Source organism: Oryx dammah, unplaced genomic scaffold (genome assembly GCF_014754425.2).
Source record: "Oryx dammah isolate SB20612 unplaced genomic scaffold, SCBI_Odam_1.1 HiC_scaffold_11151, whole genome shotgun sequence".
NCBI lineage: Eukaryota > Metazoa > Chordata > Mammalia > Artiodactyla > Bovidae > Oryx > Oryx dammah.
In genome coordinates this window covers 914,159-1,058,337 of record NW_024080544.1, presented here as the reverse complement: position 1 = coordinate 1,058,337, position 144,179 = coordinate 914,159, and the positions used below count along the sequence as shown (strand labels likewise).

General features: G+C 36.2%; 1 pseudogene; it reads left to right on the top strand.

The window, feature by feature from the left end:
* The first annotated feature begins 32,104 nt into the window (after positions 1–32,104).
* LOC120860658 lies at positions 32,105–127,301 on the top strand (annotated as a pseudogene).
* The last annotated feature ends 16,878 nt before the right edge of the window (positions 127,302–144,179 follow it).

The window sequence follows — 144,179 nt, the reverse complement described above, 5'->3', positions numbered from 1 at the left end:
GCGTTCAAATGTTCTTTTGATGAATTTGTAGGTGAGAAAGTGGTCTCCCCATCCTATTCCTCCACCACCTTAGGACTGACTCCCAGGAGGATTCTTTTTTTATTATTTTTTAATTTATTTATTTTTATTGGAGGCTAATTACTTTACAATATTGTATTGGTTTTTCCATACATCAACATGAATCCACCACGAGTGTACACGTGTTCCCAATCCTGAACCCCTCTCCCAGTCACATAATTAGCATGATGCTTGTTCATTATTTTTTTTTTTAAATCTCCAGTGTAAGTAAAGTAATTGTATTTTTTCTAAAGAAAGAGATTTATTTTTACTTTCTTTTGAAATTAAATAGCAATTGATCACCTTGATCCTGCCTGATATTTTTTCAGGTGGTTCTATTTCAGATTTTCCCTTACTCCTAAGGTACAGTGCTTATTCCTAGGGTTAGGAAATTACTTTTAGGGTATGTCTCCTCCTCAAAGTTTTTGGCCTTAGGGATTTAAACCCACACTGTAACAGCTAAAAGCCCACACTGTAACAGCTGGTCCACATTGATATGGAATTAAAGTATAGCCTTACTTTTCAGAAATCTGCAGTTTCTGAAACCTTTCTTTAGTATTTTCTGCTCCCAGCTGTTGGGTTCTACTGGGTAACTTTGCATATGTACAGCTCAGAATTTGGAAAAAAAAAAAAAAAAAACAAGAGTGATGTTTTTATACAGATTTTGGTAACAGTGTTGGAGTCCATCCCCAGAAGACCAAGGTGTTTGCTAATTAACAGAAAAAGGTTTAGATGTTGGATTCCATTCCCCATCCCAGTTGGGATAGTTATCTGCTAGTACCCACAGATTTTGATGACTTTCTCTCTGGAGTCTATGCTTTTGCACTGGAAAGGAAAGAGGTGAGTCAGGACAGATTTCAGTAATGACTGCTGTTCCCCTCCCCCAGTAAGCAAGGGTGGAGGGTTGGGGTGGTGGGAGGTCTTTCTCTAGATTTTTCTGATACACTGTGTAAGATTCCAGTGAGTTTCCTGAAGACCATGTAAGGGTTTGAGAACCCCATGTGTCTGTCCCATCAAGCCCACATCAGCTCACACTTGATCATTTGAAAGTCATTAAAAATTTCTAATTCAATCATCCTACTGGATTGTTTGGTTTCAGATAATATCTGTCTCAGGTAATCAAATATTCAGGTAATTTTACTCCTTGAAGGTATCCTTTTTCCAGACTTTTGTCATTAGTCTTGCAACTTTAGTTCTCTGATGAATTCAAAAAAAGTTAATTTGTAATTAGCACAAGACTTTTAGTTGTGAGACTGTTTTCAGTTCTCTACTTTGAGTTATGAACCAGAATCCAGAACATATACTTTAAGTCCTCCTGAACTGAGATGGAGAATTAGCAGAAAATTTTCTAACTTCTCCCCAAATATTCTAATAGGAATTAGAATATTCTAATATTAAAATAGGAAATATGATTTTCAAATATTTACCTGTCAGGAAAATGATAAATTATGTTTACTTACACAACTGTGAAATTTGAAATTACTTTTAAATTTTAATCTATTCTTTACTTGAACATACTGCTCAGAATAAAAAATATTGATTTATTGATTAACGTCCATCTAACTCATCAGAAAACTCTATCTACCCTACTTCACCCCCATTTTATTTGGAAAATTTGATTAGAACATGATTTATAACTCAATGACTTGGTTATAGAGATATCAATCATTAATTGAAATTACCTTAGAAATAAGATCAATTCTCAGTGAGGACATAAATGATTTGTCAAATCATGTTTCTAGATATTTCTGAAATATTCTGAGGAATAGGCTACTGTATTTATTAATTTTACAAAGGTATTAGAGCATACATATTCCATATTCCTAGATTTATCCTGCTGCTCAAAGTCTTAATTCTTATAGTTAACATTTCAAATTCAGATAATTTTTTTTCCCAAAAAATCCAAAGAAATGAAAAAATAAGGAAACCAGATTTTGTGTACCTGAATTTGTGTTAAGATCAAAATCCTCAGGATCTTTCCTCAAAGAAAAGACGTTACCTGTCATGCTCCATTATAATGACTATGGCTTTGATTTGCTCCATTTGTGAGTTTGCTACACTAGGATAGTAAATCAACACAATTAATAATACTGATAAGTATATTGATTACATAGGAGAGATATCATCTCACATGTCAAATTTATGTAATTGAGAGTATCGAATTCACTTTTCTTATTTATTACTATAAGAGGTATATTATGATGAAGATTTTAGAGTTCTGAAATAAATATTATAGGAGGACTTTTATTAATAAAATAAAAACATTGAATAATATTAAATATTAATAAATGTTTGAAGCATTTAGTAGAAAATATTGATAGCTAAATTATTCTATAAGAACAAGAAAAATATGAGTACATTAATAATATTAAAAGTATATTATAAGTAGAAATAAGTGCTAAAAATGATGCCATAAATTTAAAACATCCAAAATATTGAGAATGTACAAATTCCAATGGGCTTAAATGTAGTTAGCTTAAAAATTGAAAGGAATATACCATTGCAAACTGTAACACTGAGGCTCATCTAGACCTAGTCAAAGAATGAAATAAATGAGTTCATTTTCAAAACTACCCTGTAGTCATTTGTTCATTCCTATATAGCATGGCATCACCTATGTAATGGACATTAACTTGGGTAAACTCTGAGAGATGGTGGAGGACAGGGAGGCCTGGCGTGCTGCAGTCCATGGAGTCAAGAAGAGTCAGACAAGGCTTGGCAACTGAACAGTTATTAGACTGGCATGTCCTATGGAGCTGTGCATTTTTATCCCCATTATGAAGCTAACTGCACAGCATAAAACTGGCTTGCTTAATCTATGTTAAAGTGAAGTGTTATTTGCTCAGTCATGTTCAACTCTTTGCAATCCAACGGAATGTAGCTCAACAGGTTCCTCTGTCCACGGGATTTTCCAGTCAAGGATTTTGGTGTGGGTAGACATTCACTTCTCCAAGGGATCTTCTTGATCCATGGACTGAACCCTGGTCTCACCCATTGCAGGCAGATTCTTTACCATCTGAGCCACCAGGAAAGCTCAATACTTGATAATAACTGAATGAATGACCTCAAAGTATTATGGTTTTACTATCATTTGTATTGTACAGTACTTTCCGAAACTACCTACAGACTTCTCTGTGCCACTAAAACTTAATTTTTTTTATCTCTCATTTCCCCTTGACTTTAATTTAGAAAAAAAGGTTTAATTCAATATAAGATATAAATGGCTAGGTTGATTTTAGTATGCCAGTGTTTCTAGAGGAAAGAGGCCATATTGTATATACCTTTCTATTCTCAAAGAAATTTGGTTCAAGTAGAAAATAGGGTGGTTGAAATAAATAGTTGATATTATAGTTCTATGGACTGCTATGTATGAGCTACCAGCTGCATTCTAATCCACCAACGTCTGTCCATGTATCTATTATTTGTCAAATTGAGATTGGCTGGTTCTCTCACTGAGCACTTTTATAATAATGGAATAAGTTTATAAATGAAGTACTATTTATTATTTAACGATTGCTTACCTTTAAATATTTGCTTTAATTTAAAAATACTTTTAAAGCGCAAGTTCATTCTAACACGGAATTTTCAAGATATTCCATATTCTACAATAAAATCAATTTATAAACTTACAATTGACCCTTAATTTACATACTGAGTGTTCCCTAAAGTAATCAAACATTTTTGAACATTTCTTTAATCCATAAAGTCTAACTAATTCTATTTTTGCAACTGGTTTGTTTTCAATATGCCAAATAACTTCCTGTAATTAAGCTTTTAAACACTGGGTTATAGCTTTCAATTTGTTCTTTGAATTTACTATTAGCCAAAGAAGATAGCATATTCACTTAAGTACTCTAGAGAAAATATATACTGACTGAAAAATATTCTTCAGGAAAAAGGTGAATTTAAGTATATCTAAATGATTTTAAATGTTTATAGTTATTCAACTTATAAAGCTTTACAAGCTCCAAGCAGAGTGCCATGCTACATTAAAAGATTTTCTAACAAAGAAAATACTTATCTGAGTCATGATAGCATTCAAAGAACAAATAATGTAAATAAATATATAATTGGAAAATTATCTTTAGATAAATTATAATCTCCTTGAAGTTCGCTTTCATTTTTTTCTAAATCTCAGAATAGTGGCACAGAATGGGTTTTGAATAATTTATTAGCTGGCAATTAAAGTCGATTGTTGCAACTACTCATGTTAGTAAACATTAAAAGTGAGATAAATCAAATAGTCAGGAGAAGGTTAAGTACCTTTTGAAACACAAAATATATTTATCAGCTCAACATTATGAATGTTATCTAATTTCTCCTCTGACAAAACAGAAAACTATCAAATTTATTTTAAAATAAAGACTCAAAGACAGGCATTTAAGACTACTTTTTTTCCCCAGTTACTTGAGCCCAATCATATAAACTCAGTTTTGGAAGAAACTGGTACATATTTGTTAAAGGAAATTAATACATGCATATGCATATGTATGCAGAAACACTGATAACAGCTTACAAATATGTTCTAGTATGGTATTAAGTATTTTCTATGTATCTACTCATTTAATTAATACTATAAATTTATACATTAGGTATATTCTTCTATTTCTATTTTTTATATGAAGGAAATGAGACACAGTAGGGTAATTTACTCTAGAACTCACAACTAAAATATATTTTTAAAAGGTTGGTCTTCCTTATCTGGCACTGGATTTTTCACTTTCAGTTACTTTCATGCACTTCAGTGTTCAATGCAACACTAAAATAGCCAAGACATGAAAACAGCCTAAACGTTCACCAACAGAAGGATGGATAAAGATGCAGTATTTTTATATGAAGGAATATAATTCAGCCATAAAAAAATGAAACAATGCCATTTGCAGCAACATGGATGGACCAGGAGATTATCATATTAAATAAGTAAGCAAGACAAAGACAAATACCATATGATATCACTTGTATGTAGAAGCTAAAATAAAAGAAAAAAAAAGATACAAATGAGTTTATATAGAAAACAGAAATAGACCCAGAGACATAGAAAACAAACTTAAGTTTACCAAAAGAGGAAGTGATGGATTAAGAATTTTGTATTAACATTTACACTAGTGCATATAAAATAGATAACCAACGAGACATACTGTATAGTACAGGGAACTATACTCAATACTTTGTAATGACCTATAAGGGTCTTCCCTTGTGGCTCAGATGGTAAAGAATCTGCCTGCAATAAGGGAGCCCCAGGTTCAATCCCTAGGTTGGGAAGATCCCCTGGAGAAGAGAATAACACTTCACCCCAGTGTTCTTGCCTAGAGAATTCCATGGACAGGGGAGGCTGGCAGGCTTCAGTCTATGGGGCTGCAAAGAGACAGACACGACTGAGTGACAACAATTTTACTTTCATAAGGAAAAAGAATATATATATATAACTGAATCACTTTGCTATACACCTGAAACTAACACTACTTTGTAAATCAGCTATATTTAATTTTAAAAAAAGGAAATAAAATCTTTTACTGCTTCCTTAGAAATGAAAATTCCATGGGAGTCTTTTGTGTCCCCTACTCTCCATCATAACACATAACATTTCATGGGAAACATGGTACAAACTTGATATGAACCAGAACATTGTTAATTAAATAACTGTTCTTTAAATCAAAAGGCTCTAGAAGAATAATACACTTATTCAATGTCTAAATAAAAATTCTGGCCAGTTGGGTTTTCATGACAATGAAATAGGTGTTTCTCTACTATTTGATTAATTTCTTAATTGCATGTTGTTGTTGTTGTTTTAACTTTATTTTGCCTTACAATACTGTATTGGTTTTGCCATACATTGACATGAATCTGCCACGGGTGTACATGAGTTCCCAATCCTGAACCCCCCTCTCACCTCCCACCCCATATCATCTCTCTGGATCTTTCCTGTGCACCAGCCCCAAGCATCCTGTATCCTACATCGAACATAGACTGTCAATTCGTTTTTTACATGATAGTATACATGTTTCAATGCCATTCTCCCAAATCATCCCACCCTCTCCCTCTCCCACAGAGTCCAAAAGTCCCTTCTGTACATCTGTGTCTCTTTTGCTGTCTTGCATACAGGGTTATCATTACCATCTTTCTAAATTCCATATATATGCATTAGTAAACTGTATTGGTGTTTTCCTTTCTGGCTTACTTCACTCTGTATAATAGGCTCCAGTTTCATCCATCTCATTAGAACTGATTCAAATCTATTCTTTTTAATGGCTGAGTAATACTCCACTGTGTATACGTACCACTGCTTTCTTATCTATTCATCTATCTGCTGATGGACATCTAGGTTGTTTCCATGTCCTGGCTATTATAAACAGTGCTGCGATGAACATTGGGGTACACGTGTCTCTTTCAATTCTGGTTTCCTCAGTGTGTATGCCCAGAAGAGGGATTGTTGGGTCATAAGGGAGGTCTATTTCCAATTTTTAAAGGAATCTCCACACTGTTCTCCATAGTGGCTGTACTAGTTTGCATTCCCACCAACAGTACAAGAGGGTTCCCTTTTCTCCACACCCTCTCCAGCATTTATTGCTTGCAGACTTTGGGATTGCAGCCATTCTGACTGGCGTGAAATGGTACCTCATTGTGGTCTTGATTTGCATTTCTCTGATAATGAGTGATGTTGAGCATCTTTTCATGTGTTTGTTAGCCATCCGTATGTCTTCTTTGGAGAAATGTCTATTTAGTCCTTTGGTCCATTTTTTTTTGATTGGGTCATTTATTTTTCTGGAATTGAGCTGCAGGAGTTGCTTGTATATTTTTGAGATTAGTTGTTTGTCAGTTGCTTCATTTGCTATTATTTTCTCCCATTCCGAAGGCTGTCTTTTCACCTTGTTTATAGTTTCCTTTGTTGTGCAGAAGCTTTTAATTTTAATTAGATCCCATTTGTTTACTTTTGCTTTTATTTCCAGTATTCTGGGAGGTGGATCATAGAGGATCCTGCTGTGATTTATGTAGGAGAGTGTTTTGCCTATGTTCTTTTCTAGGAGTTTTATAGTTTCTGGTCTTACGTTTAGATCTTTAATCCATTTTGAGTTTATTTTTGTGTATGGTGTTAGAAAGTCATCTGGTTTCATTCTTTTAAAAGTGGTTGACCAGTTTTCCCAGCACCACTTGTGAAAGAGATTGTCTTTAATCAATTGTATATTCTTGCCTCCTTTGTTGAAGATAAGGTGTCCACAGGTGGGTGGATTTATCTCTGGGCTTTCTATTTTGTTCCATTGATCTATATTTCTGTCTTTGTGCCAGTACTATACTGTCTTGATGACTGTGGCTTTGTAGTAGAACCTGAGGTCAGGCAGGTTAATTCTTCTAGTTCCATTCTTCTTTCTCAAGATTGCTTTGGCTATTCGAGGTTTTTTGTATTTCCATACAAATTGTGAAATTATTTGTTCTAGCTCTGTGAAAAATACCGCTGGTAGCTTGATAGGGATTGCATTGAATCTGTAGATTGCTTTGGGTAGTATACTCATTTTCACTATATTGATTCTTCTGATCCATGAACATGGTATATTTCTCCATCTATTAGTGTCCTCTTTGATTGCTTTCATTAGTGTTTTATAGTTTTCTATATATAGGTCTTTAGTTTCTTTAGGTAGATATATTCCTAAGTATTTTATTCTTTTTGTTGCAATGGTGAATGGAATTTTTTCCTTAATTTCTTTTTCTGCTTTCTCTTTATTAGTGTATAGGAATGCAAGGGATTTCTGTGTGTGGATTTTATATCCTGCAGCTTTACTATATTCATTGATTAGCTCTAGTAATTTTCTGGTGGAGTCTTTAGGGTTTTCTAGGTAGAGGATCATGTCATCTGCACACAGCGAGAGTTTTACTTCTTTTCCAATTTGGATTCCTTTTATTTCTTTTTCTGCTCTGATTGCTATGACCAAAACTTCCAGAACTATGTTGACTTGTAGCAGTGAAAGTGGGCACCCTTGTCTTGTTCCTGACTTTATGGGAAATGCTTTCAATTTTTCACCATTGAGGTTAATGTTTGCTGTGGGTTTGTCATATATAGCTTTTATTATGTTGAGGTTTCTTCCTTCTGTTCCTGCTTTCTGGAGAGTTTTTATCATAAATGGATGTTGAATTTTGTCAAAGGCCTTCTCTGCATCTATTGAGATAATCATATGGCTTTTATTTTTCAATTTGCTAACATGGTGAATTACATTGATTGATTTGTGGATATTGAAGAATCCTTGCATCCCTGGGATAAAGCCCACTTGGTCATGGTGTATGATCTTTTTAATGTGTTGTTGGATTCTGACTGCTAGAATTTTGTTAAGGATTTTTGCATCTATGTTCATAAGTAATATTGACCTGTAGTTTTCTTTTCTTGTGTCATCTTTGTCACAACAGAGATGGAGAAATATACCATGTTCATGGATCGGAAGAATCAATATAGTGAAAATGAGTATACTACCCAAAGCAGTCTACAGATTCAAGGCAATCCCTATCAAGGTGCTAGCGGTATTTTTCACAGAGCTAGAACAGAGATGGTCACAACAGGTTTTGTTGTTAGGGTGATGGTGGCCTCATAGAATGAGTTTGGAAGTTTACCTTTCTCTGCAATTTTCTGGAAGAGTTTGAGTAGGACAGGTGTTAGCTCTTCTCTAAATTTTTGGTAGAATTCAGCTGTGAAGCCGTTTGGACCTGGGCTTTTGTTTGTTGGAAGATTTCTGATTACAGTTTCAATTTCCATGCTTGTGATAGGTCTGTTAAGATTTTCTATTTCTCCCTGGTTCAGTTTTGGAAAGTTGTAGTTTTCTAAGAATTTGTCCATTTCTTCCACGTTGTCCATTTTATTGGCATATAATTGCTGATAGTAGTCTCTTATGATCCTTTGTATTTCTGTGTTGTCTGTTGTGATCTCTCAACTTTCATTTCTAATTTTATTGATTTGACTTTTCTCCCTTTGTTTCTTGATGAGTCTGGCTAATGGTTTGTCAATTTTATTCATCCTTTCAAAGAACCAGCTTTTGGTTTTGTTGATTTTTGCTATGGTCTCTTTTGTTTCTTTTGCATTTATTTCTGCCCTAATTTTTAAGATTTCTTTCCTTCTACTAACTCTGGGGTTCTCCATTTCTTCCTTTTCTAGTTGCTTTAGGTGTAGAGTTAGGTTATGTATTTGACTTTTTTCTTGTTTCTTGAGGTATGCCTGTATTGCTATGAACTTTCCTCTTAGCACTGCTTTTATAGTATCCCACAGGTTTGGAGTTGTTGTGTTTTCATTTTCACTAGTTTCTATGCATATTTTGATTTCTTTTTTTTATTTCTTCTGTGATTTGTTGGTTATTCAGAAGCGTGTTGTTCAGCCTCCATATGTTGGAATTTTTAATAGTTTTTCTCCTGTAATTGAGATCTAATCTCAATGCATTATGGTCAGAAAAGATGCTTGGAATGATTTCGATTTTTTTGAATTTATCAAGGTTAGATTTATGGCCCAGGATGTGATCTATCCTGGTGAAGGTTCCGTGCACACTTGAGAAAAAGGTGAAATTCATTGTTTTGGGGTGAAATGTCCTATAGATATCATTTAAAGTTTGTATCATTTAAAGTTTGTGTTTCTTTGTTAATTTTCTGTTTAGTTGATCTGTTCATAGGTGTGAGTGGGGTATTAAAGTCTCCCACTATTATTGTGTTATTGTTAATTTCCCCTTTCATACTTGTTAGCATTTGTCTTGCATATTGCGGTGCTCCTATATTGGGTGCATATATATTTATAATTGTTATACTTAGTTGCATGTTGACTTGGGTGAAGAAATCTTCAATTCTTTCTTTAGGGAAAATTAAGGAACACCCCCAAGTAAAATTATTAAACTCCTTCTAAGTTTCAGAAAATGTTGAAAATATGTTATTTGTGCTGATGCATGCTATTGCTATTGGTTTTCTGCTAACAGAAGACATGATTATTCTTTCCAGCCTGTTCTCAGCAATATAAAATTTAAACTATAATAGTAGTAGTAAAAAGCATTAATAATAATAATTTGATAATGCAATAGTTGATAAAATGTTAATTACTCTAGTAGGTGATGGTGGTGTCCAGTAAATCTCTGTGTTTTCTATCACTTTAATTCACACTACCTAAAATTCTTCCACTAGGGCATGTGTTTCTTTGTATTTTACCTGAAGTCAAGTCATTGAAATACACTTTCTTTTCTTGTGCTCCATATCAGAGTGTTGAGGAGTCAGTGGTACCTGTTAGCAGACTTCACCTAGCTGATGAAAGTTGGTATACAAATTCCAACTTTCATTTCTCAAGCAGGATAGATCTGAAATGTGTGTTCTATGCAATCAATTTTGTGGCTCACAGTAATAAGCAGCTCAGTAATAGCTTATTCCTTTCCCTTCTGTTTGTCTAACTTACTTCCTTATCCTCTTTTCTAATTACTTCCTCTTTTCCAATTACTTGCTTACAGTTGAATCCTTTCCTCCGGGACTACTCCTAAGGGAACCTCTATTATTAGCATCTTTAGATTAATCTAAAAACTTAACATTCAGTTTAGACATATTAGACTTAGATTATTAAACTTGCATGGAACAGTACATCTCATATGTTTCTGATAGTCTGGGAAGATCCATAACTGCATAATCATGAGATATCTTTATATAACAAAAGTGTGCCTTAGTCTGACTTTGCAAGAATGACATTTTCCATGACAACATTAAAATGAATAAAGAATTTTATAAATATCATAGTACCTAAAAAAACTCACAATCTTGCTTATATTTCTGTTTCAAAGGAATTCAGTAATGTGTATATGTATGTATTTAGTGATATTTCATTCAGTTCTTTGGTTTATTTTTTGATCTATAGAATTTTAAAATTTATTCACTGATCTCTGTTGCTTAACATTTTCTCTTGGTATTTCAGAGAAAAGACTGAAAAGTGACACTAGGAAATTATTAGCTCTGATACACATTTCTATGATCCTTACTTTTCTCCACACCACACACAATGTAATACAAGGACTGCATAAAATAAGTAACTATTATATGATAGGCTATATGTATTATATTCATAATCTACTGGATCCTGATATAGACCTACAAAGTAAGTGTTGTAATTATTGTTTGGTTTTTAGTCACCAAGTCATGTCCAACCATTCTTGTCAATTTTGCCTCCCATTCTTGTCAATTTTGACAAGGATACTGGAGTGGATTGACATTTCCCTACTCCAGGGGATCTTCCTGATCAGAGATTGAACCTGCATCTTCTGCTTGCCAGGCAGATTCTTTACCGCTTGGGCTGGGAAGCCCAAGTTTGTAATATGACAGACAAAATCTGACTCCATCTTAGATTTATTTCTTTTTCTTTAACCTTTATGTTCTACTGCTTTTGCTACAAGTTAATAACTAAAAGAATGTTACCTATAGCCTGAAACATAAAGGATAGTCCATTTTCAAGACTTCAACCTTTTGCTTTTCTCTTCATGTAAAGATAAAAAGTTGCCAAACAGAGAATAACATTTGTGTTTTTGGTTTATAGGAACACGAATATCAGACCTAAGTGGACAGATGCAGAAACAAAGGATTCTGGCACCAAGAAGTTTGAAACAACCAACCACATTCTCTTCCATTTTAGTATAAAAGAAACCTGAAATCTAACTCTGGTAAGATGGTTCTTTGGGACACTAATCCACCATCTCCTCAATCTCTTGGTTTTCTGGATAAAACTATGCAGAAACTGGTTGCCCAAACCACTTGTTGCTTGCCACTATCACTTGCCCCAACAATTCATCTCTCAATTTTTGTTATCATGTGAGAAGCAGTAAAATTTAGACACAGCAGTAATATTACTATTTCTATTTTATTGGCCAGGATACAGAACCTGAAAACATTGTGCAATTTGTCCAAAATACACACATATACATACACACAATCGTGTTTTTTATTGTGTTATAATCTATTTAACATAAATTTTACCATTTTAACCTTTCTTTTTTTTTTTTTTTTGCTAAATGATCCCCTTTATACTCATGGTATTAAAATCAAGTATCAAATGAAATGTGATGTAGACTGAAGTATAATTCTGTTGGAAACTTACAACAAAATCTGCAGTTTTTAATTTTATTATTTCTTATGAAACCTATTTTTTCATGATTTCTTATGAAATTTTAGTACTGATTTTAGGTGAACTCATTAATTTTTTTATTTCTTACATAATGCAAAATGATCACAATAAACTTATTTCCATCTGTCACCATAAAAGTTATTACACTTATATTGACTATATTCCCTATGATACACATTATATTCTCATGACATTTATTTTGTAACTGAAAGCTGGTACTTCTTGTTTTCCTCACTTATTTAACTCATCCCCCCAATTTAATCCTCTCTGGCGACTAGCAGATTGTTTTCTGTGTCTGAGTCTGATTCTGTTTTCATGTATTTGTTCATTCTGATTTGGCTTTATATTCCACATGTGAAATCATATGGTATTTATCTTTCTCTGTCTGACTTATTTTATTTAATTGACTTAACCTATTGATGCACTCATGTTGTCACAAATGGCAAGATTTAATTCTTTTTTATGACTGAGTATACTCTGAGAGATAGTGAAGGACAGAAGAGGCTGCTGTGTCGTGCTGCAGTCCATGGGGTGGAAAGAGTTGTAAGAGTTGTAAAGAGTTGTAAAGAGTTGGAAAGAGTTATTTAAATATATAAAATATTATATACTTATATATAAGCATATATAGCTATATATATAGATCAATATATAAATATATATATTTAATTTATTTATCAATGAACACTCAGGTTGCTTCTATATCTTGACCACTGTAAATAATGCTTCAATGAACATAAGGGTACATATATCATTTGGAATCACTGAATTAACCGTTTTTCTTTCTTTAAGTAAAAACCCAGAAGTTTTGGTAGGTTACATGGTTATTCTATTTTTAAATTTTTAAGAGTCCGTCATCCAATATTCCATAATGACTGCACTAATTTACATTTATACCAACAGTACAAAAGTTTCTCATTTTACCACATCCTCACTAACACTTGTTATTTGTTGTTTTTTGATAATAGCCATTGGGACAAGTATGAAGTAATATATCTTTGTGTTTTTGATTTGATGTGTTTTTGATGATTGGTAATGTTGAACACGTTTTCTTATCTGTATTTTTTTTTTTTTTTGAAAAGTCTCTATTCAGGACCTCTGTCCATTTTTATTTGTTTTATGTTGAGTTGTATTACTTCTTGGTATATTTTGGATATCAACCCCTTATTGACGTATCTTCAAGTATCGTCTCCCTTTCATATACCTGCCTGAGTAGGTGGTTGATAGTTTCATTCACTGTACAAAAGCTTTTTAGCTCAAGGTGGTTTCATTTTTTTTTTTTTTTTTTGCTTTGTTTTCATTTCCTTTGTTGGAGGAAAAATATTTTAAGTTTTGATAAGAGCAATGTCAAACAGTGCACTGCCTATGGTTTCTTCTTGAAGTTTTATGATTTCAAAGGTTACATTTAAGTCTTTGGCATGAGAAAGTAGTTCAGTTTGATAATTTTGCATGTGAAAGTGAAAGTGAAGTCGCTCAGTCGTGTCCAGCTCTTTGCGACCCCATGGACTGTAGCCCACCAGGCTCCTCTGTCCATGGGATTCTCCAGGCAAGAATACTGGAGTGGGTTGCCATTTTCTTCTCCAGGGGATCTGGCTGACCCAGGGGTTGAACCCAGGTCTCCCACATTGCAAGCATAGGCTTTAACCTCTGAGCCACCTGGGATGACAGTTTTGCATGTAGCTCTCCATTATTCACAACCCTATTTATTGAAGAGGCTTTCTTTTCCCCATTGTATATTCTTGTCTCTTAGTCATAGATTAATTAGCCATATAAGTGTGAATTTATTTCTGGGTTCTCTACTGTATTACGTTGATCAATGTCTCTGTTTTTGTGCAGCTACCACGCTGTTTTGATTACTATTACTTTAGGACATAGTTAGGAAACATGAAGTTAGGAAACATGATAGTTGCAGGTTGATTCTTCTTCCTCAAGACTGTTTTGGTTATTTGGGTTCTTTTGTGTTTCCATACCAAATTTTACAATTATTTGTTGTAGTTATTTGAAAAATGACATTGATATTTTAATAGGATTTGCAATTGAACCTATAGATTGCCTTGAGGAGTATGATCATGTCAACAATATTAATTCTTCCAATACATGAGAACAGTATATCTATTCTTTTGCTTGTGTTCTGATATACATCATTTGTGTAAAGAAATATGACAAATTTATATGTATATAAATTCTGTATATTAATTTCTATTTTTTTCATTTTTTATTTTGTTTGGGTTCTCTCTCTTTTCTTCTTTGTAAGTTTGGCTAGAAGCTTTGCAACTGTGTTTATTCTTTTAAAAAATAAACTCTTGGTTTCATTGATTTTCTCCTACTTTTTAAATTTACATTTTATTTATTTCCTTTCTAATCTTTATTATTTCCTTCCTTCTGCTTAGACCTTGTTTGTTCTTTTTACTAATTCTTCTAGATGGTAAGTTTGGTTGTTTATTTGAGATTTTTTGTTACTTTTTGTTCTTTCCTTTTTTCTTTTCTTTTTTTGTTTGTTTTTTTAAAGAAGGTCTATATCACTATTAACTTCCCTCTTGCTGCATCATACGGATTTTTTATGGCTGTGTTTTCCAAATATCTTTTATACATCCTGGGAAACAAATAAACAAAAAAGGTGCTATTCTTTTTATTGTGCTATTCACTTTAATCTGATGGTAGGAAACCAAACCCACAATGTCTCTGAAGTATGATTATACATTTTAATGACATTAGTACATCTACAATGTTGCAAAAATGTCACCACAATTTTCAGAAAATTTTCATTATTCCTAACAGAACCCTGTATTTGTGAAACAATAAGGTCTCATTCCTCTTTCCCTTCAGACTCTGATAAACTTTATTTTGTTTCTCTATGAATTTTCATAGTCTATATAGTTAATATAATTACAATCATACTATATTTTTCCTTGTATGTCTGGCTTATACCATTTACCATAAAATTATCAGATTTTTTCATGTTGTAGAATGTACATATCAGGATTTCTCTCTTTTTATGTCTGCATAATATTCCATTGTATGTATACACACACAATATGTAGTGTAGAAGACCCAAGGTGATTTATCCAATTTATTTCTGTCTGCTAAGTGTGTATAATAGGAATGGAGATACTTTATAAATTCAGAAGAATGAGGTAAAAAAAATAATTTCTATATTATATCCAAAGCATAAAAACACATATCCTAAAATAGATGGATCTTTATAACTATGTATTCATTTCATTCTCCTCTTTAAAATACTATAAGGAATTACCTTGCAATTATAATTTCTTCATACTTTGCCTACCATGATTTTCACATAAAAATTAAAATTCATAAGTAATATTACAAAACATAGATTGAAAACTAATCCATAAACTCTGTAAGAAAATGGAATATGTCTATCAGATGAACCCTAGCATCTCTATAGCAGGACCAGGCACAAAGTTGGCACCCAAAATAGTATCTTGAATGCATAAATGAAAGAATGCTCATTGTAAATATTTTTGTGACTTTAATATAGTTACAAATGTACAGATAAGTTACAAGAAGAGTGCAAATAAGTCCTCAGTTGAGTTGAGTTCAGTTCAGTTCAGTTGCTCAGTCATGTCCAACTCTTTGCGACACCATGAATTCCAGCACGCCAGGCCTCCCTGTCCATCACCAACTCCCGGAGTTCACTCAGACTCATGTCCATCGAGTCAGTGATGCCATTCAGCCATCTCGTCCTCTGTCGTCCCCTTCTCCTCCTGCCCCCAATCCCTCCCAGCATCAGAGTCTTTTCCAATGAGTCAACTCTTCGCATGAGGTGTCCACAGTACTGGAGCTTCAGCTTTAACATCATTCCTTCCAAAGAAATCCCAAGGCTGATCTCCTTCAAAGGGACTGGTTGGATCTCCTTGCAGTCCAAGGGACTCTCAAGAGTCTTCTCCAACACCACAGTTCAAAAGCATCAATTATTCGGTGCTCAGCTTTCTTCACAGGCCAACTCTCACATCCATACATGACCACAGAAAAAACCATAGCCTTGACTAGACGGACCTTACTCGGCAAAGTAATGTCTCTGCTTTTGAATATGCTATCTAGGTTGGTCATAACTTTTCTTCCAAGGAGTAAGCGTCTTTTAATTTCATGGCTGCAGTCACCATCTGCAGTGATTTTGGAGCCCCCAAAAATAAAGTCTGACACTGTTTCCACTGTTTCCCCATCTATTTCCCATGAAGTGATGGGACCAGATGCCATGATCTTAGTTTTCTGAATGTTGAGCTTTAAGCCAACTTTTTCACTCTCCTCTTTCACTTTCATCAAGCGGCTTTTTAGTTCTTCTTCACTTTCTGCCATAACGGTGGTGTCATCTGCATATCTGAGGTTATTGATATTTCTCCCAGCAATCTTGATTCCAGCTTGTGTTTCTTCCAGTCCAACGTTTCTCATGATGTACCTGCATAGAAGTTAAATAAGCAGAGTGACAATATACAGCCTTGAAGTGAAGTGAACTCGCTGTCATGTCTGACTCTTTGCGACCCCATGGACTGTAGCCTATCAGGCTCCTCCCTCCAAGGGATTCTCCCTCCATGGGATTTTCCAGGCAACAGTACTGGAGTGGGTTGCCATTTCCTTCTCCAGGGGATCTTCCTGACCCAGGGATTGAACCCAGATCTCCCGCATTCCAGGCAAATGCTTAACCGCTGAGCCGCCTTGATGTACTCTTTTCTCCTATTTGGAACCAGTCTGTTGTCCCATGTTCAGTTCTAACTGTTGCTTCCTGACCTGCATACAAATTTCTCAAGAGGCAGATCAGGTGGTATGGTATTCCCATCTCTCTCAGAATTTTCCACAGTTTATTTTGATCCACACAGTCAAAGGCTTTGGCATAGTAAATAAAGCAGAAATAGATGTTTTTCTGGAACTCTCTTGCTTTTTCAATGATCCGGCGGATGTTAGCAATTTGATCTCTGGTTCCTCTGCCTTTTCTAAAGCCAGCTTGAATATTAGGAAGTTCACAGTTCATGTATTGCTGAAGCCTGGCTTGGAGAATTTTGAACATTACTTTACTCGCATGTGTGATGAGTGCAATTATGCGGTACACTCCTTAAGTAGATTAATAATTAGTTGATCAAAGATAAGTTGCTCCATTTATTTTATCTTTAGTTTGTACCCTTGGTGATTGAATTTCTTCTCTTATTTGCTCTTTCTTTCTGAATCATTTAACCATAAATTGAAGATAATACTGTGTTCTTAAGTTCCAAATTCTTCAAAATTTTTTAAAGAACAAGAAGTTCGTTTTCATAACTGTAGTACAATGATCAGAATCAGAGGTTTACAGTAAAATACTTACCTAATCCACCTCAGACAGTCAAATTTAATTAATTTTTACAATCATGTTCATAACAACTACATTTTCCATGTCTACAATTTAACCTAGTATCCCACATCATATTTAAATATTTTGTCTCTTTGCCTTCATTCTGGTTTTTCTGGTTTATTTTCCCATCCTATCCTTACCTTCTATGACCTTTAAGTTTTCAGGAATACAGACCAGTCATTTTTTAAATGTCATCCAAATCTGGTTTGTCTCGTGTTTCTTCAGAACATTCAGAATATTCATTTTTGGCAGGGATATTACAATTTTAACAAGACTAAATACTATAATTCATCTTTATCATTGCAGTCTTACTTATGTACTCTAGTTTTTTTACCTTTTTCCCATAGAAAAACTGCAGTCCTAATTTCAACTGTCTTTGTGCCTATTCCACACCTTTATTTCTGTTGTTGAATGTGGCTGAGACAAAAATATCTCACAAATTATGGTAAATGATCTTTATTTTCATGCTTCATATATAATGTGTAAAATTATGTTATATTCTCCTTATATTTTAAGACAAGTTGGTTTTCTAGTTCTGCACTAACCAATATGGTAGCCAAAATCTGTTGGATCATAGAAAAAGCAAGAAAATTAAAGAAAAACATCAACTTCTGATTCATTGACTATGCTAAAGTCTTTCACTGTGTGTATCATAACAAACTGTGGAAAATTCTTAAAGAGATGGGAATGTCAGATCACCTTATCTGCCTCCAGAGAAACCTGCACACAGATCAAGAAGGAACAGTTAGAATCTGACATGAAAAAAAAAGACTGGTTCCAAACTGGGAAGGAGTACATCAAGGCTGTATATTGTCACCCTGTTTATTCAATTTATATGCAGAGTACATCATGCAAAATGTAGGCTGGGTGAAGTACAAGCTGGAAGAAATATCAATAACCTCATATATGCAGATGACACCACCCTTATGGCAGAAAGCAAAGAGGAACTAGAGAGCCTTGATAAAGGTGAAAGAAGGGAGTGGAAAATGTGGCTTAAAACATAACATTCAGAAACTAAGATCATGGCATCCAGTCCCATCACTTCATGGCAAATAGATGGGGAAACAATGGAAACAGCAACAGACTTTCTTTTCTTGGGCTCCAAAATCACTTTAGATAGTGACTGCAGCCATGAAATTAAAAGATGCTTGCTCCTTGGATGAAATCTATGACCAAACTCGACAGCACATTAAAAAGCAGAGACATGACTTTGCTGACAAAGGCCCATCTAGTCAAAGCCATGGTTTTTCCAGTGGTCATGTATGGGTGTAAGAGCTGGACCATAAAGAAGGCTAAGGACTGAAGAATTGATGCTTTTGAACTGTGGTGTTGGAGAACACTCTTGAGAGTCCCTTGGACTGCAAGGAGATCAAATCAGTCATTCCTAAAGGAAATCAACCTTGGATATACATTGGAAAGACTGATGCTAAAGATGAAACTCCTATACTTTGGCCACTTGATGCAAAGAGCTGACTCATTAGAAACTATCCTGATACTGGGAAAGTTTGAAGGCAAGAGGCAAAAGGGATGACAGGGATGCAACGGTTTGATGGCATCACCGACTCAATGGACATGAGTTTAAACAAACTCCAGTAGTTGATAAAGGACTAGGAAGCCTGGCATATTGCAGCCCATAATGTTTCAAATAGTTGGACACAACTGACTGAACAATAACAGCAAGCTACATGTTGATCATTTGAAATATGACTCAAGAGACTAAGGAACTGAATTTTAAAATTCACTTAAGTTTTATTTTAAATTTGTTCATTAAAACTGATCATCAGTTCAGTTACTTGAAAACTTTGAAGTACATTTGGAACAACTCACATGTGTAAATCTACTCTTTCAACTATAAACTTTACTACTTATAAATGCAAATTAGGTTTTTATTATGAAATTAAGCATTTGAATTCAGTGGTGCTATAAATGTAAAATACACACTAACTTTGGAAAACTTTGTACCAAAAGAAAAAAAAAAAGGCATGAAGAAAACTGTATTGATTTTTTTATATTTATTATATTTTGAAATAGTAATGTTTTTGATAAATCAGAATAAATAAAATATATCATAAAATTAATTTCAGCTGTTGGTTTTTAATTTTGTTTTCATTGTTAGTTCCAGAATATTTAAAATTACATATGTGGCTCATTGAATTTCTGTTGGACAGTACTTTCTAGGTCCTCTAACCATGATCTCAGTGTATAAGAAATATTGGTAAGAACTGTGAAATATGCATAGAATGTTCAGGGTATGCATGAAGAGAAATTAACTCAGAGTAGTGGCAAAACTTTTCTTCAATTCACATTGAGAAACAGTTGCGGATAACTAAAGAGAAAAGGATTATGTGATGATGCATTATTCTTTCATTCAGCAAATATTTTGAGAAATTTATATTATGTAAGATACGGGGTGGGCTTCCCAGGTGGCGCTAGTGGATAGTAACCTGCCTACCAATGCAGGAGACTTAAGAAATTTGGGTCGATCCCTGGGTCAGGAAGATTTCCTGGAGAAGGGCATGGCAACCCACTTCAGTATTCTTGCTTGGAGAATCCCCATAGACAGAGATGTCTGGCAGGCTATAGCATACAGAGTCTCAAAGACTTTGACAAGACAGAGCCGACTTAGAAGACATGCACACAGGATACTGGGTACACAAGTATAAATTTGGCAAGTTATGCTTTTAAAACACATTCAGTATCTGCTCTTTCTTGTACTACGATTAAAACACAGCCCCTCAGTCACCACCACTTCTTCTCTATTGGATTATGGTAATTGTTTTTTAATTTATATCCACGCTCATCTCTACAATGGTACATATACACAATGGAGTATTACACAGCTATTAAAATGAATACATTTGAATCAGTTTTAATGAGGTGGATGAAACTGGAGCCGATTATACAGAGTGAAGTAAGCCAGAAAGAAAAACACAAATACAGTATACTAATGCATATATATGGAATTTAGAAAGATGGTAATGATAACCCTGTATGCGAGACAGCAAAAGAGACACAGATGTATAGAAGTCTTTTGGACTCTGAGGGAGAGAGTGGGATTATTTGGGAGAATGGCATTGAAACATGTATAATATCATATATGAAACTAATCACCAGTCCAGGTTTGTTGCATGATACTGGATGCTTGGGGCTGGTGCATTGAGACGACCCAGAGGGATGATAAAGGGAAGGAGGAGAGAGGGGGGTTCAGGATGGGGAACAGGTGTATACCTGTGGCAGATTCATGTTGATGTATGGCAAAACCAATACAATATTATAAAGTAACCTCCAATTAAAATAAATAAATTTATGTTTAAAAAAATATTTCTGCCACCACGACTACCAACACACACACACACACATTTAGGGTCTATTTTCAACACTGACTCTCCAGTGATCCATTTGAAAAACAATACAAAAGCATTTCACCCTGAAGTAAATATTTCAAAATATTATTTTTTTTAACTGGAGGAAAGTCAGATATCATGGTACAAATACTTAAGTTATAGCTTTCAGTAAGTTAAATGGTAATCTCAGCATTTCATCAAGATAATAACATTAAAAACATAATTCTGTTGTTAACTAATGCAGATGCATATTTGTACTGCAAGATCCTTTGAGGAATCAAGTTATTATATTACAAATTTCTACAAGTTAATTAAAGTCTTATTTTGATGGTATATTTAAGATGAAATAATTGAGTAAAAAAGTGAATGACAAGAAATAAACATTAATTTTGAAGTGCAAGCTGATGAAAGTGACTAACTGACTAAAAGGTAACAATGTTTGTGAAATTCTTTATAAAACATTAAGCATCAATGATAAAACATAAAATGCCTGTGGCAGATTCATGATGATGTTTGGCAAAACCAATACAATATTGTAAAGTAAATAAAAAAGAAAGAAAAAAACTCAGATATAAATATAAATATTATCTAAATTTAAATATATCAGGAATATTTTCAACATTTTATATTTATAAAGGTTTCTCTAAAGTCTATAGATATTTTTACGAACAGGAAGCATACTATTTTCAAGGTACAGAAGACAAGACGAAGTTTATATCTAACTTAAAGAAACAAAGAAATAATATATGGGCTATAAGGTTATGGTAATAAGAAATGGAAACCTATGAAAAAGAAGTTTAGTTAATGTAAAACTTACAGAGGAAGTCATAGAATGAATTAATTTTAACATTATATTAATGTGCCTAATTTCACACATATGTATATCAAATGTGTTCGTGTGTGTGTGTGTGTGTGTGTGTATATATATATATATATATATATATATATATATATATTTCAGTTCAGTTGCTCAGTCGTGTACAACTCTGTGACCCCATGGATGGCAACATACCAGGCTTCCTTGTCTATCACAGACTCCCGGGGTTTACTCAAATTCATGTCCATTGAGACGGTGATAGCATCCAAACATTTCATCCTCTGTCGTCCCCTTCTCTTCCCACCTTGAATCTTTCCAAGATGCAGGATCTTTTCAAATGAGACAGTTCTTCCCAAAAGGTGGTCAAAGTATTGGAGTTTCAGCTTCAACATTACACCTTCCAATGAGTATTCAGGACTGATCCCTATAGGATGTACTGGTTTGATCTCCTTGCAGTCCAAAGGACTCTCAAGAGTCTTCACCAACACCACAGTTCAAAGGCATCAATGCTTTGGCACTCAGCTTTCTTTATAGTCCAACTCTCACATCCGTACATGACTACTGGAAAAACCATAGATGGACTAGATGTGTTTGTTGACAAAGTAATAACTAGACGGACCTTTGTTAAAAAAGTAATGTCTCTGTTTTTTTATATGCTGTCTACATTGGTCATAAATTTCCTTCCAAGGAGTAAGTATCTTTGACATGGCTGCAGTTAACATCTGCAGTGATTTTGGAGCCCCCCAAAAGAAAGTCTGCCACTGTTTTCACTGTTTCCCCATTTATTTGCCCAAAGTGATGGGACCAGTTGCCATGATCTTTGTTTTCTGAATGTTGAACTTTAAGCCAACTTTTTCACTCTCCTCTTTCACTTTCTTCAAAAGGGTCTTTAGTTCCTCTTCACTTTCTGCCATAAGGGTGGTGTTATCTGCATATCTGAGGTTATTGATATTTCTCCCGCCAATCTTGATTTCAGCTTGTGCTTCCTTCAGCCCCACGTTTCTCATGATATACTCCGCATATAAGTTAAATAAGCAGGGTGACAATATACAGCCTTGAAGTACTCCTTTTCAAATTTGGAATCAGTCTGTTGTTCCATGCCCAGTTCTAACTGTTGCTTCCTGACCTGTATACAGATTTCTCAAGAGGTAGGTCAAGTGGTCTGGCATTCACATCTCTTTCAGAATTTTCCACAGTTTGTTGTGATCCACACTGTCAAAAGCTTTGGTATAATCAATAAAGCAGAAATAGACGCTTTTCTGTAACTCTCTTGCTTTTTTGATGATCCAACGGATGTTGGCAATTTGATATCTGGTCCCTCTGCCCTTTCTAAAACCAGCTGGAACGTTTGGAAGTTCACAGTTCGCATACTGTTGAAGCCAGGCTTGGAGAATTTTGAATATTACTTTACTAGTGTGTGAGATGAGTGTCGTTTTGTGGTAGTTTGAACGTTCTTTGGAATTGCTTTTCTTTGTGATAGGAATGAAAACTGACCTTGGCCAGTCCTCTGGCCACTGCTGAGTTTTCCAAATTTGCTGGCATATTGAGTGCAGCACTTTCACAGCATCATCTTTCAGGATTTGAAATAGCTCAACTGGAATTCCATCACCTCTACTAGCTTTGTTCATAGTGATGTATCTTAATGCCCACTTGACTCCACATTCTAGAATGTCTGGCTCTAGGTGAGTGATCACACTCATCATGATTATCTGGGTCACGAAAATCTTTTTTGTCTAGTTTTTCCATGTATTCTTGCCACCTCTTCCTAATATCTTCTGATTCTATTAGGTCCATACAATTTTTGTCCTTTATTGAGGACTTCTTTGCATAAAATATTCCCTTGGTATTTCTAAATTTTGGGGGGAAGAGATCTCTTTTCTTTCCCATTCTATTGGTTTCCTCTATTTCTTTGCACTGTTCACTGAAGAAGGCTTTCTTTGTTTTTCTTTGGAACTCTGCATTCAAATAGGTATATCTTTCCTCTTCTCCTTTGCTTTTAGCTTCTCTTTATTTCATAGCTATTTGTAAGACCTCCTCAAACAGCCATTTTGCTTTTTTGCATTTCTTTTTCTTGGAGATGGTCTTGCTTCCTGTCTCCTGTACAATGTCACAAACTTCAGCCCATAGTTCATCAGGCTCTCTGTCTATCAGATCTAGTCCCTTAAATCTATTTCTCACTTCCACTGTATGATCATAAAGGGTTCAATTTAGGCCATACCTGAATGGTCTAGTGATTTTCCCTGCTTTCTTCAATTTAAGTCTGAATTTGGCAATAAGGAGTTCATGACCTGAGCTACTGTCAGCTCCCAATCTTGTTTTTGGTGACTGTATAGAGCTTCTCCATCTTTGGCTGCATAGAGTATGATCAATCAATCATCAGTATTGACCGTCTGGTGAGGTCCATGTGTAGAGTTTCTCTTGTGTTGTTGGAAAAGGGTGTTTGCTATGACCAATACATTCTCTTGGCACAACTCTATTAGCCTTTGCCCTGCTTAATTCTGTGCTCCAAGGCCAAATTTGCCTCTTACTCCAGGTGTCTCTTGACATCCCACTTTTGCATTTCAGCCCCCTATGATGAAAAGAGCATCTTCTTTGGGTGTTAAGTCTAGAAGGTCTTGTAGGTCTTCGTAGAACTGTTCAACTTCAGCTTCTTCATCATTACTGTTCAGGGCATAGACTTGGATTACTGTGATATTGAATGGCTTACCTTGGAAATGAACATAGATCATTCTGTCATTTTTGAGATTTCATCCAAGTACTGCTTTTTGGACTCTTTTGTTGACCTATGATGGCTACTCCATTTCTTCTAAGGCATTCCTGACCATCGTAGTAGATATAATGGTTATCTGAGTTCAATTCATCCATTCCAGTCCATTTTAGTTCACTGATTCTTAAAATGTCAATGTTCCCTCTTGCCGTCTCATTTTACCCCTTCCAATCTGCCTTGATTCATGGACCTAACATTTTAGGTCCCTATGCAATATTGCTCTCTATAGCATAGGAACTTGCTTCCATCACCAGTCACATCTATAACTGGGTGTTGGTTTTGTTTGGCTCCATCTCTTCATTCTTTCAGGAGGTATTTCTCCACTGATCTCCAGTAGCATATTGGGCACCTACGAACCTGGGGCGTTAATCTTTCACTGTCCTATCTTTTTGCCTTTTCATACTGTTCATGGGATTCTTAAGGCAAGAATAGTAAAGTGGTTTGCCATTCCCTTCTCCAGTGGACCACATTTTGTCAGGTTATAGATGTATATAGTTATAGATAGATATAGATAGATAAATAATCACCACTCAAATAAAGTTATATTAGCTTCTCAGAATCTTCTTTTTATATCTCTTCTAATCCCTTTCCCCATTTCATAGGGTTATCATTACTTTGACTTATAACAAGATAGATTAGCTTTGCTTATTTTTATATTGGATAAAAATTGATTAGCACATACTTCTTTTGAAAAATGCACAGTTCTTTCATTCAACATTTAATTATGAATTTCAATATAAAGTTGCTGTATAGTGTTCTGTCTTTTAAATACATTACAATATATTTATCCATTCAAACACTAGTGGATGTTTGGACAATTTCCAGGTTGGTGGTGTCTATAAATAAGGGTACTATAAACACTCTAGTTCATATTATGTGCATATAATATATGTGTGTGTGTGTGTGTGTGTGTGTGTATACACACATTTTAATGCTTTGGGGCTTCCCTTGAGGCTCAGCTGGTCAAAAATCCGCCTGCCATGTTGGAGTATTAGGTTCTATCCCTGGGTCAGGAAGATACCCTGGAGAAGAGAAAGGCTACCCACTCCAGTATTCTGGCCTGGATAATCCCACGGGCTGTATGTCCATGAGGTTGCAAAGAGTTGGACATGACTGAGTGACTTTCATAATAATGCTATTAGGCATATAACCAGGATTGTATATTTGATAAGACAACTATCATGAGTACTATTGATTATAGTTGGTGGGATAGTATAATCTATGTAAGAATTAATTATTGGGAATCGTTTAGAAGGGTATCAGCAAATATGTAATAAATGCTTATTATTAGTAGTAGAAGTATTATGTCAAATTAGCAGAACAAATGTCTTTTTGCAATATAGCAAAGAGGTTAAATATTTGAACTCTAGACATAAATAGACCTCAGTCAGACTCTTTACTGTGTCACTTCCAAGATGAGTGATGTTGAAGTAAATTATTTAATAATTGTCATTTTCCTTACCTCAGTGGAAAATTTACAAACCATAAATTGTTGTGAGTGATGAAGAAGAAATTAAATGTAAAGGCTTAGCACAGCAATATTTGTAATGGATATTCAATAACTATTAGTATTTATTAGTACATTATGTAATTAATAGAGCAGCTAAGATTATTGTAATTTACTAACACTGTCTTTGTAAGGTAAGGAGTTTGAACAGAGGCTATGCTTAATATTTTACTTCTATCTCTGAACACAAGGATGTGTTGTCCAAGAAGCCAACTATCTCTTAGCAAATCAATGTCTCAGTTCCCTTCTAACTTGGAACTTTTTCAGAGGCCATGCTGGATCCCTTTGAACTTCTGGATCAGATGGTAATAACCAGGTACCAGAGAGTTAATATAAAATGACAAGAGTCAAGAACAATCTTATTTGTTTGACTTTAAAATGCATGAAAGACAAGGTTGCTTATCATGCTAAAATTAATATGAAGTGAATCTGAAAGTAGAGACTCAAAACACTCAGCATTACTGAGAAGTATATCCCAGGGCTTATAAGCTAATTAAAATTCTGCTTAAACTTATATTTCAAATGAATATATTTAAACTAAACTCACTTGATACAAAGAGGCATAATTCTTTGTTTAACTAAAGCTCACTGTTGCATTTTCTCAAGGAAACATCCATAATGTGATGTTCTTTAGAACAAATCCCTGGGTTTTATTAAGGTACTAAAAATACCAATAGATGTGACAGTGGATTTTCTAAGAGAAGGGGATTTTTTCTTTCTCCTTTACACTAATAAAAAATGAGGCATACATATTTCTTGAAGGAATTTGTGTGAAAAAAAATAATAAACACAACTCCTAGAGTATATCTTATTTCTATGGCTGCCAAACCTTTCTATCAGCTTTCTCTCTGACAGAAATGCAGCTATTCCTAGGTAACGTTGGTTTTTAACTAAACATTCTGTCTTTGCAAGTGAAAAATAAGCCTATAGGAATACATTCATATCAACACATCAGAATTTTATTTCTAAAATATGCTACTATTGATTGATTGTTTGCACTAATCTTGTATACAAGGGTTAAGTAAGGGCTATTACAATATATTAGGCACAGACGCTCTATGCTAGTAATGGTTTTTGAAAGCCCACAGGACATTAAAAAATGTCATTTTAATTAATTTAATCCTACTTAAAAATAACTACAGAATGAAACCTCATGTCCACATTTTAGGAGGTATGCAATGTATGTCGTGATCTTTTCTTAATGAATCCCTTGTGAATGGACCTATTCTAAGAAATGTCATGCCTGTTATTTATTATAGTTTGTCCAACATTAATGAGAAATTCTATAGGGAATATTTACCTCTTACAATAATAATAACCTATGACAATTTTATTTCTTTGTTAAACAATAAAACTTAAAAGTTTTCCAATAATCCAATTCATTACTAAAAAAAAGCATCACAAAAAATATTTATTAAGGCTTATCACTAACTTTAAAAGATTTGGAAGTTGAGTAAATATAACATGAAAGATCCCCTATGCATATGTAAGGTTCTCTATACTACATTATTCTTCCTTCCTGGTCTTGTGTAAATTCTGCTTAGAGTAGATTTGAGAAGTGATCATATCTAAGGCCCAAATTTCCTATTTCTATGTCTCAGAGACTTAGAAAAAGTAACATTTGACTCCTCCATCTTAATTCACAAATGAACCCTGAGGAACCTAAACATCACCCCATCAAAGTTCAGTAAATGAAAAGTTCAAATCTCCCTCCCTCCCTCCCACTCATGGAATATTTTCATCTTTACACTTTGTTTATTCATTTATTCATGCATTCATTCATTCATTTTTCCTACCAACTCAACAGGTCATTGGGAAGCTCCTCTATCCAACACCGACAACAATGGAAAGGAGAATTGCAAGGAGAAGAACCTAATGTTTTATGGCCTTCCTCGTCTAAACTGAACTGTCACATGCAACGAAGAATTAAGACTAATAGAGCTAAAGTTAGCAAAAATAGTCTCTTGTTTAAAAAACAGTGACAAAAGAGACTCTTTCAAAGGAGAGATTACTTGAGGATTTTGTGGCCTAATAATGTATATACTAAATAACTTCTCTCTGATAATGTGTTTCTTCACATGGACAATAACTTAATCTGTGTAAGCCATATATAATCCGACAATATAATTTGAAGCTTCCTCACAGATATCAGTTCAGCTCAGTTCAGTCACTCCCTTCTGTCTAACTCTTTGCAACTCCATGGACTGCAGTACGCCAGGCTTTCCTGTCCATCACCAACTCCTGGAATTTACTCAAACTCATGTCCATTGAGTCCATGATGCCATTCAACCATCTCATCCTCTATCATTTCCTTCTCCTCCTGCCTTCAATCTTTCCCAGCATCAGGGTCTTTTCCAATAAGACATTTTTTACATCAGATGGCCAAAGTATTGGAGTTTCAGCTTCAGCATCAGTCCTTCCAATGAATATTCAGGACTGATTTCCTTTAGGATTGACTGGTTTGATCTTCTTGACTCCCAAGGGACTCTCAAGAGTCTTCTCCAACACCACAGTTCAAAAGCATCAGTTCTTCAGTGCTCAGCTTTCTTTATAGTCCAACTCTCACATCCATACATGGCTACTGGAAAACCATAGCTTTGGATGGACCTTTGTTGGCAAAGTAAAGTCTTTGCTTTTTAGCATGCTGTCTAGGTTGGTCATAGCTTTTCTTCCAAAGATATAGCTTCACATTTTTTCCCAAATGACATTTTCCTGCTTATTATTTGTATAGAGTAGAAAACAAAATCATTGTTTATCACCTGCAGCTGAAGGAATATATTATGTATATTAACACTTAAAAGGATGTACATTTAATTAAGTATGTTAAATGCACAAAATAATAGGCAATAACATTTTATATCACAAGAATCTATGCTCATACTCCTCAGAAAAAATAATTGTTATCTAATATATCTATTTAATGTTTATATTGAAAATATTGGTCTTATATTGGGAATGCATCTTATGAATATTAAGTATATCTGTTATATATGTTATGAATTAATTTTTTAGCTATTCATCAAATGATGCCTCAGGAGTTTTCTAAATGAGAATTGATGACTATAGAAAGCAGACTAACTTCTCATCTGTGTTATTCTGAGTCAAATTGCATGGTATGTTCCTCTTTGTGAGTAACTAGTGTTCTCTGGATATCCCGGAAAGGACATACATTTGTTTATTTTAATTGAATATGTAGAATGCTCTATCTCCAGACCTGAAATGTATAGCCTTACAAAATGATGTATTTATAATTAAGGGAATATTTTAAGGTTAAAACGTACGATTCATCACCTCACAGCAGTTTTTTTTTTTTTTTCTTTTTTTTTTTTTTTTGCCTCATCTGGAAGGTTTTTAGATGAAGTCCAGCTAATTGAGTTAAACAATCTCCACTCCTCTCCACTATCAGAGTGGTGTGCTGACAGTTTCCTTTCATTACACTCTGAATGTTGGCATGTCTGTCATAAGACATTAAGGATTCATGGATTCCCAAGAATTCCTTCAGAATCCTTTCTTTCTTCCTATAATGTCTGTTCTATTTGTCTCTGAGTTTCTGTACTAGTAAGATGATCACAGGTGCCCTGCTGCTGCTAAGTCGCTTCAGTCATGTCCAACTCTGTGTGACCCCATAGACGGCAGCCCACCAGGCTCCTCTGTCCCTGGGATTCTCCAAGCAAGAATACTGGAGTGGGTTTTCATTTCCTTCTCCAATAGATGCCCTAGATCCCACAATAAAAAAATATTTATCTGTAACTGAAAATATTGCCAAAGGAAGATGAGCTTCCAGAATTTTATGGACTTTAATACCAGAATTATTAAAATTAATACCAAGTGCCAAGTTTTCCCTAATATCTATACACATAAGGAAAAAGCTTAAGAAAAAATTTCCAAATATCATCCGTGTATTTAATTTGCAATAAAATAGGACTTTTAAAGATAATTAGGTAAAAAATGCTCACATACAATAACTAAACCCACATAATATGAGGAAAGTTTAATGAAATAAGATATTTAGAAGGAATACATAACAAGGTATGTTTAAGAAATATTCTATAATTGTTTAAAATTGTGGAAGGAAGATGTCAAAAACAATTTAATCACAGACACATACAAATTATTTGTAGTCCTTGCTTGATTGGGACAATTTTGGGTGTGCTGATCAATAAGTAAAAGTAAATTATGTGAATTGTCTACTTATACATACCATAGTGTTTAAATGAGTTTTGATAAAATGAAGGAGGTACATAATCATAATGCCCCCTGGCTTTTTTTTTTTTTTTTTTAAGTATACAACTTTAGAATGAAAAGAACAATTTTCAAATTGTTGTTTTATTTGTTAACTAGCTATAACTCAAGAAGGGTAGAAAGCAGTCGGGTATTACAGTTTATATTGGAGTTCTGAAAATTAAAATTATAAGCCATTTGCCCTGTGATTATAGAGTCAGAATTTTAAAAAGCCACTTGTAGGACCCATCTGTTACAAATATCTTTCCTTCAGACATAGAAAAGATATCAAAGAAAACAAATGAGATAATCTGTTAATGTGTTTGCCTTAAACATATGATAAGTACATAAAATATATTGGTAGTTAAAGAGCTATGAATTAACTATTACTAAAACCTGAATATCCTGATTTCTCTTTAAGTTTTTTATTCCTGATATCATGCAATGATCATTAAAAAATTAAAATAAAAACCACTTGGTCAACCACTTGTAAAAGAATGAAACTAGATCACTTTCTAACACCGCACACAAAGATAAACTCAAAATGGATTAAAGATCTAAATGTAAGACCAGAAACTATAAAACTCCTAGAGGAGAACATAGGCAAAACACTCTCTGACATAAACCACAGCAGGATCCTCTATGATCCACCTCCCAGAATTCTGGAAATAAAAGCAAAAATAAACAAATGGGATCTAATTAAAATTAAAAGCTTCTGCACAACAAAGGAAAATATAAGCAAAGTGAAAAGACAGCCTTCCAAATGGGAGAAAATAATAGCAAATGAAGCAACTGACAAACAACTAATCACAAAAATATACAAGCAACTCCTGCAGCTCAATTCCAGAAAAATAAACGACCCAATCAAAAAATGGGCCAAAGAACTAAATAGACATTTCTCCAAAGAAGACATACGGATGGCTAACAAACACATGAAAATATGCTCAACATCACTCATTATTAGAGAAATGCAAATCAAAACCACAATGAGGTACCACTTCACACCAGTCAGAATGTCTGCAATCCAAAAATCTGCAAGCATTAAATGCTGGAGAGGGTGTGGAGAGAAGGGAACCCTCCTACACAGTTGGTGGGAATGCAAACTAGTACAGCCACTATGGAGAACAGTGTGGAGATTCCTTAAAAAATTGCAAATAGAACTGCCTTATGACCCAGCAATCCCACTGCTGGGCATACACACGGAGGAAACCAGAATTGAAAGAGACACATGTACCCCAATGTTCATCGCAGCACTGTTTATAATAGCCAGGACATGGAAACAACCTAGATGTCCATCAGCAGATGAATGGATAAGAAAGCAGTGGTACATATACACAATGGAGTATTACTCAGCCGTTAAAAAGAATACATTTGAATCAGTTCTGATGAGATGGATGAAACTGGAGCCGATTATACAGAGTGAAGTAAGCCAGAAAGAAAAACACCAATACAGTATACTAACACATATATATGGAATTTAGAAAGATGGCAATGATGACCCTGTAGGCAGGACAGCAAAAAAGACACAGATGTGTATAGCGGACTTTTGGACTCAGTGGGAGAGGGAGAGGATGAGATGATTTGGGAGAATGGCATTGAAACATGTATAATATCATGTAAGAATTGAATTGCCAGTCTATGTCTGATGCTGGATATGGCACGCTTGGGGCTGGTATGTGGGGATGACCCAGAGAGATGTTGTGGGGAGGGGGGTGGGAGGGGGGTTCATGTTTGGGAACGCATGTACACCCGTGGTGGATTCATGTCAATGTATGGCAAAACCAATACAGAATTGTAAAGTAAAATAAAAAATAAATTTTAAAAAAAAGAAATAGGAACTGCTATGTAAATTAAAGCCATTTACCAAAAAAAAAAAAAAAAAAAAACCACTTGGGAGGTGGGCAATTTGGTCCATCATGATCTCTATGGCAGTCTGGACCCATGGACCCACTCAGCAAGCCTTGCCAGTGGAGAAGACATTTGAGGAATTTGCATGAGACGGCTGTGCAGAATGGAGCTGGAGGAGCCTTAATTGTGCACATAGTTACTCCTGACAATAACCTAGATATTCCATTTGAATTCACAATGGAAAACTCTTAAGAGGACAGAGACAATTGTTAAACAAACAAACAAACAAACAAAAATATGACTTCTGCTTTATTGACTATGCCGAAGCCTTTGACTGTGTGGAATGCAACAAACTGTGGAAAATTCTTAAAGAGATGGGAATACCAGGTCACCTTGCCTGTCTCCTGAGAAATCTTTATGCAGGTCAAGAAGCAACAGTTAGGACTGGGCCTGAAACAGCAGCCTGGTTCCAAATTGGAAAAGAAATATATCAGGGCTGTATATTGTCACTCTGTTTATTTAACTTATATACAGAGTACATCACGGGAAATGCTGGGCTGGATGAAGCACAAGCTAGAATCAAGATTTACGGGAGAAATAACAATAACTTCAAATATGCAGATGCCATCACCCTTATGGCTGAATGTGAAGAAAACTGAAGAGCCTCTTGATGAAAGTGAAAGAGAAGAGTGAAAAAGGTGGTTTAAATCCCAATGTTCAAAAAACAAAGATCATGGTATCTGGTCCCATCACTTCATGGCAAATAGATGGGGAAATGATGGAAAGTGATAGACTTTCTTTTGGGGGGCTCCAAGTGGAAACAGTGTCAGGCTTTATTTTTTGGGGCTCCAAAATCACTGCAGATGGTGACTGCAGCCATGAAATTAAAAGACACTTACTCCTTGGAAGAAAAGTTATGACCAACTTAGATAGCATATTCAAAAGCAGAGACATTACTTTGCCTACTAAGGTCTGTCTAGTCAAGGCTATTGTTTTCCCATTAGTCATGTATGGATGTGAGAGTTGGACTGTGAAGAAGGCTGAGCACCGAAGAATTGATGCTTTTGAACTGCGGTGTTGGAGGAGACTCTTGAGAGTCCCTTGGACTGCAAGGAGATCCAACCAGTCCATTCTGAAGGAGATCAGCCCTGGGATTTCTTTAGAAGGAATGATGCTAAAGCTGAAACTCCTGTACTTTGGTCACCTCATGTGAAGAGTTGACTCATTGGAAAATTGCTGGGAGGGATTGGGGGCAGGAGGAGAAGGGGACGACAGAGGATGAGGTGGCTGGATGGCATCACTGACTCGTTGGATGTGAGTCTGAGTGAACCCCGGGAGTTGGTGATGGACAGGGAGGCCTGGCGTGCTGTGATTCATGGGGTCGCAAAGAGTCGGACACGACTGAGTGACTGAACTGAACTGAACTGAAAATCCCTGTGGACAGTGAGTGTAGCCATGGAACAAAAGGATGATTGCTCCTTGGAAGAAAAATTATGACAAATCTAGACACATATTACTAATCAGAGACATCACTCTGTCAGAAAAGGTCTGTAAAATCTAAGCTATGGTTTTTCCAGTAGTCACTTACAGATGTGAGAGCTGGACCATAAATAAGGCGGAATGCTGAACAACTGATGGTTTTGAACTGCAGTGCTGGAAAAGACTCTTGAGACTCCCTTGGGCAGCAAGATCAAACCAGTCAATCCTAAAGGAAATCAACTCTGAATATTCATTGGAAGGACAGGTGCTAAAGCTGAAGTTTTAATATTTTAGACCTCTGATGCGAAGAACAAACACATAGAAAAAGCATCTCCCTGATGCTGAGAAAGATTGAGGAGAAGGGGTCAAAAGAGGATGAGATAGTTGGATGGTGTCATCGATTCAATGGACATGAGTTTCAGCAAACTCAGGGAGATATTGAAGGTCAGAGAATCCTGGTGTGCTGCAGTTCATGGGGTCACAAAGATTCAGAAACGATTGAAGGACTGAACAACAACACCTAAAATGGCATAAAGCAGAAGCTTTGCTTCTAATCCTGGATTTAGCCAAAGAAAAAATGGACGGCTCCCCAACTCTGCTATGAACAAGGTTGAAGAAGTTTTACAAGTACCTCCAATGAGAGTATATGATGTACCAACTTTTTATACAATGTATATTGCAAAGCCACTTGGAAAATATATTTAAGTATACACTACTATGCCTTGCATGCACTGAAAGTCTGACAGCATATTGGAGGTCATTAAGAAAATTAAAAAAAAAAAAAAAAAACTTGAAATAAAGTTTGGAGAAACTACACCTGACAAACTTTTCATTCTTATAGAAGTGGAATGTTTAGGAGCCTGTGTAAAACCACCAATGTTTCAAATAAATGACAACTACTAGGAGGATCTGACACTTAAGGATTTTGAAGAAACTTATTAATGAACTGAAGGCTGGCAGAATCCCAAAACCTGGGCCAAGGAGTGAATGCATCTCATGTGAATCAGCCAGAGATCTTACCTCTTTGACTGAACCACCTAAAGGACCTGGGTTTCTTGTACAACCATGCCTTTCATTTATACTTAACTGTATAATTATTTCAATTGGAGAAATAAAGTATGAATCTCCTATCAAAAAAAGGAAAAAGAAAAAAAAAACACTTGGCAGAATCTATAATTTGCAGAAAATTGAGGCACATATAGTGAGGTTCTTAGTTCAGCATGCATAAAGAACATGATATTTTAAAATATTTTCATATTCAATCTGTCATTTGATCTATATCACCCCAACCACTGAATTTTCATAGAAAATTATTTTCTATGTATTTTAAATCTGATTTTTAAAGTCATAAGTCATTATCTCAAAATCTAAGCTTTATTCAAAAGAATTTCCAAATTACCCAAATCCACATTTTAATATGAAGAACCAGACCAAAGATTCTTAAACTTATAACTTTACAATTTTTAGCAAAGTCATATAATTTAGCAAAACTGAAAACAGGGAGAGCCTTTTCTTTGCAGCAAGGTGGAAGACACCAGGAAGTGAAGCCAGAAAGAAAGTACAAGAGAGAAAGTACAACCAGAATTAGATTTGAAGATTCTGACTCATGCCTTGATATAAAAGTATTTAAATAGTATATTGAGGTCCAGTAAACGCCTTGAACAGAGATATTTACCCTTCATGTAACTACCTTGTTGAAAAAGAAAAAAAGAAAGATCCTACAAGAAATCCCTAGATTGCTTGTAGCATCAGAAATGTATAGCGATCCTCAGGAAGAACATTCAGAAAGTCTTGCATATTGTGTATAAACTCACCATACTGCAAAATAAGGAGAAAGAGTGAAGCATTTATCCTGTGCCTCCCTTATGAGCATTACTAATAACTATAAAATAGTAGATCAGAAGTTTCTTTTGTAGAAACATTTCACCTTTGTTCTTTTATTTCTGCTGTCTGTGTCATCCTTTACTTTTCATGACAGATAACAATCATATGTTGACATTTGAGGAGTTTTCTCAGTTTACTTCCTGCCAACAGTTTTTAGGGTGGAAATAAGCTCTTCACTTTGTACTCAGTATCCAATATGACAGTATTTCCAATACAATTCTCCTGAAGTATGTTGGGTGTCTTCCAAATCATATGAGGTTTTACCCGATTTAACACAAAGGTTTATATATGTTTTCCATTCCCATTCCTATATAACATAAATTGTATTAATAATGAGTTACAAAATCTCAGCTTATAAGTTTCAAGATATCAAAGAAAGATGTGATTGACTGAAGAGAGGAAATATATCACTCAAAGATGGATAAAATGATATTTAGGTCCTTCTTTCTCACTTTGAGAAAAGGCTAGTACTTTCAGTTGTACAAGGTGTTGCTTGATTCAGGTAATGTGAAAACATGGCTTTCTATTTTCCTTCTTTGGAATTTAAATATGGTTACAGAAATTATGTATTGATTTCAGATTTACAAGGGTGGATGATGGTGATGGTCAATGTTGTAATATTCCTTAACTAAACTGAAATTATGTGTTCCAGAATTTCTTGGTAATGCTCAAACTGGGTTGGCCACAAATAAAATAACATTTCATGTGTTCTCAATTACCTTCAAAATGAACTCTGAATGATAAACCAAAAAGGCTCATCTCTCATCAATACCCTCCAGCTGTGTAAATTCAGACTCACCCAAACTACCTACTTCCCTTTTTTGAGAGCCACCATGTTTGGTAAGGCACCTTATCTTTACACATGTTTTTTCCTCTGCCTGAAATCATCTTGATTGGCCTTTTCATAGCTAATGCTTTGCAATATTTTAAGAATAATGTCATGAAACTTAAGTATGTGAGTTACATTCTTCTGTTTGTTTCCATATTGTTTCATATACCCTAACAAGGAATATATTTCTTGCATCTCACTTCTTTGTCTTCCTTTTTATATTCTGATTGCTAAATGAAGGAGTATATGGAATAATTTATATGGAATTGGTTATAAATATGAAATACTAATTAACAGGACAGCCTTGGCAACTTAGATACCATAACTTTTATTGTCAGAGACTGCTGCTTTCCTTAAAAAGAAAACTTTGCTGTCTTTCTAAACAAATATATTTTTGTGTGGATTCTCCCCAATGCTTAAAACATTGAAGGCATTCAGAAAATATAAAAAAGCAGAAAACAGTTTTAATACCAACAATAATAATTGACAGCTAGACAATAAACTTCTGAAGCACTACACAATGAAAGTAAGTAAAATGTTGTTTAGGGCTTAAAATGTAACAATTTTATTTATTATCTGAAATGCCTGGGAAAGCTGCTGATATCTGAGTTTTGGCATAATAGAAGGGTAGAGAAAGACATTAAAGACAAGGAGGAACCATGAAATGTTTTGCTGCAAACACTTAATAATCATCACATGCAATTCTCTTCCTAATGTCTAGTATTAAACATTGTGATTTAGAGTTTGCTGCTAAGAACAAGTCTATGCCTAATACATAATATGGATCCTTCCCGCATAGAGCCACACATTTGAGGAGTTATGGATATAACTCCACATGAAACTTTGGTCATTAAAATGTTTTATTTTCTCAGATATGTACCACCACCACCACAAAAATTGAAACAAATGCAGCCTAACAAGGCAGTTGTTCATGGAGGCTTCAGAGAACTATTGTCTAATTTTCCATACCCATTAATTAGCCAGGTGAGTTATAAAAATAATGACTAAAAAAGCAATCACCTAAAATTGCATCTAGTATAAAGGATAGAATAAATAGGAGTTTCATTTATTCTACTTATGGCATTACTGTACTGTCATTTTATATTCACATGGAGACTCCATTGACAAATTTATAGAAATTATAGTATTGGGGGATATTAAAAAGTCCTCAGATCCCCAAATACTTTATCATAGGCTTACTGATAGATGCTATTTTTAATTAATTTATTTATTTTGATTGGAGGCTAATTACTTTACAATATTTTAGTGGTTTTTGCAAAATTATGCACAAATTACCACTTCAGTATTCTTGCCTTGAGAACTACATGAACAGTATGAAAAGGCAAAAGATATGACACTGACAAATGAACTCCCCAGGTCACTAGGTGTCCAACATTACTGGATATCAGTGGAGAAATAACTCCAGAAAGAATGAAGAAGAAAAGGAGTAGCCCTCATAGTCAACAAAAGAGTCCAAAATGCAATACTTGGGTGCAATCTCAAAAATGACGGAATGATCTCTGTTCGTTTCTAAGGCAAGCCATTCAATATCACAGTAATCGAAGTCTATGCAACACCCAGTGATATTGAAAAAGCTGATGTTGAACAGTTCTGTGAAGACCTAAAAGACCTTCTAGAACTAACGCCCCCAAAATATGTACTTTTCATCATAGGGGACTGAAATTCAAAAGTGGGAAGTCAAGAGATACTGGAGTAACAGGCAAGTTTGGCCTTGGAGTACAAAATTAAGCAAGGAAAAGGCTAGCAGAGTTTTGCCAACAGAGTGCACTCATCAAAGCAAACTCCCTCTTCCAACAACACAAGAGAAGACTCTACACATAGACATCACCAGATGGTCAATACCAAAAACAGACTGATTATATTCTTTGCAGCCAAAGATGGAGAAGCTCTATACAGTCAGCAAAAATAAGACTAAGGGCTGACTATGGCTCAAATCATGAACTCCCTATTGCCAAATTCAGACTTATATTGAACAAAGTAGGGAAAACCAATAGACCATTCAGGCATGACCTAATCAACTCCCTCATGATACAGTAGAAGTGACAGAGATTCAAGGGGTTAGATCTGACAGACAGAGAGCTTGAAGAACTATGGACAGAGATTAAAGACATTGTACAGGAGGCAGTAATCAAGACCATCCCCAAGAAAACCAAATGTAAAAAGGCAAACTAGATGTTTGAGGAAGCCTTACAAATAGCTGAGAAAAGAAGAGAAGCTAAAGGCAAAGGAGGAAAGGAAAGATAAACCCATTTGAATGCAGAGTTCCAAAGACTAGCTAGGAGGGATAAGAAAGGCTTCCTTTGTGATCAATGGAAAGAAAGAGAGGAAAACAATAGAATGGGAAAGACTAGAGATCTCTTCAAGAAAATTAGAGATACCAAGGGAACATTTAATGCAATAATGGGCACAATATAGGACAGAAATGGTATGGACCTAACAGAAGCAGAAGATATTAAGAAGAGGTGGCATGAATACGCAGAAGAACTATACAAAAAAGATATTCATGACTCAGATAATCACGATGGTGTGATCACTCACCTAGAGCCAGACATCCTGAAATACAAAGTCAAGTGGGACTTAGGAATCATCCCTATTAACAAAGCTAGTAGAGATAATAGAATTCCAATTTAGCTCTTTCAAATCCTAAAAGATGGTGCTTTATTTTTTTAATATAAATGTATTTATTTTAATTGGAAGTTAATTACTTTACAATATTGTATTGGTTTTGCCATACATCAACATGTATCTGCCACAGGTATACACATGTTCCCCATCCTGAACCCCCCTCCCACCTCCCTCCCCGTATCATCCCTCTGGGTCGTCTCAGTGCACAAGCCCCAAGCATTCAGTATCATGCATTGAACCTGGACTGGCGACTCATTTCATATATGATATGATACATGTTTCAACGCCGTTCTCCCAAATCATCCCACCCTCTCTCTCTCCCACAGAGTCCAGAAGACTTTTCTATACATCTGTGTCTCTTTTGCTGTCTCGCATACAGGGTTATCATTATCATCTTTCTAAATTCCATATATATGCGTTAGTTTCCCTGGTGGCTCAGAGAGTAAAGCGACTGTCTGCAATGCGGGAGACCTGGGTTCGATCCCTGGGTTGGGAAGTTCCCCTGGAGAAGGAAATGGCAACCCATTCAAGTATCCTTGCCTGGAGAATTCCATGGATGGAAGAGCCTGGTGGACTACAGTCCATGGGGTCGCAAAGAGTCGGGCACGACTGAGCGAGCTCACTTCACTTCACTTCACACTGTATTGGTGTTTTTCTTTCTGGCTTGCTTCACTCTGTATAATAGGTTCCAGTTTCATCCACCTCATTAGAACTGATTCAAATGTATTCTTTTTCATGGCTGAGTAATACTCCATTGTGTATATGTACCACAACTTTCTTATCCATTCATCTGCTGATGGACATCTAGGTTGTTTCCATGTCCTGGCTATTATAAACAGTGCTGCGATGAACATTGGGGTACACGTGTCTCTTTCAATTCTGGTTTCATTGGTGTGTATGCCCAGCAGTGGGATTGCTGGGTCATAAGGCAGTTCTATTTCCAGTTTTTTAAGGAATCTCCACACTGTTCTCCATAGTGGTTGTACTAGTTTGCATTCCCACCAACAGAGTAAGAGGGTTCCCTTTTCTCCACACCCTCTCCAGCTTTTTTTGCTTGTAGACTTTTGGATCACAGCCATTCTGACTGGCGTGAAATGGTACCTCACTTTGGTTTTGATTTGCATTAAACTGCTGCATTCAATATGCCAGCGAATTTGGAAAACTCAGCAGTGGCCACAAGACTGGAATAGGCCAATTTTCTTTCCAGATGCAAGAAAGGCAATGCCAAAGAATGTTGAAACTAACACAAAATTGCACTCATCTCACACACTAGCAAAATAATGCTCAAAATTCTGCAACGAGGCTTCAACAGTACGTGAACTATGAATTTCCAAATGTTTAAGCTGGATTTAGAAAAGGCAAAGAAACCAGAGATCAAATTGCCAATATCCGTTGTATCATGGAAAAAGCAAGAGAGTTCCAAAGAAACATCTAATTCTGCTTTGTTGACTACAGCAAAGACTTTGACTGTGTGGATAACAAAAAAAAAAACTGAAAAATCCTTAATAAGAATACCAGGTCACCTTATCTGCCTCCTGAGAAATCTGTATATGGGTCAAGAAACAAGAGTTAGAACTGGATGTGGAATAACAGACTGGTTCCAAATTGGGAAAGGACTATGTCAAGGCTGTATATTGTCACCCTGCTTATTTAACTTATATGCAGAGTATATCATGTGAAATGCCAGGCTGGATGAAGCACAAGCTGGAATCAAGATTTCTGGGATAAATATCAATAACCTCAGATACACAGATGACAACACCCTTATGGCAGAAAGTGAAGAAGAACTAAAGAGCCTCTTGATGAAAGTGAAAGAGGAGAGTGAAAAGGCTGGCTTGAAACTCCACATTCAAAAAACTAAGAACATTGCATCTGATCCCATCACTTCATGGCAAATAGATGGGGAAATACTGGAAACAGTGACAGACTTCATTTTCTTGGGCTCCAAAATCACTGCAGATGGTGACTGCAGCCAGGAAATTCAAAGACACTTTTTCCTTGGAAGAAAAGCTATGACCAAACTAGACAGCATACAAAAAGCAAAGACATTACTTTGCTGACAAAGGTCCATCTAGTCAAACCTATGGTTTTTCCAGTCGTCACGTATGGCTGTCAGAGATGGACTATAGAGAAAACTGAACACAGAAAAATTTATGCTTTTGAATTGTGGTGTTGGAGAGGATTCTTGAGAGTCCTTTGCACTGCAAGGAGATCAAACCAGTCAATCCTAAAGGAAATCAGTCCTGAATATTCATTGGAAGGACTGATGCTGAAGCTGAAACTTCAAATCTTTGGCCACCTGATTCAAAGACTGACTCATTGAAAAAGACCCTGGGGCTGGGAAGGATTGAAAGCTTAAGGAGAAGGGTACGACAGAGGATATGTTTGCATGGCATCACTGACTCGATGGACATGAGTTTGAGCAAGCTCCAGGAGTTGGTAATGGACAGGGAAACCTGGTGTGCTACAATCTATAGAACTGCAAAGATTCAGACACGACTGAGCAACTGAACTGAACTGAGATGCATATTTCTTAATTTAATACAGGAAAGTAAATGGTAATATCTGTGTAACTGATGAAGTGGTTCAGTTCAGTTCAGTCACTCAGTCGTGTCCGACTCTTTGCCACCCCATGAATCACAGTACGCCAGGCCTCCCTGTCTATCACCAACTCCCAGAGTTCACTCAGACTCACGTCCATCGAGTTCGTGATGCCATCCAGCCATCTCATCTTCTGTCGTCCCCTTCTCCTCCTGCCACCAATCCCTCCCAGCATCAGAGTCTTTTCCAATGAGTCAACTCTTTGCATAAGGTGGTCAAAGTACTGGAGTTTCAGCTTTAGCATCATTCCTTCCAAAAAAAATTCCAGGGTTGATCTCCTTCAGAATGGACTGGTTGGATCTCCTTGCAGTCCAAGGGACTCTCAAGAGTCTCCTCCAACACCACAGTTCAAAAGCATCAATTCTTCGGCGCTCAGCCTTCTTCACAGTCCAACTCTCACATCCATACATGACCACAGGAAAAACCATAGCCTTGACTAGACGGACCTTGGTCGGCAAAGTAATGTCTCTGCTTTTGAATATAATATCTAGTTTGGTCATAACTTTTCTTCCAAGGAGTAGCAATCTTTTAATTTCATGGCTGCAGTTACCATCTGCAGTGATTTTGGAGCCCAAAAAGATAAAATCTGACACTGTTTCCACTGTTTCCCCATCTATTTCCCATGAAGTGATGGGACCAGTTGCCATGATCTTCATTTTCTGAATGTTGAGCTTTAAGCCAACTTTTTCACTCTCCTCTTTCACTTTCATCAAGAGGCGTTTTAGCTCCTCTTCACTTTCTGCCATAAGGGTGGTGTCATCTGCATATCTGAGGTTATTGATATTTCTCCCAGCAATCTTGATTCCAGCTTGTGTTTCTTCCAGTCCAGCGTTTCTCATGATGTACTCTGCATAGAAGTTAAATAAGCAGGGTGACAATATACAGCCTTGATGTCCTCCTTTTCCTATTTGGAACCAGTCTGTTGTTCCATGTCCAGTTCTAACTGTTACTTCCTGACCTGCATACACATTTCTCAACAGGCAGGTCAAGTGGTCTGGTATGCCCATCTCTTTCAGAATTTTCCACAGTTTATTTTGATCCACACACTCAAAGGTTTGGCATAGTCAATAAAGCAGGAATAGATGTTTTTCTGGAACTCTCTTGCTTTTTCCATGATCCAGCAGATGTTTGCAATTTGATCTCTGGCTCCTCTGCCTTTTCTAAAACCAGCTTGAACATCAGGGAGTTCACGGTTCACGTATTGATGAAGCCTTGCTTGGAGAATTTTGAGCATTACTTTACTAGCATGTGAGATGAATGCAATTGTGTGGTAGTTTGAGCATTCTTTGGCATTGCCTTTCTTTTTGGTTGGAATGAAAACACCTTTTCCAGTCCTGTGGCCACTGCTGAGTTTTCCAAATTTGCTGGCATATGGCTACTATCCATCTGACAAAGTTGTTGTGAGCAGTAAAAAATATTAATTGCTAGGCAACTCCACATAATAATATATTTTAGGTACTATGATTCACTTTTTTGTCTAAATATTCACCATCAAATTATTGTGCAAAGTAAGCTTGAATGGCAGTTGAGATGAGTGAAAACTGAGAAACTCAAATCATAGGGTAGCAAGGTGGGAATAGAGAGTTGCAATAAAGTTTCAATAAATAAATACTAGAACCAAAGTATGAGACCATCAGAACTGGCTTGGGACTGCCAGGACCCAAATCATTTTAGATCATTTCACAATGTTATATTCCAATGAGTTTATTAATCCTTTCAAAGTGCAAGTGAATGTCACTGAGACATGTCTGACTTTATGAGACCCAATGGACACACTCCATCGAATTCTCCAGGCCAGAATACTGGAGTGGGTAGCTATTCCCCTCTCCAGGTAATCTTCCCAACCCAAGCATCAAATCCAGGTCTCCCACATTGTAGGTGGATTCTTTACCAGCTGAGCCACCAGGGAAGCAATCTCTTAGATGTTCGATTTTATCATCTTATAAGATGGAATAATAGTAGCATATATTTAATTAACTGATATGTCCCAAAGCCCCCATCATAAATCACATTTCATTGGATTGCTTTCATAATGATGGAAAAATTCTTATCAAATATCAGGGTCATTTTCTTATTGTTCAGCCACCAAGTCGTGTCTGACTCTGCCACTCCATGGACTGCAGCATGCCAGGCTTCCCAGTCTCTCACCATCTCCTGGAGTTTGCCCAAATTCATGTCCATTGAATAGGTGATGCCATCCAACAGTCTCATCCTCTGTCACCTTCTTTTCCTTCACCCTTCAATCTTTCCCATCATCAGTATCTTTTCCAATGAGTTAGCTGTTTGCATCAGTTGGCCAAAATATTGGAGCTTCAGCTTTAGCATCAGTCCTTCCAAAGAGTATTCAAGGTTGGTTTTCTTTAAGATTAACTGTTTGACCTCTTTGCTTTCCAAGGGACTCTCAAGAGTCCTCAGTGCCATAGCTAAAAATAAATTAACAGATAAATTGCTTGCTTCAAAAATATATGCTGAAACTATCTCATAAGTTTCAGGCAGAAATAGTGATTGGTAAGTTTGTTATATCTCTATCTTCTAACACAGTGACTAGCACATGGATTGGAGTCTGTAAATATTGAATGATTTGATTCAAAAATAAAGAAATGGTCAAATGGAAATTTTGTTGCTAAGCATGTATTTGAATCCTTGAAGTCCACCTTCCTTGGGTTAGTAATTCTCCCTTCTCTAATCTCCCTACCACTTTCTTCCATTCCTCCACCACAGTCAATTTTCCCCTTCTATTCTCTTTTCTCCTCTTCTTTTCTTCTCATCTCTTCCAAACACAGCATGTTGAGTGGATAACTACTGACATATAATTGTTACTAGAGATTTTGAATATCTGTAGAAAAGCAAATCAATGGCATGCAATCAATATGTATCTCACTAACTCTAAGTTTGTTCTAGAACAGAAAGTGGAATGAAAGAACATTTTAAAAAATTATTATTATTATTATTTTACTTTACAATATTGTATTGTTTTTGCCACACATCAACATGAATCTGCCACGGGTGGACGTGTGTTCTCAATCCTGAACCCCCCTCTCACCTCCCCCCCTCCCCACCAGACTCACTATGTTTAAAATATAAGGGAAAGATAAATGTTTCCCAGTAGATTTAATGAAACAGGATAACAAATTCTGAAGTTCTATTTAACAAAAATATACCACTTTAGCAAAACTCTGTACCTATGTATGACCTTTATTTATCTACAGAGCTGTCTCCCCAACCTTGTGTGTTGCTTGCTAGATTACGAAAAATCAAATTTTAAAAACCTAACATCTTCAAGAACACTCAAGCTATTTTTGGGAGTTAGCACATTTGTCTGTAGGATGTGGGGAAACAAACTGCCACTGCACCTACAACTTTTCTGAATTGATGATTCTTCTGAAAAAGAATCTCAGGAATGTGGTTATTTCCTACCTACAGAGTGAAACTGAAAAGAATGTTGATTAGGCTGGCTCAATTCTAAAGAAATTCTGGAAATAAACCTATATACATTTTACTACGCCCATCATAGCAGGAAGTAGCTATTCCATTTGGTTCAAAAATTTGAAATGCTCTTTACTGCACATTCTTTGGAGATGTGACCTTTGGGTATGAAGGATATAATCAATTCATTGACAAGCAAAGGCAAAATTTTAATGATGTTTTCTAATATGACATTTTACCTTTAACTTCAGATTTCTAGACTTCATGTCTTTATTTCATGAACAAAAGCAATGTAATACAATAATTCAGCTGAATAACAATCTGCTTTTCTAAAAAAAAGTTAATGCTGACCTGCCAAATATTTTCTGAAATGCATTTATTTATTTACTTTTCTAAAAATACATTTATTAGTCATCATTAACAACCATTTTCTCCATATTATGTTCAGTCCTAAGGTTACTGATATTACTAATGCTCAGTGGTAAATCTAATTATACTTCAGAACTATGTTCCTTCTCCTCATCTTATAAGACTGATAGATACTCTTACTTCATTGATGTAGTAAATGACTTAGTGACTCTTGTTAACAAATAGGATACTGTAGATACTCAAAATTTGCTTGTGTGGAAGGACTCATGCTCTTGACATCTTAACAACAGTGTCCCTTTCAATCTGTAAACATGGTATATTTATTCACTTACTTAGGCCTTCTTTAGTTTATCTCAGTAATGTTTTGTAGTTTTTAGTGTACGTACATACATTTTGTTACTTTATTTCTAAATATTTCATTTTTGATACTATTATAAATGGTATTTTTCTCTACTTTTATTTGTAGAACAGTGTCTGGTATAAGTAGGAGCTCAGTAAATATTTATTGGCCCATTACTAATTGGATTCTATGCTCATCTGATATATCTCATTATTTTAATAAATTTAGTAGGCAAACAAGTTTTTTTTTTTTAAATTAAAGGAAGGTATGGCACCCCACTCCAGGACTCTTGCCTGGAAAAGCCCATGGATGGAGGAGCCTGGTAGGCTGCAATCCATGTGGTCACTAAGAGTCGGACACGACTGAGCGACTTCACTTTCATTTTCACTTTCATGCCTTGGAGAAGGAAATGGCAACCCACTCCAGTGTTCTTGCCTGGAGAACCCCAGGGACGGGGGAGCCTGGTGGGCTGCCATCTATGGGGTCACACAGAGTTGGACGCCACTGAAGCGACTTAGCAATAGCAGCAGCAGGCTTCTCATGGGAGTAATTACTGGCATATCTGTCTTTTCTTCTGTTTTGTCTACTTTCTTAATTCATTATGATATTTGGATATACTTTCCTAGAACTATGTCCTCCTGTTTGGCCACACTACTCTTATAAGATTCTTTTTGGAGCTTTAGGTAATTACCTAGCGATGCAGTATTACAGTCAGAAGCTATAAATATAGAACATAGAAGTTTCTATAGTAAACAAGTTTTCCCTGGATTTTCCTTATTATGATATCTTTCTTTAATGCATTTATTTCTGGATGTGCTGAGTGTTTATTGCTGTGTTTTGGGTTTTCTCTAGTTTTGGGGAGCAGGATCTACTCTTTATTGTGGTACAGAGGCTTCTCATTGCAGTGGCTTCTCTTGTCACTGAGCATGGGCTCTAGGGTTTAAGCTTCAGTGTTACAATTCCTGAGCTCTACAGCACAGGCTCAATAGTTGTGGCACAGGGGATTAGTTGCTCTCTGGCATGTGGGATTTTCCTGGACCAAGGATGAAACCCTGTCTCCATAATTGGCAGGCAGATTCTTTACCACTGAGCCAGCTGGAAAAACCCCTTTATTATGATATCTTTAAGTAAAATGTGTATTTTAAAGTAGAATTGCAAAGCATAAATTCTACATGTGTAATCTGAACAAATACAATGAATGTATTTATTCATACATTTAAGAAACATTTAATAGTGCAAGAGCCACATAACATATAGACACTGAGGATAAAAAGATGAGTAAGATATAGTGATTAGTTATATTGTATTATCTATAATTACATTGTTATATAAGTATATATGGATATATGCATAACAAGTAAGTGTATATATAACATATCAGCATATAAAATATATTAATGTATGGGTATAAATACTGTGAAAACTTTTAATTTTAACATAGTTACTGTAATTTTCTCAAAGGATAAAAAAACTTCAGTGACTTTTGGAGTTATACCAAGACCAAAAAAGTTTAGTGGTTAGAATGTCAGCAGCATAAGAGTTGAAATATTGTATCACATAATTTGAATAGTCAATTTAAAATGTTATATTTATTGGAATCCATCATCCAAAGTGGTGCAACTGTTCAGAGAGCCAGCCTTTTGCATTCTATTATTTCAGATAAGACTTGGATTTGAAAATACAGCTTCATGTCTTTCTTTTATGTTTAAAATTTATAACCAAATAAAATATGAATCAAAAAAAATCCTCTTGTCTATAAATATATTGCCATTTAAATGGATGCTACTCACATAGTAGGATCTCTATAAATAAAAAATTAATTATTAAATGTACACATCACATTAATAAAAGTTTAAGTTTCTTATAAAAAATACTTGGGGAATTAAAAATAATCATCAGACATAAAAATTCATAAAATACATAAGTATTTGTGTTTCAAATTCAAATTTTTAACAGCAAATGAAAATATTTTGTCACTGGAAAAGACTACCTTATTCTGTGTGTGGAGAGGTATTCACAATCTATTAATTTTCAATTACTATACAGCTCAGGCACAATTAGTTTGTCAAATGTGTTTTATTTTTAGTAGATGTATAAGAAAATATTATTTTACAGTAGTAATGATAATAATTAAATACAACATTTTTAAGGTATATAAAAAGTTATATCTTCCCAATTTTCTTTTGAGAGTCAAAATTATAAACAAAATAAATTGATTATATTACCAAAGGTTTTGATTAAGTTATGATGAATGAGAATAACAACATTCCTACCAGAACCAAGTTTAAAAAGCTAACATTTTCCTTTAAAATGGTTATCCTTCAATTAAAAAGAATAAATAAAGTTGCAAAAAAATAAAGACAAGTCTCTTAGACTTTCCTGGAGATCTAGTTTTAAGACTCCATGCTTCCAATGCAGGGGCTGTGTGTTCAATCCCTGATCAGGGAACTAAGATCTCACACACCCAATCTGGTAATCATCTCAGATTCTCAGAACACACAGGAGGCTATACCTTAGCAGCAGTGACAGCTTCAGAGACAGAGGTCAGCTTTATTCCTTACAAATGAACTCTGAAACCTATCAAAAAAAGGTTTCATTTTTTTGAAATATAAAGCTCAGAATTTATTATTTTGTTAAGAGACAGGGGTTGAAATTCAAAAGACAATCATATAAACAGACTCAGTGATAAACTTGACATTGCATTTCTAAGAAAATGTTTAAAATAGATATAATTAGTATATTTTAAATATAGGATAAAATATATCACCTGAAAATTCTACCTTGACAAATGACTCTGATAGCAGAATGAACACAATGGAAAAATGAATTAATGTGCTGAAAGAAACTGAAAGGCAGAGTAATAATAAGTATTCATATTGAAGCACATAGAGAAACTGAAGACTAGAAAAATACCATAAAAGCTATGTGAAACAAAGTCAAAAGCCTAGCATATATTTTGTCTTTAGTTTTTTAATTTGAATAAATGCTTAATTTAAGAACAGTTTTCTAATTATAGGAAAGTAATATAAAGAGGGATTGGGGGCAGGAGGAGAAGGGGATGACCGAGGATGAGATGGCTGGATGGCATCACGGACTCAATGGACATGAGTCTGAGTGAACTCTGGGAGATGGTGATGAACAGGGAGGCCTGGTGTGCTGCGATTCATGGGGTTGCAAAGAATTGGATACAACTGAGCAACTGAACTGAACTGAACAGAATATAAACAGTACAAGCAGCTCCTGTATACTTCTCACCCACTTTTCCCTATTGTTTTCATTTTTAACTTTTATTAGAGTATAGGTGGATTCACAATGTCTTATTACTTTCAGGTATACAGCAAAGTCAGAGAAGGCAATGGCAACCCACTCCAGTACTCTTGCCTGGAAAATCCCATGAGCGGAAGAGCCTGGTGGGCTGCAGTTCATGGGGTCTTGAAAAGTCGGACACGACTGATCGACTTCACTTTCACTTTTCACTTTCATGCATTGGAGAAGGAAATGGCAACCCACTCCAGTGTTCTTGCCTGGAGAATCCCAGGGATGGGGGAGCCTGGTGGGTTGCGATCTGTGGAATTGCACAGAGCTGGACATGACTGAAGCGACTTAGCAGCAGCATAAAGCAAAGTGAATCAGTTATACATACACATATATCCACTATTTTTTAAAGATTATTTTAAAATTTTTAGCATATTTTTAACCAGAGTAATAGAAAGAGAGAAGGGAATAAAGATATACTTCAAGAAATACAGGGCAGGAATTTCTTTAAATCAAATACTAACATCAAATCACAGGTGTAGTAAATTCTGTACTCCCAGCAAAATGAATACAAAGAAATCTGTATCTCTGTACATCGTGATAAACCAAGCAAACACCAATAATATAAAGATGCTTTAATAGCAGCTATAAACAGGGGCACATTACACTTGTAAGAGCAACAGTAGCACTGTTCATAGAAATGCAATGCTGCAAACTTTAAGAAATTTCATGAGTCAGGTCACTCAGGATATATTCTTTGATATAGTCAAATTAGTCAAAAAAATAATAACAGGAAAAAATAGAGAAATTTTAAACTGTTTAGACATTGATTATTTTCCAGCAAAAAAAAAAAAACTTCATTGTCAAAATAAATTATGAAGTCAGTACTATGTTGAACTAAATGATTTTTAAAAAACTTCATGCCAAAATTAATGATTCACTTAATGCAGGCAAATTTAGAATAGTATAGGGAATTCAGAACCTATAAGGAAATTAGGATCTTAAAACTCATATATAAAAAGAAAAAAAGAAACACCCCAATATTGCTAAAGCTATCTCAACTAATTTTTTAAAAATTAACATACAGCTTAAAGAAAGGAAAAAACAATAATGTAAATTAATAAAATAGAAATTAGAAAATCAACAAAATCAGTTACTTTTTAAAGATTAACAAAAATAATAAAACTCTATTAAGATTAATCAAGAAAAAAGAATAGGTACAATAAACTTTTATAAGCAATGAAAAGGGGTCATTCACTACTTATCAATTAGATGTTAAAAGGATGTGATTTAACATTAACAATCCTGTAGCACTGAATTTGAAAATTTCAGGTAAATGGAAAAAAATTAAAAAATAGGAGAGTTAAAAAACCAATAAAATGGTAAAATATTGAAGTAGATTTATATCTATTTTAAAATTGAAGCCGTGTTTATAGCTTACCTTATAAAGATTTATAGGAACAAATTAGTTCACCAGTAAAGTTTCTCCTATTTTAAGACAAAAGAGCACCAACTTATCTATGGACAAATGCAATGTATAGGGAAAGAGAAAATGCTTCTGAACTAAGGATGACAGTGTAACTTTAACATCAAATATGACAATAAAATACATGAAATATAATTAACAGGCAAATATTTTCCTTGAAATAAAAGCAAAGATTCTAAGCAAAATATTAGTAAGCAGAAAACTGGAATGTATCAAAAGGATAATGCCTCAGGACAAAGTTGAATTAGTTCCAGAATGAAACTTTGTTTTTAAACACCACAGGTCAGACAATGTAACTGATCAGTTCAGTTCAGTTCAGTTGCTCAGTCATGTCCAACTCTTTGCGACCACATGAACCGCAACACGCCAGGCCTCCCTGTCCATCACCACCTCCTGGAGTCCACACAAACCAATGTTGATCGAGTTGGTAATGACATTCAACTATCTCAAAGTCTGTCGTCCCCTTCTCCTACTGCCCTCAATCTTTTCCAGCATCAGGGTCTTTTCAAATGAGTCAGCTCTTCGTATCAGGTAGCCAAAGTATTAGAGTTTCAGTTTCAACATCAGTCCTTTCAATCAACATGCAGGACTGACCTCCTTTAGGATGAACTGGTTGGATCTCCTTGCAGTCCAAGGGACTCAAGAGTCTTCTCCAACACCACAGTTCAAAAGCATCAATTGTTCGGAGCTCAATTTTCTTCACAGTCCAACTCTCACATCCATACATGACTACTGGAAAAACCATAGCCTTAACTAGATGGACGTTTGTTGGCAAAGTAATATCTATGCTTTTTAATACGTGGTCTAGTTTGGTCATAATTTTCCTACCAAGGAGTAAGTGTCTTAATTTCATGGCTGCAGTCACCATCTGCAGTGATTTTGGAGCCCAGAAAAAAAAAAGTCAGCCACTGTTTCCACTGTTTCCCCATCTATTTGCCATGAGGTGATGGGACCAGTTGCCATGATCTTAGTTTTCTGAATGTTGAGCTTTAAGCCAATGTTTTCACTCTCCTCTTTCACTTTCATCAAGAGGCTCTTTAGTTCTTCACTTTCTCCCCTAAGGGTGGTGTCATATGCATATCTGAGGTTATTGATACTTCTCCCGGCAATCTTGATTCCAGCTTGTGCTTCCTTCAGCCCAGCATTTCTCATGATGTACTCTACATGTAAGTTAAATAAGCAGGGTGACAATATAGAGCCTTGATGTACACCTTTTCAAATTTGGAACCAGTCTGTTGTTCCATGTTCAGTTCTAACTGTTGCTCCCAGACCTGCATACAGGTTTCTCAAGAGGCAAGTCAGGTGGTCTGATATTCCCATCTCTTTCAGAATTTTCCACAGTTTATTGTGATCCACACAGTCAAAGGCTTTGGCATAGTCAATAAAGCAAAAATAGATGTTTTCCTGGAACTCTCTTGCTTTTTGGATGATCCAATGGATGTTGGCAAGTTAATCTCTGGTTCCTCTGCCTTTTCTAAAACTGGCCTTAGAGTACAGAATGAACCAGGCAAAGGCTAATAAAGTTCTGCCAAGAGAATGGACTGCTCATAGCAAACACCCTCTTCCAACAACACAAGAGAAGACCCTACACGTGGAAAGCACCAGATGGTCGACACCAAACAGATTGATTATATTCTTTGCAGACAAAAATGGAGAAGCTCTATACAGTCAGCATACACAAGACCAAGAGCTGACTGTGGCTCAGATCGTGAACTCCTTATTGCCAAATTCAGACTTAAATTGAAGAAAGTGGGGAAAACCACTAGAACATTCAGGTATGACCTAAATCAAATCCCTTATGACTATAGAGTGAAAGTGAGAAATAGATTTAAGGGACTAGATCTGATAGACAGAGTGCCTGATGAACTATGGATGGAGGTTCATGACATTGTACAGGAGACAGGAATCAAGACCATCTCCATGGAAAAGAAATGCAAAACAGCAAAATGGCTGTCTGAGGAGGCCTTACAAATAGCTGTGAAAAGAAGTAAAAAACAAAGGAGAAAAGGAAAGATATACCCATTTGAATGCAGAGTTCCAAAAAATAGCAAGGAGAGATAAGAAAGCCTTCCTCAGTGATCAATGCAAAGAAATAGAAGAAAACAATAGAATGGGAAAGACTAGAGATCTCTTCAAGAAAAGTGGAGATACCAAGGGAACATTTCATGCAATGATAGGCACAATAAAGGGAAGAAATGGTATGGACCTAACAGAAGCAGAAGATATTTAGAAGAGGTGGCAAGAATACACAGAAGAACTGTACAAAAAATATCTTCACATCCCAGATAATCATGATGGTGTGATCACTTACCTAGAGCCAGACATCCTGGAATTTGAAGTCAAGTGGCACCTAGGAAGCATCACTATGAACAAAGCTAGTGGAGGTGATGGAATTCCAGTTGAGCTATTTCATATCCTGAAAGATGATGCTGTGAACGTGCTGCACTCAATATGCCAGCAAATTTGGAAAACTCAGCAGTGGCCACAGGACTGGAAAAGGTCAGTTTTCATTCCAATCCCAAAGAAAGGCAATGCCAAAGAATGTAACTTATCAAACCAAGATAAAAAATAAAAAAGGAAGAGAAAATCTATTTTTATGTCAATATAATATGATGTAGGTACAATTCAACACTTATTTAAATTAAAATTTCTCAACAAACTACCAATAGAAAGAACTTCACAATTGAATAAAGAGCTTTGTGTTAGGCTGCTTTGAAAATGGAGGGCAATGATCTCTGCTTTTTTGGTAACATAGTTACCCCTTATCTGCAATTCCACTTTCCATAATTTCATTGTCTGCAAATATCAAATAGAAAATTCAGGAAAGAAATAAACATGCCCTGGTTTTTCCTGTGGTCATGTATGGATGTGAGAGTTGGACTGTGAAAAAGGCTGAGTGCCGAAGAATTGATGCTTTTGAACTGTGGTGTTGGAGAAGAATTGAGAGTCCCTTGGACTGCAAGGAGATCCAACCAGTCCATTCTGAAGGAGATCAACCCTGGGATTTCCTTGGAAGGAATGATGCTAAAGCTGAAGCTCCAATACTGTGGACACCTCATGCGAAGAGTTGACTCATTGGAAAAGACTCTGATGCTGGGAGGGATTGGGGGCAGGAGGAGAAGGGGACGACAGAGGGTGAGATGGCTGGATGGCATCACTGACTCGATGGATGTGAGTCTGAGTGAACTCTGGGAGTTGGTGATGGATAGGGAGGCCTGGCGTGCTGCGATTCATGGGGTAGCAAAGAGTCAGACACAACTGAGCTACTGAACTGAACTGAACTGATGTTTAAATTTGCTTGCTATTTTTAGCATGATGAAATCTTGACCTGTCCCTCCCCGTTTTTCCCACCCTGAATATTACTCATTCTTTTGTCTACCATAACCTGCCAATTAGTCACTTAGTAGACATCTAAGTTTCAGCGTCATAACAGTTCAGTTCAGTTCAGTCGCTCAGTCATGTCTGACTTTTTGCGACCCCATGAACTGCACCATGCCAGGCTTCCCTGTCCACCACCAACTCTTGCAGCTTGCTCAAACTCATGTCCATTGAGTCGGTGATGCCATCCAACCATCTCATCCTCTGTCATCCCCTTCTCCTCCTGCCCTCAATCTTTCCCAGCATCACGGTCTTTTCCAATGAGTCAGTTCTCCACATCAGGTGGCCAAAGTATTGGAGTTTCAGCTTCAACATCAGTCCTTCCAATGAATATTCAGGACTGATTTCCTTTAGGATTGACTTGTTTGATCTCCTTCAAATCACCTTTACTGTACTTTATTTTACTCAAAGTGTAAAAGCAATGATAATAGGAATCTGGACATGTCAAAGAGAAGCTGCAAACTACTTCCTTTAAGGGGAAAGAGGTAAGTTTTAAACCTTAGGAAGAAAAAAAAAATATGCTGAGTTTGCTAAGATTTACAGTAAGTACAGATCTTCTATTTATGAAATTGTGAAGAAGTTTGTGCTAGTTTTGCGGTTGCAACTGAGACTGCAAAAGTCACAACCACAGTCCATGTAAATGCTTAGTTAAGATGGAAAAGGGGTCTTCCCTGGTGGTTCAGTGGCAAAGAATCTGCCTGCTAACACATGAGATAGAGGTTGGATCCCTGGTCCAGGAAGATCCCATGTGCCACAGAGCAATTAAGCCGTTGCCCCAGAAATACTGAGCCTGTGTTTTAGAGCCCAGAAACTGCAACTACTGAGCTCATGTGCTGCAACTACTGAAGCCCTTGGGCCCTAAATCCCATGCACCCTAACAAGAAAAAGCCACTTCAATAAAAAGCTTGCATACTGCAGGTAGGGAGTAGTGCACACAAACTCAGCAACTAGAGAACCCACCCAACAATGAACACTCAGCATAGCCAAAAATAAATTAATAAACAAAAAGAAGGAAAAGGATTAAATTTGTAAAAATGATATTTTTAAAGAAAGAGACCACATTTACATAATTTTGATTACAGTATATTGTTACTATTGTTTTATTATTAGTGATTGTTGTTTATCTTCTACTGTGCCTAAGATAACTTAAACTTTGTCATATATATGTATGTATAGGAAAAAAACATAATACAGGGTCCGGTTCTATTTTCAGTTTCAGACATCTACTGTGGGTCTTGAAAAGTATCCCCTGTAGATAAGGGGTGAGGTGGCTACTGTATTCATGACTTTGTTTAACATTTCATCTTGTGTGACAACCTGACTCAATAATTTTTAACCAATAGATTATGATAAAATTAATGGGATGATTCTTCCAAAGTTTTAAAGACTGTGACTTTTCTGTTCCTCTCACTTGCTCTCCATCTTTCTTCTTTTCTCACATTGATTAAGCCAGCCACCACTTTATGAGCTGCCCTGTGAAGAGGTCCAAGTAGTGAAGAAATGAGTCACCTCCTGCCAATATCCTGTGGGGAACTCAGGACTCTCAATTCAATAATCCACTAAGGACCGTATTCTGCCAATGAACACTGAGTGAGCTTGGAAGTGGAGCCTGTCTGGGCTGCCTTTTTGATTGCAAACATGATAGAGACCGGAGCCAAAGGATTTATTAATAGTTAAGCCACACCCAGATTCCTCACACCAGAAATTGAGAGAAAATAAATATTTGGTTTTTTTAGTCATTAGGTTTTGGCAATAAGTCTTAAAATGGAAACATAGCTAATTCAAATATCTAAAACATTTAAGAAAAATCTATAGCAATTTTAATGATTAATTGTCAAAAGATACATTCTTAAGATTGAGAACAAAACACAAGTAACTTCTTATCACCACTTTACTTAGAGATCACTTTTATAGGAAATTCTAGGTAGAAAATAAGCTATTTTAAAATGTAATTTTACATTTATTTCAAAAACATTGAAAATTTAAAATAAATGTAATAAAATGTGTTCAAATCTCTTCAGTGAAAACATCATTAAAAGAATTAAATTTTAAGGAATATACCATGTTGATAGGTTATAAAAATCAATCTTTTCAAATGATAATTCACCTATGGATTCATTGAAATGCCAATTAAAATTCCAGGTGGATTTTTCAACACATTGATATGGAAGAGTAAAAGGCTAAGAATAACCAAGACAGTTTTTAAAAACAAAATTCAAAAATGGAGAGTTTATACTATCAGATCTCAAAGCTTTTTATAAACAGCAATTAAACCTATGCAGTATTGGGGAAAGGATAAATACATAGATCAGAACAGAGGTAATATATAGGCATCTGATTTAAGAAAATGTGACACTGCAGAACAGGAAAGAAAGGAGGGTCTTTTCAACAAAGTTTGAAAATGTTTAATTTTATATGCATATGAAAATATGACTCTTTTCCCTACTTCACACCATAAACAAACATCAATTCCATAATTTATCAGGAAATATTTCTTAAATGAACACATTCTTATTCACACACCACAGACACTAATCATAATATTATTTTTTTAAAACTGGATGACATTAAATCTTTCCTGTGCTTTAAGCAATTATTAAACTGTTAAATGTTAACTCAAGATAGGAAAAAAAAGTACATATTGAATAAATTTGAAAACAGATTGATATACCAAATATAGAAAGAATCATATTTATCAAGGAGAAAATTGCAAATAACTTTAAAAAAGAATATCCAAATAAGAAAATAAAATCACTAAAACGTGAAATTACATGGATGATACCAAACAAAGTAAGCCAAGTTAAAAATGCATATATTGTAAGATTTCATCCATAGAAAGTTTGATAACAGGGAAAACTAATTTATGGTGTTGAAGAAAAAGGGAGTCATTATCCTTGGTGTGTTAATTAGTTACTGGAAGAAAGCACAATGAGGAATCTGGGGTTTTAATAACACCCTATTATTCAGCATACCATTAATTACATTAATATGTTCAGTGGATAAAAATCAACATCTATAAACTTGCCCTTTGTAATTTTATAGATGTTTTCTGTATGATATACTTAATAAACACATTATTATTATGTCTCTATATTCTAAAAGAAATTACAAGTCTTCCCACCCAAAATAAACTTTAACCCAAGACTACCATTCACCATAGTTTCTAGCAAGGCTGAATCTGAAGTGAGACAGGATTCTAAATTTTGTTCAGAAGTATCTTGCCTCTGGGCTTCCCTAGTGGCTCAGTGGTAAAGAATCTGCCTGCAATGCATGAGACCCGGGTTCAGTCTCTGGGTCAGAAAGATCCCCTGGAGAAAGAAATAGCAACCCACACTAGTATTTTTGCATGGGAGATCCCATGGACAAAGGAACCTAATGGGCTACAGTCCAGGGAGTTTCAAGAGTCAGACATGACTGAGCAACTAAACCACCACCATCTAGATGATGTGTAAATTTGTAGGAAAAGTTTTATTTTTATTATACATGTGCACACACACACACATGTAATTGGAAATTTAATTTATGTAGTAAACATTTCTCCAGGCTTTTCTCCAGGTTTAGGAAATAGAGATGAAGTGGGCTTATACTAAATATTATTGTACAAATTCAGTAACAATTTCTGAACCTCAAGTCTCTATGTGAAATTTAAGTCATCCCAGCCTTGTATATTGTCCTCGGTAATCCCTTCAAGTCATATTCCATAGTGCCCAGGTGTTCTTGTCAACTTACAAAAGCCCTGCCAGCTCATTTTCTATCTATTATTTTCTACCTTGTCTCTTCTTTTATCAAGCTAATGCAGAGGCATGTGCTGTCCATAAAATTTCATAAGATTACCCACTGCGGTCATTGTTTCAGCTGGCACTCATTCTAAAGTGTTTTAAGGCTCTCTGACTGTGAGAAAGCCACCATGCTGTGACAAAGCAACCATGCCTGATTCTCCTCTGATGTAGTAGGGTCCAGGGGGGATCAATGCCCCTGTCATTTTCGCAGATGCCCAGTGCTGAATTCTGTGCCATGATTCAGAACTTAAGTCTGGATTTAAGGCGAATAATAAAAGTTAATATGCACAGAAACCTCAATAGTTAAAAATAAAGCAAACCAAAAATACTTCAATACAAGCAAACTCCATGGGTGTGTGGTATGTATTTTTTTAAAAATATGAATTGAGAGAAAATAACATTTAAAAACATGTAAGTGCAGTGCTCAGACATTTCAGGAGCACAATTGAAAGGATGTATGTGTCAATTCCATATATAAATATTTATAGAAAAATTTCAGGGGGGGTGGTCCTAAGATGGCAGAGGAATAGGATGGGGAGACCACTTTCTCCCTCAAAAATTCATCAAAAGAACATTTCAATGCTCACCAAATTCCAGAAAACAACTTCTGAATGCTGGCAGAGGACATCAGGCACCCAGAAAAGCAGATCATTGTCTTCAAAAACAGGTAGGAAAAAATATAAAAGATGCAAAAGGAGACAAAAGAGGTAGGGAGGGAGCTCCATCCTGGGAAGGGAATCTTAAGAAGAGAGATTTCGAAACACCAGGAAGCACTCTCGCTGCCGAGTCTGTGGCGAGCTTTGGAAGCACAGAGGGCAACATAACAGGAAGGAAAAATAAATAATTAAAACAAACAGATTACAAGCCCACAGTAACTCCCCCAGCAGAGAAGCAGCACAGACGCCTGCATCTGCCACTAGCAAGTGGGGGCTGGGCAGGGAGGCGCAGGAGGGGCAGGCTGCAGTGCTTTGTAAGATTTGGGCCAGAACACCCCACACGTAACTAGAGAGAACTAACTTGGGCTAGCAAACCAGACTGTGAGATAGCTACCACGCGAAAAGCTCAAACATAAGACACTGCCAGGACCGCACACAGAACAAAGGATGGAACAGAAATAGTCAGCTTCAGACCATCCCCCTCTGGTGACAGGCAGCCAGAGCCGTAAGGGCTGAAAGGGGGCAATCGCAGCCCAAGAGAGACATTACCTACCAAAATGCAAGCAGGCTTCTTTACTAACTAAGACTTCTGGGGGTTCTGGACAGTCATCAGCCACCAGAGAAGGGACACCAGTGATACACCCAGAAAACTGAGCAGCAGAGATGGGAAAGGCGATAAGTCGCAGCAAATGCTCTCGCCAAACACCTGAGCTACTCGGACCTGGGAAGGGCACAAAACACAGGCCCAACCGAATCTGCACCTCTGAGGGATACCTGAGCGGCAAGCCTGAGCAGCTTAGACCGGGGAAGTGCATGCAGCCTAGGGCCAGCCTCAGACGCCTCTGAGGGCTACTTGAGTGCCAACCCTGAGTGGCTTAGACTGGGGAGGTGCATGCAACCTAGGGCCGGCCACAGATGGTTCCCGGTTGAGCTGTATGGAGCCTGAGTGGTGTGTGCCATGAGCAGGGGCAGCCCAAGGGGCTAAGACACTGCAAGCACACGCCAGTGTTACTTGTTTGCACCATCCCTCCCTCCCCACAGTGCGACTGAACAAGTGAGCCCCACCCCAACCCCCCCAAAAAAAACTGTCCACCACCACCCCCCCGTGACAGGGTGGAAATCAGACACTGAAGAGACCAGCAAACAGAAGAAGTTAAACAGAGGGAACCACCTTGGAAGTGACCCCACACTGCCCACAACACCAGAGAAAGGGCCAGATATATCTTTACTATTTTTACGATCATTCTTTTTGTTGTTGTTGTTGTTGATATTGTTGTGTGATTGTTTTCTCTTTTCTTTTTCCTCTTCTTTTTTTAACCTTTTAAAATTTGTAAGTCCTCTATTTCTCCTTTAATTTTTATTTTTATAAACTACTATTATTTTTCAAAAAAAAACACCTTATTTTTAAAGCAAACATCGTATACACTCTTTTTGTGGTTGTTGTTGTTGTTTTTTAATAATTTGGGGGGCTTTTTTTTTCTTTCTTCTCCTTCTTCTTCTTTTCTTTAATATTGTATTTTTGAAAATCCAACCTCTACTCTAGATTTTTAATCTTTGCTTTTTGGTATTTGTTGTCAATTTTGTACATTTGAAAACCCAAACTTCAGTACCCAATTTTACCTGAGAGTGAGATTACTGACTTGACCACTCTCTTCTCCTTTGGACTCTCCTTTTTCTCCACCAGGTGGCCTCTGTCTCTTCCCTCCCCCTTCTCTACCCAACTCTGGGAATCTCTGTGTGTTCCAGACATTGGAGAACACTTAGGGAACTGATTACTAGCTGGATCTGTCTCTCTCCTTTTCATTTCCCTCTTTTATCCTCCTGGCCACCTCTGTCTACTTCCTCCCTCTCCTCTTCCCTGTATAACTCCGTGAATACCTCTGAGCAGTCCAGACTGTGGAGCACACGTAAGGAAGTGATTACTGGTTAGCTTGCTCTCTCCTCTTTTGATCCCACCTCATCTCATTCCAGTCACCTCTAACTACCCCCTCCCCCTTCTCTTCTCCATGTAAATGAACCTCTCTGGGTGTCCCTCAAGGTGGAGAAACTTTTCATCTTTAACCTAGATGTTTTATCATCGGTGCTGTATAGATGGAGAAGTCTTGAGGCTACTGTAAAAATAAAACTGAAAACCAGAAGCAGGAGGCTTAAGTCCAAATCCTGAGTACATCAGAGAACTCCTGAATCCAGGGAACATTAATCGATAGGAGCTCATCAAATGCCTCCATACCTACACTGAAACCAAGCACCACCCAAGGGCCAACAAGTTCCAGAGCAAGACATACCATGCAAATTCTCCAGCAACACAGAAACACACCCCTGAGCTTCAATATACAGGCAGCTCAAAGTTACTACAAAAACATTGACGTGTCATAACCCATTATTAGTCACTTCATTGCACTCGAGAGAGAAAAAATCCAGCTCCACCCACCAGAACTCCAACACAAGCCTCCCTAACCAAGAAACTTTGACAATCCACTGATACAACCGCACGCAGAGTGAGGAAGCTCCATAATAAAGAGACCTCCACAAATTCCCAGAATATAGAAAGGCCACCCCAAACGCAGCAATATAACCAAGATGAAGAGACAGAGGAATACCCAGCAGGTGAAGGAACAGGATAAATGCCCACAAAACCAAACAAAGGAGGAAGAGATAGGGAATCTATCTGAGAAAGAATTCTGAATATTGATAGTGAAAATGATCCAAAATCATGAAATCAAAATGGAAACACAGATAAATAGCCTGGAGACAAGGATTGAGAAGATGCAAGAAAGGTTTAACAAGGACCTAGAAGAAATAAAAAGGAGTCAATATATAATGAATACTGCAATAAATGAGATCAGAAACACTCTGGAGGCAACAAATAGTAGAATAATGGAGGCAGAAGAAAGAATTAGTGAAACAGAAGATAGAATGGTAGAAATAAATGAATCAGCGAGGAAAAAAGGAAAACAAATTAAAAGAAATGAGGACAATCTCAGAGACCTCCAGGACAATATGAAACGCTCCAACATTCGAATTATAGGAGTCCCAGAAGAAGAAGACAAAAAGAAAGACCATGAGAAAATCCTTAAGGAGATAATAGTTGAAAACTTCCCTAAAATGGGGCAGGAAATAATCACCCAAGTCCAAGAAACCCAGAGAGTTCCAAATAGGATAAACCCAAGGCAAAACACCCCAAGATACATATTAATCAAATTAACAAAGATCAAACTCAAAGAACAAATATTAAAAGCAGCAAGGGAAAAACAACAAATAACACACAAGGAGATTCCCATAAGGATAACAGCTGATCTTTCAATAGAAACTCATCAGGCCAGAAGGCAATGGCAGGACATACTTAAAGTGATGAAAGAAAATAAACTACAGCCCAGATTACTGTACCCAGCAAGGATCTCATTCAAATATGAAGGAGAAATCAAAAGCTTTACAGACAAGCAAAAGCTGAGAGAATTCAGCACCACCAAACCAGCTCTCCAACAAATGCTAAAGGATATTCTCTAGACAAGAAACACAAAAAGGGTATATAAACCCGAACCCAAAACAGTAAAGTAAGTGGCAATGATCATACTTATTGATAATTACCTTAAACGTAAATGGGTTGAATGCCCCAACCAAAAGACAAAGACTGGCTGAATGGATACAAAAACAAGATCCCATATATACACTGTGTACAAGAGACTCACCTCAAAACAAGGGACACATACAGACTGAAAGTGAAGGTCTGGAAAAAGATATTCCACGCAAATAGAGACCAAAAGAAAGCGGGAATAGCAATACTCATATCCGATAAAATAGACTTTAAAACAAAGGCTGTGAAAAGACACAAAGAAGGACACTACATAATAATCAAAGGATCAATCCAAGAAGAAGATATAACAATTATAAATATATATGCACCCAGTATAGGAGCACCACAATATGTAAGACAAATGCTAACAAGTATGAAAGGGGAAATTAACAGCAACACAATACTAGTGGGAGACTTTAATACCCCACTCACACCTATGGACAGATCAACTAAACAGAAAACTGACAAAGAAACACAAACTTTAAATGATACAATAGACCAGTTAGACCTAATTTATATCTATAGGGCATTTCACCCCCAAAAAATGAATTTCACCTTTTTCTCAAGTGTGCACGGAAACTTCTCCAGGATAGATCATATCCTGGGCCATAAATCTAACCTTAATAAATTCAAAAAAATCGAAATCATTCCAAGCATCTTTTCTGACCATAATGCATTAAGATTAGATCTCAATTACAGGAGAAAAATTATTTAAAATTCCAACATATGGAGGCTGAACAACACGCTTCTGAATAACCAACAAATCACAGAAGAAATCAAAATAGAAATCAAAATATGCATAGAAACTAATGAAAATGAAAACACAACAACCCCAAACCTGTGGGACACTATAAAAGCAGTGCTAAGAGGAAAGTTCATAGCAATACAGGCATACCTCAAGAAACAAGAAAAAAGTCAAAAACATAACCTAAATCTACACCTAAAGCAACTAGAAAAGGAAGAAATGGAGAACCCCAGAGTTAGTAGAAGGAAAGAAATCTTAAAAATTAGGGCAGAAATAAATGCAAAAGAAACAAAAGAGACCATAGCAAAAATCAACAAAGCCAAAAGCTGGTTCTTTGAAAGGATGAATAAAATTGACAAACCATTAGTCAGACTCATCAAGAAACAAAGGGAGAAAAATCAAATCAATAAAACTAGAAATGAAAATGGAAAGATCACAACAGACAATACCGAAATACAAAGGATCATAAGAGACGACTATCAGCAATTATATGCCAATAAAATGGACAACGTGGAAGAATGGACAAATCCTTAGAAAAATACAACTTTCCAAAACTGAACCAGGAAGAAATAGAAAATCTTAACAGACCCATCACAAGCATGGAAATTAAAACTGTAATCAGAAATCTTCCAGCAAACAAAAGTGCAGGTCCAGACGGCTTCACAGTTGAATTCTACCAAAATTTTAGAGAAGAGCTAACACCTGTCCTACTCAAACCCTTCCAGAAAATTGCAGAGGAAGGTAAACTTCCAAACTCATTCTATGAGGCCACCATCACTCTAATACCAAAACCTGACAAAGACACCACAAAAAAAAAAAAAGGGAAAAAAAAAAAAAAAGAAAAGAAAATTACAGGCCAAATCACTGATGAACATAGATGCAAAAATCCTCAACAAAATTCTAGCAATCAGAATCCAACAACACATTAAAAAGATCATACACCATGACCAAGTGGGCTTTATCACAGGGATGCAAGGATTCTTCAATATCCGCAAATCAATCAATGTAATTCACCACATTAACAAATTGAAAAATTAAAGCCATATGATTATCTCAATAGATGCAGAGAAGGCCTTTGACAAAATTTAACATCCATTTATGATAAAAACTCTCCAGAAAGCAGGAATAGAAGGAACATAACTCAACATAATAAAAGCTATATATGACAAACCCACAGCAAACATTATCCTCAATGGTGAAAAATTGAAAGCATTTCCCATAAAGTCAGGAACAAGACAAGGGTGCCCACTTTCAACGCTACTATTCAACATAGTTCTGGAAGTTTTGGCCACAGCAATCAGAGCAGATAAAGAAGTAAAAGGAATCCAAATTGGAAAAGAAGAAGTAAAGCTCTCACTGTTTGCAGATGACATGATCCTCTACCTAGAAAACCCTAAAGACTCCCCCAGAAAATTACTAGAGATAATCAATGAATATAGTAAAGTTGCAGGATATAAAATCAACACACAGAAATCCCTTGCATTCCTATACACTAATAATGAGAAAGCAGAAAAAGAAATTAAGGAAAAAATTCCATTCACCATTGCAACGAAAAGAATAAAATACTTAGGAATATATATACCTAAAGAAACTAAAGACCTATATATAGAAAACTATAAAACACTGATGAAAGCAATCAAAGAGGACACTAATAGATGGAGAAATATACCATGTTCATGGATTGGAAGAATCAATATAGTGAAAATGAGTATACTACCCAAAGCAATCTACAGATTCAATGCAATCCCTATCAAGTTACCAGCGGTATTTTTCACAGAGCTAGAACAAATAATTTCACAATGGAAATACAAAAAACCTCGAATAGCCAAAGCAATCCTGAAAAAGAAGAATGGAACTGGAGGAATCAACTTGCCTGACTTCAGGCTCTACTACAAAGCCACAGTCATCAAGACAGTATGGTACTGGCACAAAGACAGAAATATAGATCAATGGAACAAAATAGAAAGCCCAGAGATAAATCCACACACCTGTGGACACCTTATCTTTGACAAAGGAGACAAGAATATACAATGGAGTAAAGACAATCTCTTTAACAAGTGATGCTGGGAAAACTGGTCAACCACTTGTAAAAGAATGAAACTAGATCAGTTTCTAACACCATACACAAAAATAAACTCAAAATGGATTAAAGATCTAAACGTAAGATCAGAAACTATAAAACTCCCAGAGGAGAACATAAGCAAAACACTCTCCAACATATATCACAGCAGGATCCTCTATGATCCACCTCCCAGAATATTGGAAATAAAAGCAAAAATAAACAAATGGGATCTAATTAAAATTAAAAGCTTCTGCACAACAATGGAAACTATAAGCAAGGTGAAAAGACAGCCTTCGGAATGGGAGAAAATAATAGCAAATGAAGCAACTGACAAACAACTAATCTCAAAAATATACAAGCAACTCTTGCAGCTCAATTCCAGAAAAACAAACGACCCAATCAAAAAATGGGCCAAAGAACTAAATAGGCATTTCTCCAAAGAAGACATACAGATGACTAACAAACACATGAAAAGATGCTCAACATCACTCATTATCAGAGAAATGCAAATCAAGTCCACAGTGAGGTACCATTTCACATCAGTCAGAATGGCTGCAATCCAAAAGTCTACAAGCAATAAATGCTAGAGAGGGTGTGGAGAAAAGAGAACTCTCTTACACTGTTGGTGGGAATGCAAACTAGTACAGCCACTATGGAGAACAATGTGGAGATTCCTTAAAAAATTGCAAATGGAACTGCCATATGACCCAGCAATCCCACTACTGGGCATACACACCAATGAAACCAGAATTGAAAGAGACACGTGTACCTCAATGTTCATTGCAGCACTCTATATAATAGCCAGGACATGGAAACAACCTAGATGTCCATCAGCAGAAGAATGGATAAGAAAGCTGTGGTATGTATACACAATGGAATAGTATTCAGCCATTAAAAAGAATACATTTGAATCTGTTCTAATGAGATGGATGAAACTGGAGCCAATTATACAGAGTGAAGTAAGCCAGAAAGAAAAACACCAATACAGTATACTAACACATATATATGGAATATAGAAAGATGGTAATGATAACCCTGTATGCGAGACAGCAAAAGAGACACAGATGTATAGAATGGACTTTTGGACTCTGAGGGAGAGGAAGAGGGTGGGACGATTTGGGAGAATGGCACTGAAACTTGCATATTATCATGTAAGAAAGGAATCACCAGTCTATTTTCGATACAGGACACAGGATGCTTGGGGCTGGTGCACGGGGATGATCCAGAGAGATGATATGGGGTGGGAGGTGGGAGAGGGGTTCAGGATTAGGAACTCATGTACACCCGTGGTGGATTCATGTCAATGTATGGCAAAATTAATACAGTATTGTAAAGTAAAATAGAGTAAAAATAAAAATTAAAAAAAAGAAAAATTTCAGTGCTAATTTTCCGTCTTTATTATGTTTCATATTGTATTACATTCAAAAGTTAAAACTGAAAAAAAAAAGGATTAAACAGTAGCAAAGGGAAGAGATTATTTGCAAGATCAATAAAGACAAGCATTAATATACAATAAATATAAATTAATAAATATATATTTATTTTTAAATATATAAAAATAAATGTAAAAATATTTTGTATTCTAATATCTCCATTCTGAAACAACTGAAAAAAAAATCAGTTTGAGGAATACTCTGAACATAAATGCAATTCATTGTTACCGTACTGATTATTTATTTTTAAACAAGCTTTAAATTAGAAGATGAAAAGAATTATAGTAATGTAAACTGTAAATAATTAAAAGTAAATTGCTATAATAATTGTTATTCTAATGGTGAATTAAATGATTAATATAAGAAATGCTTCAGGAAAAATAAATTTTTTAAGTATTTGAAAACATGTCTGACTGAATAAGTCTGCCAGAGAGTAGTTATTCCAAAGAAAAATTTCACAAAACTGTCTATATATTAAAAAAAAAAAAAAAAAAACAGAAAGAAACTTCCAAAATATCACACTTGTCAAATTGCCTGAAAATATCAAGACTGACTGAAAAGTGTTTTTGTGGCCAAAAATTACAAATTTACTAGATATCAGGTTTCCCTGAGAGGCTGAAATATTCTAAAATTAGTATAATTGTTCACTCTCCAAAAAAGCCTAAAAGTTATAGAGTCAAAGTAAGATAATGCTTTCAAGATATGATAACTTGTACCATGTGAGAGTCCCTTGGACTGCAAGGAGATCCAACCAATCTATTCTAAAGGAGATTGGTCCTGGGTGTTCTTTGGAAGGAATGATGCTAAAGCTGAAACTCCAGTACTTTGGCCACCTCATGCGAAGAGTTGACTCATTGGAAAAGACTCTGATGCTAGGAGGGATTTGGGGAAGGAGGAGAAGAGGACGACAGAGGATGAGATGGCTGGATGGCATCACTGACTCAATGGATGTGAGTCTGAGTGAACTCCAGGAGTTGGTGATGGACAGGGAGGCCTGGCGTGCTGCGATTCATGGGGTCGCATAGAGTCGGACATGACTGAGTGACTGAACTGAACTGAACCACACCACAAAATTGCATGAGGCAAACCACTGAAAATGAAGCTCTTTGAGGATATTTCATTGGCATTATAGACTTTCATAATTCTTATTTTCTAGTAAAGTCAGCCATTCCAATGAGCATACCTACTAACATAGCTTCTCACCTAGCAAATTAGATCAAACTAGAAGAAAACTAGAAAAAGACCTGGAAATGCACCCCCCTCCCCCCGCCCCCTGCCAAAATGAAGCGCTGTGCTAGATAAGTCTGAAATGAGTCTGACCCATGAGGAAACTGAGTTGGGGCCAAAATCAAGCTTTTATTATCATATCTCTCATACAGCTGTGTTACCAGGCATAGGAAGGACCAGCATACTCCCTCAGAAAAGGTGGTGATCCTTACAATTAGCTCTAAGGTAATCCTGAATATTCACTGGAAAGACTGATAGTGAAGCTGAAGCTCCAGTTTTTTTGTCATCTGATGCAAACCGACAACTCACTGGAAAAGTCCCTGATCCTGGGAAAGATCAAGGGCATAAGGAGTAGAAGGTGTCAGAGGAAGAGATAGCTGGATGGAATGACTGATGCAATGAACATAAACACTTGGGCAAACTCTGGGAGATGGTGAGGGACAGGGACACCTGGCATGCTGCAGTCCATGAGATCACAAAGTTGGACATGATTGGGTGACTGAACAACAACAACAAGATAGGGTGGCCATGTGGAGATATCTTGAATGTGTATATGTGTTATGGGTGATTAAGGATGAATTCAGTAAGTTGCATTGTACGGTCTATTTCAAATACCTACCATATGCATAAAAGACAGTGAAGGGAAATCTTAGTGTCAAGTAAATTAGGGGAAAAATGGCTTCATAATTTTCACTTTTAAGAGATAGTAAGCATATTCAAAAGCAGAGACATTACTTTGCCAACCAAGGTCCGTCTAGTCAAGGCTATGGTTTTTCCAGTAGTCATGTATGGATGTGAGAGTTGGACTGTAAAGAGGGCTGAGCACAGAAGAATTGATGCTTTTGAATTGTGGTGTTGGAGAAGATTCTTGAGAGTCCCTTGGACTGCAAGGAGATCCAACCAGTCCATTCTGAAGGAGATCAACCCTGGGATTTCTTTGGAAGGAATGATGCTAAAGCTGAAGCTCCAGTACTGTGGACACCTCATGTGAAGAGTTGACTCATTGGAAAAGACTCTGATGCTGGGAGGGATTGGGGGCAGGAGGAGAAGGGGACTACCGAGGATGAGATGGCTGAATGGCATCTCCGACTCAATGGACGTGAGTCTGAGTGAACTCCGGGAGTTGGTGATGGACAGGGAGGCCTGGTGTGCTGCGATTCATGGGGTCGCAAAGAGTCGGACGCGACTGAGTGACTGAACTGAACTGAACTGAACTGAAGGATAGCAAGGAGAGATAAGAAAGCCTTCATAAAAGATCAATGTAAAGAAATAGAAGAAAACAATAGAAGGGGAAAGACTAGAGATCTCTTCAAGAAAATTAGAGATACCAAGGGAACATTTCATGCAAAGATGGGAACAATAAAGGACAGACATTGTATGGACCTAAGAAAAGCAGAAGATATTAAGAAGAGGTGGCAAGAATACACAGAAGAACTATACAGAAAAAATCTTTATGACCCAGATAAGCAGGATGGTGTGATCACTCACCTAGACCCAGACATCCTGGAATGCAAAGTCAAGTGGGCCTTAGGAAGCATCCCTCCTAGAACAAGGCTAGTGGAGGTGATGGAATTTCAGCTGAACTATTTCAAATCATAAAATATGATGCAGTGAAAGTGGTGTACTCAATATGTCAGCAAATCTGGAAAACTCAGCAGTGGCCAGAGGACTGGAAAAGGTCAGATTTCACCCCAGTCAGAAAGAAAGACAACGTCAAAGAATGTTCATATTACCACACAATTGCACTCATCTCACATGTTAGCAAAGTAATGCTCAAAACATTCCAATCCAGGTTTCAACAGCATGCAAACTGTGATTCTTAGTGTTCAAATTGGATTTAGAAAAGACTAAGGAACCAGAGTTCAAATTGCCAACATCTGTGGGATCATAGAAATAGCAAGAGAATTCCAGAAAAAAACATCTACTTCTGCTTCATTGACTACGCTAAAACCTTTGTCTGTGTGGATCACAACAAACCGTGGAAAATTCTTAAACAATTGGGAATAACAGCCCACCTAACCTGCCTCTTGAGACTGGTTAGAAATTGGGAAAGGAGTATGTCAGGGCTGTATATTGTCACCCTGCTTATTTAATTTCTATGCAGAGTACATCATGCAAAATCCTAGGCTGGATGAAACACAAGCTGGAATCAAGATTGCCAGGAGAAATATCAATAACCTCAGATATGAAGATGACACGACACTTATGGCAGAAAATTAAGAGGAATTAAAGAGCCTCTTGATGAAAGTGAAAGGGGACATTTAAAAAGCTGGTTTAAAACTCAACATTCAAAAAATGAAGATCATGGCATACTGTCCCATCAGTTCAAGGCAAATAGATGGCGAAACAATGGAAACAGTGACAGACTTTATTTTGGGCGGCTCCAAAATCACTGCAAATGTTGACTGGAGCTTGCTCCTTGGAAGAAAAGCTATGACAAACCTAGGCAGCATATTTAAAAACAGAGACATTACTTTGCCAACAAATGTCCATCTAGTCAAAGCTACGGTTTTTCTAGTAGTCATATATGGATGTGAGAATTGGACTGCCGGGGGCCAGCATGAGGAACTCTGCCCATGGCAAAGGTCATGAGGAAGGAGGCTTGGCATACGCAAAGGCATGATAAAGCCTCAGGAAATCCCCTGTTCCCAAGATTCTACCCCCCAAACCATAGTCTGCCTACTTTACTGTTTCATGCTCTCGCCTACACCTCTGACTTTATGGGGGGCTGTTCCCCACCAGTTCTCTCAGAGAAGGAGTAAACGTGCAGCTCCAGTTCAGTTCAGTTCAGTCACTCAGTCGTGTCCAACTCTTTGCGACACCATGAATTGCAGCACACCAGGCCTCCCTGTCCATCACCAACTCCCGGAGTTCACTCAGACTCATGTCCATCGAGTCCGTGATGCCATCCAGCCATCTCATCCTCGGTCGACCCCTTACCCTCCTGCCCCCAATCCCTCCCAGCATCAGAGTCTTTTCCAATGAGTCAACTCTTCACATGAGGTGTCCACAATACTGGAGCTTCAGCTTTGGCATCATTCCTTCCAAAGAAATCCCAGGGTTGATCTCCTTCAGAATGGACTGGTCGGATCTCCTTGCAGTCCAAGGGACTCTCAAGAGTCTCCTCCAACACCGCAGTTCAAAAGCATCAATTCTTTGGTGCTCAGCCTTCTTCACAGTCCAACTCTCACATCCATACATGACCACAGGAAAACCATAGCCTTGACTAGATGGACCTTAGTCAGCAAAGTAATGTCTCTGCTTTTGAATATACTATCTAGGTTGGTCATAACTTTTCTTCCAACGAGTAAGCATCTTTTAATTTCATGGCTGCAGTCACCATCTGCAGTGATTTTGGAGCCCCCCAAAATAAAGTCTGACACTGTTTCTACTGTTTCCCCATCTATTTCCCATGAAGTGATGGGACCGGTTGCCATGATCTTTGTTTTCTGAATGTTGAGCTTTAAGCCAATGTTTTCATTTTCCTCTTTCACTTTCATCAAGAGGCTTTTTAGCTCCTCTTCACTTTCTGCCCTAAGGGTGGTGTCATCTGCATATCTGAGGTTATTGATATTTCTCCTGGTAAACTTGATTCCAGCTTGTGTTTCCTCCAGTCCAGTGTTTCTCATGATGTACTCTGCATAGAAGTTAAATAAGCAGGGTGACAATATTCAGCCTTGATGTACTCCTTTTCCTATTTGGAAACAGTCTGTTGTTGCATGTCCAGTTCTAAATGTTGCTTCCTGACCTGCATACAGATTTCTCAAAAGGCAGGTTACGTGGTCTGGTATTCCCATGTCTTTCAGAATTTTCCACAGTTTATTGTGATCCACACAGTCAAAGACTTTGTCATAGTCAATAAAGCAGAAATAGATGTTTTTCTGGAACTCTTTTGCTTTTTCCATGATCCAGTGGATGTTGGCAATTTGATCTCTGGTTCCTCTGCCTTTTCTAAAACATGCTTGAACATCAGGGAATTCACAGTTCACATATTGCTGAAGTCTGGCTTGGAGAATTTTGAGCATTACTTTACTAGCATGTGAGATGAGTGCAATTGTGCGGTAGTTTGAGCATTCTTTGGTATTGCCTTTCCACGTCAATACAAATTTCTTGGTGTGACAAGAGTGTTTCAACTTAGGAACTCCTCTGAAGGTTATCTAGCCCACCTGTATAGGTTCCTCAGGCCACATGTGATTGTTTACAGCCTCCCAACCTGAGAGGCACAGAATGTTTTAGACTTACTAAAGGCAAATTCTTTTGGGAAATTGTCAGTATAGTGGGTTGGTTAGGAATTATATTTGTGAAAGGTTTTTCATTTGTTATGCCAATAATTGCTGCTAATTCCCTGCCTTGAGTGGGACAAGGGTGTCTCAGGTCAAACCTCTCTGCTGACAGACTAGCTTGTGTGACAGGATTATCCATACTACTGCCACATGATTGTTTACTACCTCTCAACCATAAACAGCACAGAGAGTTTGGAGTATTTTGAAAGTCTTAATTAGCATAGGGCTTTTCTCATTGTTGAGTCAATGATTGCCACCAGGCCTCCATATCCTTAGGCACCTGGGAATATGTTAATCAATGTATTTGGAATATAGAAAAGGAAATATAGTAGTTTTTAAGGTTAGCAATACTAGACTTTTTGAGTTAATGAATTTTCTCTTTTGTAATAGATCACTGTATTTTGTTATAAATCACTGTGTCCTTGCTATGTAAAAATGTAACTTTATCACTATCTTAAGACTAAATAGATCTTAAGGGGAGCATTGGTGAAAGGATTTTCCTTTGTTGGGCTGATGTTTGCTGCTAAATCTCCATATTCCCTGCCCTTATAATGAATATAACTAGCATATAGGAGAAATAAGTATTAACCTTTAAGCATATAGGAGAAATAAGTATTAACCTTTAAGATTAATCATGTTAACCTTGGGTTAAATAAATTCCTTTCTTGATTGTAACTCACTACACTCTCATCCTATAGGAATGCAACTTTATTTGGAGGGTGGTGCCTGGTTTAAGAAAAAGCACCCTTGGAAAAAATAAGTTTTTTGGTTATCAGAAAGAAAGGGTCGGAAAATGTCAGCAGGCCTCATGGCCAGAAGATTATGTAAAACCCCTATTTTTTTTAATGTAAAGCATCTGATTTTGATAAAGGTCAGGACTGCTGATCCCCGCGTGACTCTGTATTCATCTCTATGTGTGATAAAAGGTATATAAGCAAACCCAAAAATAAAGAAATCGGATCAGTTTCCAGAAAGACTGATTCCCCCATGTCGTTCTTTCTTGCTCCCCATTTTTCTGGCTGAATTCCCATCTGGAGCGTGGGTGCTCGCCATGTCTACTTACTTGTCCCGGTTTTCAAGCCCACGCGAGAAGCAGCCCAAGGAGGGTCACCTTCCGATATTCAAGTGGCACCGGTGGGCCAACGTAGATGGTGCAAATTCCTTGTCTTGGAATTTTATTGGTATCCCACGTAAACCAAGTTATTCAGCCTCTTTTTCTCTCCTACTATTTTCTGGCCAAATTCCCATCTGGTGCATGGGTACCCACCAAGCCTGCTAATTTTGCCTGGGCTTCTAAGGTCGGACTGGGGGCCCTCAGTGCCTTCTCTCCCTCTGGAGAATGGGAAGACGCCTGCGGCCTACATAGGTGGTGATTGGTATTCCATGTGAACCAAGTTATTCAGCCTCTTTTTCTCTGCTAATTTTCTAATCCCTCTCTATCTGTAATTAAATAAGTTATTTCCAAGGATGCCGATTCCGTCCCCACCTTCGAATTCCCTGAGTCCACTGGGGCTGGACCCCGGCATTGGACCATTGATGCTTTTGAACTGTGGTGTTGGAAATGATTCTTGAGATTCCCCTGGAGAGCGAGGAGATCAAACGAGTTAATCCTAAAGGAAATCAATCCTGAATATTAATTGGAAGGTCTGATACTGAAGCAGAAACTCCAGTACTTTGGCCATCTGATGCAAAGAACTGACTCCTTAGAAAAGATCCTGATGCTGAGAAAGACTGAAGGCAGGAGAAGGGGATGACAGACGATGAGATGGTTGGATGGCATGGCATCACCAACTGAATGGACATGAGTTTGAGCAAGCTCCGGGAGTTGGTGATCGAGAGGGAAGCCAGGTGTCCATGGGGTCACAAAGAGTCAGACATGATGAGGAACTGAACTGAAGGAAACATTTCATCAAATGATAATTTAGAGTTGCACATTTTGCTTCTCACTCTGGCCCCACCTGCCTGTGACACTTATGAATTTATAAATGACATGAGATTAGTTAAAATATTCCCCCGTTCAATGAACTGTTAATTTAACCTCTTCTCTTTTTAGATGAACAGATATGAAGTTTACCCTGTTCTTTAAATCAAAAGTAATCCACTCTATGTCATAGTCTATAAGGCTAGGAGAAATTCAGATTTTATAACTGCATTCCTTTTTTTTAGGTTCTATCCATATGTTCAATTTACAGCTTCAGGCAGGTCTCCCAGGTCTTTCATCCATACTAGTTATATGGGTACCTTCATTGTCCATGACACCATGATTACAGAAAGGCAGGTAGTAAATAAAGCCTATAGCTCTCTGACAATGTAGAAGTTTGCCAGGTCAAGCATTCTTACTCCACAAAGTCATTCTTCTCTATGGCTTGACTATATCACTATGGACTTTCAAAGTAGTGAGGTACATTTAATTTTGAGAATAATAAGCCCCCTCCCACTCTTTTCCAACCAAAGGATGAACTTCCACCCCAAGGATAGGCACAATGATCGTTGGGGCCCCAAGTACTCAGTAATCTCCCTTTTCCCTCTGAGAAAATTTTTGCTTAATCATCTCAATGAGGACTTAAGAAAACAGATATTAAGGAGGATACCTCTTCAAGAAGATTCTATTTTTAAAATAATACAAATGTGTTGAAAAGCAAAAATAAATGAATACATAAATAAATAAAAATTGGCATGCTTTGTTATCTCACAACAAGGAGCAGCAAAATGACACAAACTAAAAATATAAAATAGTATTTTACTACATCATCTTGCCATTCTCTTAAAGTAAACATAACTTTACTGCCGAAAAATTCCATTTCTCATTCTGAGCTTTTTTTCATGCATAGAATAAAGTAGACTTCTCCAGCCAATAACTCTTTTGCATGGTGCTAAACATTTATTTTCCTTGTTTCATTAGGTTCAAGCCTCTGAGGAACATGTCATCATGTTAGTAGCTCAGTCGCGTTTGGTTCTTTGCAATCCCATGGACTGTAGCCTGCCAGGTTCTTCTGTCCATGGAATTCTCCAGGCAAGAATACTGAAGTGGGTAGACATTCCCATCTACAGGGGATCTTCTGGATGCAGGGATCAAACCTGGGTCTCCTGCATGCATTCCAGGCAGATTCTTTACTGTCTGAGCCAGCACAGAAGCACAGTGGTTAGTTGGCTCCTAGCCTAATGCCTCCAATGAATTCTTTAGTCATAGACCTCTTCCCAGTTTTTAAGCCTAGAAATTTGGAGGAAAAGTATATTAAAATTTGAGGATCATTTTTTCAGTCCTTTCCAGGATATCAGCCTATGTATGGTTAGAAGATAGAAGAAGGTTCCAAGATGGAGAGTCCTGCCATGATCACTATGAGGGTCTCCTAACAAAAGCTTCCATCACCCAATGAGTAGTTTAGCTATTTTATTTCCCCCTGATGATACACCTTAATGAATTTGGAGCACCACAATAGTGGTGACAACTTGATCCTTCTGATGTGTGATGAAGCTTTCTCTTTTGCAGACCTATTACACAGAATATATTTAGTAAATGGATGTATGGATAGATGGATGGATGTTCCAAGATGGAGATCTGTCGGTTATTTATTGAGAAGATGTTAAGCTTTCATTCTTATCTGGATGAATATGTTATATACATATAAAATGTATAAACATCCTCTGGAGAAAATAACTCAAATCCAATAGTCTGAAAGTAAAACCTAGCTTCAAGTAGAATTATTTATCAAGCACAAATAAAGCACAACTAGAAACTGATTTGCTGCTGAAAGATAGCATATTATGCCAACCCAAATATGCCACTTTGGTATATTGATTATTTTGAGCTATATGCACATTATAAAAAAGCAAATGAAGAGAAAGAGGTTTTGTATGAATTCCCCTCATCTCTGCCTAAAAAGAAATACTGCAAAAGGAATTCAAAGATCATAAATCCCCTCTGAAAACTTCATCCATCAGGAAAGATTAATTAGGAGACTAGAAATCAAGACCACAACAAAACTTTGTCACAGGCTATCATATCTCCCATCTATTCTTATAAAATCCCATTCATTTTTCCTAAAAGTCATTTACTCTCACCTAAGAAACCTACTCCCCCCTCCCTTTCCCTATTAAGATGTTGTTTAAGCTTGAGTTCTATAAGACATGTCTTTGAGTTACTGATCTTGCCCTGGGTACCTCTCATGTATACATGAGGAATGAATGTTAATACATTTCTGTCTGTTTTTTGCTTGTTAATCTGTGTTTTATTATAGAAGTCTCAGATAAGAACTCAAAGGATAAAGAGAAAACTTATTTTCCTCTTCTCCACACTTTAATTTCATCCAGAGGAAGAGTGGTCTATTCAACAGCCTCAACTGAGTATCTGCCTTTTATTAGCAAGGAATATTTTTAGGTACCCAAGTGGCTCAGGTTAGAAGGGTGAAACATTCATAAATGTGTTCAACAGGATGTGTTAGGTGCTGCCATTGTGCAAACAACACACAAATCTCAGTGGCTCAGCACAATATAGTTCATGTGTCACTCAACTACACACTCAAAGCTGATCAAGTGAAGGCTCTGCTTCACATAATCCTTCAAGGCTCTGACAGATATGCCACCACTTCATAACTGCAAACATGCAGCATCCTTTGACACCATGGTTGAGGATCCTGTGTCCACACTTAGTGTGGCACACATCATTTCTCTTCATGGATCACTGGACAGAACTATTCATACAGCCTCAAATAATTAAAACAGGTCAGGGAAGTGAAATCATCCTTTGTTTCCAGGATAAAAGGACCTAGTGGCTCAGTGGTGAAGAATCTGCCTGCAATGCAAAAGCCACAGGATACTTGGGTTTGATCTCTGGGTCACGAAAATCCCCTGGATTAGGGCATGGCAACCCATTCCAATATTCTTGCCTGGAGAATCCCATGGACAGAGAAGCCTGGTGGGCTGTACAGTCCATACGACTGCAAAGAGTCAGACATTACTGAAGCAACTTAGCACACACACACACACAGAAGTGAAGCAGATCATTTTAACACTGTATGTCATATGCAAGAAATAAAATTGTGCTTACATGCCTAAATACATACCTCAGCATTAATTCTTGCATACTATATAAGTTGTGCAAATTACTTTATCTCCCTGACTCTACTTTATCATCTAAAAGTAGAAATAATTAATACATATGGTTATTGTGATTATAATATAAAATAATGGAATATATGAAGCCCTGACACACAGAAGTTTTCAACAGATGGTGGTGGTAGTAGTTTATCTTACAATATATAGCATAACAAAGTCAGTCACTTACTATCAGGAGCAGTCATCATCCTTAGCTATATAATAGATTAAACTGGAAAGCTTAACAAATGATCATGCCTAGGCCCCACTCTCAGATTGTTATAGGAGTGAAGCCAAAGCATTAGTATTTTCTTTTTAAAATTATTTCTAGTTTTTAATTGGAGGATAATTGCTTTATAATATTGTGTTGGTTTCTGTACAACAACACAATCCATTCATAACTATATGTGTGTGTATATATATATATATCCCATCCCTCTTGAACCTCCTTCCCACCCTGCTTCCCACCCCTCTAAGTCAATACAGAGTTCAAGATAGAGCTTCCTGTGCTATATAGCAACTTCCCACCAGCTATCTATTTTATATATGAGAGTGTATATAGGTCAATGCTACTTTCTCAATTCATCCCACCCTCTTCTTCCCCCACTGTATTCACAAGTCCATTCTTGTGCTAGAATGAGTCCTTTGCTCTCAAAGCATTAGTATTTTCAAAATTATGTTTGTTTTAGCAAAACACAGGGTTAGATACCTCTCTAGTAAGATGAAAAATAAAGTATATATATATATGGTTGACATAAATTAGTTGTCTTTCTCAGAGATTCTTTACTTTTTAAAATATATAACTAAACAACCTACTACACTGTTTGAAGAAGGAAATAATCATGTTTTCCACAGTGAAATATTTTTCTATTGAAGTTTAACAATCACAGTCTCTCTCATAGCAAACAGGTAAGAAGGTAGATGCTATAAGAATATTTTTCTCATGATAGAGTAAGAGCAAAAAAAATCCATAGAAATAAAACATCTAGATATAAGTGTAGCTATGTGGCATCACCCTGAAGTGCAATATCTATTTCAAAGTAGAACAAGAGATCTAGTTTACATTTTACATATACCCTCAGAACATTTTTTTTTTTTTTGATGGAGATATACTAATGAGAAAAATAAATGTTACCTTAAATTCTATACTGGCACAAACAGTAAGAGAGCCTTGTATGAAATAACCTAGGGCATAAACTAGACAATTTAAGTAATTATTCACGAGCTAAAAATGCTTCTATTTATTTTGTTAAAGAGGAAGAAAAAAAACATTGGTGCAAAAGTACAAATTATATAATATAGCAATTTTGGAAGCCACTATAAAATTGTAATTCTGCACATAAATATATCATGATTAATTGCTAACACTCCATTCCCTTCACTTATTTTTAAAAATACCACTAAGGATTCTAAAGTGTATTACCAGTACCCTATGGCTGGAAGACCATCTCTATCACATCCATGCTACACTTTGGTACTTGCTTTAAGTCACTACTAAGGTATCGTGAATGATCAAACTATTTAGACTATGAAAGGATTTTCCCTGGATACAGAGAAATGACAATATAACCTCTGAACTTAGGTTAAAACATGACAAAGTCACTCCATGTATGGTTCTTTTCCTTTATTTAGTTAACCATTTGGGATTTAAATCAACAAATTTAATGAACATCTATTCCATCTAAAGCAACATATTTATAATTTTATTGTTTCAAATATTTATTTATTAAAACAATGTATTATACATATATTTAAAGTGCATAAGTTCATTTTCATGTACAAATGTACAAGTATTACATGTGTTTACATGCTTAAATATTCTACATATTTAAAGCACATTAATAAACAAAATGAGATGGATGGATGGCATCACGGACTCAATGGACATGAGTTTGAGTGAACTCCGGGAGTTGGTGATGGACAGGGAGGCCTGGCGAGCTGCAATTCATGGGGTCGCAAAGACTCAGGCAAGACTGAGTGACTGAACTGAACTGAATAAACAAAATCTATTTCTCCCCAAATATTTATTGAATACTTAGCATATTCAAAGCACTAGTATCTTATGCTATTTTTGGCATTTTTTTCTGTTCTGTTTTTGTTGATTATTCTTTCAATTCTTCCTAAATTATTGGAGTGGTCAACAAAAGGAAAACACTAACATCAAAGAAACATAAAAGTGAAAGTAAGTATGCATGACACACTTTTACAACAATAAAACTGCTTGAATATGTAGAGAAGAGCAAAGGTAGAGTGTGCATAAACTTTAAATGTGTCAATCAACTTATAAAATGATGGCAAAATATTGTCATTACTATTTATATGAATAAATCCTATACAGACTTGTGAAGAAACAAAACAAAAATGTAAAATTAAGAAGTAAATATGTATATTATATCTAATCAATTTAAATATACAGTGCAATTTGAGAATATAATGAAAAAATATACAAAAAGAAATGAATATGAATGATAAATACCAGCATTAAAAATGATGTATTATGATGTTGTAATGACTTGTTTAACCATTATTTATGTATGTAGGAGCCAAAGAGTGCAACCGTTAAGAGAAAAGTTTTCAAAGCACACAGATATGACTTACAAATTAAATTCTACTACTTGGAGCTCTACAGCTTTGGACATGTTTGAAATCCTTTCACCACGCGGTACTTAGTTATACAATGGAGACTTAGTACTACCTATTTTAAAACTTTGTAAGGATTAAAAATAGCATTATTTGGACTATAACATATGCCAACAGATAAATGTGGATAATAATACTGTAAAATAAAAATAAAGAAATATAGTGAATGTAAAGCTAATAAATAAGAATAAAAAAATGTGGACACAAGTGTTTATAACTTTAAGCACTAAACATAAAAGTTTATTGCCCTGAACCTCCAAAAGAGTAAAGACTTGAAGTTTAATAAGTCCAATTAAAGGACAGCAATAATGAATATAATAAAACAGTTGGACAAAAGTAGCATTATTGAAATCTGTATAGCTAATATTAATCGAACAGTCATGAGAATAATTTGACCAATATTAACACATTGGCATTGTTTTTATATATTTCGAGATTAATTGAGACATTTGAATTTTTTTCAAGTCTGTCTTCTCAATCTCTTCTATATCAAATATGCTATTATAAAAGTAAAAACCTGTTTGTTAAGGTTTCCTAGGTGGCTTAGTGGTAAAGATTTCACCAGCAATGCAGGAGATGGGCATTTGATCCCTGGGTTAGGGAGATTCCCTGGAGAAGGAAATGGCAACCCACTCCAGTATTCTTGCTTGTGAAATCCCATGGACAGAGGATCCTGGCAGTCTACAGTCCATGGGGTCACAAAAGTTGGGCACAACTTAGCACCTAAACAACAACAGGAATAAAAAATTAAAATTTAAAATAATAATTATTGGGGCAGTCCTAAGATGGCAGAGGAATAGGACAGGGAGACCACTTTCTCCCCCACAAATTCATCAAAATATCATTTGAATGCTGAGCAACTGCCGCAAAACAACTTCTGAACACTGGTGGAGGACACCAGGCACCCAGAAAGGCAGCCCATTCTCTTCTAAAGGAGATAGGACAAAATATAAAAAATAAAAAGAGAGACAGAGAGTTAGGGATGGAGACCCATACTGGGGAAGGAATAGTGAAAGAGGAGAAGTTTCCAAACAGTAGGAAACCCTCTCACCAGTGGGTCTGTGGGGAGTTTTGGAATCTCAGAGGGCAACATAACTGGGAGGAAAACACACACACACACACACACAGAATGGGCATCTAATCACAACTGCCAGTGGAGAAGTAGCCCAGATGCTCGCTTTTGCCACCAGCCAGCAGGGGCTGAACAGGGATGTGGGTTGCATGCTTAGGGTAAGGATGCAAGGGGACTGAATGCCCTGAAGAAAATCTGAGGGAGCTAATGTGAGATAGAAACCCAAACTGAGAGAGAGAGAGAGAGAGCTTTCCCAGAAAAGCTCTAACCAAGGCGCAGCCTGGCCCACTCACAGAACAAAGGTCTGAGCAAACACCAGAGGAGAGCTAGCCAGCTGCAGACCAGCTCTCCCCCACCAGGGGCAGAGAGGCAGGCAGGCAACAGCTAGAGCTGGAAGGCAAGGAGCAATCTCAGCCCCAGAGATGGCATCCTTCACCAAACTGTGAGCATGCTCCCAGTTGCTAACCATGTCTTCCTGGGATCCTGGACAGCTGACATCTGCCAGGAGTATCACCACCGGAGGTCAGCTCCCCAGAGGAGACACACAGCACACCTGAAATGGTGCTCTCATCATGCACCTGGGACCAGCACCCAAGACACAGCCCACCTGGGACAGTGTGCTCACCAAGCACTTGGTCACCTGAGTTGCTGGGACCTGGGAAAGGCACAAAATGAATGCCTAATGGAGTCTGTGCCTTTGTGGAGTACCAGAGAACCTGAACCTGAGCAGCTTAGACCAGGGAAGTGCATGCAACCCAGGTCCGCTTTGTCAGTTCCCCTGCAGAGCACCCTGGAGCCTGAGCCACATAGACCAGGAAAGCCCACATGCCGTGAGCTGGGGAAAACTCAGTTTGGTCCAGAAACTGCAATCACTCCCCACACACCCCAGTGATATTTGTTTGCAGTGTTCCTCCCTCTCCACAGCACAACTGAACAAGTGAGCCTAAATAAGTGACCACCATCACCTCCTTGTGTAAGGGCAAAAACTAGACACTGAAGAGACTTGCAAACAGAGGAAGCCAACATAAACAAAGAAGAGGGAACTGCTCTGAAAGTGACAGGTACAACAGATTAAAACCCTGTAGTGAGCATTGACTAAGCATTGGAAGGGGCCTATAGACCTTGAGAACAAGTGCAAGTTGGAACAAGGAACTATCTGAAACTGAACTGCCCTCACACTGCCCTCAACAGCTCCAGATAAATTCCTAGATATATTTTTATTATTATTTTTTTAGTTTTTAAAATATTTTTATTTTTTAGTACTTTATTACTCTTCAACTTTCATATTTATAAGCTACTATTACCTTGCAAAAAAAGACCCTATTTTTAAAGTGAATTTCATACATATATTTTATAATTTTTATGATTGATATTGTTTTGTATTTTTAATACTGTATTTTTGAGAGTATAACCTCTACTCTAGATTTTTAATATTTGCTTTTTGGTATTTCTTATCCATTTTTTACCTCTAAGAATCTAATCTTCAGTACCCATTTTTATTTAGGGGTGTGATTATGGCCTGATTGCTCTCTCCCCTTTTGACTCTCCCTTTTCCCCCCAAGGTCACATCAATCTCCTCCCTCCCCCTTTTCTTCTCTACTTAACTCTGTGAATCTCTCTGGGTGTTCTGGGCTGTGGAGAACACTTAGGGGACTGATTACTGGTTAGATTGTTCTCTCCCTTTTTGAGTCCCTGTCTCCTTCTCCTGGTCACCTCTATCTCCCTCCTCCCTCTTCTCTTCTATATGTAACAACATGAACCTCTCTGGGTGTTCCAGACTGTGGAGAGCACATAGGGAATTGATAACTGGCTAGATTGCTCTCTCCCCTTTTGATTCCCCCTTCTCTTCCTGGTCACCTATATTTCCCTACTCCCTCTTCTCTTCTCTATTTAACTCTGTGAACCCCTCTGGGTGTCCCTCACTGTGGAGAATCTTTTCACCATTAACCTAGGTGTTTTATCATCTGTGATGTATGGATGGAGAAGTCTTGAGGCTACTGTAAGAATAAGACTGTAAGCCAGAGGCAAGAGGCTTAAATTCAAAACTTGAGAACACCAGAAAACTCCTGACTCCAGGGAACATTAATCAACACGAGCTCATTCAAAAGCCTTGATACATACACTGAAACCAAGCTCCACCCAAGAGCCAACAAATTTTAGAGCAAGACATACATGCTAATTCTCCAGCAATATAGGAACACAGCCCTGAACATTAAAGTATAGGCTGCCCAAAGTCATACCAAACTCATAGACACCTCAAAACTCACTACTGGACACTTCATTGCACTCCAGAGAGAAGAGACCCAGGTCCACCCGCCAGAACACTGATGCAAGCTTCCCTAATCAGAAACTTTGACAAACCACTGGTCCAACCATACCCAGAGGTAACAACGTTTACAATAAAGAGGAACCACAAACCACCAGAATACAGAAAGGCCACCCTAAACACAGCAATCTAAACAAAATGAAAAGGCACAGAAATATTCAGCAGGTAAAGGAACATGATTTTTTTAATTTCATGGCTGCAATCACAATCTGCAGTGATTTGGGAGCCCCAAAAATAAAGTCTGACACTGTTTCCACTGTTTCCTCATCTATTTCCCGGGAAGTGATGGGACCGGATGCCATGACCTTCGTTTTCTGAATGTTGAGCTTTAAGCCAACTTTTTTGCTCTCCTCTTTCACTTTCATCAAGAGGTTTTTTAGCTCCTCTTTACTTTCTGCCATAAGGGTGGTATCCTCTGTATATCTGAGGTTATTGATATTTCTCCCAGCAATTTTCATTCCAGCTTGTGTTTCTTCCAGTCCAGCGTTTCTCATGATGTACTCTGCATAGAAGTTAAATAAGCAGGGTGACAACATACAGCTTTGACGTACTTATTTTCCTATTTGGAACCAGTCTGTGGTTCCATGTCCAGTTCTGTGAACTGTGGTGTTGGAGAAGACTCTTGAGAGTCCCTTGGACTGCAAGGAGATCCAACCAGTCCATTCTGAAGGAGATCAGCCCTGGGATTTCTTTGGAAGGAATGATGCTAAAGCTGAAACTCCAGGACTTTGGCTACCTCATACGAAGAGTTGACTCATTGGAAAAGACTCTGATGCTGGGAGGGATTGGGGGAAGGAGGAAAAGGGGATGACAGAGGATGAGATGGCTGGATGGCATCACGGACTCGATGTACGAGTCTGTGTGAACTCCGGGAGATGTTGATGAACAGGGAGGCCTGGCGTGCTGTGATTCATGGGGTCGCAGAGTCGGACACGACTGAGCGACTGAACTGAACTGAAAGGAACATGATAAACACCCATCAAACCAAACAAAAGAGGAGGAGATAGGGAGTCTACCTGAAAAAGTGTTCAGAATAATGATAGTAAAGTAAAAGTAAAGTTACTCAGTCGTGTCTGACTCTTTGTGACCCCGTGGACTGCAACCCACCAGGCTCCTCAGTCCATGGGATTCTCCAGACATGAATACTGGAGTGGGTTGCCTTTTCCTTCTCCAGGGGATCTTCCCGACCCAGGGATCGAACCCAGGTCTCCCGCATTGGAGGCAGATGCTTTAACTTCTGAGCCACCAGGGAAGATGATCCAAAACCTTGAAAACAAAATGGCGTTACAGATAAATAGGCTAGAGACAAGGATTGAGAAGATGCAAAAAATGTTTAACAAGGACCTAGAAGAAATAAAAAAAGATTCAATCAATAACGAATAATGCAATAACTAATATAAAAATAACTCTGGAGGGAGCCAACAGTAGAATAACTGAGGCAGGAGAGAAGATAAGTGAGGTGGAAGATAGAATGGTGGAAATAAATGAAGCAGGGAAGAAAAAAGAAAAAAAAAGAATTAAAAGAAATGAGGACAATCTCAGAGACCTCTGGGGCAATGTTAAATGCCCCAACATTTGAATCATAGGAGTCCCAGAAGGAGACAAAAAGAAAGGACATGAGAAAATACTTGATGAGATAATAGTTGAAAACTTCCCTAAAACGGGGAAGGAAAAACCCACCCAAGTCCAAGAAACACAGAGAGTACCAAACAGGATAAACCCAAGGCAAAATACCCCAAGACACATATTAATTAAATTAATGAAGATCAAACAAAAGGAGAAAATATTAAAAGTAGCAAAGGAAAAGCAACAAATAACACACAAGGGGATTCCCACAAGGATAACAGCTGATCTTTCAATAGAATCTCTTCAGGTAAGAAGAGAATGGCAGGACATACTTAAATTGGTGAAAGAGAGACACCTACAACCCAGACTATTATACCCACCAAGTATCTAATTCAAGTATGAAAGATAAATCAAAAGCTTTATAGACAATAAAAAGCTGAAAGAATTCAGCACCGCCAAACCAGTTCTTCAACAAATGCTAAAGGATCTTCTCTAGACAGGAAAAACAGAAAAGGTTTATAAACTTGAACCCCAAACAACAAAGTAAATAGAAACAGGATGATACTTATCAAAAATTACCTTAAATGTAAATGGGCTGAATGTCCTAACCAAAAGACAAATACTGGCTGAATGGATAGAAAAACAAGACCCCTGTATATGCTGTCTACAAGAGACCCATTCTCAAAACAAGGGACGCATACAGACTGAAAGTGAAGGGCTAGAAAAAGACATTTCATGCAAACGGAAACCAAACAAAAGCAGGAGTAGCAATACTCACATCAGATAAAATAGACTATGAAATAAAGGCTGTGGAAAGAGACAAAAAAGGACACTACATAATGATCAAAGGATCAATCCAAGGAGAAGATATAACAATTATAAAAATATATGCACCCAACATAGGAGCACAGCAATATGTAAGGCACACGCTAGCAAGTATGAAAGGGGAAATTAAAAGTAACATAATAACAGTGGGAGACTTTAATACCCCACTCACACCTAAGAAAAATCAATTAAACAGAAAAACAGCAAGGAAACACAAACTTTAAAAGATACAATGGACCAGTTAGATCTAATTGATATCTATAGGACATTTCACCCCAAAACAATGAATTTCACCTTTTTCTCAAGTGCACAAAGAACATTCTCCAGGATAGATCACATCCTGGATCATAAATCTAGATTTAGTAAATTCAAAAAAAATTGAAATCATTTCTAATATATTTTCTGATCACAATGCAGTAAGATTACATGTCAACTACAGGGAAAAAAAAAAACTACTAAAAATACAAACATTTGGAGGCTAAACAACGTGCTTCTGAATAACCAACAAACGACAGAAGAAATCAAAAGGGAAATCAAACTATGCATAGAAACAAATGAAAATTATACACGACAACCCAAAACTTATGGGATTAAGTAAAAGCAGTGCTAAGGGGAAGGTTCATAGCAATCCAAGCTTATCTCAAGGAACAAGAGAAAAATAAAATAAATAACCTAACTTTACACCTAAAGCAACTAGAAAAAGAAGAAATGAAGAACCCCAGGTTTATTAGAAGGAAAGAAATCATAAAAATTAGGGCAGAAATAATTGAAAAAGAAACAAAGGAGACTACAGCAAAAATCAACAAAGCTAAAAGCTGTTTCTTTGAGAAGATAAATAAAAAAGGCAAACCATTTTCTGCACAACAAAGGAAAACATAAGCAAAGTGAAAAGACAGCCTTCCGAATGGGAGAAAATAATAGCAAATGAAGCAACTGACAAACAACTAATCTCAAAAATATACAAGCAACTCCTGCAGCTCAATTCCAGAAAAATAAACGACCCAATCAAAAAATGGGCCAAAGAACTAAATAGACATTTCTCCAAAGAAGACATACGGATGGCCAACAAACACATGAAAAGATGCTCAACATCACTCATTATTAGAGAAATGCAAATCAAAACCACAATGAGGTACCACTTCACACCAGTCAGAATGTCTGCGATCCAAAAATCTGCAAGCAATAAATGCTGGAGAGGATGTGGAGAGAAGGGAACCCTCCTACACTGTTGGTGGGAATGCAAACTAGTACAGCCACTATGGAGAACAGTGTGGAGATTCCTTAAAAAATTGCAAATAGAACTGCCTTATGACCCAGCAATCCCACTGTTGGGCATACACACAGAGGAAACCAGAATTGAAACAGACACATGTACCCCAATGTTCATTGCAGCACTGTTTATAATAGCCAGGACATGGAAACAACCTAGATGTCCATCAGTAGATGAATGGATAAGAAAGCTGTGGTACATATACACAATGGAATATTACTCAGCCATTAAAAAGAATACATTTGAATCAGTTCTAATGAGATGGATGAAACTGGAGCCGATTATACAGAGTGAAGTGAGCCAGAAAGAAAAACACCAATACAGTATACTAACACATATATATGGAATTTAGGAAGATGGCAATGATGACCCTGTGTGCAGGACAGCAAAAAAGACACAGATGTGTATAGCGGACTTTTGGACTCAGAGGGAGAGGGAGAGGGTGTGATGATTTGGGAGAATGGCATTGAAACATGTATAATATCATGTAAGAATCGAAATGCCAGTCTATGTCTGATGCAGGATGTGACACGCTTGGGGCTGACGCGTGGGGATGACCCGGAGAGATGTTGTGGGGAGGGGGGTGGGAGGGGGGCTCATGTTTGGGAACGCATGTACACCTGTGGTGGATTCATGTCAATCTATGCCAAAACCAATACAGAATTGTAAAGTAAAAATTAAAAATAAATAAATAAATTTAATAAAAAAATTAAAAAAAAAGAAAAAAGGAAGAATAGTCAAATCAACAAAATTAGAAATGAAAATGGAGAAATCACAACAGACAACACAGAAATACAAAGGATCATAAGAGACTACTATCAGCAACTGTATGATAATAAAACGGACAACCTGGAAGAAATGGACAAATTCTTAGAAAAGTATAACCTTTCAAACTGAACCAGGAAGAAATAGAAAATCTTAACAGACACTTCACAAGCACAGAAATGGAAATGGTAATAAAAAATCTTCCAACAAACAAAGGCCCAGGACCAGATGGCTTCACAGGTGAATTCCACCAAAAATTTAGAGAAGTGCAAACGCCTATCCTACTCAACTGTTCCAGAAAATTGCAGAGGAAGATAAAACTGCCAAACTCATTCTATGAGGCTACCATCACCTTAATACCAAAACTAGAGAAAGATTACACCAGAAAAGAAAACTACAGGCCAATATCATTGATAAACAGAGATGGAAAAATACTCAACAAAATTCTAGCAAACAGAATCTAGCAAAATATTAAAAAGATCATATATCATAACCAAGTTGGCTTTATCCCAGGGATTGAAGGATTTTTCAATATTTTGCAAATCAATCAATATGATACACCACATTAACAGATTGAAAGATTAAAAACATATGAAAGTGTTACTGGGTCCCATAAAATATATTCTTCATAAGGTCCCTTCTCCAACAATGGAAATGTAACAGCCCTACATAATAGATAGAAATAAAAACAGAATCAGGTAAAATGATATCACAGAGGAATATGTTTTAAATAAAATGGAAAAAAGATAAAACTTCAAAAGAAGAACCATGTAAAATAGAAATAACCAATCTACCCAATAAAAAGGTGAAAGTAACAGTCATAAAAATGCTTAATGAACTTGGGAAAAGAATGGGTAAAGAGAGTGAGGAGTTTAATATTGAGATTCAAAATATAAAATGGAAACCAAAAGTTTATTATTACAATAACTGACATAAAAGATGCACTGGAAATAATCAAGAGTCAATTAAATAAAACAGAGGCACATAGAGAATCAAAAGATAGAGTAGTGGTAATCACCACAGTTGAACAGTAAAAGGAAAAAAATTAAAAGCACAACAAGTAAGAGACTTCTGCAGCAACAATAATTTACTATCATTTGGATTTTAGGTTTCTCAGAAGGATAAGAGAGAAGAAAAGGAACAGAGAAAATATTTGAAGATATAATAGATGAAAATTTCCTCAGCTGGGTAAGAAAACAGACATCCATTCCCACACCAAGATGAAACAGTCATTTGGGATCTCATCAAGATACATTTCAATTAAAATGGAAAAAAGTAAAGATAAAGAGAGAATCTTAAAAGCATCAAGAGAAATCCAACTGGTCATCTATAAGGGAATCCCCATAAAACAATTGGCTGTTTCTGTTTGCTTGTTTGTTTTTTGGCAAAAACTCTACAGGACAGAAGGGAGTGGCACAATATATTTAAAGTCATGAAAGGAAATGAGGGTGGGATGATTTGGGAGAAAGGCATTGAAATATGTATAATATCATATAAGAAGTGAATCACCAGTCTAGGTTCGATGCAAGATACAGGATGCTTGGGGCTGGTGCACTGGGATGACCCAGAGGGATGGTATGGGGAGGGAGGTGGGAAGGGGTTCAGGATTGGGAACATGTGTACACTCGTGGTGGATTCATGTTGATGTATGGCAAAACCAATACAATATTGTAAAGTAATTAGTCTCCAATTAAAATAAATAAATTTAAATTAAAAAACAGATTTACTTAAGTAAAAATTAAAATGACCATTTTAAGACTTTTGCAAGTAAAAATATATATGTTAACCTAAAAAAAAAAAAAAAGCTGCAATCAAGAACACTTTACATGACAAGGCCATCACTTAGATTTGAAAGGGAAAAAATGAGTCTTATAGAAAAACAAAAGCTACAAGTGTTCAGTACAACTTAACCAGCTCTGTAATAAACATTAAAGTGATTTCTCTAAGAAAGAAAAAGAAAAAAACTATAAAAAGAAACACAAAAATTGTAAAAGAAAAATATCATTGATAAAGGCAGTTACACACTAAAAGTCATGGAACAACTGCTTATAGTAACAAATTTAAAAGATAACAGCTCTAAAATTATCTGTATCCCACTATAAGTACTTAAGTTATATACACAAATAAAAATGTGTAAAATAAAAAAAATGTGTAAAATATGATGTCAAAAACATGAAATATGAAGGAAGAAGGGTAAAAATGAAGCATAAAGTGTGTTAAAAATTAAGATATCATAATTAAACATCAAAAGAAAAGACAACCTCATTAAAAATAGGCAGAGGACCTGCAAAAGTATTTCTTCCAAGCAGGCATAAATATATTAAGTAGGCAAGTGAAAAGATGCTCAGCATCACTAATTGTCACAGAAATGCAATTCAAAACCACAATAAGATATCACCTCATTACTTTACAGGATAACTAATGTCAAATAGACAAGAAATAACAAGTGCTGGTGAGGATATGAATAACAGAGGACACTTGTGCCCTGTTTGTGGGAATGTAAATGAATGCAACTTCCATGGAAGTATGGAGATTCCTCAAAATTAAAATATAACTAATACACAATCCAACAATTCCATTCTTGGGTATTTTGTCAAAGAACACTAAGACACTAATGTGAAAAGATATATAAACTTCTCTCTTCATTGCAGCATTACTTACAGTAGCCAAAATATGGCTAAGTGCACATCAGTAGAAAAATAAATAAAGATATCGTACTTATAAATAATTTAATATTACTTACCCATAAAACAGAATAAAATCTTGCCCTATGGGACAACATGAATGGACCTAGAACATTATTCAGTTCAGTTCAGTCTCTCAGCCATGTCCAAATCTGCAGCCCCATGGCCTGCAGTACGCCAGACTTCCCTGTCCATCACCAACTCCCAGAGCTTGCTGAAATTCATTTCCATCAAGTCAGTGATGTAATCCAACATCTCATCGTCTGTTGTCCCCTTCTCCTCCTGGGGTTAGTCTTTCATAGCTTCAGGTTCTTTTCCAATGAGTTAGCTCTTCACATCAGGTGGACAAAGTGTTGGAGTTTCAGCTTCAGCATCAGTCCTTCCAATGAATGTTCAGGATTCCTTTAGGATTGACTGGTTGGATCTCCTTGCAGCCCAAGGGAATCTTAAGAGTTGTCTCCAACACCACAGTTAAAAGCATCCATTCTTCAGCACTCAACTTTCTTTATGGTCCAACTGTCATATCCATACATGACTACTGGAAAATCCATAGCTTGGACAACATGGACCTTTGTTGGCAAAGTTATGTTTCTGATTTTTAATATGCTGTCTAGGTTGGTCATAGCTTTTCTTCTAAGGAGCAAATGTCTTTTAATTTCAAGGCTACAGTCACAATCTGCAGTGCTTTTGGAGCCCAAGAAAAGAAAGTCTCTCACCATTTCCATTGTTTTCAAATCTATTTGCCATGAAGTGATGAAACCAGATGCCATGATTTTAGGTTTTTGAATATTGAGTTTTTTTTTTAATCCAAACTTTATTTTTTTAATTTAAATGTATTTATTTTAATTGGAGGCTAATTACTTTACAATATTGTATTGGTTCTGCCACACATCAACATAAATTCAACATCCATTTATGGTAAAAACTCTCCAGAAAGCAGGAATAGAAGGAACATACCTCAACATAATAAAAGCTGTATATAACAAACCCACAGCTAACATTATCCTCAATGGTGAAAAATTGAAAGCATTTCCCCTAAAGTCAGGAACAAGACAAGGGTGTCCACTCTCACCACTACTATTCAACATAGTTCTGGAAGTTTTGGCCACAGCAATCAGAGCAGAAAAAGAAATAAAAGGAATCCAAATTGGAAAAGAAAAAGTAAAACTCTCACTGCTTCCAGATGACATGATCCTCTACATAGAAAACCTTAAAGACTCCACCAGAAAATTACTAGAGCTAATCAATCAATGAATTTAGTAAAATGGCAGGATATAAAATCAACATACAGAAATCCCTTGCATTCCCATACACTAATAATGAGAAAATAGAAAGAGAAATTAAGGAAACAATTCCATTCACTCTTGCAATGAAAAGAATAAAATACTTAGGAATATATCTCCTTAAAGAAACTAAAGACCTATATATAGAAAACTATAAGTCACTGGTGAAAGAAATCAAAGAGGACACTAATAGATGGAGAAATATACCATGTTCATGGATTGGAAGAATCAACATAGTGAAAATGAGTATCCTACCCAAAGCAATCTATACATTCATTGCAATCCCTATCAAGCTACCAACGGTATTTTTCACAGAGCTAGAACAAATAATTTCACAATTTGTATGGAAATACAAAAAACCTCGAATAGCCAAAGCAATCTTGAGAAAGAAGAATGGGACTGGAGGAATCAACCTGCCTGACTTTAGGCTCTACTACAAAGCCACAGTCATCAAGATGGTATGGTACTGACACAAGACAGAAATATAGATCAATGGAACAAAATAGAAAGCCCAGAGATAAATCCATGCACCTATGGACACCTTATCTTTGAGAAAGGATTGTTGAGTTTTAAGACAGGTTTTTCACTCTCCACTTTCACTTTCATCAAGAGGCTCCGTAGTTCCTCTTCACTTTCTTCTGTAAGGGTGGAGCAATATTATGCTATGTCAAATAAGTCATACAGAGAAAGACAAATATGCTGTGATTTTACTTATATGTGTGGATTTAAAAAAAAAAAACAAACAAAAGAAACACAATGAGCACTCATAACAACAACAATGGCAACAACAATGTTATAGATATAGAGAACAAACTGGTGCTTTTCAGCGAGAAATTGGAGCAAACGAGAAATTGGTGAGGGACATAAGAAGAGACAAAATTTCAGTTGCAAAGTAAATTAGTCAAGGGGATGAAATGTACAGTGTGGGAAAAATAGTCAATAATACACTTTTTGTTTAGTGATATGGTAAGTAGACTTATTGTAGTGACAATTTTGTAATGTATAGAAATATTGAATTACATGAGGGTCTGACACCATGTTGTGAGTCTCAGTTCAGTTCAGTTCAGCCGCTCAGTCATGTCCAACTCTTTGTGACACCATGAATTGCAGCATACCAGGCTTCCCTGTCCATCACCAACTCCCGGAGTTCACTCAGACTCACGTCCATCGAGTCCATGATGCCATCCATCCAGCCATCTCATCCTCGGTCGTCCGCTTCTCCTCCTGCTCCCAATCACTCCCAGCATCAGAGTCTTTTCCAATGAGTCAACTCTTCGCATGAGGTGGCCAAAGTACTGGAGTTTCAGCTTTAGCATCATTCCTTCCAAAGAAATTCCAGGGTTGATCTCCTTCAGAATGGACTGGATGGATCTCCTTGCAGTCCAAGGGACTCTCAAGAGTCTTCTCCAACACCACAGTTCAAAAGCATCAATTTTTCGGCGCTCAGCCTTCTTCACAGTCCAACTCTCACATCCATACATGACCACAGGAAAAACCGTAGCCTTGTCTAGACGGACCTTACTTGGCAAAGTAATGTCTCTGCTTTTGAATATCCTGTCTAGGTTGGTCATAACTTTTTTCCAAGGAGTAAGCGTCTTTTAATTTCATGGCTGCAGTCACCATCTGCAGTGATTTTGGAGCCCCCCAAAATAAAGTCTGACACTGTTTCCACTGTTTCCCCATCTGTTTCCCATGAAGTGATGGGACCAGTTGCCATGATCTTCATTTTCTGAATGTTGAGCTTTAAGCCAACTTTTTCACTCTCCTCTTTCACTTTCATCAAGAGGCTTTTTAGCTCCTCTTCACTTTGTGCCATAAGGGTAGTGTCTTCTTCATATCTGAGGTTATCGATATTTCTCCCGGCAATCTTGATTCCAGCTTGTGTTTCTTCCAGTCCAGCGTTTCTCATGATGTACTCTGTATAGAAGTTAAATAAGCAGGGTGACAATATACAGCCTTGACGTACTCCTTTTCCTATTTGGAACCAGTCTGTTGTTGCATGTCCAGTTCTAACTGTTGCTTCCTGACCTGCATACAGATTTCTCAAGAGGCAGGTCAGGTGGTCTGGTATTCCCATCTCTCTCAGAATTTTCCACAGTTTATTGTGATTGACACAGTCAAAGGCTTTGGCATAATCAATAAAGCAGAAATAGATGTTTTTCTGGAACTCTCTTGCTTTTTCCATGATCTAGTAGGTGTTGGCAATTTGATCTCTGGTTCCTCTGCCTTTTCTAAAACCAGCTTGAACATCAGGAAGTTCATAGTTCATGTATTGCTGAAGCCTGGCTTGGAGAATTTTGAGCATTACTTTACTAGCATGTGAGATGAGTGCAATTGTGAGTTGGTTTGAGCATTGTTTGGCATTGCCTTTCTTTGGGATTGGAATAAAATTGAGCTTTTTCAGTCTTGTGGCCACTGCTGAGTTTTCCAATCTTGCTGGTATATTGAGTGCAGCACTTTCACAGCATCATCTTCCAGCGTTTGAAATAGCTCAACTAGAATTCCATCACCTCCACTAGCTTTGTTCGTAGTGATGCTTTCTAAGGCCCACTTGACTTCACATTCCAGGGTGTTTGGCTCTAAACAATTGATCACATCATCATGATTATCTGGGTCATGAAGATCTTTTTTGTACAGTTCTTCTGTGTATTCTTGCCACCTCTTCTTAATATCTTCTGCTTCTCTTAGGTCCATACCAGTTCTGTCCTTTATCGAGCCCATCTTTGCATGAAATATTCCCTTAGTATCTCTAATTTTCTTGAAGAGATCTCTAGTCTTTCCCATTCTGTTCTTTTCCTCTATTTCTTTGCATTGATTGTTGAAGAAGGCTTTCTTATCTCTTCTTGCTCTTCTTTGGAACTCTGCATTCAGATGCTTATATCTTTCCTTTTCTCCTTTGTTTTTCACCTCTCTTCTTTTCACAGCTATTTGTAAGGCCTCCCCAGACAGACATTTTGCTTTTTTTGCATTTCTTTTCCATGGGGATGGTCTTGATTCCTGTCTCCTGTACAATGTTATGAACCTCATTCCATAGTTCATCAGGCACTCCAGTGTGATTAGATTGACTAGTTTTCTGTGAGTATGGTTTCAGTGTGTCTGCCCTCTGATGCCCTCTTGCAATACCTACCATCTTACTTCGGTTTCTCTTACTTTGAGCATGGGGTATCTCTTCATGGCTGCTCCAGCAAAGCACAGCCACTGTTCTTTACCTTGGAGGAATTGTATCACCTCACCTCTGCCCTTCCTGACCTTCAACGTGGGATAGCTCCTCTAGGCCCTCCTGTACCTGCACAGCCACCACTCATGGGCATGGTGTTGTTCCTCCTGGCTGCAGTTCCTGGCCTCTTATGTGGAGTAGCTCCTCCCTGCTGCCACCCCTGACCTCAGACTTAGGGTGGTAGCTCCTCTCCACCGTTCCTACACTGTCACAGCCTGGCACTCTCAGCTGCTGCCCCTGACCTCGGACATGCGGTAGCTCCTCTTGGCCGCAGTTGCACTGCTGGCACCCGCCTGTGCTTAGTGCGCAGGGTCCCAGCTGCCCAGGCTTAGTGCACCTGTGGCTGTACACCAAAAGCAAGCAAAGAAATAGAAACAGAGACTAGATTTTGTGGCTACCACAGCAAACGGGGAAAAGGGGTGGATGAAGAGTTAAAAGGTATCATTTTCTAGCTATAAGTTAAATAAGTACAAGGAATGTAAAATACAGCATGATGAAAACAATAAATAGTGCTGTATGAAAAAATTAAAGTTAAGAGAAAAAAATCTTAATAGGTCTTATCACAAGTAAAATATTTTTCTTATATTTTGTATCTATATATGGTTATGGACATTCACTAAACTTATTTTGGTAATCATTTCGTGTTTTCTCTAAGTTGAATCTCTTTGTGTACATCTTATTATAAAGTAATATATACCAAGCATATCTCAATAAAACTGGGGGTAAATACTCAAAAATATGATCACTGAAAACATCTCAAATTTGTCAAGAGACATAAGCATCCAGATGAAAGAAGTTGAGAAAATTTTAAGATAAATAAACCTTATGAAGTCAGCATCAAGACACCACGATATTTTTCCTAAGCACAGAAAACAGCTTGAGGATGGCAGGAGGAAAAGAAAACTTCTGAGATCCAACCTGTAGAGGACAAGTAGTTTCAATGGCAGTAGATTCCTTACCAGAAACATGGAAGTTAGAAGTAGTACAATATCAAAAACTGAAAAATACTGTTAACTAGAATGATATCCTAGTAAAATATACTTCTTCAATGAAGGAGAAATCAAAACATTTGAGGTGAAGGAATACAAAAATAGCTTCTTGGTAACAGACCGAGTAATAAAAGAATGACTAAATGAAGCTCTCTAAACAAGAAATAATGAGAGGCAGAAACCTGGAACACCAGGAAGGGAAAAGATACAGTAAGTTAAAATATGGATAAATGCAATAGGCTTTATTTTTCTCCTGTGGATTTTCTAACTTTTGTTTTGTACTTGAAGCAAAAATTATAGCACTATGTGATGTGGTTCCATACATAGAGAAAATACTTGACAATTATACTATAAATGGGGTAAGGTGAAGTGATGTACAAAGAGGCAAGTGTTCTGTACGCCACTAAAAGTGGTAAAATAATGATGTTAGTAGATTGCAACGTTTTATATATAAATGAAATACTCAAAATAACCATTAAAAGTGCATGTAAAAGGAGATATACTAATCAAAAGTGTAGATAAATTAATATGAAATTCTAAAAAGTGCTCAAGTATGAAAATAGAATAAAACAGAAACAAAAATCAGAAAAAAAGTAAAATAGCAGACTTACTCCTTAATATTTCAATAATTACACTGAATACAAAGAGTATAACTACAGTAACTACTAGACAGGAATTGGCAGAATATTTTTAATGGCCCAACTACATGCTCTCTCCATGACAATAACTTTAAATATAAAACATAGTAATTTATATTTTATAAAGGAAAAGCAATAGAAAATATTTCACCAAATATTAAGCAAATGAAACTATGATTTTGTATATTATTGCCAAAAAAAAAAATTGACTTCAGAGCAAAGAAGATTATGAGAGACAAAGTTAAATGGGTCTACCAAGAAGACCTGATACGTTTAAACTTGTATAAGCCAACCAACATAGTTGCAAAATGAATGAATTGAAAGATGACAGAATTAAAAGGAGAAATAGACAAATTTACACTTACAGATAGCAAGAGTTTTCTCAAAAATTGAAAAAACACATAAGTGGAAAATCAGCAAGAATATCAGAATCACTATCAACAAACAGGATAAAATTAGGTATTTATAGAACACTCCATCCAACAAAAAAAACATACAATTTTTTCAAGTATGCAAAGAACATATGAAAAGTAGATCATAAATGGATGGTAAAACAAACCTCAAGCAATTGAAAATAATTGAAATCATATAAATTGTGTTCTGTAATCACAATGAAATCAGACTAAAAATCAAATAAAGTTAACAGGAAGGTAACATAAAATGTGAGCAATATATATTGGACTTCTAAATAACCCATGGTTTAAGGGAGGTAAGTCTCATGGGAAATTAAAAAATACATATATCTACCTGAAAATGAAGACACAGCATATAAAAATGTATTGGTCACAGATATAGCTGTATTGACAGGACCTTTTAGCTCTAAATGAATATATTACAAAAGAGGGCAAGTCTCAAATCAATAACATAAGCTCACATGTCAAGAATCTAGGAAAAAATAGAACAAAATATTAAACATAGATATAAAATATTTAAAAAAATATTAAACAACAAAAAAGCAAGCAAGAGGTAAGTAATAAAGAGTGGAAATCAATGAAATAGAAAAACAATAGAGAAAAATCAATGAAACAAAGATATTGTTCTTTGAAGAGATCAATAAATTTGACAAGTAAGAAGAAAAGATAAAAATTGTCAAGAGAACAAAACACAGGACATCAGTATTGTCATTGTAGTTACCAAAATTAAAGAAATTGAATATTCATAATTTAAAACTCTTCCAAAATGGAATTTTCAGACCCAGATTTCACTGAAGAATTTAATCAACTATTGAATGAGAAATTATCACCAATTCTACCCAATCATTTTAAGAAATGAGAGAAAAGGAATACTTCCTAATATAGTTTTTGAAGTTAGTATTATCATGCTACTAAACTCAAAGTACAGGGGGAAAAAAAAAAAAGAAAAGTAAAAGAAAATGACATATCAATAACTCTCATGCATATAGAGGCCAAACCGCTCAGGAAAATATTATCAAGGCAATAAATATAATTTAGCAATACATAGGAGGAGTTATATGAAATGATCAAGCAGTGTTTATTCTATGCATTTGAAACTGGTCAGGTATTCAAATCTCAATCAATATAATCTACATTGGTAGATTGATGAAGGAAAAACACATAATCATTTCAGTTAATGAAAAAAAGTCACTTGATAAAATTCACTATTGATTTTTTTGTAAATATCAGAAAATTAGAGGAAAACTTCATTAATTTGATAAGGAACGCTTAAAAATGTTGACATTTAACACTATATTTAATGTTCAAAAAGACTTTTCCACAAGATCAGGAAGTAGGCAAAAGTATTTTCTCTCACCATTCTTATTCAACAGAGTACTTGAATTTTGAGCAAAGGCAATAAGGCCAGAGATACTGAAGGACTGGAAAGCCTGGCATGCTGCAATCCATGGGGTCACAAAGAGTAGCACATGACTGAGTAGCTGAACAACAACAACAGACAAGGCAAAAGGAGGAAATAAAAATGCATACAGATTGGAAAGGAAAAAATAAAACGGTCCCTATTTTCAGATGATATGATTATCTATAGGAAACTGTAGCAATCTAAAAGTTAAAAAAAATTCCTACAACAGGCTTATTGTGAGTTCAGTAACTTAAGAAGATGAAAAACAAATATATACAAATTCATTATATTTCTACATATTAGCAATGATACTTATAATTACTGCATCAGAATGAAAGGTCAAAACATAATTTATAATATGGAAGTTTTAAGAGCAAATACAATACAAACACAAAAGTAACTAGGAAAAATTTAAACTATCTGTATACCATGCATTTGTAGAGAATTTTTTTTGATTTCTCATAGACAGAACCACCATAAAGTTTTGTGAGCAACTTGGTAAGACAAAATGTATAAGAAGCACAAATAAATAAGAATAACCAAGGCAATTCTGATAAATAAAATTAATATGTGAAGTTTTGCCTATAAAAATCAAAAAATTTATAAAACTATATCAATAAAATAGTGTGGTATTGACTCAAAGAATCACCAGTTTGTCAGTCATATATGAGTGTGCATACAAGTATATCACACACACACACACACACACAAAGGTACTACTGAGGAATGTGAAGTATGGAGTTCTTAAAAATTTAGACTTGTAAAAAATATTCTCCATGTGAAAAATAAAATAATTTGAGAAACACACACCTGTATGTGAAAGGAAAACCTTTTAAAAATTGTGCACAACAAACAAAATCCACAACATTTTAGAAAACAACATAAAAAGTGTATCTTATCATTTCAGCACAAGTGGTACTTGTCAATGAATACATTTTATTGTTAACATTAACAGAAAATCTTGAAATATTCCATTCATTACACGTAAGAAAACTGGTTTATGAAAAGTACTATAGACAAAAAATTAAAAAAAAAACCAAAACCTCCACATTCTCGAAAAGAAGATACGTGCAGTACATATAGCTGACAAATAATCTGGATCTGAAAAAATGTAAAGCAAGGCTATAAATGGTAAACCTATACAAAATGAACAAAAACATAAATCGGCTTCCTCTACCATGAGATATTATCTCATACATAGTCTATGGGGTCGCACAGAGTCGGACACAACTGAAGTGACTTAGCAGCAGCAGACTGACAAAAATGAAGAAGTGTGATTGTCAAATTTAGTAAAAATGTGGGTCATGAGGGGCTTCCCAAGTGGCACTATGGTAAGGAACCTGCCTGCCAACTCAGGAGACTTAAGAGACATAGGTTGGATCCCTGGGTCAGGAAGAAACCCTGGAGGAAGGCATCACAACCCATTCCAGTATTTCTGCCTGGAGAATCTCATGGACACACGAACCTGGTGGGCTACAGTACATAGGGTTACAAAGAGCTGGACACAACTGAAGTGACTTAGCATGCACAGACATTGAAATAAGAGATCACTTCTAGCACAGGGATTTCAAAAGGAATCATTAGTTGAGTAGGCAGAGAGTAGTCTCTGAATGTAAGGAAGTAAGAGTGAAAAAGAGAGATGGCAACCTGTCAGGAGCCGTGTTAGGCATTACTGACAAAATGGAGGCACAGCCCCAGCCCCCTCTCCTCATTCTGCAGGCATGGACCCAAGATGAAGGAGTTAGCTCTTGTGATTCTGACTTATTTCTTCCTTTCTTTGGTTGAGTTGGCTGGAAAGAATGTTAACGTGCTTATTGTACTTGAGAGGAGCATGAGAAAGCACAAACCCTTCTGCAGTTGTGCCCAAAAAATAATCTATAAAGTAACCATTGACATTTGTTCAAGGATTTTTGCAAAGAATGTCCTAGGCTGAGTACGTAGGCCGCAGCTTGAGGCCATGGGAAAGATTGTTATCTGAGACCTGTTTGTGAAGGAAATGTTTATGGCAAAAGAAGTTTGCTGAGTTTAGGGTTTAGGAATAATTAAGAATAGTTAGAAGCCTTTTTAGGAGATAGTGAGCTTAGGATATGAGGGGCAAGCAGGATTTAGAAAGATAAGAAATAAACTGAGGAATGTGGTATGCAGCCCAGACATAAGCATGAGTTACAATGTAATCACAAATAAACATGATTCTGAGAGAATCACTGAAGCAGGAACTCTGTTTGAAAGGAAACAATGAGACAATAATCTGGGTGAGGGAGAACTGAAAATGTCAAACCTCTGACCTAATGCTTTTGAAAAGGTATAAAAGAGAACCTGATGCTTGAAATAAACATGTAGTCCCGTACCTCAAGTCAGAGGCTACATCATTTCCCACTGACACTGCTCATCCCTTCACACTGATCCCCTGGCTGCTGGAGCTGGACTCCGGCAGCAGCCAAATCATATGACTGAATGACACTGTAGTGTATTCAGGGATGAGAGGCAATTTGAGTATTTTAAGTGACTAGCCTATCAAATCTATGTTTTATAAAGAAAGGAGGAGGTTGCTTTAAGGATAGACCAGAAAAGAGCTAGAGAGGAAACAATCACTAACATCAGAATGCATACAGATGTTTAAAAAAGGGAGAAAATAAGAATAGTAAGTATGAGAGAAATACTATTTTCCTAAACAATAATTTGACACGATTTTAAGTATTTTATTACTAATTCAAAATTACATTATTATGTCAGGGCGGTAGTGAAGAATCCCTGAAGGAGTTTTTAACTCATATCTTTGTTTCCTCAAAATAAATTATTTGATAGAGACTTGTTACTAATTTAAGAATTTTTAATTAATGCCTTATGGCCTAAAGGATTTCTTAACCAAGTACATTACAAACCTATTGTGCAATTAATAATAATTTAATGAGTCAAGTGACAATTTTCTAAATTATTATATTTGATAGGTTTCATAGATTCAGCCTATGTTATTTTGAAATTTTATTTTAAAATTTTATATTGATACTGTAAGCCATCTGCTCCCAACTTTAAAACTGTGTAAGATAATTCCTGCCTCCAGATAGACTCTATGAATATAGGAAACAATATAATAATTTAGCACTTTTGTCTTCATTAATCATATACTTATTTCCTCTAATTAATATTCATGTGTTTTTACATTTCATAAGAATGTCATTTAATTACAGGATTTTGGCAATACATTAGAAAGTCTATGAAAAATAATTGAGTAAAGCAAATTATTAAGAATTCTAATCTCTACATTTCTATTTTCACATTTCGTAATGTTAAGCATTTTACCATTTTTAAGCAGTTTGGTTTAGTCCTTTGGCTTATTCTTTGGTAGGAGTAAGATGATTGATACAGTTAGAGAAACCACATTTTCAGATTGTGCCCACAGCTCGAGAAAGGGTGAAGAGGAACAAATGAGCATTCCTCATGCCACTCTTGCCTCCATGAGGGAGGAAAATCTTTTATAGAATCTCTGAAGCAGTCTTTACTTATATATCATTGCCCTTTCCTCAACCAGTCCCAAGCAGAGGCATAGAATCATCATGACTGGCTCAGGCAAAATCATGACATGTCCCTTGGAGCTGAACCTGTTACTTCTCCAAAACAAAACAAAACAAAACAAAACAAAACAAAAAACTGAGAGTGGGAAAGAATAAAGACTGATCAGTTATCTGCAATAGAAATGATGCTGCCATTTGTGGTAGCAATGGAAGGGCAGGGCTAACGTTTTTTGAAGGCCCACCTGTATCATCTACTAAGCTATAAATTTATATGGGTTAGGAGAGAAGACAACAAATCTGGTATTTAAAAAATAATATTCATGCAGTATACTGCATCTCTTTTATCTTATTTAAATGTTAACACATTTAACATAATATTGAAATGTTAATTCATTTAAAAACAATTCAAAAAATACAATATTTGTAAAAGATGTTGAAAATGCAGATGTAGGCAACTGAAATATAGCTATTGAAATATAGCTTCTGCATTATATTTTATTTTCAATTAATTTTTATTACAATATAATTGCTTTAAAATATTGTGTTTGCTTCTTCTATTTAGCAAGGTGAATCAGCTAAACATATACATATATTCCCTCCTTAATTTTTGGATTTATTTCTTATTTAGCTCACCACAGAGTTTTGAGAAGACTTCCTTGTGCTGTAGAGTAGGTTCTCATTAGTTATCTATTTTAAACATAATAGTGTATATATATCAATCCCAATCTCCCAATTCATTCCACCCTCCTTCACCCCTAGTATCCATACTCTGTCTCTACACATGTGTCTCTGTTTCTGTTTTGCAAATAAGTTCATCTGTATTACTTTTTTGTTTTTGTATTCCACATATAAGTGATATTATATGGTATTTTTTTTTCTGACTAAATTCCTTCTGTATTACAGCCTCTAGTTCCATTCATGTCTCTGCAAATAGCACAATTTTGTTCCCTTTTATGGTTGAGCTAATATTCCATTGTATATATGTACAACATCTTCTCTATCCATTTATCTGTTGATGAACATTTAGTTAGCTTCTATGTCCTGGCTGTTGTAATGAAAATTGGGTGCATATATCTTTTTGAATTATAGTTTTCTTCCAGGAGTAGGACTGCAGAGTTATGGTAGCTCTATTTTTAGTTTGTTATGGAATCTCCATTATGTTCTTCATAGTGTCTGTATCAATATACATCCCCATCAACAGTGTAAGAGGGTTCCTTTTTCTCCAGCATTTATTGGTAGTAGATTTTATGATGATGGCCATGCTGTCTGGTGTGAGGTGACACCTCATTGTACTTTTGATTTGCATTTCTCTAATACTGAGTCATGCTGAGCATCTTTTTTTTTTTTATTTCTTGGCCATCTATATGTCTTCTTTGAAGAAATATTTATTTAGGTCTTCTACCCATTTTTGGATTCAGTTGTTTGCTTTTGTTCTTTTTTTTTTTAATTGAGCTACATGAGCTTTCTGAATATTTTGGAGATTAATCACTTGTTAGTTGCCTCATTTGCAAATATTTTCTCCATTTTGAGGATTTTCTTATTTATTTATTCATTCATTTATTTATTTGGCCATGTTAGGTCTTCACTGTTGCATGGAGACTTTTCTCTAGTTGCAGGAAATGGAGGATATTCTCTGATTGCATTCTGTGGGCTTCCCTTTGCAGTGGCTTCTCTCATTGCAGGGGATGGTCTCTAGGGTGCATGGGCTCTAGTAGTCACAGCACATAGGCTCAGTAACTGTGGCTCCCAAGCTCTAGAGCACAGGCTCAGTAGTTGTGACTCTGGGTTTAGTTGCTCTGCCACACATGGGATCTTCCTGGATCAGGGATCAAACCCATGTCTCCTGCATTGGCAAGTGGATTTTTCTTTTTATCAGTGAGCCACCAGAAAAGTTCCTGAAGATTTTCTTTTTGTCTTGTTTATTATTTATTTGCTGTGAAAAAGCTTTTAAGTTTAATTAGGAATAATCTGTTTATTTTTCTTTTTATTTTCATTTCTCTAGAAAGTGGGACAAGAAAATCTTGCAGGGATTTATGTCAAAGAGTGTTCTGTCTCTTCCTCTAAGAGTTTTATAAGTGTCTGTTTTTACATTTTAGGTCTTTAATCCATTTTGAATAAATTTGTGTGTATGGTTTTAAGAAATATACTAATTTCATTCTTTTACGTGCACTGATTATTAAAGAGTCTGTCTTTCTCCCTGGTATATTCTTGCCTCATTTGTCATAGTTTAGGTGGCAATAGATGCATAGGTTTACCTCTTGGCTTTCTATCATGTTTCATTGATCTACATTTCTGTTTTTTTTTTTTGCCACTAACATACTCTCTTGATTACTGTAGCTTTGTAGTATAGTGTGGACTCAGGGAGCCTGATATCTCCAGCTCTGTCTTCTTTCTCAAGATTCCTTGGCTATTTAGTGTCCTTTGTGTTTCTTACAAAGTACAATTTTTTTTTTCTCTAATTCTGTGAAAAATGCCCTTAGTAATTTTGATAGGAATTGCATTGAATCTGTAGATGGCTTTCTGTAGTATATTATTTTTACAATATTTATTCTTCCAACTGAAGAACATGGAATATCTCTCCATCTGTTTGTGTCATCTTTGATTTCTTTGAAAGAAATCAAATCTCATTCCATGAGGCAACAATCACCCTGGTTTATTCCCTGTTATTTTATTTTTGCTGAAATAGTAAATTGGATTTTTCCTTTATTTATCTTTATGATCTTTCATTGTTAGTGTATTGGAATACAAGAGATTTCTGTGTATTAATTTTGTATCCTACACTTTTACCAAAATCACTGATTAGCTCTAGCAGTTTCTGGTAGCAGCTTTAGGATTTTCTGTGAAGACTATCATATCATCTACAAACAGTTACAATTGTACTTTTCCAATTTGGATTCTTTTATTTTTTTCTTCTCAGATTGCTATGGCTAGAATTTTCAAAATTATGCTGAATGCAAGTGGTGAGAGTGAACATCCTTGTCTTGTTACTGATCTTAGAGGAAATGCTTTCAGTTTTTCACCATTGACAATGATGTATTGTGTTGGTTTGTCTCATTAAAATGCTTATATTTATAGAGGTAGTTTCCCTCTAATAATCATCTGTTTTTTATTCTTCAGTTAGTTAATATGGTGTATCACATTGATTGATTTGTGTATATTGAAGAATTCTTGCGTCACTGGTATAAATCTGGTTGATTATGGTATATCAGCCTTTTCATGTGTTGTTGGATTTTGTTTGCTAGCATTTTGTTGAGGATTTATATGTATATCTTCATCAGTGATATTGGCCTTAATTTTCTTTCTACCTCTGGTTTTGGTATCAGGGTGATTGTAGCCTCATAGAATGAGCTTAGTAGTATTCTTCCCTCTGTGAGTTTTTTTGGAAGAGTTTGTGATAGATTGCTGGGAGCCAGCATGAGGAATTCCACCCGTGACAAGGTCATGCGGCAGAGCTCTGATGGCAAGGCTAATCAGACCTCAGGTTTTCCCCCTGGAATTTCCTGAGCATCTACCCCCCCCAAAAAAATAAGAATCTGCCTGCTTTTCCACTCTTCTGATATTCTCTGGAAAAAGTTAAATCAGGGCTTTAGTCTTCTGCATTTGAAAGGGATGTTTCAGCTCAAAACCCCCCTGATAGCTCTCTAGCTTGCCTAACAAGTTCCCCGGACCTCTTATAGCTTGTGAATTGCTTACAGCCCCCCAACCGTGAGAGGCACAGAGCTTAAAGCATCTTAAGATACAGAGCCTTTTCTAAGAGCTAAAAATCATATCGGTGATGGGTTTTCACTGTTGACTCAATGATTGCCACCAGGCCTCCATATTCTTTATCTTTTAGGCACCTGGGAGGATGTTAATCAATGTAAATGGGATATGGAAAAAGATATATAATAGTTTTGATGTTAGCAACACTAGACTTTTGAGTTAATTACTTTTCTCTTTGTTATATATCACTGCACTCCTCTTGTGTCCTTGCTATGTAAGAATGTAACTTTATTTAGTGCTTTCTGAGAGTGGCACCGGACTTTGGGAAGATCAACACAAATAAGTCTTCTGGTTGACAAACTCTTATCAGAAAAAAAGGCTGTAAAATGTTAATTGGCCCTTTTGGCCGGAAGATGATGTAAATTACCTAAGACTTGTGTATACAACTAGGTATGCAGAGAGAAAAGCCTGGTTTTGATAAGAGTCTGGGCTGCTAACGCTGCATAACTTTGTGTTACCCATTGATCTCTATGTATAATCAAAAAGTATAAAAGGCCTTTTGAACAATAGAGGACGGTCCAGTGGCTGGACTGGTTTCCCCCGTGTCTCCTCTCTAATTTCTGGCTGAATTCCCATCTGGGGTGTGGAGGCTCACCATGTCTACTTACTTGTCCTGGCTTTTAAGATCCATGCGAGGGGGAGCCCAGGGCGGGGCACCCCCCAATATTCAAGAGGAAGCCGGTGGCCTAACGTAGATGGTGCAAGCTCCTTGTCTGGAACTTTATTGGCTTCCCATGTAAACCAGGTTATTCAGTCTTTTTTCTCCACTTAATTTTCCTGCTATATTATTTCTTCCTAATCTAATCTTACATTTCTATATTAATAAAGAAATAAGTTCTCCTCGCCAGTGCTGTCCCCACTTCAAATTCCCTGGATCCACTGGAGCTGGACCCCAGCAATAGATAACTTTTATTTCCTTTCTAAATGTTTGATAGAATATACCTGTGAAACCATCTGGTCCTAGACTTCTGTTGCTGGAATATTTTTAACCACAGATTTAATTTAATCATTTATGACTGAATGTTCATATTTTCTATTTCTTCCTGGCTCAGTCTTGGAAGGTTATACCATTCTGAAATTTGTCCATTTCTTCCAGGTTGTCCATTTTTTGGAATATATTTGTAGTAGTCTCTTAGAATACTTTGCATTTCCTGATGTCTTTGTTGCTTCTCATTTTTCATTTTAATTTTATTGATTTGAGTCCTCTTTCTTGTTTCCTTAATGAATCTGTCTAAAAGTGTATTGATTTTAACTTCTAGAAGAACCATATTTACCTTCATTGACCTTTGCTATTGCTTTGTTTCTATTTTATTAATTTCTTATCTGCCTTTATGCTTTCTTCTACTAACTTTGGGTTTTGTTTGTGTTTCTTTCTCTAGTAGCTTTAGGTGTAATGTTGTTTATTTGAGAATTTTCATTTCTTGAGGTGAGACTATATTGCCATAAACTTCCCACTTAGAATTATTTTTGCTGCATCAAGTAGTTTGGGGTCATTGTTCTCATTGTCATTTGTTTCTAGGAAATTATTTTATTTCTTCTTTAATTTCTGCACTGAACCATTGGTTATGTGGTATGACACTGTTTAGCCTATATGTGTTTGTGTTTTTGCAGCTTTTTTCCCTATAATTGATTTCTAATCTCACAGCATTGTGGTTGGAAAAGATGCTTGATATAATTTGTTTTTTGGTTTTCTTAAATTTACTTAGATTTGACTTGTGACCCAAGATAAGATCTCTCTTGGAGAGTGATTTGTGTGCACTGGAGTAGAAAGTGCATACTTTCTACTCCTATAATGAATGAAATGTTTTGTAAGTATCAACTAAGTCTATTTGATCTAATGTGCCATTCAACATTTGTTTGTTCTTATTTAATTGATGCTTTTGAGGGCATCAAATTGACGCTTTTGAAATGTGGCATTGGAGAAGACTTTTGCAGTCCCTTGGACTGCAATGAGATCAAACCAGTCAATCCTAAAGAAAATCAGTCTTGAATATTCATTGGAAGGACTGATGCTGAAGCTGAAACTTCAATATTTTGGCCACCTGATGTGAAGAACTGACTCATTGGAAAAGACTCTGATGCTAGGAAAGATTAAAGGTGGGAGGAGAATGAGATGACAGAGGATGAGATGGTTGGATGGCATCACCGACTCAATGAACATAAGTTTGAGCAAGCTCTTGTAGTTGGTGATGGACATGGAGGCCTGGCATGCTGCAGTCCATGGGGTTGCAAAGAGTTGACTGAGTGACTGAACTGAACTGAACTGTCCTTATTAATTTTCTGTCTGGATGATCTGTGCTTTGGTGTAAGTGGGGTGTTATATTCTCCCACTATTATAATCTTACTGTTGATTTCCACTTTATGACTGTTTACATTTGCCTATGTAGAGAGGTACTCCTATGTTTGTTCTGTAAATATTTACTATTTTTATATCTTCTTTTTTGGTTGATCTCTTGATCATTGTTTACTGTCTTTCCTTGCTCTTGTAATGTTGTTTATTTTAAAGTCTATTTTTTTCTGAGATGAGTCTTGCTACTCCAACTTTCTTTTGATTTCTATTTGCATGGAATATCATTTTCCACCACCTCACTTTCAGTCTGTATGTGTTCCTGGGTCTGAAATGGGCTCTTATAAACAGCATATATACAGGTCTTGCTTTTGTATCCATTCAGGCAGTCTGTGTCTTTTGGTTGAAGTATTTAATCTATTGACATTTAAGGTAGTCATCAATATGTATATTCTTATTATAATTTTCTTAATTGTTTGGGGTTTGTTTTTATAGGTCATTTTCTTCTCTTGTATTTCTTATTAGAGAAGTTCCTTTAGCATTTGTCATTAAACTGGTTTCTTTGTGCTGAATTCTCTTAGTTTTTGCTTGTTTGTATAGACTTTGGTTTCTCCATCAAATCTGAATGAGATCCTTGCTTGGTAAAATAATCTTTGTTGTTTCTTTTTCCCTTCCATCCCTTTAAATATATCTTGCCTATCCCTCTTGCTTGCAGAGTTTCTCCTAAAAAGTAAGTTGTTAACATTATAAGGATTCCCTTGTATTTTATTTGCTTTCTTTCCCTTGTTGATTTTAATATTTTTCTTTATAGCTAGTTTTTGCTTGTTTGTTGAATATGTGTCTTGTCATGTTTCTTCTTGGATTTATTCTCTGTGGGGCTCTCTGCACTTCCTGGAATTGGGTGACTATTTCTTTTTCCATGTTAAAGCATTTTTCAATTATAATCTGTTAAAATATTTTTTCCAGGCCCTTTCTCTTTCTGTTCTTCTTTTGGGATTTCTATAAATTGAATGTTGGTTAATTTAACGTTGCCCCAGAGGGCTCTGAGACTGTCCTAATTTCTTTAAATTCCTTTTTTAATCCTACTGCATGGAAATTATTTCCATCATTCTATCTTCTACTTCACTTATCTGTTCTGTCTTATTCTGTTATTGATTTCTTCCAGTGTGTTTTTCATTTAAGTTATTGCATTGTACATCATTGTTCTTTAGTTCTCCAAGGTCCTTGTTAAACATTTCTTGTATCTTTTCAGTGCATGTTTCCATTCTATTTTGTAGATCTGGATCATCTTTACTATCAGTATTTTGAATTATTTTTTCTGGGAGATTGCTTATTTACTCTTCATTTATTTGGCCTTGTGGATTTTTACCTTATTCCTTCATCTGCAACATATTTCTCTATCATCTCATTTTGTCTAACTGGCTGTATTTCTAGTTTCCTCTCTGCAGTCTATAGCGTTATAGTTCTTCTTGCTTCTGGTGTCTGCCCACTGATGGGTGAGATTGGTCCACTGGCTTCCGCAGGCTTCTTGGTGGGAGGGAAGGTTGCCTACCCTCTGGTGTGTAGAGCTGAGTCCTTTTCATCTAATGGGCTGGGTTTCATCAGGTTCTGTGTGTTCAGGTGTCTGTGATCTTATTACCACTTTAGGCAGCCTTATGTGCTAATAGGTGGGACTGTGTTCCACTCTTGCTTGTTGTTTGGCATGGGGCATCCACCACTAGAGTCTGCAGCTCTAGGGAGAACTCAGCCTTGTTGTTGAGATGGAGTCCTCCAGGAGAGTTCATGCTGATTAACATTCCCTAGGGCTGGGAAATCTCTGGTGGTCCAGTGTCTCAGACTTAGAAGCTCAGCCCCAAACCTGGCTGGGAAATCAAGACCCTACAAGTCACATGGTGCAGCCAAAAATTAAATAAATAAATAAGAGAGGAAAAGAAAATAGACAAATAAAACATATGATAAATGATAATAGCAATAGCAAACAAAAGCACTAGAACAACCAATAACTGAATAATAAGAACAAACAAAAAGAAATCTAACAAGAACAAAAATAAAAAACAGAAAGCAAACTCAAAATAAAAAAGAAAAGGAAAGGAAACATAAAACAAAACACAGTAACAATCAAAAGAAAAAAGAATTAAAAGAAAGAAGAAAAACAAAAACAAGAAAAAGACATAACCAAACAGTAAACTAAAAAAATATATTTAAAAAGATAAAAAAGTAAAAAACACAAAATAACAGAACAAAAGATAAAACAAAATGTAACATTAATAATTATATGTTCCTGAGGCCCCACTCTCAGTTTCTTTACCAGTACAGTGAACTACAGCCAATCCCCATCTCCCCAGGAGGCCCTCTAATACCTTGTCAGAGCTATGGACTAACTCTGGGCACTATGGAGGCACCGCACTCTGTACTGGCCTACTGCCCATGTGTACATGCCCCCAAAATCCATCGTTGCCAAAATTATACCAGTTATATCACAACTTTCTCCATTGTGGGGTTACTCATTGTCCATCCATATATTCCACAGACACAGGGTTTACCAAGCAGACCAAGGGGATTTAATCTGTGGGGGAGACAGCTGCACAGAGAGACTGCCATTCCTCTTCCTTAGTCTCACAAACCCTGTGGCTGCACTTTCTCATTTTTTTTTTTTTGGCCCAACCTCTGCATGTGTGCCACCCTCAGGCATCTTTTCCTTGCCCAGTTGAGATGGGGTGAAAGCAGTGGCTGATTGGGACTCTCAGGCTAATTAGGGCACTTATGCACTCAGGCCAGTGTGAGATAAGGCAGCCACAGCTGGGGTGTGTGTGAAGTTCCTGTGGTGGCATGGACCAGCAGGAAGTTGCAACAACTTGGTAATGCTCCCTCTGGAGGACATCCCTCCCAGTGCCCAAAGAGACGAGCTCTAGTGGTTAGAGAAGGGTGCTGCAATGGCGGCCCAGCCCCTTACATGCCACTCTACAATGACGCCTCATTTCCAGGGTAGATCAGGCTTCCTTGAGGAGCATTTCTAGCCATAACGCCCTTCATTTCAGTTTCCTCAGTTTGTTTCTGTGCAGCCAACAGCAGTCTTCTCTCCAGATCTGCGCTCCTAAAACATGCTTTAGCATGTAGCCCCCTGCCAGCATTACTGGCTTCCTGCCTCAGGCAGGGGCACCCATGATTGATTCTGATAGGCTTTGGCATGGGAAGCATGCAGGCCCACATGCTTTGACTGGATCCTGTGCAGTCAAAAGGAGACTTTAGCAGTAGCAGTGCTCAGGACACCAGAGTCTTCACTGGCTAGCTTTTGCATTTTAATTTAATTGTTGTTTTAGAAAGCACAGGTAATTGGGGAATTCAGATACAGGTACAAGGGACCTGAATATTCACATAAGAAAGATGTATATATATGGAAACAATGAAGTTCAAAACCTAAATTTCAGTAAAATAAAGAAGTAAGGTAAAAAATCAAATTTGGAAATACTAGGATGAACTTTGACAAAACAAACACTGATTAAAACATTTCTTGTATGTTGTATTTATTGTTTCCTTTCTGACTTTTAGAGTTTATACTCCTTTTTACTTCTCATCTCATACTAGTACACTGTATTCATATGTTCATTCAAAGTTATCCCTTTTGTATTTTCCTGTATTTTGTTTATTATTCCATTTCTTTTTTCTTTTTTTTTTTACTTTACAATACTGTATTGATTTTGCCATTATTCAATTTCTTTTTATTGTATTGTTTTCCTCCTTTTCTTCTGGTCTGTTTCCCTGTACCTCTCCATCCCCATATGCACCTATTTTCCTTACCTAATGTGCTCTGAAATATGCATGAAACATTATCAAATATGGGATGCTGTTGAGGGTGTGTGCTTTAATTTACAAACATTACATTTAAATATGAATTGTTATTTTGTTCCTTTTATTCTCAACATCAATATTTGGAGATATATTCATGCTTTTTTATATGTTTCTAAGTTGTTATTTCTTTCCACCTAAAAATATTTAGCTCACCACATTTTACTTATGCGTTCTCCACAAATTGCTCAGGTTTGAGCCTATAACCAAAGGAATGATGAAGTGATACATTCTTTCAAAAGGGTTTTTTTTTTTTTTTTTAGTTTGTCCAAAAACGGAATTGGATTGTGTTTTAGATGATATACAATTAAAGGTCACTCTACAGTGTTAGAGGATGCTATTTAACTAAAAAACTAGGTTAACAAAACTCTTGGAAGGGCTTGAGTAGGTAATATCAGGGAACATTGCTATCACCTCTCAGAATCACTCCTAGTTTCCATAGCATCAGTAAGTGGAGGCATATCAGGAAGCAGAGGGAAAAAAATGAAGCAAACAAACAAGAAAAAACCTTCCAATGTTCATGCATAGTAGAAGCAACTGGAAAACTAAAGTTGAAATACCATCCTTCATTTTTTATTTCGTAATTCATTATTTTGCTTTAACAAGAACAAAAATCAAACAAAAATTCACAGCTCTTCCACCTATCCACCCCACTCACTACAAATTTTGTTTCTGCTTGCTCAGCCTCTCAGTATTTGCTGTCCCTATTGTTGGTGAAAGGAAGGAAAATGGAACTGTCAGAGCCAAGGGTTCTATACTGAGTCATATTATGAAGCAGAGTTAGTGTAAGAAGACAAATTAAAAGGATGATGGAAAATAGAAAAAGAAGAAATCAGTTCAGTTCAGTTCAGTTCACTAAACAAAACAGGAACATATGTGATCTGAGAATCAGAGTATTTAGAAAATTAGAGTTATTGAGGTGACTGCTGGGGTTGTGAAATGATGAGAGAGGACTTGGGAAAAGAGATGGGAAAGAGAACTGGTAAAAACATTATTAAAAACGTCTATATCTTAGGAGGAGGTTTGCTCCTTTAAATCTTTTCAGAGTCATAAATACTTAAACTGCCTTTCAATTTTCTATGCAAGCCTGGTGATTATTTAATTACAATTGTGCTCAAAGTTGACTAAGGGTAGCTCAAATTTATGTGGGTTCACTTAATTCATTTTAGCCTTAGAACAAAAATTTCTAAAATGTAATTGCACCTTTAGGTTACATTTCTTTACTTACTAGATTTTTGTATGCATGTGCATATGCATGTGTGCCTCTAAACCCTAGAAGACTTAATTGTAATGTTAGTTTTCCTACTGGTTATATGGAATGTTGTGTCACACTGCTGAAGTATTTGCTTTATAAGGAATAGAAAAGTACCTTTTAGAAAATGCTAGTTACCACTGAAGCCTGTATTCCTACAAACTAGGTAGCTAAATGCTTTCTTTTTAAATTTTTTAAATTTTTTTATTATTTTTTGCCACACTGGATCTTCATTGATGCATGTGGGCATTCTCTAGTTGTGGTGAGCTGAGGTTACTCTCTAGTTGTGACATAGAGGCTTAGTTGCTCCACAGCAGAGCAGGTAGAATTTTCCTGAACCAGGGATTGAACCTGTGTCCCATGCACTGGCAGGTGAATTGTTGACAACTAAATCACCAGGGAAGTCCTAAATGCTTTCTGTACAGTGAATTTACATTAGCTATTTTGGCTTCCCTGGTGGCTCAGACAGTAAAAAATCTGCCTGTAAATGCAGTAGTCCCAGGTTCGATCACTGGGTCTGGCAGTAATTTTTCCTGGAGAATTCCATGGACAGAGGAGGCTGGCAGGCTATAGTCCATGAGGTCGCAAAGAATAAAACATGACTGAATGGCTAACACATACATACAAAGAATCAAATCTGTGTAAATATATGGACATAATAATAAATGTTTTAATCTTAACACAGTTAAATCATTCTGATTTATAAAACTGACATTAACCAACATTAGTGATTTCTAAAAGGAGGTCCTAGGATCTGGGATGTTGATGACCCTTTTAGGAGGTATGTGAAATCAAACTATGTTCACAACAAGGCTAACATGGTATTTGCTTTTTTTATACTTTAATTCTCTCATGCGTGTAGAGTGGAGTTTTCCAGCAGCTACATCCCATTTATTGCAACAGATTAAATGCAGAAGCAGACATGAGAATCCATCCATCTTCTATTAAGGCAGATACTTTTTAACTTTTGATAAACATAAAATGATGCTAAGCTTTTCACTATTTTTTTTTGAAAAATACAGCCATTTTCATAAAATGTTTATGCTAGCAAACAATGATTCATTATTGCTAGTTTGAAATGTATTATAAATAACTGTTTTCAAGTTTCTCATTTTAATTTCTTAAATTATGAAATTCAACAGATGTAGTCAATAACAACAACAAAAATTTGGGGACATTAACATATTAATTAAGAGTGCAAAGCAGTTCTTAGACCATAAAGATTGTCAATCAACTATCCTTCTAAAAAAAAAAAATAAATTAGAAAAAAAAAAAAAAAGAAACCAGTGGAGTGGGGGGAAGATTGACCATCTCGGTCCTTAAAGCTTTTAAAATAAATACATTTTTCAGAATAGAGAGGCTACTGTTGTTTTTTCTTTTGGGGTTTTATATATATCTTTGCTGAAGAATTAAAAACTGAAGATAACAAAAAGAGAAGGAAGGACTGATGAAAGGTCGGGAAGACAATAAAGAAGACATTGCAAACAGAACAGAAGGAAACAAATTCATTCGTTCTCCATACATCATATGTCAAATAGACACTGTTTCTTCTATATGAATAAATAAACTACAAGAAATATCAGAAGTCCACTGCCTCTACTCTCAAAACAAAATTCATGCCAGACTCTTTGGATAATATAAAGTACGAAAGGTAAAATATATAGATCTTTAAGATAAAAAAGTCATGTTGTTGTTGTTTAGTTGCTCAGTTGTGTCGGACTCGTTTGCTACCCCAAGGACTGTAACCTGCAAAGCTCCTCTGTCCATGGGATTTCCCAGGCAAGAATACCGGAGAGGGTTGCCATCTCTTTCTCCAGAGGTAATACATTTCTTATATTTCATTTTTGGAGTCATTAGGGGACAGTGCTTTTATTTCATAACACTTTCTAGTTCTTTATCACTTAAAATAAATGCATACAATAATCAAAAATCTTAGAAGTCATTAAGTAATTTTAAGAGTATGGTATAGAGACACTGTACCTATGGCATAGCCAATGTAATACCAAATCAGTAATTCTATTTAGTGCTTAAAATGTAGTGCTAGATTACTTAATGATGCTATTAGTGATATTTGCAGTTATTGGGCTGGCACATACAATTAGTATTTAGGATACAGTTTTTCGGTAGGAAAAAAAAACACGAATTTCACTAATTGTCTCTAGTTCTGCTTCTATTAACTACATACATTCTATATGCTACTAGTCTTATCACCTGTTTCTGAGTTAATTAAAATTCATATCTACAAGCATAAAACAAAATAAAAAAACATTCTGCTCAGTTTTTTATATGTTAAACAAATAATTTTGGAAGAACAAATTTAAACATTCATCTGCAGAAAATTCAAGAGAATTAAAAATATGCATATGCCAAATTAAACTTGTAAGAAGTTGTAAAAAAGTTGTAAAAATAACTTTGCATTCTCATTATAATAGTTAAGAATCATGCCAGTCCATCAGTTGGTTTAGAGATACATTCTTTGTTTTCAGAAAAGAATTATTTATTTATGTATTTTTTTGAATGAAAGAATTTACCCCCAGAAGACTTTTTTGATTTGGGCTTTTTATCTGAAAACAGCTAAAATATATTTTAATTTGCTCTGTAAGTTCCTAAATCAACCTGAGGTATAATTTCTTTTTGGTTGGTATTTTATTATTTCAGTTTTAGTAAATAATTTCTAAACAATAGTATAAATTGCATGGAGGACTCTTTTTTCCTTTTTATTTGTTAGAATGAAATCATATATGGTGTCACAGTCGCATCTAGCAGCAGTGACTTGAGTTTTAAGATTTTATTATATATGACTCATCATTTGTGACAATGTATTTATAACAGACAGTGTTTTACAATTAAGACCATAACAGTGCACTTTAGTTATGTTCATTTGTGTTATTAATGAAGACATAAAGATGTTAGGTATGACTAATCTTAGCAGATTTTATTCGAGGAGAATCACTCTAATTGGGACCAAATTAAATGAGTAAATTTTCCTGTGACTTTAATTTATTCTGTAAACATTCAAGCTGCTTGGCTTCCCTCAATTGGGAATTGGCAAGTGTCGTGTTGTTATAAGCTGATACACATCCTGTAGTAAGGGCTCTGTGTTATAGTGTGCTTTTTGCTTTAAGAACAAGTCATTTTTAAATTGTCAGAATAAAATGTTATATATTTATATGTGTGTGTTAGTCAGTCTGTTGTACTCAACTCTTTGAAACCCCATGGATTGTAGTCTGTCAGGCTCAGCTGTCCATGGGATTTCTCAGGCAAGAATTCTGGAGTGGATTGCTATTTTTCTTACCCAGGGGATCTTTCCGACCCATGGGTCAAACTAGGGTCTCCAGCACTGTAGGCAGATTCTTTACAGTCTGGCACATCAGAGAAGCTCATATACAATATTTTGATAAACAAAATATCTATATCCATCTTATGTATGGATTAGGCACCAGAAATTGAATTCCTAAAATACAATCTTCCTTGTAACAACAACAAAGATAAAGATAGAAAAAAAGTAAGATGCTATGTTTGAAAAACATCTCTTCAGAGACAAAAATCTTTCAAATATATATATGTACAATTGATCTCAAGTGAAATTCAGACAAATAAAGAGTTTTACCAGGTGGAACTCCCCCCCCCCCAAAATCTTTCTCTATGATCTACTTCATTAAAACAACTATGTCAAAATTTGGATGATCCGTTCATGTTCTCCATTGCTTCTGAAGTATTTTTTTTTAATAACTGCAACACACCTGTGTAGATTTCCAACTTCATTGAAGCCAAACCAAAAACTGGTTTTTCATTCTTATTTCTTTGAACTTGATGCATCCATGAATGGCCCTATTTCTTAAAGTTCTTTCCAGCTTTGGCTTATTTGACATCCTTTTAAGTGATTCTCCTACATACATGATATTGCCTCTTCAGTGTCCAGTTTTAGTTCTTATTTCTCTATGTCTCTAAAACATGGTGTTCTCCAAGTTTTCATCTTTGTCCCTGACCTCTTTCGTGCCTGAACCTTTGCAACCACATGGACTGTAGCCTACTAGGCTCCTCCATCCATGGGATTTCCCATGCAAGAGTACTGGAGTGGGTTGCCATTTCCTTCTCCAGGGGATCTTCCTGACCCAGGGATTGAACCCAGATCTCCTGCATTACATGCAGATGCTTTACCATCTGAGCCACCAGGGAAGTTTCCCTAAAATATGGTGTTCTCCAAGTTTCCATCTTTGTCCTTGACCTCTTCTTAAGATATCATTCTTGAGATATAAACCCTCTTATTTGATGCATCAGCTAAACTATACTAACTGACTTTCAAATCAAGATCTATCACCTTAAACACAGGCACTCAATTGTACCTGGTCCACTTCCTTCAGAGCTGCACAATTGAATCCATATTAGTGTCTCCAAAGTTGAACTCAATATTTTTCCCCTAAAGAATGCATCTCAGCTAAGCCCACTATTTTTGAGCAACAAGAGTTTTCCCACTGTTCCACTTTGCCCAGGGGGTTCCATGTAGTGTCTTATTTACTTATCTACATCTTTCATTGAAATATAACATCTGAGAGGGCAGAGTTTGTTTCTTGTTTGTTTTGTTCACCATGGTGTACTTAGGTCTGCTGTCCAAGAAGAACAGAGCTAATGCTCAGTCACTCTTCCAGGTTACCAGCCTGCATGCCCAACTACTACACAAGTCCTCTTGATTGTTCATACTAAAAGTCTCTGGAATCCAATGCCCTGTCACATTTTTAGTTTTTTCTTTTATGATCTATGGCTACAAATGTTACAACAGCTCCCTAACTGATTTCTTTGCTTCAAGGCTATTCATCTACAGAATTACCTCCTTTTGATTACAACTACACAATGATTCCATTTCCTTAAGATGATGTATAAGTCTTTTCACAATGGAGCCGCTACTTACTTCAGTATCATTTCAGGCTCTGTACTTTCCAGGGGCTCCAGCATCAACCCATATTCATTAACTTTACAGAACACATGAATTTGAAACAGCACACTGTGCACCTATCACAGAGCTGGATAGACATAGATATTGATATAGGTATAAGTTTAGATACCTATGGATATAAAGGAGAGATAAAAAAGCCTTCCTCAGTAATCAATGCAAAGAAATAGACAAAACAATAGAATGGGAAAGACTAGAGATCTCTTCAAGAAAATTAGAGATACTAAAGGAACATTTCATGAAAAGATGGGCACAATAAAGGACAGAAGGTATGGACCTAACAGAAGCAGAAGATATTAAGAAGGGGTGGCAAGAATACACAGAAGAACTATACAAAAAAGATCTTCTGATCCAGATGATCATGATAGTGTGATCACTCACCTAGAGCCAGACACCCTGGAATGTGAAATCAAGTGGGCCATACATAGGAAGCATCACTAGGAACAAAGCTAGTGGAGGTGATGGAATTCCAGTTGAGCTATTTCAAATTCTAAAAGATGATGTTGTGAAAGTGCTGCACTAAATATGCCAGCAAATTTGGAAAACTCAGCAGGGGCCACAGGTCTGGAAAGGGTCGGTTTTCATTCCAGTCCCAGAGAAAAGTGAAAGTGAAGTCACTCAGTCGTTTCCAACACTTTGCGACCCATGGACTGTAGCCTGAATAGTGGAGTGGGTTGCATTTCCTCCTCCAGGTGATCTTCCCACCCAGGGAATCAAGCCCGGGTCTCTACTATTGCGGACAGATGCTTTACCCTCTGAGCCACCAGGGAATCCCAAAGAAAGGCAATGTCAAACAATGCACAACTGCACTCATCTCACACGCTAGTAAAGTAATGCTCAAAATCCTCCAAGCCAGGCTTCAACAGTACATGAACCGTGACCTTCCAGATATTCAAGCTGGTTTTAGAAAAGGCAGAGGAACCAGAGATCAAATTGCCAACATCTACTGGATCATCAAAAAAGCAAGAAAGTTCTAGAAAAACATTTACTTCTGCATTATTGACTATGCCAAAGCCTTTGACTGTGTGGATCAAAACAAACTGTGGAAAATTCTTAAAGAGATGGGAATACCAGACCACCTGGCCTGCCTCTTGAGAAATCTGTATGCAGATCAGGAAGCAACAGTTAGAACTGGACATGGAACAACAGACTGGTTCTAAATAGGGAAAGCAGTATGTCAAGGCTGTATATTGTCACCCTGCTTATTTAACTTCTATGCAGAGTACATCATGAGAAACACTCAAGATTGCTGGGAGAAATACCAATAACCTCAGATATGCAGATGACACGCCACTAATGGCAGAAAGTGAAGCAGAAGTAAAAAGCCTCTTGATGAAAGTGAAAGAGGAGAGTGAAAAAGTTGACTTAAAGCTCAACATTCAGAAAACTAAGATCATGGCATCCACTCCCATCACTTGATGGCAAATGCATGGGGAATCAGTGGAAACAGTAACAAACTATTTTTTGGGCTCCAAAATCACTGAAGATGGTGACTGCAGACATGAAATTAAATGATGCTTGCTCCTTGGAAGAAAAGTTATTACCAACCTAGACAGCATATTAAATAGCAGAGACATTACTTTGCCAACAAAGGTCTGCCTAGTCAAAGCTATGGTTTTTCCAGTAGTCTTATATAGACATGAATGTTGGACTATGAAGAAAGCTGAGTGCCGAAGAATTGATGCTTTTGAATTGTGCTGTGGGAGGAGACTCTTGAGAATCCCTTGGACAGCAAGAAGATCAAACCAGTTCATCCTAAAGGAAATCAGTCCTGAATATTCATTCCGAAGGACTGATGCTGAAGCTGAAACTCCAATACTTTGGCCACGTGATGCGAAGAACTGATGTATTTGGAAAGACCCTGATGCTGGGAAAGATTGAAGGCAGGAGGAGAAAGGGACAACAGAGGATGAGATGGTTGGAAGGCATCACTGATTCAATGGACATAAGTTTGAGTAAGTTCCAGGGGTTGGTGATGGACAGGGAGGTCTGGCGTGCTGTAGTCCATGGGGTTGCAAAGTCAGACATAACTGGACGACTGAACTGATATAGATATAAGCATAGATATGGATGTATAGGTGCTTCCCCAGTGGCTCAGTAGTAAAGATTCCACAGGAGATATGGGTCCAATTCCTGGGTCAGGAAGATTTCCTGGAGGAGGGCATGGCAACCCAGTCCAGTATTCTTGCCTGGAGAATCCTATGGACAAAGGAACCTGGTGGGCTACAGTCCACAGGGTCACAAAGAGTTGGACATGACTGAAGCAGCTTAGCACAAACTCACAGATAGATGTATAGATGTAGAAGTGGATATAGATCTCGAGGCCGATTAGGTATTTTTAGTCATTTTGAGTCAATTCTTCTATTCATTCTAAGCCAATTCACATGTCCTTGGTGAAGAACTTTCTTCAACGCACAGAGCGGTGTTCTCCCATGTCATTCTACAGAATACTGAGAATATCTCTTCTATAGGTACTTTGGACTTTGCATTTACATGTTATTGTATAAACTCCTTAAGTGTCACGATGGTGTACCATGGTATATGACACAGTGTAACATAATCAGTATTAGAAACATTTGTAAAGGTATGCGTCAATTAAAAAAGAGACAATTTATAATAATTATCAAATTAATCTATCAAATGAAGAAAATAAATTTAGTTTTTATTTTTTAATATAAATTTATTTATTTTAATTGGAGGTTAATTACTTTACAATATTGTATTGATTTTGCCACACATCAACATGAATCTGCCACAGGTATACATGTGTTCCCCAGCTTGAACCCACCTCCCTCCTCCCTCCCCATACCATTCCTCTGGGAAGTCCCAGTGCACCAGCCCCAAGCATCCAGTATCACGCATCGAACCTGGACTGGCAATTTGTTTCATATATGATATTATACATGTTTCAATGCCATTCTTCCAAATCATCCCACCCTCTCCCTCCCCCACAGAGTGCAAAACAGTTCTATACATCTGTGTCTCTTTTGCTGTCTTGCATACTGGGTTATCGTTACCATCTTTCTAAATTCCATATATATGATTAGTATACTGTATTGGTGTTTTTCTTTCTGGCTTACTTCACAAAACAGCTATCCAAGTATCAGTGGCAAAAAGAAATTCAAATTAGGGATCTTACAAATAAAAATCCATTTCAGAACTCTTTTCATAAATACAAGACTATTAAGTAATAAAAAAAAAAATGCTGAGATAGAAAACAAGAAATAAGTATTTACTTACATGAAAAACACTTGGAACACTCTTCTTGTCTATTGTTAATTTTAATTGGTAAGTATATTAGATATTAAAAAGGTTTATAGTTGAGAATGTGATTTTTGCTAACACCCGCATTGCTCTGAGAATTCAACATTAAATTGTTAAATGACTTAAAACTGTTTAATGGCTATTCTATTAAAAGTTTTCAAAATTCTCCTGGTCAAACATGCAGTTATCACCAATAATATAGACCATTACACATTAAGTGTGCTGATTTCCACTGTAAAACAAATATACTGTTACCCTTCAGGGCCTGTCACTGTTGGTGGCATTGTCCTAACGGTTCACTATGAGTGCAGAACACCCACTGCTGTCATTTTCCAGCAAATATTGTGAATTTTTTCTTGTCTCATATTGTTTTCCACTGAGTTTTGATATAATTTCTTCTTCTGCTGGGTTCTTATCACCATCTCCTCTCTCATTAGCAGAAGCCTGAGCTGACATGATGCCACCTTGTTCAGCCTTCTGGTTTTCCATGGGACTATCCATCAGAGATTCCTTTCTCTTCACTATAAGACTGCCAACCTTGGCCAGCTAATAATTAAGTACTGGTTAATGCTGGATGAAAAAATTCCATTATATTGTACTTGGATACCTGAAGTGATGTATTTTCATCTCAGGAATGTCTCTTCACCAACTGCAACTGAAAGCAAGTTCACAGTGTATTATTCTCTCCCTTCGTATAAAGTTTGTGTACATTCACAAATGATGTGGCACAGGAAATAATGAGAGGTGTATAAAAGCCGTGTCATGGAGCTATACTATATTGATTAATTTTGTTGCTGTATTAAATGGGTCTGGTATCCTTACAAGAAAGATGCTATTTAAGCACAAAATAATGGTTTTGTGTCTGTACTTGCATAGTTTATAAATTATATCTCAAAATTTCACAGACACAAAGCAAGTTTTTACCATTGTCAGCAGCAAAGCCACAGAAAATTTCCAGAGAGAGCCTTCTCCATTAAGGAAACAATTGCCAGTGGAGTCCTAATCCCTTCATTGTTATCAGTTACCTTGAGTGAAGTCTGGTGGTGAGTCAGAAAGAACACAGCCCAATTTCTGGGTGCTAGGCTGAAACTGACATGGTGACAGGAAACTACTTTTTTTTTTTTAAATTTACAAAGAGCACAAACCAGATATAAATAGAATTGATGACAAATAAATACATTTGGATCACCAAAATGTAATCTCTTCTAAACAAACAGTACATGTTGTGAAAACTGTATTTTCCTCCATAACTGTGGACTGTCTTGTGCCAATTAGCATTTTGAATTAAGTATTATTATCGAGGCAAAACACTAGAATGAGAGAATCTACAGTTATTCACTTTTTGAAGTGTTGACATGGAAGTTTCACTAAAACCTCACTTCATGTAAGTTCCTAATACATGTCACTTGAATGAATCATGTCTCTGAGAATAAACAAAAATGCTATAAACTGCCAACCAGTATGTTTAGTATGGCATTAATCTTGTTAGGCACTTGTACTAAAATTATTTTCCATTTATTGCATTTTCTGTACATCAGGTCTGTTCTTTGGATCTGGTACTTGTTAGTGGTGATTTGATTAATCAAAATAGGTTTTGGGTTAGTGAACCGGTTAAAAACACATGGTGGAGGCAGGCCATTTGAGCTTGAGTTTCAGCTAGACTGCTGCTGCTGCTGCTAAGTTGCTTTAGTCGTGTCCGACTCTGTGCGACCCCATAGACGGCAGCCCATTAGGCTTCCCGTCCCTGGGATTCTCCAGGCAAGAACACTGGAGTGGTTACCTTCTCCAATGCATGAAAGTGAAAAGTGAAAGTGAAGTCGCTCAGTCGTGTCAGACTCTGTGCGACCCCATGGCCTGCAGCCTACCAGGCTCCTCCGCCCATGAAATTTTCCAGGCAAGAGTACTGGAGTGGGTTGCCATTGCCTTCTCAGCTAGACTACTAGAATAAAATGGACAGTTCACCTAAAGCATACCTGTTTCAATGCCTTGTGTATAGTTGGTGGTGGTGGAGTCACGTCCGACTCTTGTGACCCCATGGACTGTGGCCCACCAGGCTCCTCTGTCCATGGGATTCTCCAGGCAAGAATACTGGAGTGGATTGTCATTTCCTTCTCCAGGGAATCTTCCCAACCCAGGAATCGAACCTGGGTCCCCTGCATTGTAGGCAGATTCTTTACCAACTGAGAGCTACAAAGGAAGCCTCAAATGTCTAGTTTGCTCTCAACAAATGTTAATAGCTCTGAAGCGCAAGATCAGCTATTAAAATTTTGACACTTTGCAACTTGTTGATGTTTTTATTAGATGTTGTATGTTAAAGTATATATATAACTCTTCTTATAGTCTCAATTACTAGTTTGGGGGTTACTCTGAGTTCCCTAAAAATTCCGAAAATCCCTAGGATAGCGACTGGCATTCCTAATTAGAACACGATTGCCATCTAGTGGTAACAATTGCTATCTACAGGCTTACTGGTGAACAGAAATGTAGGCGGTGAAAATGTTCTGCTCCTGCTTGAAAATGCAGGCTGTTGGAGAGAATCTTGACAAACTAATGAGGCTTCCTATATGGACACTACCCAACCAATAAAAATGTTTTAAGACAAGTTTCATCAGAGTGTGGGGGAAATTTAGTTCCTGGCCCACAGGAAGCATACAGTCTAGTTCTATACAGAAAGACCTCTGGTGGTGGTAGTTGAGTCGCTAAGTTGTGTCCGATTCCTTCGACAGCATGGACTATAGCCTGCCAGGCTCCTCTGTCCATGGCATTCTCCAGGCAAGAATACTGGAGTGGGCTGTCATTTCCTTCTCAAAATGTACACCTGTGGTGGATTCATGTCAATCTATGCCAAAACCAATACAGAATTGTAAAGTAAAAATTAAAAATAAATAAATAAATAAATAAAGACCTATATACAATGCTTAAACCGGATTATACAAATTTGATAAAAGAAAGCTGTGAGTCCAGGTATAAAACAAGCAAATACCCATCTTGAAGAAAGATGGGTATTTAAGGAAGATAATTCTCATTTGGTGCAAAATGTCAAAAAATGTCAAGTTAATGCACCCGAGAGATAGGAAAGTGATGGAAAATAGGAAAGAGATGGGAAATAATCAAGGTGCAGTACGAATAAGAAAATCCTTTAAAGTCATTTAGAATATAAGAAGCCATTAGAAATTTTTATCTCAGATTGGGAAGATTGGTGTGTAAACAGAGACAAGAGCTTATAAACAAATAGATCCTAGTTCAAATTGATCCTACTTCTTTCTTCATATAAGAAGATCTTGGTAATGCAATGCTATATGGAATGGAAGTTAGACATCTATGAATGTATTAAAATAGTCATTCTTGTACTGAAGACTTATCTAAGAAAAAATGGAAGTCCTTATCTAAAGAAAGATACTGTATGTAAACTAATACTAAACTTTATTTTTAAATTTTTAAGATTTAAAGTTTTACTTCTGTTTTCTAAATTATTTGTTTAACTTCCAATGTTTTCTGTTCTTTTCTAAGGAAGAACTTTTTTGCTAGACAAAGATGTTGCAGAGGGTGAGGACAAGAATCTCTTAGAAGTCAGTTATGTCCACAGCTTCTGTGAGCATAGGCTTGCACTATGAGCACCAAAACAGCCAAATAGAGCTCTCTCTCTCACACACCACTTAATGGATGCAGTTGCAGACATTATCAAGACATCTACAAAATAGTCTATGTTCTTTAGTGCTGGTAACTGAAACAGCTGTTAAATTAATTAAGTCAGTATATTTTCCAAGTCTGATTAGGATATGTTTATTTCTGCTTTCACAAAACAGCTGTGATGTAAGTAGTAAAACTGATGTTCTAAGAAACCTAAAATAAAATCAAAATCATCATAAGTTGTCCAGTTCAAGTGAAAGCTTACTTTTAGATCTTCATGTTTTATTTACACTTATAGGGAACACTAGTGTATATGGGCAATGCAAGATTTTAACATCTTTAATTTTGTTTGTAAGTATTTTCACACTTGTTATTCTTTTTAACATAAAGTATAGAGGACTGAAACATCAAAACATAATATGATATGCAAATGCTGAAAGTGGCTTTATTAAGCAAAGAAGGTAATCCAAGAAAAAGGACTAAACTTGATTTGAGTATTGCTCTGGGTTTCCCTGTGTTTTATGGTACGTTTATTGGGATATAATTGGAGTTATGGTCTACTAACAAGAATCTAGAAGCTTATTTGAGTCATATGAAAGGAGAGGGGAAAAAAAAGAGGGTACAGTTTAAAGAAAAAATCTGTAACAAAAATAAGACAAAAGCTCAGAGGCAACTCAGCTGCTCCAGATGTTCTGCATCTGCTCACTTGCCCACTGGGGACCAGGAGATAAAGAGATTAACACATTTACACAAAGATAACCATCTCAACAAGCTCAGATAAGCAACATGACAGCTAGGTCCAGGTACCCTAACCAGAGTATGGAGAAAATGACTCACTAAACCACTTAACTCACTTACAAATGATATTTTAATTGATTTAATGTTCAAATGCTACTACGGTAGACTATGAACTAGTAATTTTTTTTTTAAAGTCACTTTCATTCTGAACTAGGATTTTATAAGAGGTAATGAGTAATACTCATGTTTTTAATTACAATTGTAAGTGAGGACAGTATTTTAAAATCCCATTTTCACATGAGAATAATAGAAAATCTTAGTTTGATGCATGTGAGAAAATTGGGAAAACAGGGGAGTTAGTTTCCTCTTGGCAGACCTACAAGGAAATTTTTTTTTTTTTAGTTTCTTACTTTCTGCAGTTGTTTTTTCTAATTTCAAACGTTGAACTGCATATTCCTGAACCCTGTGGATGTAATAGGATACCAAGGTGAATATGATCTAAATACTTACTTCTCATACTTTTCAAATATGCAGCACAAAGATATAGTCCATCACATCAAAATTCTCAAAATTTCAGGAAGATGTTGAAGTAAAAAAAGAGTCATATTGCCACATATAACACACGAGAGGATGTTAATATATAATATATAGTATTAACATAAAATACCATAAAATGGAACAATATAAAGTCATCTATCCTGAAATCTTGCTGAAATGTGTCCATATAGCCCAGTGACCCTTAAATTAAGACTTGAAGCTAACAGTCTAAATTTGAAATAATAGAAATTAACGAGGTTCATCCTTTCCTTCCTTCCTCTCTAAATTATCAGATACCCTTCAAAGTCCCATTATGTCATCTTGTTACAAATATTTCTGGCCCATTCTTACAATATCACTTCCTTTATAAAAGTCAAAATATATCTTTATATATAAGCCTTTATTAAAAAAGGAAAAATGATTTAATCCATCCACATTATTTGAAACATAAATTTCCTTATTCATGTTAATTGTAGGAGGTGCCATGAATCATGTGACTGGTAGTGTTTCCTTGTTTACATTGGCTACTATTTTCATGGTACACTGAGAGGGCCATTTCTAACAAAATGTAAACGGATTTTTCTCTTGAAACCTCATTCCTGACTTCATATCTCTCCTACTATTACCACTTTACCCTATGTCTTGATGTGACTGACCTACATTTTTGATTAATTTTTTAGTTGAAAAAATTCCTGTAAGCCATTTTAAATCCTTTCTGAAACAACACTAGTTGAAAGAAAATACATGTAATACATGAGATAATGACTCAAACGCCAAATTATAAAATCACATGTAATATAAAGGTGTTCTAGAAAGTGGAGCAAACTATAAACAAGCTCAACCTCTGTACCCCCCATTAAGGCTGGATGTGCTCAATTATAATAAACACTTAAAGACAAAACCCCACTGCACAATAAAAGAAAATGCTTTAAGCCTTTAGACTTTGGATCTATTTTGTAATATATTTAAAGAGGTTATAAAAGTCCTGGTGATTCTCTCCCTGAACCAACAGCCTGACTCCAGAGTGGAGCCAGCGAAGCAGAGAAAAAGCCCAGAGAAGTCGAATCTCGGCAACAATCTCTCGGTTAACACATAAAGAAAATAACCTAATTACTGGAAAGTGGGGAAAAGAAAATAAAAAAAGTATGGAAGGGTAGAGAAGCATTAAATGTGAACACACACATTTGTCTTCGCTATGGAACAAGAAATCAGCCCAGATCCTGAGGGTAGCCATAAAAAGCAGAGACTGGCTGTTTGTACAACATGTGTGGATGAATGAGAAGCAGCCAAGAAACAGGAAAAAGACTAATTTTAATTACCAGAAAAGCTGCAAAATAGAGAACACAGAGCTAGTGGCAGGAAGGCTTCCAGCTACAGACTGCAAGACACACTGAACTCGCCTCGCCAATTAGAGCCGTCAGACCCCATCAGGGGATTAAGTGAGCAGGAGAAACAGGCTCCGTGAGGGTGAGGGTGGACTCATCATCACGAGAGAGGCGGCCGCCGGCCGGCAGCAGGGGCTGCCTGAGGCTCGCTCCCAGTTCCAGAGACCCACAGGCAGAAACAGCCAACAGTGGGTGGGAATGCCGTCTGATTACAGACAGGCGCTAACCCCGCCATCTATGGAAATAGGTTGCTAAAGACATGTAGCGTAATTTAATCAACAATTGCATCCAACGAAGGGAGAGAATTCGAGAAAGACTCAGGAAAAGTGAGAGAATTCGAGAAGGACTCAGGAAAAGTAGGAGGGGGGACTGGCTGAACAATGGCACTAAAGCTGCCACACTGTGGATTTACTACCTGTGTTGTTTCCGATTACATCCATCGGGAAAGGAAAAATTCCGAATTCCGAAAGGAAAGGGGGCTGCTGTCTGAGACTAAACCCACTCGGTCTTCAGTTTATTTCGAAGTGAGCCGGGGACGGCGGGGAATCAGGGAGACACAAACACAAGAGCGTCTAAGAGCCCAGAGATAAAACTCACAAGTGTAGAAACAAAGAGAAGCGCTTCCCAGGCAGGACCTGAGGGGATTCTCCGAAGTGGGAAAGTCCACTCAGGAGCCCGCCTCAGGGAAGGCAGCAGCCGGTGCCGCCTCGCGAGGGAAAGGCGCCTGGGCTCGGAGAACCCAGGGAGAAGGGATAAGGCCGGCGGCCGGCGCGAGGCGCAGGAACTCAGCTTAGGGGCCCCAAGCGCTCCGCCGCGGCCGCGCTGGAATCTCTGACTGAAATTCGCGCAGGTTGCGGCGGGGTCCGGAGTTGGGCCGCGGGGGAAATAGCGGCTAGCGAGTGAGACGCTGAGACCCAGAGAAATCTCTTCCAGGGGCGAGGGGACCTGCTCGCCAGGGGACGCGCCGACTGAAGCCGGCGGCGAGAGACGCGGGCGGCGGCAGCGCGGGGGGCGGGGCAGGCGCGGGCCGCGCGGGGCCGCACAGCCAGTCAGAGGCGCCGCGCGCGAGCCGCGCGGACGCATTGGCCGCGACGCCCGGGCTCCGGACGCGCCTGCTGGGGGAGGCGCCGCTCTGGCCCCCCGATTTAACCAACTACCGAGCGGGGGAGCGTGTCGGCCAGGAGGCGGCCGCCGAAGTGCCGTGGGAGCGCCGCGCGGGAAGGATGCGTTACCTGCGTCCCCTCCTCAGGGAGCGGCCGGGCGAGCTGAGGGATTCTCTGTGAAGGACTCGAAACTCCGCAGTTGGTCTCCTGCCACAGGCTGGGGTGCACCTGAGCCTGGGCTCTTGTCTGAGCTGTGCCGACGGGCAGGAGGATGGCAGACGGGAATTGAGAGGCGCGGAGGAAGGACGGAGGAGCCTGGCGTCTCCTTGGTAAGTGGCTGACATTCCTTCGCTGGTGACTGCTGTCTGCGATTGTGCACTTGGCTTCCCAGGCGCTGACAGTTTGTGACACGCTCGCTTCTGCAAAGCCATCCTTTCTTGCCGTGTTGCCAGAATTTAAAAACTGTCACATAAAGCTGCTCTTCCTCCCGCCCCCACCCCCCAACCTTCTTCTTCTTCTTTGAAGTCAAACGTGCTCTTTTTCTCTGCTGGGGTTTTAGGTCAGAAAAGTTGAAGCAACGCTAAACATAATGTATTTGTGTACCTCGTAATGTCATTCAGAATGCGAGTAAACAGTTCCTGCAACTGAACTGGAAGGTGACAGATGTCAGGAGAGGGTAGGAAATTGTCTGCAAGAGAAACTAAATGTTCAGAAAATAGGCTGTCGTTCTCAGGTACTGAATGTGTGTCTTCTGACTGAGCATTGTGTTTGTGAGAATAGAGCCTAGATCACTGGACATCTGGCAGTGCGATAACTTGTTAAAATTCAATAGAGATGCTCTGTAAGTGGAGTTCTACAAAGTTTGAGAGACTGAACAAACAAGTATCTTGCATTATGCTAAGGTGTTTTCCAGTGTTGTGTAGGAAGGTGATAAATTTTTTTAAATGAATATAAAAATATGCTCAGACATATACTCAAAACTCCTTACTGAGTTTTTTATTGAAAAAATTGGAGAGAACATTAATTTGCATATATATGAACATAAAAAACAGTAAGTTAAGAATAACACTGACAACCTCAAAAATTTTCAGTTTCTAAATTAACCTTATTTTGAAAATACAAGAATTCACTAAATGTTTGAGAATTATTTTATTTTTAAATTTCTTAACTTCTGTCATGAAAACTATAATCAATGTGGTAATGAAAGCACAGGTTTGGAAGAAAAAGAAAACCTTTTAACTGTTTGTGAATTGCCTCAACCTGTGTTCAGTTCGTCTGCTTTTTCTGTTAATTTAAAAGATAAAGTCATTTCAATATGGCATACTTCTATTTTGATTCTCTATTTTAACTGGAAATATGATGAAAGAAATAAATGTTCATTAGAATACTAGCATTGAAAACTGCACACAAATAGTGGGTCAGATTTTAAAATCAATAGAGGTATTTTTATGTACTGATGAACTATAACAAGACTGCAGAAATAACAGGACTATCACAGCAAACTTAAAGAGTTCATCATGATTAATATTGTGACTCTAAACATAAAAGAATTAGTAATGATTAGGTCATTATTTTTTTCAAAGTACCTGTAATGAATTTTAAGGCACTCACAAATGTTTCTTTACATATTTTCATACTTCATATTCAGATTATTATAAGTTTCCTGTGGAGTAGTATATTGAATCTCATACTTGACAGGTATATGTTCCTTTGATTCAAGTGGAAAAAACAATATAACTATGTAACAATATATCACATGAAACAAATGAATAAAAAAGTAAAAGATGTTACTAAGACCATCTAAGTTAGTGAAAAAAACAAAGCCAAAAATTCAGTTACAAAAAGGAAATGAGATATAAAAAATAAAATAGAATTTGAAAGGTAACTGGAGTGTGGTGAGATGGTATTAAAGTGTATTTGAAAATAGAAAATCAATAAAATGTTTGTTACAATATAAGTGCCAATGTTTTGTGCAAAGATTGGTGGCATTTTAAAATTGTTCTTATTTAAAATATCTGAAAACTAAAAAATGAGGAAGAAAAGCAAGTCATTTTTAAGTTCTCTTTGATTCCATACACAGCTGCATAGATAGTTTGAGTTCTCAAAGTTTAGAGAAAAGAACATGACCTCAATAGATGAACTGAATGCCAGATTTTGCTTGTAAGTTGTGAGGCACAAGCATAGGAGGATGCATTTGAAAATAGATCTGAGAAGCTACAGTTGTGTGATTTTTAAATGAATTCCTAAAATACCTTAGTGTTTCCCAAAGTGAGTAATACTTCAAACATTAGGTGGTCTGAAATCTTTAGTTAGTTAGGAAGATAAGCTAAAATCACACCTTGAATGTAGACATGGGCTATGTTTATTTGAAAAATAATTGAAGCTAGTTTCTTGTGAATGTTTAATCTTATGTGTCCAGTTAAGTGACACTATTAAAAATGGACGAAGTCTGGTTAATATATAATTCTTTATATATCTTTTTTATTTAACAGTTTAGGAAATCTTCACTACCTCCAGGGAACAGGTTGGAGTGTGGTTTAATATCAAAACTGACTTAGTGATCAGGACCAGAGGGTGTCAGTAAAGGGTAGAGGGCTCTCTAGATGGAGAAAGTAAGAGCTTATGGTGCTAGTCAAGTCATTTTGGGAGTTTGTCTTTTAGCTTCAACAGAAAGGTATACTTTTATGAAATTTAAAAAAAAAAAAGATGAAAACTTGTCTGGATGACTGTTCTAGGTTAAAGTTGTTTAACTATATTTAAAGTTCCTTTGGTTAAGATGAAGTTATAGAGGAACTTACTATTCTGTAACCATTAAAAACTAATTTAGGAATTTGTTGAGACCAAGATACTTAAAATATAGTGAGATGCCAATTCCACCCTTCCACACCTATTTTGCTTACCTGTAGTCCTTGAATTGCCTCTTTTTAAATATGCTTAAAACAGTTTTTTAACTAAGAGGTTGGAAATTTATTTGTCTTAATTTAAATAGACTTGTATATTTATATTATTTGATATTTCAAAATTCCAAGTTCAAGACCTCAGATTTATTCATCTATTTCTTATTTCTAAAGATACAAACATTAAGTGGGAGAGGTTTATTTCTGACAAGATATTTTAAATTAGTGTTACAAGGTTGTGCTTATATGCTACATGAACTTCTTAGCACTTTATAGCAGGAAAGAGGCTGGTCGGAAGCTCAAAGTGGTGGGATCTTTGTGAGGTCCATTTTCTGAGTATTTGTGATCAATAACTCTATTCAGAGACTGGTGCATTTTAAAAAGAAATGAAGTATACAAAAACTCTGTAACACTTAAGATTTAGGGTTAATAACTATTATGAACAATGTCTCATATCTCTACTGAGACCCTTTCAAGTAATTGTTTCTGTTTTATATTTTTTAATATTCAAAGTAACGTTAGAAAGTTTCTGAAAAATAGAATGCTATCAGTTAATATTCCTCTTTGATATTTTTACAGTTTTTTAAGTTAATTATTTTCATGAAAATGAATAAAACAAATTTGGTAGTATTGCACTGATATGAGGAATTTTAAAATGGCTTTATTATATATTTGCTTTTTAGAAAGATATTAAATTCTTTTATTTATTAATCAGTTGGTGGTTAAATTAAAATTATATCCTATGAACTTGATGTAAGACTATGTATTTAACTTCACTTGATTTTTATTTATTATAAATCTGTGTATATGGTAAATGTTGAACATTTTCATCCTTATCAACCCCTTACGTGAAATAGTCTTTAATTTCATATTCCGGGGTATTGCATATTATAGTTTTGACTTACAGACTTCTTAACTTTAAATGTTTCAGTGGAATCATCAGCTCATAAGACTTACTGAAACTGAAAATGTTAGTTGCTCAGTTGTGTCCAACTCTTTGCAACCCCATGAGCTGTAGTCTGCCATGTCCCTCTGTGCATGGGATTTCCCAGGCAAGAATATTGGAGCCGGTCAAAAAATGGAAGCTCTTCTTTTCTTTAGTACAGGGAAGTGGAACTCTAGAAATAGGCCATAAGGTAATTCTGAAAAATAATGAAAATTCTGTTCTTTTGGGGTAATAGAAAAAAAATCAATGAATCCACCATTTCTTAATCTAATATAAGAGTATGGTGTGAGCAACTTTAAAAAGTATGGTCATGTTATTTTACCATGTATTTCTTGACCTGGAGTTTCTTGTGATCACTGTCATTTCTAAATAGTTCCGAAAATGTTTTATTGGATGGATTTGAAAACATAGGTACAAAACTGATTTTTATTCTGGTCTTCTCAGTGGTCACTGATTAACTTGCTTCCCTGTGGATACCACTTTTTATTTTTAACAAGTGGACTTCTCTTAAAAAGATCTTAATAGGACTTGTACATTTTCTCTTTATTCCACTCATAGTTCCAAATATTTCTTATACTCACTTGTATAGACCAAAAAAGTTAAAATCTTGAAAGAAAACAACATATTAACATATTGTACTAATGTATGTTTATAAGCTTTCCCACAGGCATACCTTTACAGTTTGTATCTTTATTAAAATATGAACCTGCCTATGGTTAAAATGACTAATTTGAATGTTATGCAAAATTTAAGAAACTATACATCAGGCAAGGAAGAACTAGAAAGTATTTCATTCATCTGATTAATCAAAAACTCCTGTTTGTGACTATTGACTGGAAAAGTGTAATTATATGAATAAACACTTTATGATGGGGAATAAGAATCTGCTTGCTCCTTATCATCCTTATAACTGTTAAATGCTCAAGAAGGAGATCACCTCATTTTCTGTTATGATCCAGTAAAGTAACTATAGCATATGGAGTTCAGGAAGAGAAATTTTGCTGATCACTTAGGTGATAAAAGATAGACTGAAAGTCTCTTTCTCTTGATAGTCATAATATTGGCAGAAATATTCATCATGAGGCTAAAAAAATTAAGGGGTTCTTATTGAGAGAGTTTTCATAATATGGTAATTATAGTTATAATGTCTAGAGTCAAAAACATATTTTTAATGTGTTTTCACAGATATTTCACTAGTTGCAGTAGTTTGTGTTTAGTCAGTAAGTAGCAGAGAAATGGTACATTTATTTGGTGAAAAATTTACTTTTGAGTGTATGAGGTTTCATCTTTATTTTCTCAGATATTTAATTTCATATTTATAAGTATTAAAGAACAAATTTTTCTGAAACTAAACCAAAGGTAACAAAGAGTTTAATTTTAAATTTACTAGGTTTTCCCATTTCATTTCTCTTTATATAAGAACTTACTTTTAAATAACACAATATTTGATAAGTTACTCTTATACTTTCAGAATAATAAGAAATTCCTGGTGATTAAGATGACTGTTACTTGGAAAATACAGATTGGAGTGGAAATATAAAAAATAATTATAGTTTTCTAGAAATAAATTTTTATTTAATTGGCATTTATAATCATTAAATGTAAAATTGTTTCCTTGGCATGTAAATAATGTTAAGTGCCCCTCCCCAATATTTCTGAAACCTTAGAAAAATGTCATATTTAATCTTAGTTAGATTTTGGCTTTGTCTTATTTTTTTATTTTGAAACTTATCTCTTTATATTCTTCTCTAAAAGATATAAACAAAGTTAATCTAGTCTCTTATGTTTAAAAATTAATAAAACTCTTTGTTAGTGATGATTATTTTTGTCAGTTTTGAGTATATATAATGATAAATTTATAAGTTACCTCTTTTGTAATAGAATTGATACTTGTACTTCGTAACTTGACATTCTTCCTGTTTCAGTGCCATTATTCAAATAGCAGTGTGTGGAACTACTGATGGAGAGTTCTTAAGGCTAAAATAAGCTTCACATTAAATATAAGCATACATCTCATGAGTTATTGTTAATGAATAATGAGAACATTTAGAAAAAGGTGAAAAAATAATACTACTTAGTGTTGATTCTTTGTCCACCTGATGTGAAGAGCCAACTCATTGGAAAAGATCCTGATACAGGGAAAGATTGAAGGCAAAAGGACAAGGAGGCAGAGGATGAGATGATTTGATAGAATGACCAACTCATTAGACATGAATTTGAGCAAAGTCTGGGAGATAGTGAAGGACAGGTGATCATGGTGTGCTGCAGTCCATGGGGTCACAAAGAGTTGGATATGACTTAGCAACTGAACAACAACAGTGAAAGTGTTAGGAGCAGCCTTACAGAGCTAGTATTTTATTTAACATAAAGAGTAGTAGAGATTTACAAAGAGATGAAGTTATATGTTTAGCATTACATTTGATGGAAAAATGGGAGGTCTCTTAAATATATAAATCAGAACTTTTTATAGTTTATACCTTTGTTTTTTTGCTGTGAAAATCTTATTTTGGTTTCTACTCAAATCAAAACTAGGATATATGTAATATTCTTTTGCCATTGATTATCTGTAAAACTGTTTTACAGTTTTTAAGACAAGAAAATTAAAAATCCAGTTATATTAACTCAGAGAAAAGAGCTACGCCCATACTCTTTTAACCAAAGGCTGAATGTCTAGACAATTTAATTGCTAGCTGTGAACTTTTTCACAGTGAACTTAGTGTGCACTCAACAGCTGAATCAAATGGGAGACGATTTTTGACAGTTTCAGTTAAGAAACCTGGGAACCCAAGGAGGAAAATAATTGTAGTTGTTTTTATCTACAGTATATTTAGAAAGAATTTTCCATTTCTTTTGTTAATATTTTTTTCTCTGTATTGGCAATTGTTTTCTTCAGTAATTCATGTTTAGAGATACACTAAATGAAATAGAAAATCAATGAAAAATGTGAGGAGGGAATATTCCTGTGACTTGACAAGTTTGGATAAAATTTAAATTATGGGCTCCCTTAGGACAGTAACAATTTTAGCATTTAATAAAATGTAAAACAGAAAGTGAGAGAAAAGTTTTTTTAGAAATAGGCAGTATTTTTCAATTCAAATATCAACTTTTATGTAAATTCTAGTTTTACTGTTACAGTAATAAAGGAATTAAACAGAGCAATTTTGAACCTATAATAGTATTTAGTTATCATTGTTTCTGAACCAAAGTTCCTCTGTGCTTAATTTTAAAAACATGATGTAAATTATTTTAGAATGAATATATGCTAAAATTTTTCTTCTGTAGAGCTCAACGTGCTAAACTGTAAAATTAGCACAGTGCAACTCAGTGGAAAAGCAGTTATATATTGCTGGGTTCCTGCTATAATAATAGTTTTACAGATGTCTTCTCTCAAGCTTTTCTTTGTCTAATTAAGACAATAATTTTTTTTGTGTGTCCATGTGGGGTGATTTCATATTTTAAGACTCTCTTTTTCTTTAAATACTGAGTATTTGAAGGCAATAAAATACATGTACAAAGATGAGGTAAAAGATTGGTTGAAATGATTGATGGCTTATCTGAGATTTGTTCTACTCTATGCATACAACCAAACATTGCGAAAAACTCTAGTAGAAAATATAAAATATATTGTCAAACTTCAAAGTATAAATGATCCTTAATATTCTTTGAATTTTTACTTTCTTTAGATATTTACTCACCTACAACTTAACTGTGAAATTTTCGGAGAAGAGTAACTTTAATATGAAATATTGAGATTTAAGTTAAATGATCCAGAATTGATTTTATGAAAATTTACTATTATAAGTATGTTTGAAAACCTATGACTATGTATGTTTGTTTTTTATTCCTTAATGTGGTCTTGGTGGTTTATACTTCAGTGATTAAAATTAAATAAAAGTAGTTCTTTTCACATTTAAATTAATTTTTACATTATTTCCCTCACTCAAATGGTCCCTAGTGGGCAGTTGTTGTCAAGTAAGAATGTAAAAGGAAATAAGTAGCTCATGGGCTGGTGGAAGAAATAAGCACATAGGGTGAATACAGTTCAGTGTGAAATGTGCATTTAAGAGTTATATACAGCTGAGATACAGATTTTCAGTATTTCTCCTTTTGGAAATGGCTGTTAGTTTACTCCTACTGTGACTTTCTGGCATACACTGTTTCATGCTAGCGTTGGTTCTCTAATTGCCGCATTTACTTCCTAGTGCCTAAGTTATTCTGAAGCACCTTTGGTTTCAAGATTCACCTAACCACTTTAAATGAACGTTATATTTTTCTACATCTCATTATAGTGCTAACTTTAGTATCTTACAACCATCTAGTCTCTAATGATATAGACGGATTTGTGGTGAATGTGGTTTAGATGCTGTGAACAAATGCAGTTCTTATTATGTTGTTATAAAAAAGCCTGATTTCTTTCAGTTATTAAGTATGGACTATTTATGGTAGTGGTGTTGGCAATAGTCATTTTGCAGAGATGGATTAACTGTGAGGCTGTGAAGCTTTGCTTACACAGTCCCTACTAGATAGTAGTAGTAATAGTAGTAACAGAAGCAGGTGGTAAATGCTATTTTGATAATTATAGTACTATATCTAATAAAAAGAGGCAGTATGCATTAAGGGATTTGGTGTTTGAATTTTAGGATTCAGTCTTGGCTCTACAATTTATTAGCTGTGTAATTTTAGAAAAATAACAACCTTTATTTATGTGCAACATCAGAATAGTAAAATGTCATGCAGTTGTGATAATACAAAAGAAAAAGATCGACTTTTCAGTGACAAAAAAATGACATGTTAGAAACATCAAAAGCATAAACCTGGGAAGAAATTTTGATTTTACGCCAGTCCCTTTTAACATATAAGCTGTTAATTATCCGTGTACCAAAATATTCTGTCCTTGTGTGAGGCACAATGCTATTTTACCTGTGGACAGCTACACTGACATGTGTAGACCAAAATCCTTTAAAGGTTATTCTGTTTGTCTTCTTTTTCATTTGAATAATTTACTTCAGTAGACAGTTCTTAAAAAATTAGTGTTTATAGTACCACTACTTTTGGAGATCTGAAGGAAGTGAAATTTTGATCCCTGATAGTGGAGACATGGAAAATAATCAGTCAGAACACAATAAGAAACTTAAGAAAATGTACGAGTAAACATAATTATTGAGCTATTGCTCACACATTTCTCAGTACCTTGGAGAAATAGAAATGGTCATTGTGGGGATGGATTTAACTGACTTCCCAGGTAAAACAAGAAACACTGGGACTTGAAGGAAGTTTCAGTTAGGGATTGACAAAGTCTTTTTCAGTTGGTGAGAAGAGAGGTAGAGATTATGTGGATATTTAGAAGGAAGTAGAAAGATTACTTAATGTATAGACAATTCTTTGTAATGCAAAATGTTAATATATGTCAAATGAGGAAATATAAAGGATTCCAGGAGACAATTGCAGAATTGGAATTTTGTTCAAAAGCAAGATGTTAACAGTTCATTTTAAGGTTAGATGGTATTTAAGATGAAGTTAGCCCCAGTTTTTCAACTTGTTGTTAGTTGGTCAGGTCACTTCCTCAGTTTTTTAATATTTACTCTCTCAAGCAAAAAAATTAAAATCAATTAAAGTAAAGGACTTTTTATCTTCAAGTTTTGATCAGTTGTGATTCAGAGGCTGTGTGTGATGTGAAGTTTTGATGAAGAGGAAAATTGAAACAGAACTGTAGTTGTGGACAGCTGAGTTTAGGATAGAGTCCACCAAATAGAGATACTAAGAAGAGGTATCATGTTCCTGGCATATGGGGAGGCCATGGAAAGAATATGGACTTGTTACACCCATGCTTGTTCCTGGCTCAGCAGCTTCTTTTGGTTTCCCTGAATAAAACAATAACCTTTCTGAGCTTTCAGTTCTTTTCCTATTGAAGGATGATGTCAACTACTACTAACTTTTTTTTTTTCTTTTTAAGGAAGGCAATGAGACTGTAGATTCAGAAGGCAAAATCATATTCTTCACATCTGTAGGTCTAGTTGCTTACAAAAATCTCATTTTATGCTTAGGTTCAAGAAATATTTAAAGGCAGAAAAATCATTTGAATTTTGTATAAATATACATGGGTACAATTATTCTAGTTTTCCAAATATGAGGAAAATCATTTAATTTGTAGACACAGCCTTGTAAATTTGCTCATAGGTGCTTTCTTTTCATTTTCTTAATTTTACTTGCACATATTTAAAGAGATGATTTCGTTCTTAATTGTCTTTTTATTTGCTTAAAAACGTAGTTGTTATCAAAAAAATAAGTCTTTAATGTCCCTTTACAAAATTATTTAGAACATAGGATCTATTTTGGTAGAAGGGGGAGATGTTTCAAATACTGTTTTTGAATCTCATGTGACATAAAATGGTATAAAGTATATTCATTTGAAAATAAGTTCCTTCAATTATTTTCTTCTTCTATTTTTATTACATTCTTGTTAATTAGAAAATTTATGAGTGGCTTATGCTGTAATCATTAAATGATAATTTACTGCTAATTCATTAAAGCAAATATATATGTGTTTCTTTTAAACTGTGAATTGTCATTTAATAGTAAAAATAAAAAGACTTCATTTTGCAAACATTTTACAGGTATATTTTTATAAAGTAATATTTGGTATATTGCTTTTATTGTCTTGGCTACTATGACAAGAAGTTATTATCAGCATATTTATGATCAGGAGGGAGGAGGGTTCAGGATGGGGAACATGTGTATACCTGTGGCGGATTCATGTTGATGTATGGCAAAACCAATACAATATTGTAAAGTAATTAACCTCCAATTAAAATAAATAAATTTATATTAAATAATATATATGTTTTGTATCTGTACAACTAATCCAACTGCTTCCTCCAGTATATATAGATCATTTTGTTATTGCAGAAGATTTGACACATTATTTAAAAAATGGAAGAAATGGATAAAAAAAATAGTGTCTTTCAAAAAGATATGGTCAAGCTATACGGTGTCTGGAGATACTGGAGAGAGAGGGAAAACGAAAGGTGAGAAAGCTACAAAGCAGACAGGAGAGGGAGCTGATAGAAAGCAATTTTACGCTGTTCAATAAGGATGTGATTAAGTAAGTATTCATATCTTGCGATACTTTTCAAAATGCCTAGAGCTGATGTTTCACCTGAAATGAAAGTGTCTTTTCATCTTTTTTTGCATGTAGTTGTTTTATAAGATAATAGGCTTTAGGTATAAATGTATGGTTGATCTTCCAAGATTGAATATACAAATGCCATCTGTTAAAATATATTGTCTAGTTGTTCTGATAAATACTAATTTAGAATAAAGAAATTATTCAGTGTTTTCATTCTGATTCTTATTTTCCCTGTTTTGATATTCTGCATGATCAGATGCCTCCTGTATATTACAACTTTAATAGATGCTTAAAAGTTAAGACAACTATCTTGATTTATTTTCAAGTTAACTACTTTTTCCAAATGTTAATCTTTATTTAGTTAGTGTTTGCCTTTAGCCAGTGTTTAGATAAATGGTCTATCTGAGATCAATTTCTTTTTTATTTGAAGAAATTACTCTATAATTAGGTTCTTTTATCCTTTTATTTCGAACACAGTAAGGTAATTCAGGTTTTCTCAAGAGGAAAAAGGAAAATGCAAATTAAAGTAGATATATCTTCTTAATTTTTTCCCCAGGTAAAAATAATAGAAATATCATATTAAGGATTAATTTAGAAAACCATTGTTTTCTGGAGGAATTACTTTCCAGTAACAAAAAGTGCTTATATTTTTATCTAGCCCTTCATTGATAAAGAGTGGAGTGCTGTCTGACAATTATTTTAAATATGATCCTGAGACACTTTATGTTCGAGTACATATGATTTGCTCCATTGGGTACGTGATCAACCTGGCCACTGCAGAGTAAAGCAGCTCTCACAGCTCAGAATGTAGAGAATGAATATTGTTGTCATCTTTTTTTCCTAACATCATAGAATTGACAATGAACAGTATAAAAAGACTATAATAAAAGCCCTGAAATGTCTTCTAGCTCCTCTCGAAAGTAGCCATCCTCAACAGGACTTTGTATCTACATCCTTTATGAAGCTGTTACAGATGTCTTTTTTTTCCTTAAAAAAATAATAATTTTGGTTGTGTGCATTACAATTCAAAAAGGTATACAGTTTTTGAACACTTTAAACTACTCCATAATAAAGATATATCATAGTTTATATAAATAATTATTGACTTGAAATTCTTTGTCAACTTATTTTATAAGCAAATATGAATGAATATGAAATGAAAATTCTTATATATGCATTTTTATACGAGTGTGGGTAGATCTAGAAGTAGAGTTGCTAGGTCAGTGAGAACGTGCATTTAGAATATCAGTTTTACTGCCAAATTGCCTTCCACAGGGTTGTTTCCAATTAGTACTCCCACCAACAATGTGTTAGAATTTCTGCCTCTCCATACTGTAGCAGTACAGTGTATACCAAACTTCTCAATCTATACCCGGTGGAATAGATGAAAAGTATCTTGTTTTTGCTTTAATTTATGCCTAATATTTTGAACATTTTATATATTTAATAAAACATTTCTTAAGCTCCTGTTTTTGCCCTTCCTCAGTTTAAATCTATTAAATTGATCTTTTTCTTATTCCCTTTACATATTAACTGAAACCATGAAACACATAGCAGCAAGAAGTCGATTAAAAATGATTTGAGGCATTGCTAAATTTCTGAAAAAATAAAATGCACATTTGTGAAAAGTCAGAGATATTTTGTAAATAACATTGTTTTCCCTTTCCTCTGCTGTGTGCAAAAGATTCAGTGGAATTAAAATTGAGGAGGAGACAGTTCTACTTGGGTAGACTGGGAAAGGCTTCAAGCATAGGAAAGTTTCTTGACAAATATGCCCTCTTATTTTCAAACTAGTCTTCCAAATTTTATTTACCCAGCAGTAGTTTAGGGCAGCTTTCACTAGAGTAACATCTCCAGATTGCTTTATCTCTTTGTATTCTCCCATGTATCAATCTTTCTGATGGATAAATCTTTCAATAATGTTTCAAATCTTTCAAGTCTTGTCATGCCATTTCCTTGCTTTGCAAGTCCTAATGGTTCCGGCTGTTTGAAGAACACATTTCAGATTCTGCAGCATGCCAAGGAGTTCTATAACTGTCCTTTAGAAATCCTTTCAAGGTTCCTCTGCAGCTACACCAGTGAACACATTGTGGATTGAGCCACAACCTACATTGTCATTACATTTCCATCTCTATACTTTTTCTGACATTATACTTCTTTCCCAAATGATGTGTCCAGATATCTCCATGCAAAAACTACTTTTCCTACCTGGAAATAATAAGCTGCTTTAAAGATAGGAACATATTTTAATCTTTTTTTGAACTACTTTGTATAACATCAACAAGTGAAATGTTTGTTTGAGTATATTGGCCCTTTTTTCCTAACATAATTCACTCTAAATAACAAGGCTTTGAAAAATCCAGTATTGAGAAATGCTGCATGAGAAGCAAATTACCTTTAGTATAGTATAACGCAGAATGATCTCTCAACAAGTGTTCTTTACTATGCCTCTGTGTTGGATTTGAAACTGGACCTGATAAAGTCAGTAAAACTCATTATTTGTCCAAGTTATCTTTTCTTAATTATAATAAAGAAACCAAGCTTGTATATCCTTGAAGAATTTGTGTTGAAGGTTTTTAAGCATTTTTAACATTTTTATTTCAGTTTCAAAATCGATTGAGTTTATGAATTTTGTTGTATCTGCATTTCTTATTATAGAACATGTAACATTGTGAGTTATAAAAATATGGGCAGTAGACAAATATTACTTTGAAGTGAAGTCAAGTGAAGTCGCTCAGTTATGTCCGACTCTTTGCGACCCCATGGACTGTAGCCTACCAGACTTCTCCGTCCATGGGATTCTCCAGGCAAGAGTACTGGAGTGGGTTACCATTTCCTTCACCAGGGGATCTTCCCCACCCAGGGATCGAACCCGGGTCTCCCGCATTGGAGGCACACACTTTAACTTCTGAGCCACCAGGGAAGCACTCCTGAAACATGGGCACATGTTTTTCATTTTATACATCATTTATAAATCAATTCCACAAAGTTGAAACTTCTTAGCACAATAAAATCAAGAAGGATATAAAAGCTATTTTATACTTTATTGTAAGATACTACATAGGTAAAGTTTATAATGAAAAATGATATATCGTGTTTGAATTTTACCATTGAATCAGATCTCAAGTAGCAATGAGTAAAATGTCCTGTATAAACTTCTTATTTCTTCCTACCATATAATTCTATTCCAATTCAACAAATTAGCAATCTGCTAACTAACATGTGGTGCATGTCTGTTAGATACCAAAGTTATCATAATAATCTTCCCGACCCAGGGATTGAACCCGGGTCTTCCGTATTGTAGACAGACGCTTTACCGTCTGAGCCACCAGGGAAGTCCTATCTTATTTCTTCCTACCATATAATTCTATTCCAATTCAACAAATTAGCAATCTGCTAACTAACATGTGGTGCATGTCTATTAGATACCAAAGTTATCATAATAATAATAAAATTAGCTGAAAAAGCATATTCTACATCTTTTCATATAACTAAAATTTTGTCATAGATATATCTTGGGTTCTATTCTTTTTTTAATTTATTTTTTGGTTGTACTGGTTCTTTTTGCTGTGCACAGGCTTTCTCTACTTGTGGCAGCAGGGACTACTCTTTGTTGTGGTAAGCAGGGACCACTCTTCATTGTGGTGCATGGACTTCTCATTGCGGTGGCTTACTTTTGTTGCTGAGCGTGGACTCTAAGTGTGCAGGCTCAAAATTTGGAGCACACGGACTCAGTAGTTGCAGCTTCCAGGCTCTAGAGCACTGGCTCAGTACTTGTAGCACACAGGCCTACTTGCTCTGTGGCATATGGGACCTTCCTGGACCAGGGAGTGAGCTCAGATTCCCTTCATTGGCAGGCAGATTCTTAACCACTGAACACCAGAGAAGTTGGGGTCTATTTTAAATAAAACATAATTATCTTATTCTAAAAAATAATGTTTCCCCCCTTCTGGTATATATTTTCAGTTCAGTTCCGTTGCTCAGTCAGGTCCGACTCTTTGTGACTCCGTGAACTACAGCACGCCAGGTCTCCCTGTCCATCACCAACCCCTGGAATTTACTCAGACTGCTGTCCAATGAGTTGGTGATGCCTTCCAACCATCTCATCCTCTGTCGGCCCCTTCTCCTCCTGCCTTCAGTCTTTCCCAGCATCAGGGTCTTTTAAAACGAGTCGGCTCTTCACATCAGGTGGCCACAGTATGGGAGTTTCAGCTTCAACATCAGTCCTTCTAATGAATATTCAGGACTGATTTGCTTTAGGATGGACTGGTTGGATTTCCTTGCAGTCCAAGGGACTTCTCCAACACCTAAGTTCAAAAGCATCAGTTCTTCAGTGCTCAGCTTTCTTTATAGTCCAACTCTCACCTCCGTACATGACTACTGGAGAAACAGCCTTGACTAGATGGACCTTTGTTGGCAAAGTAATGTCTCTGCTTTTTAATATGCTATCTAGGTTGGTCATAACTTTTCTTCCAAGGAGTAAGTGACTTTTAATTTTATGGCTGCAGTCACCATCTTTTTGATAACAATTAAAAATTGAGTCCATAAGCTTGATGTCATAAGGTCATAGAACCATCAGGAATACAAAAATAGTAAATCTGTTTTAGGAGCAAAAAGAACAGTTCTCTAGAGAACTAGAGAGGATTTTGATCCCAACAAGCCTAAAAGTATTTCTCAGTTTTTCAGATCATTGACACTATTTAAATCTTGGGGTGCTGTTACCTCCTTTATCTTTTGCGCTTCTTTCTTCTTTATCTTATTATTCCATTCTTTGAACCCATTCCCTCTGAACAAGAGCTGTGTGTCATCAACAGGAAATACTGTGTAAGGATCTATATTATTTTTTTCCATCACTAGACAAATACAGAAAAGCCAAGCTGCTGTTCGTTGTTTTCTCTCTGCCTCAATAGAAAACACTAAAAGTAAAAACCAAATAGAAGACCAAGACTGCTTTCTGAGATCAGGGAAAAAATGAGTTTACAAGTGTCAAATACAAAGACACTAGCTGGAGTCACAAACATTTCAGTGTGCACAGTTAAAATTAACTTTTCATTTCTGTGATTTTACAGAATAGTAGGCAGTTGGTTAACAAGGGAAAAGATGAATGAGTGTGTATACTTGCTGCTTGCTGAGCACTGACTCCAAAAGCACAAAAGAAAACAATTGTATTAGCTTCTGTGGTCCTAGTGCTGAGAAATAGATGGCCTGGGGGAATCAGGCCTATCAAACATTAAAAAGGAATGTTCCTTGGCATTCCTAAATGCCTATGAAAGAAATTCAGATATTTTTTACATTA